Source organism: Canis lupus, chromosome 12 (assembly GCF_011100685.1).
Source record: "Canis lupus familiaris isolate Mischka breed German Shepherd chromosome 12, alternate assembly UU_Cfam_GSD_1.0, whole genome shotgun sequence".
NCBI lineage: Eukaryota > Metazoa > Chordata > Mammalia > Carnivora > Canidae > Canis > Canis lupus.
This window is the reverse complement of record NC_049233.1, coordinates 60,816,852-60,961,030: the sequence shown is the minus strand read 5'-3', so window position 1 is coordinate 60,961,030 and position 144,179 is coordinate 60,816,852. Positions and strand designations below refer to the sequence as shown.

General features: G+C 33.6%; 1 long non-coding RNA gene across 2 annotated transcripts; it reads right to left on the bottom strand.

Annotated features, from left to right (window-relative positions):
* Positions 1–45,209: 45,209 nt before the first annotated feature.
* LOC111098181 lies at positions 45,210–125,897 on the bottom strand. 2 transcript variants are annotated; one of them, XR_005367474.1, is made up of 7 exons: positions 125,802–125,878; positions 121,136–121,184; positions 120,745–120,784; positions 120,303–120,344; positions 117,456–117,607; positions 114,491–114,548; positions 45,210–45,433 (listed from the first exon to the last, which is right to left on the bottom strand). It is a non-coding gene; the product is annotated as an uncharacterized LOC111098181 (long non-coding RNA). The 2 variants fall into 2 exon arrangements; XR_005367473.1 differs by lacking the exons at positions 120,303–120,344; positions 120,745–120,784; positions 121,136–121,184 and having other exon boundaries at positions 45,211–45,433; positions 125,802–125,897.
* Between the last annotated feature and the right edge of the window lie 18,282 nt (positions 125,898–144,179).

Below are 144,179 nucleotides of genomic sequence, written 5' to 3'. Positions count from 1 at the left end.
ACATGTTAACATTTTTGTATTTCTTTTTTCTCTCCCTCACACACCTTCTCTCCTTGTGGGAAACTTCTATGAATTTTTAAAATAATCTTTTCAGAATTATCTTATTTCTTCTATTTCAAAGAAGACTTCCTTACCTACCATTATTCAAGAAATATAAACCACAATATTTATTAAATTTTAGCTTTAGCACTGCAGGAATGTACCTGGTATTGATTTGAAGTTTGAGTAATAGTAATTATGTGATTCATTAGAGCATTGTTTTTATTTAAGGTTTATTTATTTATTCATGAGAGACACAGAGAGTGTCTGTGGCAGAGAAACAGGCAGAGAGAGAAGCAGGTTCCTTGCAGGGAGCTCAATGTGAGACTCTATCCCAGGTCCTGGGATCACGCCCTGAGCCAAAGGCAGATGCTCAACCATTGAGCCACCCAGGCATCCCCATCATTACAGCATTGTTGTAGGTTGTATTATACGAAAGAAGTTCATAAAAGAATATTAAGTCCTTAACTTTCCTATATTGTTTCAAAGTTCACTTATTTATATGTGTTTTTTTTTTTTTTTTATCAAGAGTCACGTGCTTTACTGAGTGAGCCAGCCAGGCACTGTTCTTTTTATATTGTTTCAGGAAAAAAAAAAAAAAAGCCATCTACATACTTTATATTTCACTTCATCTTTACACACATACATGTATGCATAAATATTATGTATATATATTATATTTTTTCTTTTATAACTGAGAAGTGTAGTAGCTATGCTAGAGAAGAAAATGTAATTACCTTTACCAATGTGCTCCCCTTGTTACATTCTGCTTCATACTTTTCTGATCCCTCCACCAAACAGAAAATTCTGAACTGAGGAAATCTTGGTCCACCAAATGCCTGGTGTACTGCTAGGTTTAAATAACTTTGAAAGATATTTAATTTCAGTCTTTTAGGATTTAATTTAATGAAAACCACTAAACCTAATAAATCCCATGCTGGAAATGGACTCTAAAATATTTGCTTTTATGAAGGAGAAAATCTCTATAGCAAAGACTTTCTCCTAAGCATCTTAGATATTTCTTACATTCAGTTTATCATTAATAATTACTCTAATTGGTGTGCTCTTTTGTTTTATTTGATGGAGACCCATTTGGAACACAAATATTCATTAACATGAATTTAAGGAAGTATAGTTATTTTTTTGTTTATTTTTTGGTTTGGTTTACAGAATTTTCAGCTTCAGGTCATGGTATAGATTTATTGTTCAAATTGAGTTCACTGAACTGTAAAGTGTGGGTGTGTATTTGAGAGCTGTTAGAAAAGGCTTTCTGCATAAATGCCTGTAGAACCAATCTGTTCATGTTCAAAATAGCATTCTCTTTTCACTTCTCCTTATTTCCTACATATTCTGTGCTTTATCACTCTCAACATCACTCATTTAAAATATACGCATTATTTTACAATTCTTGAGAGAATTTGTTCAACACTTTTATTACTTTCAGTGGCCTTGTTAGCAATATTATTTTCTATCATAACTTCTCTGAATATTGATTTACTCCAAAATTTGAATTTTGACATTTAGGTTTGCCAAAGAAATGTTTTATCTGAGAATATATTTACTATGTTCTTGATATAGGTCAAACAGTAATGATGCTACTTTTGTGTAGTTGGCATCATGAACATTTTATACCATATAAAAACTATACAATAAACTCATTGCAATGGCCTGTAATTTTATGATTCACCTGTACGATAGGTAAATTCATCAATCCTGTAGGTAATATCAAAATAAATATTTGGCTGACTATATAAAACAAACAACTATGCAGTGACACTAATCCCCTAAGGACTCCATGCACACTGCAGATACCACGTTTTGGTAAATTGCACCACTCCCTCATTTGCTCAGCCAAAATCTCTTTGTCATTCTCATCACTTTGCCTCAGCCATAATATCTAAACCTCCACCATTATTGCCCTTGCAACATTCATTACACTGTTTACTTTCCTCTGCCTCCTATGTTAGCACACCAATCCAAGCTGCCATCATCTCCCACTGAGATGTTTAAAAAACTCTAATTGATCCCCCCTCTTATAGTGTTGCTGCACCACAGCACACTTTCCACATAACAGACAGAATCATCTCTCCAAATCAAATTATAAATATTAACAAGGTGCTTAACTTTTAATTTTCTTCTCGATGTCATCACAAAGAGGTTTCTTTTCAAATGTCATCACATGGAAGTGGTCTGTTTGACCACCAACACAAAACTGTTGTACTTTTATTTCCTCATAAATTTATTTATGTGTCAAGAGATTGTGTCTCAGTCATATATATGTAGTTTCCAGTATTAAAAGATACATTTTCCATAGAAAGTAAAATCATGAATCTCATACAAAAATTAAAAAATGAACATATGCCAAAGATTTTATCTTACTTATCAGTGAAGGAAATAGACAAAAGTTGTAAGTGGTTTAAAAGAGAATCTGAAGAACAGATACCTTTAAGTTCAGTAATATTTAAACAAATATGAAAGTGGAGACAAAACTGGTTTGCCTCAGGGTGGGAGTAAAACATCAGGACAGGACAGAATTTGCATCCTTTTCAGCCACTACTACTAACAGAGATGCAAAATAGCTTGTAAAAAAATAAAAGTAAATTTATTCATAAGGCTAGTATTTAAAAAATCAAAGGCTGGTATCATGTAACCTGAAAATGTGTGTCACATACAGACAATGTATAGGTTGAGTGAAGCACAGATTTCTTTCTTTACCAAGATAATCCCTCATCAATAGTTGGCACATGCAAAATATGACTCTTTGAGAGATTCCTTCTTTTATGGGATAGTCTAAAATATATTCAATATTTGCATTTTTTGGTTATTTACAGTGTCAAGAGTCTTATCATAAATGTTTTTCCATTTAAATTCTATTGAAAGAGAAAAATAAGTTTATTAACTTATATTAACCAATTATGAACTACATCAGATAATTTAGAAATTGAAATAGTTGTTAAAAGTAATTTAGTATAATTGTTCTTTTGGTAGACAAGGGAAATTTAGCTAGAAAGACATTAACTTAGAACTAGTTACACAGATGTTATATTTATGTCCACACTGACTGAATCTTGTAAAATAATAACCAAATGATATTTACACTATGAAATAGCATTTCAACTTTTGATAAGCTATAATACTTATCCTATTAAAAAGCTGTCACTTACATAATTCATTTATTTTATATATTAATAAAACGCATTTCTAAGCATCATGTATATGAGCTGCTGAATTAACTCATCATGGAACTTTCTGAATTTGTTATGTTAGGTAGCAAAATATCATATTGGATTCACTCACTGAGGTTTTTGTTTTTTATTTATTTGTTTGCACCCTAAATCGTCCTAATTATTATATCATTCAACAAAGACATAGTAAGTTCATGCTATGGGCTATACTGTGGAAATGTAAGTGAATGGGAGAAAAAATACAACATGGGAATCAATGACAGATTGAAATATAAGCAAATAATGCCTTTGTCTCCTAATTTGCCTTTCAAAAATAGAAATAATCATAAAAGTTAGAATTTGATTATCTATTATTCTAAGTATTATTTCCAATCTAATTTTAATCTAATTTCATATTTAAATAATTTGTGTAAAGTTATATGGGCTTACTTTGATAGAAGAGAGATATAAACTCAAACATGTTTGGCTCATCTTTTCTGGCCTTACTTTTTACTGTAATACACTAAGAAATATTTAAAACATTTGAAAGAAGTCTTGAATGATAGGCTAAATTTTAACAGATTTCAATGACAGAGTAAGGGTAAGATTTAGATTACAGTACTGTTGTGTTCTTCTTATAACTAAATGTAAAATCTCTGATCTGCCCTTGGCTCTAAATATTTGGTCAATAAGATAGGTAAAAATGCTCATGTCATTTCTGTTCAGAAGTTATTATATATAATTCCTGTCCTCATAGTTTATAAACCTAATGCTTACCAGGCAGTATTTAGAGAAGTTGCATTGTATTAACGATCTGTGAGAACAAAATAGTCTTATTTATTAGAGTATATTTTTTAAAGATAAAACGTGATTCTTTTTAAACAAAATGAATTCATGAAAAATATTATCTTCAACTCATTAATTGATATGAGAATCAGCAAGATGTTAAAAATTGCTTCAAAAGCATTGGAAAAAATAGGTACATATAAGGCAATTTAATAGATTGCTGGATTAAATTAAAAACCAATTAATGACTAACAAGGTCATAAAATACAACCTGCAGAGTATTTGCTTTTATTGAAAATAAATTATTTTTAACTTGACAGGGCAAAAATCTATCCATTAAGGTTTTCCCCTTCAGAGCCATAAATCAACCCAGACAATAGAAAGTCAAGCTCAGAATTCACTTAAAAACATCCACTAATTCACTTAAAGATGTCTATTTCTAAGCTTTGGATAATTTTTATGACATATTCTAATAACAATTCATAGAGAAGTTGCTGTCTGTTTTGACATCATAACGTTTGCAGGAGTGACTCTTTGCCAGGTGAATTTAGATTCGTACTTCAAAACATCTCTCCCACACTTTACCTTCTCATTCAATCTTTCCCAGAAACCTGCCTCTCCTCTACCTTCAACATGATAATTTGAAGTACTTTTTGTATTTCCATGAAAAGTTTTGGATTCTTATATTTTACATTTACGTTATAATTTATTGAGAAAGGAATTATGTTTTATTTATCATGCATTCCCAGCATTGCATGTGTCTGGTGCTTGAGGGTATAATATGTGATTCTAAACAAAATACTTCTGTCATTGAAGTTCTATGGTAGAAAATAAATAGTTGTACACAGATACTGCACTTTAAATTATAGACATTTTAGAAAGTATATTAGAGAGCTCAGAATAATGGATATAATCTGATAGTATTTTGGAAGAGAAGAAAGCTATGACCCATGATAATGGTAAAGAGAGTCACAAAAGTCAGTTAAGAGTGGAAGAGACAGATCCAGGGAATATGGAGTAAAAAACTAGCATAGTATCTGTTTAAGGGCCACACAATCAGTGGAAAAAAAACAAGCGAGTCTTCTAATTAAGTAAGCCAGCAGTCTTCTTCAAATTCAGTGTCCTTTTCATTGCACTGTAGTAATTCAAGTAAGGCAAATGGGAAAGGTGATATTTAACCTTTTATTTTCTAAATTGAATTGTGTTCGTAAAGCAATAATAGAAGGTGTTCTTTTAAAATCTGGTTCGATTTCCTATATTTATCTATTTTTGTATTTTGGTTTACTTTTTCATAATTTATCTCCAAAATCAGCTTTTATCTAGGTTTTATAAGATGGGGGTAAATAAATAAACCAATTCAGCCACATAAAAATGTATCAGTATTACACAAGTATGAATATTCATCTAGAATTAAAGAAACTAAATAATCACTTATATATTAATTTTGTATCTGATGACTGACAGATGTAAGTTGTATATCTCTAGGGTCTAATCTGTTCTCACTAATTTATATAGGATTTCCTTTAATAACAGATGTCAAAAAACGTACAGTAATATATTAAATGTTTATTTTCTTAGTTTTCCATATAATTATAAAGTACACTTTTGCTTTTATTGATCTATTGCAATTTCAATAAAATTCATTTACAAGGGAGGTCCTGTGAGGAATAATGTTAACCTCAGTTTGACAGATACTAAGTTCTGTCTCTTTGCAATACCAATTATCAGAGTTATTATTGGGGGTTATCATATTATCTAAAGAGAACAATTGATTTACTGTTCTTATACAATGCTAAATTAATATATAAAAATAATTAACATAGATTAGATTAATAGAATAGTTGAAACCTAAGAGAAATCTTGAATGCTGGAACATAGGCAAATAGACACTGATATAAATAGTGACATGCTGAGAAAGAGAAGGAGGGAGGGAATAAAGGTGAATGATCACATGAGGAAGCATAATATCATCATGGTTATACTGTAATCCTGTTGCTGTTCTAAGTTTTCATGTTTTAAAAGATTGATCGATCGATTGATTTGAGAGACAGAAAAAAAGGGTGGGCCAGAGAGTGGGGAGATGCAGAGGGGGAGAGAAAAGAAGCGAGAAAAAATCTCAAACTACCTGTGCTAAGCCCTGAGACCCCACCTGGGGCTCAATTTCACCCTGGGATCATAACCTTTGACTGAACCAAGAGTCTCATACTTAACCAACTGAGCCATCCAGGCACCCTTTAGGTATTTTTCATACATAAACTTAACTAACATGGTGTCTTATATTTTGAACTGCTTTATAAAAATTGGTGACATGTATGTGAAACGTAAAAAAATTCAGAACAGAGAATTTAAGTGCAGGGTTTTATGATAATTTTTCTATTAAAACCAACCAGTAAACATTATAAATTATGCTATTAATAATAATAATACTAATTTTCAAGTTGAACTATTTTGAATAAATCTAGTATTTTTTTAAAGGCTTTATTTATTTATTTGAGAGAAGGAGGGAGAGAGAACACAGGCAGGGGAGAGGGAGCAGCAGGCTCCCCAGCGAGCAGGGACCTGGAGGGCAGGGCTCAATCCTAGGACTCCAGGATCATGACCTGAGCCAAAGGCAGCCACTTAACCAACTAAGCCACTCTGACGCCCCAAATAAATCTAGTATTATTAGGCACAGTTATAAAATAAAATTATTTATTTTTAATACCTGTAGCAGTATTTTTTAAAGATTTTATTTTATTTATTTATTCATGAGACACACAGAGAGAGAGACAGAGACACAGGCAGAGGGAGAAGCAGGCTCCGTGGAGGGAGCCTGTCGTGGGACTCGTTCCTGAGACTAGGATCATGCCCTGAGCCGAAGGCAGGTGCTCAACTGCTGAGCCACTCAAGTGTCCCCTGTAGCAGTATTTTTATATAAAATAATGGTGAGGTTGCAGGGAGACTGAATCATTTATATATTGCTGGTAATAATGTGAAATAGCACAGCCACTCAGAAAAACAATTTGATACTTTCTTAACAAAATCAAATGTATAGTCACTATTTCAACCCAGATATTGTACTCTTGGGTATTTATCCCAGAGACACAAAAACTTATATTCACACAAAAACTTACACAAAAATGTTCAAAGCAGGTTTATTTGTAATGTCCCAGATAGAAAAAAAAAAACAAATATCCTGCAACAAGTGAATGATTAAACAATGTGTGGGGCATCTGCACTATGGAATACTGTGTAGCAAGAAATAGGTACAAATTCCTGATACATACAACAACCTAGAGGAAGCTCAAAGACATTAAGTGAAAAAGGGCCAGTCTCAAAGGTTGCATATGACTTCTAACTTCAGTCCTGCCACCTAAAGAATTGGGTATGTGTGGCTATAAAGGGTAGCATGGGGAGCCTTTTCTTTTTCCCTTAGGTTGAGAGGAAGGGCAGAGGGAGAGGAAGAGCAGGAGGCCCAGCAAAGGGCTCAATCTCAAGACCTTGAGATCACGATCTGAGCTGAAATCAAGAGTCCGGTACTTAACTGACCCGGCCATCCAGGCACCCCAAGGGTAGTTCAGGAAGCCTTATGGTGATGGAGCACTTCTTTATCTTGACTGTGGTATGAAATTGTGTAGAACTAGATACACGAACACACACACACACACAAACACACCCCACACACAAACAAGTACATATAAAACTGGGAAAATTCGAATACATTTTGTAGATAGAATGAATGGTAATTTTCTGGGTGTGATATTGCACTATAGTTATGAAACTGTTACATTGGTGAAAACTGTTGAAACTACACAAGGCATCTCTCTATATGGTTTTTGCAACTTTCTGTGGTTCTGTAATTATTTCAAAATAAAACTTCTTGAAAAAAGCTAAAGAAAATGTGAGATAAGTTTGATTTTTAGATATCTTTTGTTTCTTTGAAGCATTAGATCGCTGAATTAAATTTTAAATTTATAGTTTTGAGTGTGAAAGAAGGGATTATCATCTTATTTTTATTACTAAATGCATGTTTCACATATTACTAAATAAACATATAATTACAGTCATTAAAGTTGTAACTGGTTCTCTGACTTTTGAATTAGGAATAGGCAGGGATCTTACACTTTTTACAATGATAATCATGTTACTCCCTATTTTTGGTAAAATTAGCCTTACAAACTGTAACATCCTCTTTTAAACATCTTGCTAGAGTCTATATCTTAACTATTAGATTATAGATTTCATTTTTTTAAGGAGGCAGCAAACCACTATATTCAAGGTAGGTGAATAATAGGGCTTAGAAAACTCTGGAGATAGTTACTAAACAAGTGAGCAAACAAAAAGCTCCAAAATATCTGGAAAAAAATATTTTTTAGTGGACCCATTGCATGTAAGTATAATTCCTTTGAACTGTAGTATTATTTTGATATAAAAATATTGTTCATAGTTTTAACTGTATGGGTAATATCTTAAAAATTTTCCCCAAATGATTTTTAAATACAGTTTATTGAATATTCAGAGGCTATATGTACGTAGCCTCTATTTTTTTATGGTTCGTTTACTGAGATACCTGAGTCTTACCGGAGTGACTCAATGGTAGCCAGATATAAATACCCTTATAATCTAGCCTCAGTTTACACCTTCAGCTTCATCCACTGCTGTCATCCCTCTTAAACTTGGTGCTTCAGCTGAAATGAACACACCTTTTATGCTCTGAGACATTTGTAAGTTTTTCGCATTTTATGGAATATTATTTTCTGTTCATGATATACTTATAGGACATATGATAGTACAGTTGTCACTCAGACAAAATTGGAAACTGGTAATATTTTGTGTATTATTGGAATTATTATATTTGATGGTTTTCTTTCCACTATAACACTACCAAGTACCCATGGCAAAGATAACTTTTTACTCCAGGCCTAACAGATTTCCTGGCCTATAACATAGTCCAAATGCTGAATCAATGAATAGCTGATATGCAAAGTCACCAAAAATTTGTAGTTTTACTTAAGAAGGCTTTTATTTTGGGGTATCTGGGTAGATCAGGCAGTTAGTTGAGTGTCTGCCTTTGGCTCAGGTCATGATCCCGGGGTCCTGGCATCAGGTCCCATATTGGGCTCCTGCTCAGTGGGGAGTCTGCTTGTCCCTCTGCTTCTACCCCCCCCCCCCCCGCTCATGCACTCTCTCTCTCTCTTTCTCTTTCTAAAATTAATAAATAAAACATTTTTTAAAGAAATTTATATTTTTATAGTTGGGCAGAATTAATCTATGTAACATTATGCCAATCGTTTATTTTAAGGGCAGCTGTATAGTACTATGCTATTAAGTAATAAGGTAAATGTCCTGCAATTTTTTAGTTGAAAAATGCCCTGTAATTGAGCTGTTCTTGGCCGGTATGATATATTTTCTTATTTCATTACATGCTATCTGTGGAGAAAAGGGACTATATTCATTTTATAATGTGTCTTGGTTTTATAAGATAAAATAGGACAGGATGGTAATACTCTCTATTCTAAAGACAGTGTAATCTTGAGTAAATGGATCCTGATTTAACAAAATGGACTCAAATTTTATATGTGACCTCAAAAAACATTCTACATTCTTATGTGAAATCATTTTTTAAAAAGGCAAGAAAATAAAAGAAATGACCAATTTTTACTAGAAAAATCTTATTGGGGACATGGGATGCTAATTATTCGATAAGCTTGAAAACTTTTTGCCATAAATGTGTATTTTGTAGATCCAAGTATTCCTCATCTTTTTCTTTTTTCTTTTAAATAAAACTACTTACACAAAACTGCTAAAATAGCAACATTTCTATCAATTAGTGACTTAGCATAGTGGAGAGGCAATTGGTAGATTTCATGGACCTAAAATTCTCAAGAACGTTTTATAGATTTCAGTTTCCACTTGAGTCTAGGAGTATTTTGGCATATGCATATTAGGTACTCAACTGTATATTTGAAATATAGTAAGTAGACCATATTTGTTTGGGTTTCTATCTGGCTTTCTATTCTGTTTACTAATTTGTCTATTCTTTCACCAATACCACAGTTTTATGATTATAGCTTTATAGTAAGTCTCGAAATCAGGTTGTCTCAGTCCTCTGAATTTCTTCATTCTCGGTATTGTGTCTACTATTCTGAGTCTTTTGCCTTTCCATACAAACTTTGTAATCAGTCTGATATCCACAAAATAGCATCCCTGGGATTTTGACTGAGATTATGTTGAATCTATAGATCAAGTTTGGAAGAACTAATATTTTGGCAAAATTCAGTTCTCAGTATGAACATGGAATCCTCTCCATGAGCATGGAATATCTCTCCATTTACTTAGATCTTTCATTCCTGTCATCAGAATGTTATAGTTCTCCTCATACAGGTCTTGTACATATGTTACAATGGGTATATTTACACCTAAACATTTCATTTTTTGGTCATAATGTAAATTGCATTGTGTTTTTAATTACAAATTCCAAGTGTTCACTGAGTAAACAACTAATTTTTTTATATATTAACCTTGTGTCTTGCACCTTGCTGTATTCACTTTTTAAGTTCAAGGAGTTTTTTTATTTATTCTTTGGGTTTTCTACATAAACAATCATATCTTCTTGAACAAAGACAGTTTTAGTTTCTACCTTCTCAATCTGTATATGTTTTCTTTTCTTATCTTATTGTACTAGCTAATACTTCCCAGTATGTTGAATGAGAGTGTTAAGATGAACATCTCTACCTTGCTATCAGTTTTAGGGAGAAGGCATCTAGTCCCTTGCTATCAACTGCAATGTTAGGTATAGATTTTTTGTAGATTTTCTTTATCAAGTTAAGGAAATTCTTCTGTACTAGTTTGCTGAGATTTTTTTTTATCACATATGGGTGGTGAATATATCAAATGCTTTTTAAAAAAATTTATTGAAATGATCATGTAATTTTTTCTTTAATATAAATTTGTTAATATGAATTACATTTACTGATTTTCAAATGTTGAAACTGCCTTGCATACCTGTAATAAATCCCAATAATTATGCTGTGTAATTCAATTATACAATATTAGATTCTATTTGCTAATATTTTGGTGAGAATTTTTACATTTATATTTATGAAATATTTAATCTGTAGTTTCCTTTTGTAATATCTTTCTATGGTTCAGGTTTTAGATTAATGCTGGCCTCATAGAATGAATTAGGAAGGGCTATTTCTGCTTCTGTTTTCCAGAAGACAATAATGAGAACTAGCATCATTCCTCCTTAACTGTATAATAACAGTCATTTATGGCTAACCTATATGGGTCTTGTTCCTTCAGTTTTGGAAGATTTTTAGTTGCTGCTTGAATTCATTCATAAAAAGAGATCTATTCAAATTACTTACTTATCTCTGTATGAGTTTTGGTAGATAGTGTTTTTCAACAAATTGGTCCATTTCATCTAAATTATCAAAGGTGTGAGTATAGAATTGTCCATAATATTTCTTTATCTTTTTAAGGTTCATGGGATAAGTAGTGACACTATTTTTTCATTTCTGATATTAATAATTTGTGTATACTGTCTTTTTTTTCATGACTAGAGCTATAAGCTTTATTATTATTTCAAAGAATCAATTTTTGCCTTGTTAACTTTCCTGTTGATTTCATGTTTTCATTTTCAATGACTTCTGATCTAATTTTTATTTTTATTTCTCTAATTATCTTGGATTAAATTTTATCTATTTTTTCTAGTATCCTAAGATGGAAAGTTAAATTATTGAGTTTAGGATTCTTCTTTTCTAAATATTCATTCAATGCTACAAATTTCTCTCTGAGCACTGCTTTCACTATATCACATTTATTATTATTATTATTATTATTATTATTTGTATTTTCATTTACTTTAAAACAATTTTTAAAAACTTTATCTTGGTGTTCTGGGTGGTTCAGTTGGTTAAGCATCTGCCTTTGGCTCAGCAGTCTTCCCTCTCCCCCTGCTCATGCTCACTCTCTCTCTCAAGTAAATAAATAAAATCTTAAAAAAAAAGAACCAAAAAACTCCATCGTACATTTCTTTGATCCATAAGTTATTTCAAAGTGTCTTGTTTAATGCTTAAATATTTTAAGATTTTTCACATATCATTTCATTACTGATGGAATTTCATTGTGATTTAATTCCATAGTGACCTGAGAATATTCTTTGTATAATTTCTATTCCAAAATTTGATAATTTTTTTTTCTCAGAATATGGTTTATCTTGGTGAATGTTGGGTCTAATAAAACCTTGACCAGTTATACTCTGGTTAAATCGTTGCTCCTGAGAAGCAGAAAATGCTCTAGCATATTACAAAATGGTTCTTTTTCACTGTCCTTGCTGGAATTGCTAGGGGATTTTTTTTTCTCCTATATTTACTATGAGAGCCAGGTAGAAATCCAGTAGGTAAAACGGAGAAAAGTGTGACTTCAGTATGCCTTTTTATGAATGTAGTGTTTTCTGGAAATAGGGACTTTCCATCTGTAATCAAGTTAATATGATGTCATTCTGAATTTGAGTGGGCCCTAATCCAATGACTGGTGTCTTTATAGTAGAAAAAAAGAGGAGGATTTGAACAGTGATACTAAGGTGACACACACACAGATGAATTTCATGTGACAGTAGAGACAGAGATTGGAGTGATGCAGCTAGCTGAGAATGCCAATGCTTACTGGCAACTACCAGAAGCCAGGGGAGAATTATGCCACAGATTCTGCCTCTGATGTCCAGTAGTAACTAACTGTGTCAGCGTTTTGATTTTTAAAGCCCCCATAACTGTGACTTCTATTATTTTCAGTCACCTCATTTCTGGTATTTTGTTACTGTAGCCCTTGGAACTAGGATAATGAGTCACAGAAGCACCTATTTTCTCTTGTTTATCAAATTTTGACTTTTTTTACTCTGATATTTACAGAGTAAACATATAAGCTCTTATATATGAATGTTGCTTCCTTTATATGTATCACTATCTGTGTGTATTCCCATAATAAGTGCACTTCTTAAAAGCGTGAGATCTACTATAAAGAGAAAGAGAACTGACTGGTAGTAGCCCATTGAAAGCATTCAATAAGAAGGCCTAATAGTGTGTTTACAATGATGTTTTTCACTTACAAGAAAAGGAAGGGGGCTGCACAGAAAAATTCTCATTTCTGGGAAACAGATGTGAGTAATAATGAGATGCAAAAGGCACACTGAATTGAATGCTAAATTAAAGTAACTCATCCTAGGCATACGAGGCAGGCTCAGTTGGTGGATCATGCAACTTTTGCTCTCAGGGTTGTGAGTTTGAGCCCCAACATTGGGCATTGGTTTACTTAAAAAATAATAAAGTAACTCATCCCAACTAAGTCATTGGAGGGCAAATGCACTAAAGAATGAGTTCAAAATGGAGATAAAGGGAACAATATTTTCACTATCTGAATCAAGATTTGTTGATTAAAGGCTCATTTAAGGAACAAAGACTCTCATGTAGGAGTTGTGTAAGTAATCCTTATTCTTTTCATTCCAGTGTATTTTAATTGGAGTCTTCTAAAAAACACAATGACTCCCATAATTCTCCATAACTGGGCAGAGTCCTAATCAAAGTGTTTGATGCTTTTGTTATGCACACTTACAGTTTTAATGGCCTGGCTCTAGATTAATAAGGAGGGTCAAATTTAGGAAGCAAGACAGCTTCATTCCCTAGTTTAAATGCAGCTTATAGTTTCTGCTACATGGCCAGCAGGGTTACTCATTAGCACGTTGTTTCAAAATACCCCATAATTGTAAATTTGACATTAAGATGAGGAAACAAAGAAAAGAACAATTCTTCTGTCACATAGATTAACAGAAATATTGGAGTTTTTTCCCAGAAGATAAATGATGTCCATAATGGAAGAAACCCCAGTAATCTGAAGTCCACCAGTGAGTACTTTTGCTATGCAGGAAATAATTCAGAAGTCTATATTCCATGATGATTAATGTTGAATTTTAAGTTGGATACTATTCTGAGCTTTGGTCACCCTCCATTATCCACAAAACTTCAGTAAAATTAGTTTTCCTTCAAAACACTACATTATTTATAAGTTGGTGAAAAAATGCAGAAATGCAAGCATTGCTTTTATCAGATTTTAGATGAGATAGTAAGAATAAAAAAAAATATTACAAGTGTATCAGAAATTTGGAGTACTGATTGACAAAGACAGTATTTTAAAATATTTACCACCCAACTAATAACTTCACACTGCATTTACTCAGAAATATTAAGGGGAGGCAGTTTCCAGAATGTGAACACGAGTAATTTTATTTGAGTATTAAAGGAAATGATGCCTACAGAATGCAGGAGATATTTGAGGAAAATGGAATAATTACCTTTTATATAATGATTGTAAAAAATTCAAGACACATTTAATGGGTTTTTAGTAGTTTCCAGAAACTGAATAGCTCTTGGCACACAACTATTAGAAACTTTAGTCCAACAAAAAGAGACTGATAAATACAAAATTTACAATAATTCAATGTGTAGTATAAAAATATTTTGGGGGCACCTGGGGAGCTCAGTGGTTGAGTGCCTTCCTTTGTCTTAGGTCATGATCCTGGGGTCCTGGGATGGAGTCCGGCATCAGGCTCTCTCCATGGGGAGCCTGCTTCTCCTTCTGCCTATGTCTCTGCCTGTCTCTGTCTCTGTCTCTGTCTCTGTCTCTGTCTCTCTCTCTCTGTGTGTCTCTCTGTGGGTCTCTCACAAATAAATAAAATATTTAAAAAATAAAAATATTTTATGATAAGAATGATATATCCAATTTTGAATATCTGGGTGTAACTCAGGATAGGTGTGTAATAAAAATTAGTTTGTATTGGTCAAATAAGAAATACTGAGAATGGGGAAATTCCAATAAGGGAATTGGCAGGTTTATGACAAATCATTGTTGAAAGAGTAGATGTGAATTGAATTTCTAAGAGAGAAAAAAAGGAGAGACTGCCTCCTGTGGAGAAAGTCCATGCCATCATTGGCAGAGTGGAGCCACCAAAAGAAACCCTTGAGGTCAGAGAATCAGCAAGGTGTTGTTATAAAGCCATAGAAGAGACAGTTTAAAGATAGTAAAAGTAATTAATCATGGTAAAGTTCTGGAAAGAACCTAAGGATAACTAAAGTTGAGAATAAGTGAAGATATGAAGATATTTGGGTATAAAAGTTTTAAGAATCAGATGCTGTTAAACACACACGCACACACACACACACAGGAGAGGGGAATCTCATTTTTGCATTTCTCTTAGGATTAGCTAGACGTGTGTATAATTTTGGATTCACTTCCCAGAGTTAGGAGTCTCTCACGTTCTGTCTCCCTTTCTGATATTTCTCACTCATTTTTTCTCTTTTCCTTTTATTTCCTTTCACTATTTTTTATATTCCCCAAATGAATGAGAACATATAATGTTTGTCCTTCTCCAACTGACTTATTTCACTCAGCATAATACCCTCCAGTTCCATCCACGTCGAAGCAAATGGTGGGTATTTGTTGTTTCTAATGGCTGAGGAATATTCCATTGTATACATAGACCACATCTTCTTTATCCATTCATCTTTCGATGGACACCGAGGCTCCTTCCACAGTTTGGCTATTGTGGACATTGCTGCTAGAAACATCAGGGTGCAGGTGTCCGGGCATTTCACTGCATCTGTATCTTTGGGGTAAATCCCCTATGGGGGGATGGAAGGGGAGGTGAGCGGGGGTTGGGGGTGTCTGGGTGAAGGGCACTGAGGGGGTCACTTGATGGGATGAGCACTAGATGTTATTCTATATGTTGGCAAATTGAACACCAATAAAAAATAAATTTATATTAAAAAAATAAAAAATAATAATTTTGGATTCACAAGAAAGAGCTAATAGAAAGTTAGAAAATAAATGATCCTCAAATTCCTCCCTGAGGGTTTGAAGACTACCAATCCTCACTTTCACTTGGGTTTTGTGTTACTGGATAGAATTTTATGTGTGAGTGTGTGTGTGTATGTGTGTGTTTCTTAGAGAATGATATGGAAACTTGAATCAACTACAGAGTAAAAACACAAGAATTATTAGTAGTCTCAAAACATAACATTTGAAAAGCAATATTTTTAGATTTCTCTACAAAGGTGATTAAAATGGAGTCATAGTTATCTCGAGGTAAAATATACCACAATTTTATGAATTACTCTTAAATTCTTCCTACTTGATAAAAGTCTTAGGAGATACTTTGGTTTACTTTGCCCTTGAAAATTACTATAAACTTGAAATTTTTAGTTTAGTTATCAAGCTTAACAACATGGAATTTTGCCTATTTTAGACCTAGTAAGAACTATTTATGATTAATTTGTATATTTACAAGTTATTCTTTATTGTGATGGATTGTGTGAAAATATAAAAAGTTTAAAGCAAAAATACATAAATCAAGTTTTATGCAATGAAAAAGAAGACATCTGTCATATACTTTGCATTTATTCTCTTTGTGGCTGTCGTAGAGGTTAGGAAAACTAATTAGTGAAAGGTTAGTTCAGTTTTTCACATGCTGGCTTTTCATTAATCTCTTCTAAGTACTCAATAAGCACTCAGATGACTCAATCAAAAGTGTAAAAAATATTGTTTTTAAATTCCAGCAGTCTAAAACTCTGAGATTAATGGGTGTGATTACATTTTAGTTTACTCTATGCTTCAATTACAGAAAAGGTACACAAAAGTGCTAAAGTTCTCATTTCATTCATATTAATTTTGCTGATAAAGACAAAAGCTATAGCTAGAAAATAAGCTTTTAAGTTCCATAAGAGAATTATAACCAGAATTGTTATAATACATTGTATTATACATTGTATTCCCCTTTCTATCATTGGATTAACACTACTAATAACATCTCAATAGGAAAGGTTAAGGCTTTGAAATTTGTGAGACTTTCTATGAAGCTGTAATTCCAATAAATTTCAGGGAGTATACAAAAAAGATGGTATATATTTAAAATCCATTTCCGGATTTTTTTCTAATTCAAATACTTTGGCATTTATAAGTAGTGTTCCTTAAAATGATGAAGAGTGGTAACAAAAAGAAAATTTTGTCTAGGGATCCCTGGGTGGCATAGCGGTTTGGCGCCTGCCTTTGGCCCAGGGCGCGATCCTGGAGACCCGGGATCGAATCCCACGTCAGGCTCCCGGTGCATGGAGCTTGCTTCTCCCTCTGCCTGTGTCTCTGCCTCTCTCTCTCTCTGTGACTATCATAAATAAATAAAAAAAAAGAAAAGAAAATTTTGTCTATTTTATCATGATATACATTAAACAAAGTCATGCAAAATAGTCTCAAGCTCTATGGAGTCTTCTCTGGGTATTAGAAACTGTATTTAGAATAACTTCTAAATTTGGCCACATTTCAATTTTTAAATTTGGCTACATTTTACTGGATTTAATTATTTGAACACAGTTTTCATTTGTTTTTAGGAATATATGTACACTGTTTGTTTGTATGTATATAAAATAAAATACATCATACACCAAATGTGACCTAAATACAAGAAAGACTTCCTGTTTTATAACCACCTTCATACAACTGAATTGTTTTCACTGGTAGCTAACAAAGGACTTTACTCAGCATCGATTTGAATTGTAAAGTCCATTTTCTATCACAGCTCTGACTAACATAGACCTAAGGAAAAATGGACCCAGATGCCCCTCTGAGGAGCATCTTGGAGAAATTTCCCCGTTAGGTAGATTCACATCCATTAGGTAAAATCCCTCTTCGGGTGTATTGATTCAGAAACATTTAGACTTAAACCACAAAAGGAATTAAAATAAATAAAGACAACTGACAGTTATTTAGATATAAAACAAACATCACTGATTATCAGTTTGACATATTTGTCAAAATATTTATGATTAACTCATTTCCATTTAAATTGGAGTCTGCAGTGCATTTCAAGACACGGGTAGCTGCAGCATCTGATTGTGACCCCCAACTGGGTGTCTATGCCATAACACAGGTCTACTGTCCTACAGTATCTGACCTGTGTATTTAACATATAGTGAATGGTTCTTCTTTATGGATTTGACAGAATAAAAAAAAAATACAATCTGAATCTATTATTTTTTAAGAGGGAATTTGTTTTTGTTTTTTGGATTTGTTATTTTAAACCAAAAGACTTGTTAGAATAGTGGCACTATACACAGCAGCATTGTTTGACTCAGCAGTCTGTCAGTCTTTGGACAGCACTGCACTCTCTTTGGCAGTGCTGAACAATTGTCTGTGGTCTGCCATCTGCATAATTTGATGCATCACAGAGGTGATGATCTGAATGTAAATTGACATATTGGGTATATAGTCCTTAATCTTTGTGATTCCATTAATTTCTTCCTTTACATCATCTTTAGGTATTTTGCAGAATTGGAGCAAATTATTACTCAAAATAGCCCCCTGGCTACTTGCTATTGTACAATATGATCATGAGATACATGTCTTCATCCACTAATTAGCATATGAGTGAGTATGATAGGTTTAGCAAGTGACTCACATTTAAATCAGAACCGAATTCTGGAATAGCTTACTAGTGCAGCACTAAGCTATTCCAGAATTCGGTTCTGATTTAAAGAACAAAGTCACACCCACATAACTACAGGGTAACTATGTCTCCTTTTAATTTTTCTGAAATATCTCCTCTCTGTCATATAGAGAATGCAGACATTCCATTCTTAACATTTTTAAACAGATTTATTTACTTAAAGATTATTTATTTAAAGATTATTTATTTAAAGATTTATTATTCATTTATTTAAAGATTATTTATTCATGACAGAGAGAAAGAGAGAGAGAGAGAGAGAGAAAGAAAGAGAGAGAGAGAGAGATGGAGGCAGAGACAAAGGCAGAGGGAGAAGCAGGGTCCACGCAAAGAGCCTGATGTGGGATTCAATGCCAGAACTCATGCAGACGTTCAATTGCTGAGCCACCTAGGCCCCTCCATTCTTAACATTTAAAGGAAAATATGCTCCATCTGTACATGGGTAAATGTCCATATAACCATTTGTTCTCTAAGCAGGATGCTACTGGAATTACCTTTTCAGATACTGTCTTGTTTCCTCTCTAAAGGAATATTTCCTAGAAAGAAATAGATGTTCACTTCTATTCTTTCACCAAATACTGGTAGTTGTCAGTTTTGTCACCCATACTCTTCTGGATACTTAAGGCTATATTAGTGAATGAAACAGACTAACTTCTCTGCTCCTGTGGTGCATACATTATAATTGGCTGGGGTGGGCATGATGGGAAAACAAAACCCAAAATAAATGATTCAAAAAAAAAGCCTGATAATTTATATTTCTCTGGAAGAAAATAGAAAAGAGAAATAGAAAGGTACACAGGCAGTATGAGAATATGCAAATGGCAGACCACTAACTGGGAGGTGAAATGAGAGGACATTTAGGTGTTATATGCTTTAGATTTTACTTGAGAAGAAGTCATTGGAGGATTTTAAGCACAAAGAATATTATTCCACTTTAATGTGATCACTTTCACTATTTTGTTAAAATATGTTACGAAAAAAGGAAAGAGTACATCTAGGTGTAAGATTGGAAAAAATATTGTGATTATTTCGGCCAGACGTGATGACAGTTTGGACTAGGTGGTAGCGATGGAGGTTTTGAGAATCAGTTTTATCCTACATAAGTTTTGAAGCATGAAACAGCATTTTCTTGTCTTTTGTTTGAATTTCTCAGGTCACTACTGACTAGTATATTTACTTTTCCAGTAGAGATTTATGGCTGCCTCTACTACTCCTTATATTAGTTTTCTATTGCTGCATAACAAATTACAAGAAGCTTAGTAACTTAAAACAATACAAATTTATTATGTCTCAGTGTCTGTGGGTTAGGAGGACCGAAAGTTGGTTAACTGGATCTTCTGTTCAGTCTCACGAGGTTGAGATCAGAACGTTGGCGAGTGAAGATTCATCTGGAGGCTTGATGAGGAAGAGATTTGCTTCTTAGCTCCCTCAAGTTGATAGAGAAATTCAGTTTCTGCCACTGTAGAACTGAGGACCCTGTTTTCTTATTGGCCATCAGCTAAGGATCACTCTTGGCTCCTGGTGATCACCCTCAGGTTATTGCCATGTGGCACTCACTCTCCACAGCCAATTCACAACATGAATATTTGCTTCTTCAAGTACAGATGGAGAAGTTCTCTTTTTCAAATCTCTCCCTTTAGGAAAGACTAAGTCCTTTTTAAACATTTACTTGATCAAGAGAAGTCTACCCAGTAAAATCTTCCTAATGAATAACACAAAGACAATGGATTGGGGATACTAGCTACATTTGCAAAACAGTTTGTAATAAAGCCTAAACTTACCACAACTGCAAATTATATCATATTCACAGTCAGTCATATTCAGGGAGACAGGGAGACTCGCAGATCAGGTGGTGATCATGCAGCCCTCTTAGAATTATGCCTACCACTTTTCTCCAAATAAAATATAACCAGTCTCTGAGTATAAATGGTGCTGTATTATGAGTTCACTTACTTGGCTTAGGACCTTTGGATTTTTCAGAGATCACTTATCTTAAATTTACTTTTTAATGTTCTCTAATGTATATGTAATATATTAATTATTGCTGGCCATTGTTCATAGCCACCAGTGTTTAGGAGGATATAGATTTAGAAGAATCCTGAATGTTCAAATGCTGTCTATACTGCTGCCCAGTGCCGCCACGGATGTTGTGCTTCAGTGCTTTATGTAACAGATGCTTCCTGGTATTACTTACAGGCCTTGCACACTTAAGCAGGATGATGTGCTACTATTATCAGAACTCATAACTGCTCACTAATTCAATGATCTCTGGACAAGCTAAGCTCATGTGGTATAACCTCTTGGGCCACAGCAGACACTTGCAAAAATCCAACAGATTTCTGAACCTACATTGTATATGTGGTTTAAGGTCTTTCCTATAGAGGACCTGGGCCTATTACAAATCAATCATGTGTCTCAGTATCTCTGATTCCTTGACTTTTCATTTCTTTCACAAAGTGAATTTATGTCCTAACTACAAGGACACAGATTTGTAACAGCTAAAATTAAGCTACTTTCTTCTCCTAAAAGAGAAAAACAGAAAGCAATTTATCTCACAGACAATCTTCACCATCATAATCTGTGATCAAAATCAATATCGTCAAGGTTTATTGGATGATCATGCTAACTAGTTTTATTTTTATGAAAGACTGTATCAGTCAACATTTTTATTCCTTTACATATTTCCTCATATTAGAAGCTTTTCTTCATGTCATCAATATATGCTGCTCTTTATTATGCTGTCTAAAGTGGCAGATGCAATACAAATATAATGTAGAAAATCCTTTGCTGTCTAAAGAGTATGGTCTGGATTTTAAAAAGGCCTTACAAACTTTCAGATTCACCATATGCATAGCAGCATATGTTTTTGTATTCTGTTATATAGAGCACACTTTCCTGGGCACTTCTAAAAGACTTCATAAGTGTAATTTAATATAATGCTATTTAATACTCAAGTTTCTTTTGAGAGAGATAGTATAATTAACCTTATCTTACAGATGCAGAAAGGAAGCCTAGGAAGATTAAGTTACCCAGTAAGCCATATAGTTAGCTTTATTTAGGGCTGCAGTGTATGATCCTGGTCACTGCACTTTGGTACTTCTCTAGTCAGAGAATAAAGGACAAACCAGCAGCACTAGAGTCAACAACTCCTGGATTCAAGCCTTAAGATAAATACTAAAAAGGAATGAAGGTATGGCATGGAAAGTCTATAGGAAAAGAAGGAAAAGCAAAATCAAGATCACCTTACTTCATCAGTTCTTTGGTGGGGAGGATCTTTCATCCGTATCCCAGAACCTTTTTTTATGCTTCCTAAGAACTTAGTGTTTCACTTTATGGTATAAAGATGTTTTTTGGCAGTCTCTGAAAAAATACAGTGATGAGTTCAGGTCATGGCTTATTTTTATTTTATGTATTCATGATTCATTAGCTATTTTGACCAGAAAATCCTTTGCTGTGACACTACACATTTCCTTCCAAGAGCTAAGTCAAGATATTTTGGCAAGAAAATAGGTTAAGCTCTCACATCTTATAAATTTGTTATTCCACTCAGGACTTTTTTTTGTTAATGCTAATTACTTATTTATTTACTATAGGCATGTGAAATATAAAGAAAACACTTCTGTTTGACTCCTGTTTACCCATGTTATGGCTTTCTTTTCGTCAAGCAATAGTAATTATGACTGTGTTATCACAATTACAATTCAAAGAAACAGACTGCTGTCCACAGGATTTTTATTCTAATCCAGACTCATTATCTTAACTCATCTGATACAAACCAATTTGTAGTAAGAAGGTGATAGTAAAGTGATAGTGCAGAGAATCAATAGGAATTACAGAATGCTTGAGAAATTTGCTTCCTGGTGTCTTTTGGCAGGATTCAAATGCAGAAGGTTAATAGGAAATAAGGAAATGAGTCTAGACTACTTAACTATCACTTTATAAAGTAATGAAGTCAGAATTACATTTGTAGTCAGTGCTGCTTACTGGTGAGAGAAATAATAATAAAAATATAATCCAGTGACAAAGACCTGAGTATTCAGAAAGTCCAATTACACCTTGACTTGCTATGCTTTTCATAGGATACTACACTGCTCCATGATAACGGATGCCCAGTTTTCTCTGCTTATACATCACCATCAGGAATTTCTTTATCATTTATTATTCAAATTTTGAGATGGGGAAGTAATAATTCTATTTTGTATCATCTTGAAATTATAATTATTAAATGTATTAAATGAAGACTAATTCTAAAGGCTGAGATAACTGAAGAACATATAGAGCATGCCATGACTAAGTAGATGTCCTCTTGTTAAGAAATATATTTTATAATGCAATCCCACTACACCCAATCAGTCATTTGCAAATAATGTTTGAACTTCAGTGCCAGCTTGATTGATTAAAAATGGGTAACATAAAAAAATGAGTAACATCAACACATTGCCTGATTTAAAGGCAAATTGAGAGTTGTGTGCACAGAGACAGAGGGAAGAATATCCCACAATTGATCTTTTCAGAGAGTTCTCACACTTATTACACAAATTGCTTTTTAAAGTACTCCTCTGAAGTCAGAAAGAAAATAATTATATTTACCCTCAGTTTTCAGAAGAAAAATAAAAGATTGAAACTCATATAGGTAGAGTGTTTACCCAAAATAACATAAATGTTAGAGCTGTGACTAGAGTTCACGTGTCTCTAGTGGACTACTAGAGACATGTGTCTCTATGTCAAGTGTTTATTACACTATCCTGTGCCTTCAAATAGATTAAATTATTAATATAATAGCATACTCAATAAATCACTAAGACATTCAATAAATACTTAATGCCTGCTAGGCATACTTATAGAGTTTACACAAAAGATAAAAACAAAATCCTTACCCTTACGGAACTAATATTCTTGTGGAGGAGACAGGTACTTAAGGAACTAGTTTATCTATAACCAAACAGTATGGCTTTGTGTACCTTAAGAAGAAAAATGGAACGACACACAAACTGATTACTGTATTTCATACCTTAATTTTTTTTTCCTTTAGCTCAGCTCCTTTTTTAGCCAGATGCTATTTTTGGTCATTTTTGTAAAAAAAAAAAAAAAAGTCCCTCAGAGAATTGAATATTATTATTATTTTTAATGGTAAATGATTGTTTTTTTGTGCTTGATGTTTCCTTCCTCTGAAAGATGCTTTGCTAGTATTTTTGGATTCATTCTGCCTTTTTTATTCCACTTCAGGAGAGGTGTTCTGATTAATCTTATTTGGTAAGTCATTTAATATAACTATCTTTTTGTCTTCTTGGAGAAGAGTGGCCTGTAAGATGTTTGCATTCCACTGGTCCTTCAGAGGAAGGCCTTCTAGAATAACCTAGGGCTGAGTCTGTGTATGATTCTGAGATTCAGTTAGAAAACTCATCTGGCTGAAAGATATAAAGATATATGGTCCACTTTAGCTTTCAGAATTAATAAAGATGTTATTTTGGTTCTGCATTCACTATGCTCTTTATTTTATTTCTTAACTTGTTTAGAATCTAAATGGGAAAGAAAATGCTAGGGGTGGCAGGGAGTGTGCTTTCTTTATTCTCAATCCATTAATGCTGCTCTTGTCAGTCACCAGTGCATTCCACAATACAAAATCTGTGTTGTATTCTAACACTTAAACTTAGTCACTGTCTCAAGCTACACGAATACAGTTGCTTACTTTCTAGCTCCCTAAGTCCTATTAAAATACTATCTATTTGATTTCTTAGATGCCATACTTACCTGGTTTTCAATGCCACATGCCACACTTACCTGGTTTTCTTTCTATCTCACTGGAAGCCATTTCTCAACGTCCTTTGTTGATACTTCTTATTCTGTATGAAGTGCCTTAAAACTCAACCTTTGACTTTCTTCTCTTCCCTATCTAGATTTACCCTGAAAGTGATGCCATAGAGTTACAAGTCTCTAAATACCAACTGTATATGCTAATTACTCCAAATTACTATCTTCGATACTGACTCTTCCCTGGATTCTGGAGTTGAATCCAAGTGTTACTTGACATTTCCTTTTGTATCTCTACTAGGAATCTCAAAATAACATGATAAAACCCTAACTCTTTCCTATCCCTACTACTCAAAGCTGAGTATCCTTTAATAGTTCTATTTCAGTAAAGGACAAGACTATATACCCAGTTGTTTAGACAAAACCCTTAAGTTCCTCTATAGTAAGCCTACCTACAAAAAGTAGAAAATCTTACTGACTCCACTTGCAAAATACATCCACATTTTGACCACTCCTCATTACCTCCACATCCTTCTTCTAATCCAAGGAACAGCTATCCTTCATTCACTAAGCTGCAATAGCCTCATCAGTAGTCCACTCTTGCTCTATTCTCCACACAACAGCTAGGCTAAGACTCCAGAACTATCATTCAAATTATGTCGTTATCATAGTTTCACAAATTATATCATTATTCATAGTTTCCACTGGCTTCCATTTAAATTCAGAATATCACCAAAAACCTTGTCATGGTCTGTAAACTGCCGTGACAATCTTTGTGATCTTGCCCTAGGCTTACTCTGACTGCTCTCTTGGGGTCTTGACATTTTTCATTGCTTTCTAGACACACTGGCATCCTTTTTCTATTCTGAATAGGCCAAACTTACTCCGATCTCAGGGCCTCTGCAAAAGAGAATGGTCCTCTGCCCTGAAGCTAATTCGTTCATTCACTTAAGATCTGCTCAAACGTGATCTCCAAAGAGCGATCGATCGATCGATCTATCTCTCTATCTATCATCTATCATCATTTATCTATCCCTCTATCTAAAGTATCTCCTACTATAATATAATATCTATACAGGCAAGTACTTTGTGCTTATTCCTTTTTTTATACCCAGACTGTAAAATGATAAGTAGCATATAATAGGTGCACAGTCAATACTTTTTGAATATATGAGGAATCTGGGGCATATGGGTAGCTCAGTCAGTTAAACATCTGCCTTCTGTTTAGGTCATGATCCCAGGGTCTTGGGATGGAGCCCCACAGTCAGGCTCCCTGCTCCTTGATTTCTTTCTTTTTTTTAATTTTTTTTCCTTCCTTGATTTCTTAGATGCCACACTTACCTGGTTTTCAATGCCACACTTACCCAGTTTTCCTTCTATCTCACTGGAAACCAATTCTCAACTTCCTTTGTTGATCCTTCTTATTCTGTATGAAGTGCTTCAGTGGGGCTCGGTGGGGATCCTACTTCTCCTCTGTTTCTGCCATTCCCCGTTTGTACTCTCTCTTCCTCTCTCTCTCTCTCAAATAAATAAACTATTTTAAATATATATATACATATATACACATTAAAATGTATATATGTATGTATATAATGTATATATACATGTATATATGTTTATATGGAATCTCCAATCATGAACACATAAAGAAAGTGAAAAGGAATAGTGATACACAAAAAAGTAAAAAGGGCCAACTGATAAAACAATAGATTACAGAACAGGCCTTCAAATATTGGAGGCCCAATGTATTGTTATACATACACACAGAGTATCAGGAGACATTTTGGTTCACTGTTAGTGATTTCAATTCCATAACATTTCTACTCTTTTGCTTCTTGTTAAAAAGGAAAACACCACACCCTAAGTTTAGTCCCAAAATCTGGCTATGCACTATAAGTCTATCACAATTAAAGAAAGAGCCTAGATGCATTTATTCCAAACATGCACTATCTTTTAAGTCTAATAGTTCTTTGCTTTTCTTAATAATATAGGTTCATCTAATTAATAGCTAGCCCAATTAAGAACATGTTACCCATGAGCACAGTAGGGTTGTATTGAAAAAATTGTTATAAGGTAATGATGCAATGAAAAACAACAATAAAGGAATAATAACAATAATAGTGACAAAACGTAGGCAAGATATTGAGGGAACAAACCTTTCTGTGTGAGTTTTGCAATACTGCTAACAAACAAAATAGATTAGAATCTCTCTCCTTCAATAGGATGGCAATATTTCTGTCAGGACTGGGGTGCATAATAGCCATTACTCAAGGCCAGATGTATTTAAAAATGGAATACAGAAAAATATCTAGAATTAAGGGTGGTGAGGAAGTTTTAGCAACATGGAAGATTTATCTGTGGTAAACTTTACAAGCAAACCCATCAGACAGCCAGGAGCAAGGCAAATAAAGGACATTCTCAGCTCTTTGCTTTCTAAAGTATTTCAGAAAGATTTAAGTAGGGGATGAGTTTAGAAACACACATTTGTTAATGTGTTAACTTTATCGAATCCCAATATTAATTTATTTAAGAAAAAATACATATACATAAAAGAAGAACATAAAAACCACTAGGATAATAGATAAAACTAAGTATAGAAGCAAAACACTTGAGAGATGTTGAACATAAATAATATAAGTAGAGTATGTCGGTACCAAACTGACAGAAAAAAAGACCAAGAAGTAACAAACATCCAGGATACACTTACATGAGACACATGAAGAAGAAGTTGACAATGACACAGTAAGATACATGAGTCATACATATATTCAGCATAAATGTGTTCTCCACTAGTGACCACCACTCTGGTCATATTGATTCTGGCCCCGAATGCCTTTGCCCTACAAAACCAATAGCTGATCAGCAGATATTTTTTGCCTGTGTGTCATCCATATAGAAAATGTGTACTGGTTGTTGGCACCTTTTATCTGCTAAGCCCTTTGTCAACCTCACCATGAAAGGAATGGAGAGGTAGAGAGAGAAAGAGAGAGACAGGACATATGAACATGACTAGTGAAACAAGGGTCCAGGTAGCAAACCACTTCTACACACTACGCTATCAGTGTGTTCTCTTATTATTTGTTACCTTTCTCTATTCGCTTGGATTTTTGCTATAATTCAGTAACTTGTGTGATTCATGTATCTTAATTCACTCAGTGAGCCTTTTTTCTGGGACCTATGGGAGAGCCTGGATGGGAGCAAATGTGGTGGCTACTGTTGCATTGGTGTAATTTCTCAGATGACAGATGCCTTCATCTGAAGATCAACAGCAACGTCTCCTATCATTTGTCATCATAATATAATAGATTTGTTATTGCAGCTTTGATGGTGTCCTCCACAGAACAGGAATATAAGAAAACTAATGCTAATAGAGTAAAATTGATCATTTAAATCGTCTAGTAAATTGGTCCAAGGAAGTATTTTTCAATGCAAAAATAAAACATATTTGCTTGACAAGTATATATTTTCTTTCCAATTAAATAAAATTCATATTATACCATATTGTTCTTTAATAGGTTGGCTCAAGATCTAGGAAAACTAATAAATCTAGCAGAAGGATAGATTAGGGCATACTGTGACAAAAAGGCAATCACAAATAGCCCGAGGCAATGACTACACTAACTGAAGTTACCAACCAAGAACAGCTTTTAAAATACAGAGTGGAGAAGCTTTTGTTCTACACTGATCTTTGAAATAGGAGTTGGAATGATCCCCTCCCAAAAGAAAAGTGTGCATATTTGCATATATATATATATATATATATATATATATATATATGTTTTACACTCATATCTATAAATTATAGCAAAGATTTAGACTGACATTCCCCCAAACTACTTGCTACTACTTAGCTAAACAGTGTTGAGGGCAGATTGGGAGGGTGAATAGTGATAGTTATAAAGGGTAGAAATGCCAGTTTCATGCTAAGAAGTAAGGGAGAACAGTTTTGATTATGATATGCAGATGATTTAAGACCCTTAAAAACAAATACAAGTGTTCCTCAACCAATGGTCAGAATTAAGAGAGGGAGAGAACAAGAAAAGACAGAAAAATGGAATGGAGGGAGGGAGGAAAGATTCAAGAAACAAGGCATTTCCACTGCACACATGCGTTCTGAGAAAGGAGGGGGTGAAAGGAAGGAAAGAAGGAAAGAAGGAAGGCAGGAAGGAAAGGAAGAATGCACGTGTTGGAGACTTTGCAGTGACTGCTTTTGACTTTAAAAGCCCAGAAACAACTGCAGATACATATTCTTGCTTGAGTGATTAATGAAAGTCTAGCTTGACTCCCTAGTTGATGAAGCTTAAAACTATAAATCATACTTCAATTTCTCTTTTTAGCTCAGGCGACAAGATACAGATAGTGTCACAAACTGTTGTATTTCAAATGTTTAAGGGACTGATTTTTTGGTTGGATTACCCAGGCCCCCTGCCTCTTTTTCTCCCTCTTCCTGATGTCTGCCTTTGGGCCATTTCACTCTCATTAACACTTTCACCTCTATGGGTAAATTTCAAGGCAGGGAGATTAAACCAAAATCCTTCTGTGCCTTGGATAAAAGAAAGAACAGAAGTTATTATAAGTAAATTAAATTTGGTGAATACATATAAAGTTTAGTTGCCTTGACTTACTCTTTTTCTATTTCTATGAACAATTGAAAAGTTCTTGCATTGATAATTTATTCAATATTATTCAAGTTTCTACATATTTTCTCCAAAACCATCAAATTAATAGAGGGACTGAGAATGGATTCTCAGTTTTCTCCATAAAATGCATACCTGAGTGCCCTGTGACAAATTAGGTGGCATTTTAAAGAACTCTACTAAAGGGCCTGAAATATATTACTACTTAAAACATGTTAGAAACGTTCCTTCCTTTCTTTCCTTCCTTGTAAAACAAGTAAAGTAAAACAAAAACAAAAGTAAAACAAAAAACCCCATGAAATTAATAATTTCCTTATTTTCACTTTATTTCCTTTGTAAAAAAATGTAATGAAAAAATTATTTTTAGGATTCCTAGTACTCTGCGCTGATACAGTAACTTGGACAACTCTGTGGCATAATCTTCCCAAAATTCTTTTTAAACAAATTGCACTCTTTGAGGTTCTGCATCAAGGCTTAAGGTTCTTTCACACAAGAGACTACACAAAAGGAAGCTTTCTTTCCAAGGACTATGACAAAAAATGTATTTGCCATCAAAGAGAACAAAGTGATTCACGAGTAAGTGTAAAAAATACAATGCATGGCATACATATACAGAAAAACAGTTCAAATTCTGATGTTATGATTCAAATTTTATAGGTATGTTTCACTTATTTTAATTTTGTTAAATGGTAGTTTTATTTTTTAGTGTTTTAATTTAATATTATTAAAAAGAACTGACCACACATCAAATTTTGACTTGTTTTATATACTTTCCTAGGCATTATATTTGTTTTCTCTGTGGCATAACAAATTACCATGAACTAAGCAGCTTGAAACAACACAAATTATTATCTTACATTGCTCTAAATCAGAAGTCTTACACCAGTTTCACTGAGCTAAAATTAAGATTTAATCAGGGCTGCATTCTTTTCTAAAAAGTCTAGAGGAAGATTAATTTCCCCAGTCATTCAAACATTGGCAGAATGCAGTTTCTTGTGGTTTTAGGGTTGAGGTTCCTTTTAACCTTGCTGGTTATCAACTAGAGATTGACTGCCAAGATGTTTAAGCTTGAGGGTGACCCTCTCCCATAAGTCCTTTCTATGTATGTTCCTACAATTATGTCTCTCTGAAAAAAAATAATTTGTCATGACTTCTTTTCTAATTAAAAAAATATTACCTTTGTACAGAATTTATTTTCATTAAAATTATGCCCACACGCCTAAAGAATACCTAAAAGTTGGGTTAAAAATTAAACGACTTTGGAAATAAAGTAAATAACCTCAAGGTTTTCCTCATTAAATGAAGATCCATCCTTGCCATAATTCATTTGAATTTTCATTACTCGTCTTGTGAATAAAATAAAAATACATTGTTGAGATCATTTTAATCAACAATTATATATTGACTAATCATATAAGATTATACTGATTTTTAGATTTATTATTATTATTTATTTATGAGAAACACACACAGAGAGAGAGAGAGAGAGAGAGAGAGGGGCAGAGACACAGGCAGAGGGAGAAGCAGGCTCCATGCAGGGAGCCCGAAGTGGGACTCGATCCCAGGTCTCCAGGATCACATCCCAGGCTGAAGGTGGTGCTAAATCGCTGAGCCACCGGGGCTGCCCTATACTGATTTTTTAAAATCTTTTTTTTTTTTAATTAATTTATTTATTTATGATAGTCACAGAGAGAGAGAGAGAGAGAGAGACAGAGACATAGGCAGAGGGAGAAGCAGGCTCCATGCACCGGGAGCCCGATGTGGGATTCGATCCCGGGTCTCCAGGATCGCGCCCTGGGCCAAAGGCAGGCGCCAAACCGCTGCGCCACCCAGGGTTCCCTGATTTTTAAATGATACTATATTCGAGCTAACATAAATTACATGGCTTCTGATAATATATAAGAATATGCATATAAAAAAGAATATGCATAATAAGTTAATAATCAGTGGCTTACTTATAAATACCATAGCAGTTATAGGTTTGAGAAAAATTGAATTTGTGTATGTTCTTGCATTTTCTTCTGTTTAATGGCTCAAATTAACTTTGATTTACTGATTATACTACTGAAACATATCTTTCTTTTCTGGGTAGAATTACTCTCTTTGTTTCCTTTTTAAGACCCATATAAGGATAAGACTCCAAAGTATTTTACAAAAACGATACATTACTTTGGAGATCCCTCTTAGATCTGTTCTTCCTTAGTCCAAAAAAAAACAAACTTTTTATCAGATCTTTCCGTTTTGGGTTTTATTTTTTTTGGGGGGGGGTTGATTGTAAACCATTCCAAGTATTTTCTATTATTTATTAAGTAAGTAGAATAAGTATATTTATTATCCTGGATAAAGGGCATAATCACATCTTCTTTGCTTTTTGTTCTTTTCCTTGTGGTTGTTGCTGCTTCTGTCTTTAGGAGTTTAACTCCTTTATCTCTGGAAGTGATTTGATCACCTGGGAGAGAGTGGGACAGTTAATTCCGGTTTAGCATAGATTGTGACTGGTTATGGCCCACCACCTCCAAGAGGATTTTCTATTCTGAGAAATCACCATCTTATGAACGAAAACAAGTGGTTTGTTAAAAGTCGTCATATTGGACAAACACTATTAAGGTATAAAGTTCCCATAGTAAGTGCAAATTTAAGGTAGTTCCTCCTCATAGAGTGTGCTATTCCTACTCCCAGAGCAGTGGACAGATGAAAAGAGCTACTTTTATTTGCTGTGCTTCACCTCTGGCTTCCAAACAGGGAAAAGTGGTAGGAAGCAGTGATTCATCCCCAAATATACTGCAATATCTGCCAGAGATCAAACTGGTCCCATATCCCGCAGCCTGCCCTTTCCCCAAGATCACTGCTTTGTTGCTCACCTGTATATGCACAATAACCTTAAATTTCTCTCTTAGCACAGTGAAGTGACAGGGAACTGCAATTCAACAGTGAAGTGACAGGGACTGCACATCTTGAGAATCCTTCATTTGATCATAAAATACTGTATTAAATATCTGAAAATACACTTTCTGAGAGCTCTACATATTGTAGCAACAGCAAGTCCTAATAGGGCAAATTTCCCCAGAATTTTCTTATGTTCAAGAACACAGTATGGAGAGTATTAAGCATCTCTTTGTCATAATAGGCAGAGGTAGGGCAAGAAACATTTGGAAAAATAACAGAACAATTGACATTTGGGGGAGCAATTTGCCGTCAATTATGTAGAGTAGCACATATGTAAGTTTAGCTTGAGTTTTATTGGTTTAAAAGAAATTGTTTTTACCTATTACAAATCAGTAAGCAGAGTTTACATATAATAAAGGTCATTTTTATTCCATTTCATTTAATTGCAAATATGGAAAATGACTTCAGGTTTTTCTATGTGCCATTCTGCAATTTTTGTTTGATTTTGAAGTAATCTGGCACCTTTCTTTGATCACAACTTACCAACCATCCAAGGTTTTCCCAAATATTATGCAATAGATTATGTTCTTCTTCTTATTGTTAGTGAGCTCAATCAATTATAGTTTTATAATGTAGTCAGGGTTATTTTTATATCTAGTATTAAAAGTCACCATGATTTAACATTGTTTAAGTTAGCAGAATTAAATTGTTTAAACCTACATTCATATAAAAAATAGAATGGGGTATTTCAGTTTTCTATAAGTCTCGATTATAAGGAAATCTAAAGGTAGATTCATGGGAAACGTAAAAATACATTTTTCTCCTTACATGTCTCCTTTTTATAAAATTTCACAATAGCCACATGCTCTATATCAATTCTTTTTTTCTTTTTTTTAAATAAACATCTAATTATATAATATGCCATGGTGACTGACATGCATTATGTTCAATATTCAGATAGGCAGTATTATCCCAATAAAAAAAATTATCCAGTGCTACTCATCCTGACCTTGTAGAGTATGCTAATAATAGTTTTATCTTCCAAAATATTTCCACATGTGATAATTCTTATTTCCTGTGGCATTTCAAGAAAAGCTGTCCAATCAACCATAAATATATCAGTCTACCTATGAAGGTTCACTACCCAAATGGCAATTCCATTTTCAATTTTCCTTGCTAAATAGATATAGAATATTTGAAGGATAAATTTGTTTCAAAAGTTGAAAAGACGAAAATGACAATACTGCTGGAGCTCCTTTTACTTTGGTTAGGCAACCAAAGTGTCATTTGAAAAGTTACCTTAATGTTGCCATAGCCTCCAAGAACATTACTGAGCAGGTTATCTGAGAGACGGGGCTATAAACCATATTAGAATGCAGATATCATGTGGCTTATTACATTACTTTATGACATAGCTAACAACAAAGCAGACATGAGGGGTTGGCTAACACTTAGGACAAGGTGAAAGTGGGTAGAAAGAACACTCTACCTTAATCCCATATTAACCAATATGTCTAATATCCTGTGTCTCTCTCTGTCCGTCACCTCAGGCTTCCCCTGTGATCATATGTGTATAATATCAGAGTTGTGGATGAACAAAAGTGTTCAGCAGACAGAAGATGCACAAAGCAACCACATATTGAACAGAGGGCCAACTCCTTGCCACAGGTGTATCTCCTTGCACAGCCTAAGGATATGTCATACTTTTTAACTGTTTATGGAGAACAACATATATGGGGCTAGAACATCATACCAGTTGTCACTAGTCGGGGATGGGAGGTGCAATTTAGGGAGGAAGAAGCTATAATCTGGAAGTAACACCATCTGTACTTTATGATGAGGTCTTCCCATTCCTTTCCATCTATATGTAACATTCTTCTTTGCTCTATCCTTTTAACCATATATTCCATTTATTCGATTTTAATGAGTCTTACAAGTTTTTGACTTAGTCTCTGTATCTCATATATCTTATGATTTCTACCCATATATCACAAGGTATTAGATCATTTAATATCTATAATTAGCCCTTTTAGGAATTTAATGTCCCTTTTTGTTTTGTTTGTTTTGGTTTTGCCCTCTCTACCGTAATTAAATATTTCCAAATAATACTGCAAAGAGTTACTACAAAAAAATTTGGCTTCCAAAAATTAATATCTTAATTTTAATAATATCTTGCCAATTGATCCAGTCATTCGTGACAAAGATGACCTTGTATTAGCAATAGTCTAGAAGCAATCTGACCTATATTGAGCAACATCATCTAGGCATAACAGATTGTTGAATGGCATAATTTGACTGCCATGAACAGTTCATTGCTGTGTTAAAAATGTGTGAAGTACATGATGCAACAAGTTCCATTTGGGCTGATTTTTGTTCTTGTTATATTTTGATGGAGGAGTACCAGTGCTTTTGGCCTCTCTCAACTTCTTTAATGATGATTTTTTTCACTAAAGTTACCTGAACATTTATACAGCAGTCAAATTGATTCCCTGCAAACTTCCTTGATGGAATACCAGAAAAAAAATAAATGTTATGTCATTAAAGTCAGAAAAAAGACATATAAAAGTTGTTAAGTTCAGCTTTGTTCTACTAAGCAACTACTTCAACCTTGACCATTTTGACAGTTGACAAACTCAATTCTGGCCTTGTGAACATGGCCTGAACTTCAACCTATACCAGTCTGTTTAGAATTCCCAACATATCATGACTGCTGTGATGAGTGGCCATTTCCCTTGCTTTTAATTTCTGGTTTAGCATGTGTTACTGTTATGCTAGCTAAAATATTTGCATCTTCTAGAAAAGTCAGTTATCCCTTCAGTGATACTACTTAAATTTTTCTAGAGAATGCCCTATTTTGGCTTTGTTTTTTCTCATTTCAATATTCTTTTGCCTGATAATTACTCAATACTCCAGTCACACAAGAGGAAATTAAGAAAAATTAGATTTAGTCCATATACAGTATTTATCAATTTGGCTATCTTTGAAATTTAAAAAGATTGACTCCTCAGAATTATTTTTCCTTTAAGAGTTTCTATTTCTGGATGGAAAAATAAATTTGTGGACGATAAAAATTGGAAACTGTTTCTGAGATCATCATTGCTGACTGTAAAGCAGTCCCCAAATTCCAATTACTGGTAGCTGATAACATATGCTCTTCAACATATCTCAAGCAACTATCAAATAGAAGAGTAGGTGAATATTTCTCTTAATAATTATTTTTTCAGCATTTTCTCATTTTTCTCTTAGGATTTAGCCATCATGGAAAGTGATAATCTTAATTCGGTAAAGTGGTAGCACAAGTTATCTAAAAGGTAATCATCAGAACATGCTTGTTGAAAATTTGAAATATTTCATGCTGCAAATATATGTTCCTGATTGGCATTAGATGGAAGATGTCACAGGTATAATCTTATATTATTTGTTCTTGCATATTTAATTTTGATATTGAAATCAGTTAATAGCATAAACTACTGAACAAAGCTTTTAATTCACCTGTTTTCTTTACTAAGTTAAATAATCTCCAGTCACTTCAGAACACATTTTTGAAAACCATTTCTACAAGTAACCACATAATTTTTCATGTTATAATTCAAATTTAGTGTTACCAGCACTAATCAAGAATAGTGTAAGTACAAAGAATAGTAATAGACATTTTTAGGATGGAATTAACATAAATAGAATGTTTTATGTAAATAAGTAATGATTGTTTATATTTGAAGAATTACATATGGTGACTTAGTAAATAGATGTTCTCTTTGATATACTGGTATCTTTAGATAAATATATTAGTCAATAAATTCTAAGCCAATAATGGATAATTTATTTCCCATCCTGAAAGTTCAAGGAATTATAGATTTTAAGGTGAAATGATATCAAATGAGTGAATTTATGATTTACTGTATTATTACCCTTTTTGTTCTAATCTTAAAGCTACATTCCCAAGGTTGTAGTATAGAATAATAATTCCCTGAAGTGTGGTTCCATAGCTAAAGTTGCTTTTTCTTTTACTTTTTTTTTTTATCTTCTTTCTTTTCTCTTTTGTTTGTTTTGAGCAGTTATCTTCATGCTGCTCAGGGTCTAACAAGACTTCGATCAAGGTGTTACAAGGTGTTAGCTGAGTTCCCTTCTATAGCTTGGGGTCCTCCTCCAATTTTATACCATTGTATCAGGCTTCTTCCTAATTCTAGGCGCTTACCTCACATATTTTAGGTAAATTTTAGATAACTTATAATTGTGAATTCTTTCTCTGACCCTTTGATATGTAAATGCCTTAAAAAAACTTTTGCCAGTTTTACTACCCAGAAATATCTTTTTCAAGAACCTAAAAACCTATTGAAAGGATCATATGGTTCTTATCTATCTGTTTATTAGTGTGGTGTATCAGATTGATTGATTTGTGAATATTGAACTACCCTATGGTCCAGGAATAAATTCCACTTGATCATGGTGAATGATTCTTTTAATGTGTTATTAGATTCAGTTTGCTAGTTTTTTTTGTTGAGAATTTTTGCATCCATGTTCATCAGGGATATTGGCCTGTAGTTCTCTTTTTTTAGTGGAGTCTGTCTGGTTTTGGAATCAGGGTAATGCTGGCCTTATAGAATGAATTTGGAAGTTTTCCTTCCATTTCTATTTTTTGGAATAGTTTGAAAAGAACAAGTATTAACTCTTCTTTCTTTCTTTTTAAAAAAGATTTTATTTATTTATTTGAGAAAGAGAAAGATCGAGGAGGGGAGAGGCAGAAGGAGAGGGAAAGGGAGAGAGAGAGAGAGAGAGAGAGAGAGAGAGAGAGAGAGGCAGACTCTGCTGAGCAGGAAACCCGAAGCAAAGTGAGGTTCAGTCTCAGGACCTGGAGATGATGACCTGAGCTGCAGGCAGATGCTTAACCCACTAAGCCATCCAGGTGTCCTAACTCTTCTTATGTTTGGCAGGATTCCCCTGCCATGATGTGACTAGAACTAGAGAGTATTATGTTAAGCAAAATAAGTCAGTCAAAGAGGACAAATACGATATAATTTCACTCATATGTGGAATTTAAGAAACAAAACAGATTTATTTAGGAAAAAAAAGAGAAGCACCAGGAAACAGACTTTTAACTATAGAACAAACAGGGCTTCTGGAAGCGAGGAGGGTGGGGGGATGTGTCAAATGGATGATGGGTATTAAGATGGGCACTTGTGATGAGCACTGAGTGTTGTATGTAAGTGATGAATCACTAAAGTCTATACCTGCAACTAGTATTACACTGTACATTAACTAACTGGAATTTAAATTAAAATTTGGAGAAGAAAGAAAGAAAGAAAGACCTGAAAACCATCTCTTTGAAATGTAATGACCAAGGATAATAGAGCCCCTAGTTTTCTATAGGAGGATAGGAGCCTAACTTCAAGGAGTGTTGTTTCACGTTCCTAAGTGATGGGAAGTAAGGAGGGCACATGATGTAATAAGCACTGGGTGTTACATGCAACTGATGAATCACTGAGCTCTACCTCTGAAACTAAGAATACACTATATGTTTACTAATTAAATTTAAATAAAATAAAATTTTTTAAAAGTTGCATAACTACCTTCTCTCACACAAGATATAAGTTGACTTTTCCTTTGATTAAAGCCAATTAGCAAACAGAGATGAACTTTCTATTTGTCTATTGCTGACCTGAATTTTGTTTTAAAGAAAGAATCAAAGATGTTTATATTCTTTTGAAGAATTTTTAAGTTGTTCTAGTATGTGTTATGGCTGGAACTATGTGCCCCCTCAATTTAAATATTGAAGCACTGACTCTCAGTGTCACAATAGTTGGAGACAGGGCCTTTGCAGAGCTACTTAAGAAGGTAACGGGGTGGAGGGTCCTTGATACAATAGGACTGGTGTCCTTTACGAAGAATAAGGGATACCAGAGTTCACTCTTTCTCTCTATGTGCAACAAACCAACAAACCACAAAAACAACCATGACAACACCTTGATCTTGATCTCCTAGCCTCCAGAGCTGTGAGAAAACAAATATATGTTATTTAATTCACCTAGTCTGTGTTACATTGTTATGGCAGCCCAAACTGACTAAGATAGTATGGGAACTGTTATTATTACTTTAAAATTATTGTTTGTTTCGATGTTGTTCTTGTATCTAAGATTATGAGATAATGGAAACTCCAGAACATGGTGTTAGATGTAAAGTGAAAGTGGTGTTTAATCAGCAGAATAGACTGGAGCCCCTACTAACCAATTCACACAGCTCTTTTCAGAGTGACTGTGACACTTGACATTTTTGGCAATATCAGGGCCTTCTCATGGGTGTTTTTAGAATTAAATGAGAAAACAGATGTGAAGTCCTTTGAGCAAAAGTGCACTATCTGTATTGCTTTCTAGAAGAAAACATTTCTATAGGGACCAGAATTTAGTAATCAAGAATTTGTGATTAGTAGAACATATTGTCCTTTGCCCATAGGGAATTTATAAAATATTAAAGGTAAAATACACATTTAATAAATGATAGATCATTATGATTCTCAACGAGGAGCATTAACACACAAGCCATGTGGCCTATACATTTAAGAGATGCTAACAACAAAATCTGTCAAATTAAATATAAGTGAAAGTACTAAAAAGTACTAAACATGAAATATTAAGGAAAATATATTTCACATTTAATTTGGGAGGCAAGAAAAATAAGATACGGTGTACAATATTGATTTCATTGTAATTAATTTGCCTTTGTGTTTTTGCATATTAGAAAAAGTTCTTAATGAGTTATCACTGACTATTCAGTCAAATGATATATTTATAGAGAGAAAATATGTTTTTGTAAATATGTTTATCTTCAAGTATTTGTGCCTAACGAATTTGATTTTACAGAAATTATAAGAAAAGCATAAACAGTCACTTTCAAAAAATTATGCTTTTAAAACTTAAAAAGGAATTACCTATATTTAGCTAAGTTATTACATTAAATAATTCTTACCATTTAATTTATTCACACTTTCAATCAGTTGATTTTCATATTTTTACATTAGGTATTTGTAAAGCCTTAAATGAGGATATTGACTACTCAAAAATAATGCTTTAATGAATTACTTAGATTCCTACTGTGGTGCTCAATTTTTTTTGTTCATTTAATAGATATGTAATGAGCTTCTAACTCATTTCTGAACTACAGACACAATTAAAAAGTACTCTGACCTTGTAAATAACATGCTCTCGTGAATTACATATTATAATGTAGTAGAGGAGAAAAAACAGTAAATGAACAAAAATGTAAGATGATCATAATCTATTTTATAAAATGCTATGTATAAAAATGAAGCTCAATAAAAGTACAGAGAGTGAAGAAAGAATGTGGAAGAAAGATCATTATATAGATGCGATATATGAGAAGAGACACAAATGAAACAAGGGACTGAACTATATAAATTATACAATATATGGGGAAGAGCATCACATTCAAAAAAACAAGCAATCTCAAAGCCCCTAAAGAAGAAAGGTGTAATGGCATTGCTAAAGTAGCCTGGTGGTCATTAGTGTGGCAAGAGAAGAATGAGTGAGATTAGAAGAATTAGGAAATGAGCTTGCAGATATTAGCAGGGGCATATTCAAGATCACATACAGGGACACAAAGTCAGAGAAGTAGAGTGTAGTTGGTGGAGATTTGGTGGATATCAGATACGATTTGAAGGTAGAAACAACAACAATATCTGATAAAGAGGCTATTGAGGAGAGGCAATAAAGATTCTTGGATTTATTAGTTTAGCAAGTACGTAAACTGTGCCATCACTTAGAAAAAAATATAACAGAGAAAAACAGTTTAGGTGGGAGAAACAAAGATTGGTTTTGAATATTTTGGATTTTAGATCCTTATTAGACACCAAAATGGATATATTGAATAGGCAATTGTACACACATATCTAGAATGTAGATAAGAATATGGGATGGAATTAAAATATGGGAGTCATCATTATATGGATGGAACTTCAAGGCCTTGGAACTAGAAACAACTACCAAGATATTAATGTAAATGAAGAATGTATAAAGTGCTTTGGTCTGGTGAATTCCAACAATTAAAGATGGGAAGAAAAAGATTGGGCAAGAATGACTGAAAAGGATAGGCCATGTACTACTTATTTCTGTGTTATCTAGAAGTGAAGTGAATAATGTGTTTTAAGGAAGAATTGCTGACTGTGAGAATAAGATGAGAATTCTCAGCACATCCATATTGGAAAGATGAAGATCACTGGTGACCTGGACAAAAGCTGTTTTGGTAGAATGGTAAGGCTCAAACCTAATTGAAGAGAATAGGTTGCAAATAAACGGCACAGAAAGTTCAGGATAAAAAAAAATTAAAAAGGCAGAAAGCCAGTGACTTTTGAATAGTTTGTCTACAAGAAGGTACAGAAATATGAATCAGAAACTTGGGGAGAGAGGGATGCCTGCATGGCTCAATGGTTCAATGTCTGCCTTCAATTCAGGTTGTGATCCTGGAACCTCCGGGCTCCCCACAAGAGTTTGCTTTTCCCTCTGCCTATGTCTCTGCCTCTGTCTGTGTGTGTCTATGAATAAATTAAAAAAAAAAAACTTGGTAAGAGGAAAGTCTGTGAAAAATAGGATCGATGTTTTTGTTCCTAAGGTAGAGGCTATTTTACCAATGAAGATTTTCATAGGAAATTAACTTGAAAGCAGCTGACGACTCCTCTTTAGCTTCATGATAGCAAAACATGCTCTGTTCTGGTTTCCATTTACTTCCCGTGGATCCACAGATGGATCACCGCAGATCAGGCCGTAAATGAAAATGAGCTGGTTGCAGCTAGCCATGTGAAAACATGGAGCCACGGTCCTATCACTCAACAGTTTTGGAGTCAGCTACAGCAACTCTGTATGGAGCAGCATCCTTCTAGTTAATGTCCTGGTTCTTACTCTTCCACCACCCCTTCCAGACATCTAGCCTGAATCCCCTACTCTGGGACTTCAGACTGCCAAAGATAAAGGCAACAGCTCTTACCACACTGCTGATGACTACCCAGTGATGGTTACTTCAATACCATTTATGTGGAGGTCTTCTCCTGCCACAGAACAGGCTCTTACCTCGGTCTGATCCTGCGACAGTGTTGGGCCATGCCCAGTATAAATCTTCTGTGTCATCTACAGTGGCTCATGCTAGGGAAGGGATGCCTCTAGCTCAGAGATAATTAACCAACCCAACTGGTCCTTGTACAGAAAGCTTGTATCTACCATTTCCTTCTCACCACCAGCACTTCAGCATTTTCACCTTCAGCACTGCAGACTCCGTGGCAAGGCTGGCATTTAGGACATTGGTGTATATGCATTGCAGTGCATTAGTCTATCAACCTACAAGACATCATCTTGTATGATAACCTGTTATGAAGATGAAGTGCTGACATCCCTTTTTAGAATAGTAATGTTAGCATTTCTAGTAAGAACCCCATAATTCTACTACAAGCTACTAAGGATTCTTCAGAAAAAAAAAACCCTAAAAACTCAAGTTCAAGACTCCATAGCTCTGAAGGTGGAAGGCCTTTCTAGGCCTTAATTGTGGACACTTGTTAGTGTCCTACTTGAGTATCAGAAAATAGACATGAATTACTCAGAGCTAATGCGTTAATGAAAACATTGCATTAAAAAGGGAGAAGGTTAGCCCTCCAGGAGATGCCTTTTCTATCTGTTTGTCTGCATCAAATGGCTGCTGAGATCAAAAGTGAGACTTTTGGTTTTGGGTACTATTAGAAACAAGCATATTTGCATGAATTCTACCTTCTTGAACTGATGTACCAGGAAAAAAGTCTTGAAGCTAGGATCTGAATGTAGCAGATGGAGCTTGCTCCCTAGAAATTCTTGACATTTGAAGAAAGACAAAAAGACCCCATAGAATTGTTAATTCCAAAAATCCCACAAAATATATGGAATTGCTAACTGACTATCTTATCCCTGAAATTTGGAAGTTATAGAGTGATCTGGCAGGATGAGGGCTTCCTGAAAGTGCATTAGCAAGTGGCCAATGGCCAAGCCATAATTCTGCCAAACAGCAAGAGACGGCTTTGCTCTCTACCTTATTGTAGTGCCGCCCCACTTGGGGTATTCCAGCAAGTAGAACTGAGTTCAATGAGCTGAAAAATAAAAGCAACCACTGACAAAGACCACCAGCCGGAATTAGAGCATAGATGTACCCTTTGGGAGCCCCTGGAGAAGTCAGAAGACTCTTTCATTAAACAAATAAATATAAATATTAAAATGCTTAAGACTATGCATTAGCTATCTATTTGGCATAATCAGTATCACCAACTTTGTACCATAAACCATACATACTTATTATCTCAAAATTTCTGTGCATCAAAGCTTGGCCATAACTTACCTGGGTTCTCCACAAGACAACAAGCCAAGTGTTTTCCAGAGATGGATTCTTATGTAAAGGGTCAACTGAGGAAAAATCTATTTCTAAACTCAGACTGCTGGCATAATTCTCTTCTTCCTTTTCCCCCTCCCCCTCCTTCTTCCCCTTCCTCTCCTCCTCCTGCTTCTTCCCTTTTGCCTCTTTCTTTTTTTTTTTTTTTTTTTTTTTTTGGTTTTTGGTTTTTGATAAAACTGAGGACCCTGTCTTCTTCCTTCCTATAGGCAACTCTCAGCTCCTAGAGGCCACCTGTTATTTCTTGCCACATGACTTACTTCATTAAAAGAGGAAAGAGGGATACCTGTGTGGCTCAGCGGTTGGGCGACTGCCTTCGGCTCAGGTCATGATCAGGGGATCCGGGATTGAGTCCTGCATGGGGCTCCCCGCAGGGAGCCTGCTTCTCCCTCTGCCTATGTCTCTGCCTCTCTCTGTGTGTCTCTCATGAATAAATAAATAAATATTAAGAAAAAAAAGAGCAAGGAAAATCACCGGAGAGCTACTGCTAGCAAGACAGAGTGCTATTTAATGTGGCATAATTAAGGGTGCCATGTTCTCTGGCCCACAAAGAAAGCTGCAGGTCCAGGAAGGGGAAATACATAAAGGCATGACGATCATGAGACTGGGAACATGAGCAACACTTTATAGTGTCCTGTACACAAATGATAAACACAGTAAGAGTTTTGAAGCTAAAATAAGAACCTGAATTCGCATCAAAATTATTCGGTAGCTGAGCTGAAGTATATTTTGAATGACTTGGCCTATTATGATGTTATCTCTCTCTAGAGATGGCTCACTTTTTTCACTGATAGCCAGAGAAAAGTGGGGGTCGATCATCTTAATCCAGTCAAGGATTGAGATAAATCGAAGCTAGGTTCAGTTAGTGTAAGGCTCATTTTATATCTGCTTTGCTTCTTTTCATAGGGTATACTCCAGGGCTTTCAGCTACGAGCCAGTGTTTCACTAGGGGCCCTTTCTGGAAGGGTTCTATATTTTAATCTTTCTTCCTAGAACTGTAAGACTACAAAAAAAAAAAAAATCCCTTCTCCACTTACTTGGTCTTTTTAGGCTTATATTAAATCTCCCACTCTGCACAGCTTCTGCATCACCAACTGTTCCCAGGCAAAAAGCTGCAGATCATTAGCTGGCCTTTCCTAAATTATCCCCTCCTTGTAATCTTTGCCCCTCTAGTCCTGTTGGATCTAGGTTTCTGATAAAACTACATAACTGTTTTTAAACATTATCCCAATTTTGAAGTTGTTTCTAGAAATATTGGTCTCTCAAAAATTTTTTTTTTACCTCACAGTAAATCAGAAGACCTTAATTCTGTATCTAAGAAATTATATACCTCCACTTTTCCCATTCTTCCTGTCATTTTATTACCCCATATTTCTGTTTTATTCTGAGTCCATTTTTCTCCTGAGAGTACAGAGAAGTATATTCTATATTTTGTTTATTTTTTTATTTTTGTTTTATTTACTCTATGCTACTTGCTTCTATATCATTTCCTCTTATTTTAGTGTCTACGCTCCTTTTGAATAACGTGAAAAAGGCTATTTAGACTAAGTTGGAAAACGAATACTCTATCTTGCATGTGTTGTCTCAAAAAAAGTCATGGGACTTCTGTTTATCTCTGATCCTATGTAGATCTGTCTCACTATCTATTGCTGCATAACAAACTATCCCAAAATTTATTGACTTGAAACGATCATTTTATTCTGTCTCATAAGTGTTTGGGTCATGAATTTAGGCAGGCTGACTCTTCCATTCCACATGTTCTTAAAAGATGTCACTAAGTGGTTTTTAGCTCACAGCGAGGGTGCTTTGGATGATCCAAGATATCTGGCCTTCCATGTTTTGTGCTTTGGCAGAAACACTTCAAAGGCTGGGCTCAGCTGGGACTCTCAATTAGAGAATCTACAATAAGCCTCACCAGTGCTGTAATCAGACTTCTTGCATGGCAACTCAGAAATTCCTAAGACAGTGAGGCTCAGGTGGAGGCTGGAGAGATTCTTATGTCCCACAATGCCATTGTAACTGAATTTGTTTGGTCAATACATTAAAGCCAGCCCAGGTTCAAGAGAGGGGAATCAGAGTCTACCTATGTGTGGAGGGGTAGCGCACACTATGTGATCATCCCTAATATATCACAGTATCACCGTTCCATTTTTAGTGTTTGCCTCTGCCCACCCCCTATCCTTTTCAAGAAGAACAAGTTATAAAGTGGGCTTATAAAATAGATCACAGTAATGTAATAAGTCAATTAGTATATTAGGTTATTTGGTGCTTAATTATCACTACTTAGCTTACCTTCTCTGCAGCTATAAAGCCAAATGTGCTTTATCTCTATCATGCACTGATCCATAAAGCTAGGTTATTTCTCAGGGTTAGGAGTCCTAATTAGAGTTTAAAATTGTGTCTTATTCATGCTGGTTATAAAGCCATTTAAATCTCAGATTTAAATCTACACTTTTATATTTTGCTTTTTGATACTACAGTGGGGATTCTGTAATGTATAATTCTTTGTCATGTGGATTCCTCATAATGCTTTTTCAATACAGGCACTGGAGGAGACTGAGGCAAATGGAGGCAAGAAGGGACTTGTCAATGCCTGTGGTTCCTATCAGTGTCACTTTATCAATGTTGTTTTCTCTGGCTGCAGCAGTGGTTTTTAATTCCTAGCATAGTTTGGCTCTTTCCAAACCATCCTCATCACCACCTCTCCCCTCTGGGGGGGTTACCAGACCTAAGCTGACTTCCAGTTCTACATGACCCATCATCTAGAATTATATGTCTGTTTTCTAAAATTTCAGTATCACATTTTACAGTGCTTAATATATGATCAATTTTAGTGCACTTATGACATAGACAAGAGAGGACAGAAGACACACACCCAGAGTTTACTCTGCAGTTGAAATTGAGTAGCCAGGTCAGGGGTGAAGAATCATTCCTGAAAAGACAGACACTATTATGCAACTGCTTCTAGAAAATGTTATTATTACTAACAGAAAGGAAACATATAGAATAAAATAAAAATGACTTATTATTAAGTATTTTCTCTTAGTCCTTGATCTCAGTTATTTTCTCCAGGTCAACTACTCTGTATTAGGCTAGGTGTAGTACTGAAGTTCTTCTAAACAGAAAAGGCCTTTATACATGAATTGGGTTCTTTCAGGATTATCAGGTAGATTGAAGAAAGTTGAGTGAGCCACCACAAAAGCATCAGAATCTTGACTTGTCTTTTCTTGAGATAACTGAGAAGAGAATAAAGAATGAAGGAGGATTGGTATCAGTGACAGTTTAGTTAGAAAAACAAACTACATTAGCTATCGCAACAGAGAACATTTAATCTAAGAGACTGATTAAACAGATATTGGAGAACTTAAATGGTGGAAGGGGAAGAAATGAAGTAAGGTAGGAGAAGTAAATGAGAAAATGGATATTGCCTTCAGAAATGGGGAAAAGGTTGGGAGTTTTGAGAACCTAGAGGTCAAGAATAGCATATATACAGATTTGTGAATCAGGCATACAGATTTTGAACAAGTCTTTTTATCAGTAAGTAATGAATTCAGAATTTATTCAGATGTGATCAAATTTGCTTATCCTAGTACTCTGTCATTGGACTCCAATTCCATCCCCCCAAAAGGTATTTTGTTCTTTTTTGTTTATGGCTTTACATTGTCTTCTTATTCTAGAGCCAATATTTGTTATATCTCCCTCAAATACTTCATCTTTTCCTTAACTTAATCTTATTAATCCACCTTTCATACCAAATACTGCTGCCAAAGTTACCAATCTCCCTCTATAGTTTATCTTCTTAGTGATGACTCCTCTCATAAGGCCTCCATGACTTTGTGCTGCCAAAAGTCTTATTACCTGAAGCATTGTGCCTGTTGTTCACTGCTGAGAGTTTTGTATATAGGATCACTGTAATCTTTGTGTGTGAGGATTCCTGATCTAGAGTAGAAGGAGGAGTGAATAAAACTAATAACTATTTTTCATTTCTCATTGATAACTAATAAAAACAATTCATTTAATTCCTATGTTATGAAACTCAAACATAAGGAGCATAGGTAAAGAAATAGTGAGAGACTAAAGAGAGCAATTTCTGGGAACTGGGTGGGGAATATAGGATAAAAATGAGGGTTCTATGTGAAACTTAAAGGCAGTGCATAAAAAATCTGCTTGTGAATTTTATTATCTGAGCAAAGAGAAATACTGACAAAAATCGACTAGTTGCTATTTCCTAAAAAGGCAGCTATTCAGGACAATGGTTTTCTAATCTCCTTTGTGAATATAAGTTAAGGATATGTTACAGAGGCCACAGTTTTAGCACCACTTATAAATTCTTCTGGATATCACATTTAAAATGGAATCATTAAATTGTCTTTGTAAGTCTACCAGGATCGCATGCATGCACAGTATAACTATGTTGACCTGGCAATGAGAATAGAGTAAATTAAACCCAGGCACCCCTTATTCCAAATCCTTTGGTACTTTTCCCACTAAATTCTACTTCTTAATATAGAATATGTTGGCACAGCTTATGTAATAGTATATTCAAGGTGAGAGAAAGAATAAATGTACTATTCAGATACATTCCTGTTTTAAATTTCATAAGACAAATACTTTTAGTATGGTTTAGTTTCAATATCCCAATTCACTTATTATTCAATTCACTATGCAGTGATATGAATAGAAAAAAATGAAGTTAATACCATCTACTGATCTGGCTTTCCCACTAGAGACCAGCTTTCTTACTAATTCAGTCATCTTCCTCTTACTAGATAAATTTGTGCAGCCACTCAGTCTTTCACGCTAATTGAAAAAATGCTGATTTTGTGCACTGATGGACTACAAAACTTCATTGGAGAGTTTCTGTGATCATAAGTACATTTGATCATTTTAAATAGAGCTCAGGGACCAGATAGCATAGAGACTAATTCATCTCTGTTTGGAAGGTCTGTACCCAGCATAAAGAGGCATTTCTAATTCTACTCATTACTTCTTCTAAGAAAAAAAAGTATTTTAAGTATTTTATCAGAGTTCTAATAAGAAAAAAATTCATTTAAATAATGTAATCTAAAGTCTATAGCTGATTTTTGGATATCATAATTAGAATGCACAGAAATAATCAGTGAATAAAATTACTAATGGGCTTTAACGTTATCTTATTTTTATTTAAATTAGATGTCAAAATTAATTTTTAAGAGTGTACAATTCATGCCTTCATATCTCACCAATCTGTGGGTACAAATAATGTGAGGATTATTTTAACATCAATGGTACATTTTCTTGTCTTCACAGCTGTGGTTCAGCTTGTAGATCTTTGTTCTATTTGCCATTTTAAAGGAGCCACACAGACACTAACTAAAGACATTCTAATACCCTTAAAGTAGATAATACTTAAAATTTTTGTCCCAAAATGTAAGCCTGCATTGGTAATAACTGCCTTTCTCCAAACACTGTATTTACTTGTATCCTGAAGCATTATTGTTTCCCTTGAACAATGATTATGTGGCAGGCTTTGCATTTTAGATGCTTGGGAATTTAATGATGAATAAGAGCATAAAGGAAAGACTATGCTCTCATGAACTATGCATCTTCAGAAGATGATGAGAGATGAATAATAAATAAGGAGACATAAAAAGAGAAGGAAAGAAATTGTAAATGAGATGAAAAAATAAAGAGGTGGATGTAGTAGAGAGTGATAAGGGCAGATGCTTTTTTATACAGAAGGATCAGGGAAAGCTTTCCTAAAAAAAAAAAAAAATCTGCCCTGAAGAGAAACCATCCACAAAACAAGCAAACAAATGAACCAAAACTAAAGAAAAAGTGTTGAAGATAGGAGGCACTGTAAATGAAAATCACTTAAGAGAGAATAAATGGGTTGAATTAAAAACAAATAAAAAACATAAAGGTGATGAGTGAACTGTAACCAGAACCTTTGAGTCACTCACGGAAACAATTAACTACGGGGTTTTCTCCCACAGCTCCCTGACATAGTGCGTCCTTCTCTAGATCTACCAAAAATAAGCTGCTTTCCTACTCCTTTTAAAAATAGAATCTTATATGATATATAGGTATCTGTTATGATCCCATTAGAAAATAGAAACCAGTTCAAATAATTCAAGAGAATATAATAAAAGGACAACTTTTAGACATGTGGGAAAAGTTAAGACATCCAATAAGTGATATTAAAGCAATCAGACTAACAATATCTAAAAATTGCTCTCACCTCTAAGAATAAAGAGATAAATTTGGGAAATTATACTTTTGGAATCCAGAGAGAGCTAAAATTATTGAGTAGTGGACAAGAGGAAATAAAAGTAGTGCAAGAGAGATTCAGCTGCTGCCAAACAGGCTGGAACAGAGGGCAAGAGGGGGAAGACTATCCCAGCCTCTCCTTGTCTCTCTCACCTCCCCATCTCTTGTCAATATCTCTCACTGGCTGAACACAATAACATACTAGCTAACAAAGGAGCACAAGAAATGCAGTGACTTAGGGTAAACCTCTGAGGCATAGAACAATAATGAAAGAGATGAGAAAACATCTGAGGTGTGGGAGGTGCTAACTGAAAAGAACAAGCATAGCATGCAGCTAGATACTTGTGGATAAGATAAAGAAAGGTATATTCTAAAAATACAATATGTGAGAATCAAATTCAGATAAGCAAAATTTCCTTACACATATCAGTGAAATTCATTAAAAAAGAGGCCTAAAGTTATCCCTGACTTGGAAATATGTCCTTATAAAATTTAAAATTATAAAAACACTTTATTGATTGAGATTAGTCATTTGTCTAAATCCAGCCCTAAGACATAATTTGCAACATTATTAGTAAACAAGTTAGGGAGAGAGATTTCAGTTTTCTTTTGGGAGGAAAATTGGGAAGTAGATAGCAACAACCAAAAACTGTAGCAACCAGACATAAAGTTTATTTGATGACTGCTTAATGGTTATTATTTTGACAATGAATGAAAATCTATAACTGTGATTATCTTGAAAACTTTTAGGGAAAAGTATACCTCAATCTGATTGATTAAATCAGAATAAATCTTAATAAGAAATTTGGTCTTTTCACACCCTCTGGTCTCAATAAGCAAATTTCTCACTCATTAATTCAGTTTTATTCCAGGATCCCACTAAGATACTAAAGTAGAGTGCGTTCTTGGCTCATTCCACCAAGATCTCAAAGCACTATGAGAGTGGTGGGGCGGGGCGGGCGGGGATCAAATAAGGAAGTAGTGAGTGGAAAGTTCTTTTGAACTACCATAATAAATAAGCTAGTAGTATTAATCTTTTTTATTTTTATTTTTATTTTATTTTATTATTTTTTTTAGTATTAATCTTTTTTAAAAGATTTTATTTATTCATAAGAGACAGAGAGAGAGGGAGAGAGAGAGAGAGAGAGAGAGAGAGAGGCAGAGGGAGAATCAGGCTCCATGCAGGGAGCCTAATGTGGGACTCTATCCTGGGTCTCCCGGACCACACCCTGGGCTGAAGGTGGCACTAAACCGCTGAGCCATCCAGGCTGCCTGTATTAATCTTGACCAGGAGGCTTCTGGCATAGTTGTTTGAGAAAAAAATAAAATCTGAAAAGGGCTGCTCCTGTTCTGCTCTTGCTTCTCTACCATCTTTACTTGAGATGATCAGAGTTGTCTTCTATACTTGCAGATGTTCAAACCAATGATCCAGTTGACCTAATGTGTAAAATCAAGGTAGTGCAAAGATTTTCAAATATGAAAAACTGGAAAAACAGGGAAGGGTTTTGACTGCTTAAGATGGTGATTTCCATAACCTTCTCTCCTTAGACCACTAGAGTAGGTGGGCTGAACTATATGGAGTGAAGCTTTCACTGACTATAAACAGCTTCATAAAATACATGAAATAACTGTCTTCAGAAATTGGACAAAGGCAACACAGAACTGTGATCCTTGATAGAAGGAAAACAAACAATATGAGTCTCAAGATGACATTATATAAGAACAAAGAAAGAAACAACTGCTCTGTGACAACATCCAGAAAATGAGAATTAAAGTCACAGATTAGGAGAGAGTATTTGTGAAAGACACAGATTATACAGGGCTACTATCATATATATATGATATATATTTAAAAATGGAACAAAGGCCTAAATAGAGATCTCAACACAAAGAAATACATCTGGCAAGTAATCATATGACAATATATTCCACACCATTTGCTCCACATCATTTGTTATCAGGGAAATACACAGTAAAACAATGAGATGCTATTACTAACCTACTAGAATGGCCAAAATCAGGAACGCTGACAATACTAAATGCTGACAAGGATGTAGAGCAATTCACATTCATTGTGGTAAATACAAAATGAGAATACAAAATGGTAATGCCACTTTGGAAGACAGTTTGGCAGTGTCTTGTAAAACTGAATATACTCTTGCCATGTGATTCAGGAAACATACTCCTTGATATTCACCCAAAGGAACTGAAAATGTATGGCCACACAAAAGCCTGCATATGGATGTTGATAGCAGCTTTACTCATTAATTGACAAAACTTGGAAGCAATCAGGACACCTGTGTGGCTCAGTGTTTGAGTGACTGCCTTCAGCCCAGCACGTAATCCTGGAGTCCCAGGATAGAGTCCCACAAAAGGCTCCCTGCATGGAGCCTACTTCTCCCTCTGTCTGTGCCTCTGCCTCTCTCTTTCTGTGTGTTTCTCATAAATAAATAAAGTCCTTTTAAAAAAAATAAAAAAATAAATAAAAACAAATAAAAAGCAAATGTTTAAAAAAAACTTGGAAGCAATCAAGATGTTCTTCAGTAGATAATGGATACATAAGCTGTGGTACATTCAGGCAATGGAATATCATTTAATGCTAAAAAGAAATGAGCTATCAAGCCATGAAAAGACAGGGAGAAATCTTAAATGCATATTTCTAAGTGAAAAAAAGCCAATATAAAAAGATAATATATATACTGTATGATTTTAACTCTAAGGCATTTGAAAAAGGCAAAAATATGTGGGACAGTAAAAACGAGGCATAAAAAGGTTGTCCACACATTTTTAGGACAGAGAAACTATTTTGTATAATTGTGTAGAGCTGGATGCATGTCATAAATTTGTCCAAACCCATAGAATGTCCAACACCAAGAGTAAATTAATATAAACTATGGATATAAACTATGTCCATCAATGTAGGTTTATCAATTATACCAAATGTGCCATTCTGATCGGGGGGATGCTAAAAATGAGGGAGGTTTTGCATGTGAAGGGGCACGGACTACATGGGAAATATCTCTACTTTTCTTTCAATTTTGCTGAAACTTAAAGTGCTCTAAAAAGTTATCTTAATAAAAATTAAAAACCTGATAGTATATTCGCCCTACTATATTTTATTATTATTATTTAAAGATTTTATTTGTTTAATCATGAGAGACACAGAGGGAGAGGCAGAGACACAGGCAGAGGGAGAAGCAGACTCCCTGCAGAAAGCCTAATGTGGGGCCTTGATCCCAGAACTACGGGATCATGACCTGAACCAAAGGCAGATGCTCAACCACTAAGCCACCCAGGTGCCCCACCTTGCTATATTTTAAATTTACTTGGCACTTGTGATCCTTTTCTTCTCTATGATTTATCCCTTTTATATTGGGTGTGTCTAACCTATGCCTGTCTATCTCATCAATGTATTTTAGAAAAACATATCTTGTCTAGTTTCACAAGTTCACAGCTTAGGATGAGTCATAACTCAAGTCTCACTCATATCTGATTAATATTTTGGATAAGATTTTGGACTAAGACTTGATGATAGAAGGACTTAAGATTTTTGTAATAGGATGAATATATTTTGGATGTGAGAAGAACACAAATTTGGGGGACTTATAATGTAGAATGCTGTGGGTTGAATTGTGTCCCTCCCCAATAATTCATATGCTGAAATCCTAATCCATGCATCCTCAGAATGTGACTGTTTTTTAGAGATAGACTCTTTATAAAGGTGATTAAGTTAAAATGAAGTAATTAGGGTGGGTCATAATCCAATATGACTGGTGTCATTATAAGAGCAAATTTAGATAAAGACATGAACAAAGGGAAGACAACATGAAAATGAAGGAGAAGATGACCATCTACAAACCATAGTGAAAAGCCTGGATGGATCTTTCCCCCTTGACCCTCAGTAGATAGAAACTCTGATGATACTCTAGTCTCAGACTTCTGGCTTCCAGAACTGTGAGAAAACAGATGTCTGTTATTTAGTCTATCTAGTCTATAATACTTTGTGGTAGCAACTCAACAGACTAATATACATCCCAAGAATTTTAATCAAGAAGGCTATTAAGAAGTATACCACTGTTACTCAAGAAGCAAAGAATGAGATCTGCATGAGAGACAAATTATAATGTTTAATCTTTGTGCTTTTCTTTTTTATTTTTCTGGCTCTCTGGTTAAGGTTTCTAGAATAACTGATGCATTTTACTGCTTAATTATGAAATCAGTGATATCCGTAGTTTTAAAAAAAAATTATGTATTTATTTGAGAGGAAGGGGGAGAGAATGAATAGGGAGAGGGACAGAAGTGAGGGAGAAGCAGGGCTACCCACTGAGCAGGGAGCCCAATATGAGGCTTGATCCCAGGACCCTGGGATTATGATCTGAGCTGAAGGCAGATGCTTAATTGACTGAGCCACCCAGTGTTCCAATGTCTCTAGTTTCAATATTGGTTTTTTCATTCCATTGTTCTCTTGTGCAATACTTGGTTATTATTTATTCTTGATTTGGTACACCATACAACATATTGACCAACTGTTGAGATTTTTTACTCTGAGGTGCACCCCAGCTTCTTTTGATATCATTTTCTTGTAAGAAATCATTATTTTATCTGATTAGTTGAAGTCAACCATAAAGTGACTTATAAAGATATAGTAATCATAGCTACAGTCCAGACAGAAAAATAATGTCCTTTTAGCTAGTCTAAAAATTATTAGATTAGGGATGGGATCAGTTCTCGTGGTTTAAGTTTAGCACTCTTGCTCCCTGTTTGGACAAACTATAACCATAATCTTTCTCCTAATACTGTTTATATTATATTACTTAAGTGTGCATCCTCTCCAGGATCTTTATTGCTGCTACACAGTCACTGTCCTCTAAATGATTCAATAAATTATCTTCTAAAGAAAAACAAGAAAATCTGTTTAGAACCGTACAGTCAAAAACTGCATGCATGACCCAGACTTATCAGACAATAATACAAAACTATATTGATGACATTCTGTGATGGAAATGATCTACTGTTCGGCTTAGTCATGAATGATCAAAAAGAAACTGAGAATATGAACCAACATATGAAACAATTAGGGATCAATTATATTCTCTCTCTGTGCTAAACAATTCTGTGACCAAATAAACTTCTCTGTTTCTGTGCTCAATAATACTTGTACCTGAGGAAATAATTTAGCTACATGCTCCAGCAAATATTTGTTCCTGGAAGATTAGACTATGAGAAAATTAAATTAGCTCAGTTGCCCATATGAACGTTTTGAATATTAAGGCTTTTCCACCAATACAAAGCTACTTTGTATAAACTCTGCTCAATTCCAACGAGTCCTCTACCTAGGATAATCTATTTTAAAACCATTGAGCTCAGGTCATGAAACTCTGCATATATTATATTGTAAATCCTGATGAGACAAAACTGTTATTTACTCCATGTAATGTTCTCCATGAATAACATTAAGTCCAATAACTCAGCTTTCCTTGATCAATTGCTGGTCAATGGTTTGGACCAATATTTTTTTTAGAGCAATGAAGAATTTTAATCAGGTTTATTATATGCAAATCTACATTTCAAAGATTACCATGTACAGAGGCCAATGAATAGGTTTAAGCTTCTAAATTTTTCAGATTTATCTTTTCATAATTATTTTTCATGTAGATCTTCTTACAGTTAAAAGAATAGTTTTTAGATAGTATTCTAGGCTTACTTTATATATAAGTACAAATCAGCATATACATTATACAACCAGATCAACAGCAGGTTTTATAAACTTTCTGTGTGGTAATATTAATATTTAGGGCTATCCGAGCTAAGGACTAATCCCAATTTCAAATAACTATAAACTGGAATTGCCAACTTGAAAGGCCGGAAATCAGTCAGCCTGTTTTCCAGCAGCAATATCAGGGTCAGTAAATCCAGTCATCCAGTTTTAAAGAGAAAATATTGACGTGAAAAATAATCAAATTATTTAATGGAAAATACTCCTTCTTATTGTTCAGTGAATAATTTTATATAATTCACTAGTCAACAATTCCCATTAAATTCACACTCCTTTCAATGTACATGCAATTCATACTGCATTTAGAAGCAGTCTCAGCACATTTTTATACATTGAACTATAATCCTAACACCAACCAGCTTCTGTTCATGTTCAGAACTTGTGATTACTAGGAACATTTCTCCTAGAATTGTTCAGCCCCTAAGGCTATTGATCTGGTGCCAAACCTTGCTGCATTTCTCCATCTATTTTCTCCATTTATTTTCAACTGATGTGCTGGGTTTGACCTTTGCTTTGCTCTGTAATTTCGTTTCTCTGTGGTTTCTTATAATGAGTATGTCTATGACAATAAATCTTTCCTTGAACATAGTTCTTGAATTAACTATAATTTATAATAGAGTAGCTTATCTACCATGACTTATTTTGGGTACTTCCAAATGCTTATCTTAGAATTCTTAATTACTAACTAAACTTTTATTTATTTAAAACAGTCATATATAATCACATATTTTTAAAGCTTTTGTGATTTATGGTCATGTGCCTACATGAGATCTTTGAATTTGAAAGCTACAAAAGTGTGTAAATCATTATAAATACTAGGTGTCATATTACTATTTTACTACAGTATGAATTTTCATTCTTTTTTTTTTAATTTATTTATTTTTATTTATTTATGATAGTCACAGAGAGAGAGAGAGGCAGAGACATAGGCAGAGGGAGAAGCAGGCTCCATGCACCGGGAGCCCGATGTGGGATTCGATCCCGGGTCTCCAGGATCGCGCCCTGGGCCAAAGGCAGGCGCCAAACCGCTGCGCCACCCAGGGATCCCTGAATTTTCATTCTTTAGATAAATTGTATTATATAATTTAAATCCTTTTGATGAAATTTTTCTAGAGTCACAGTGACAGCAGGTGTTTTTGTGTAGCTATGAATGAATCTATTTACTTCATTTCTATGTTGTTGTGGTACTCAGTTGATTTCTAAATACCTCTTCCCCTTTGCCCTAAATCCACTGATTTTCTGGTCCAGCCTTAAGTCATTAAAATTCCACATATGTCAATTTCCAATATTAAGAGCTTTCCTAAAGTTCAATTTCACTGAAAATTCTGCCTCTAATGTATTATTTGAAGATGATATGGAGCCAATATTAGGGATGTTGGTGGACTTCATATATGGGATGCTTCTCAACTTTTCAAAATAGCCTTGGAAATGGGTACCTGGGTGGCTTAGCTCGTTAAGTGTCTACTTTTGACCTTGGTCATAATCCCAGTGTCCTGGGATCTAGCATAGCATCAACTTCCCTTCTCTGCAGGGAGCCTTCTTCTCCCTCCCGTTTGCCCCTCCCCCCACTTGTGCTTTCTCTTGCACATGCTCTATCAAATAAATAAATAAAATCTTTAAAAATATAACCTTGGAAAGATAATCTAAACCTGACTGATATGCATTTATTGTGTCTCTAATAGGCAAAAATAATATTTAAACTCTCTTAAAGCTTGAGATACACAATTTAAGGGAAGGTCACAAACCTAATTTAGCTCAATAACACAGCTTTGAACTTCATTGTTGGAGCCACAAAAAATCTGGTACAGTGTGGTGTCTGATATTTATATCAAAGGAAAAATTGACCTTTCTTTGTCTTAGGCATACTCTAAACTGTATAATCTAATGGTCCTTCCACTTTTAGGTGGCAATTTGGTACTCATTCGGAATTACTCATTTTGTATCCCTGCAATGTATGTGTAATTCAAATTACAGATCCACCTATTTTTTTTTATTTTTTTACGTTTTTATTTTAATTCCAGTTAGTTAGTATACAGTGTTATACTAATTTCTGGTATGCAATGTAATGATTCAACCATTCCATTCATCACCCTGTGTTCAACAGGACAAGTGCACTCCTTAATCCCCAACACCTATTTCACCCACCCCCACACCTCTCCCCTCTGGTAACCATCAGCTTGTTCTCTATAGTTAAGAGCCTTTCTCTTGAATTTGTCTCTCTCTCTCTCTCTCTTTTAATATTAAATATTTACTATGTAAATATTAAACACACTACTGCTCAAACAATAGGCTAAATTAGAAATCAAGTGCAAAATCAAAATATGTCTCAAAACAAAAGAAAAAGAAAACAATATTCCAAAACCTATGGGATATAGCAAAAGCAGGTCTTAGAGTGAAATATATGCTATCAAGACTTACATTAAGAAAACATGTTCAAATTAACAACTTAATATTATACCACAAGGAGCTAGAAAAAGAAGGAACTTAGCTGAAATTTAGTAGAGGCAGAAATAACAAGGAAAAATCAGAAATAAAACAGAGGCCAGAATAAACAATAATATAGCATTGAGGTAATAATGAGCTTAAAAAATAAACAAAATCGGCAATGCTTTACATTAACTAAGAAAAAAGAAAGAAATCTCAAAAATCAAAATGAGAAATGGAAAAGAAAACAGATAAACACAGAAATGCATAGTGTGATAACAGATTACTATTAACTCTTACATACCAACAAACTTAGAAAAAAAAATAATAATTCCCAAAAATGCACAGGTTACCACAAGTGAATTATGAATCTTGAATCCAAGAAAATCTTGAATCCAAGAAAGAGGAAATCTTAGACCAATAATGAGAATGAAAGTTGAATTAGGAATCAAAAATCTCCCAGCACAGAAAAGCCTGAGACCACATGGTTTCACTGGTGAATTCCACCAAGCATTTAAAAAATAAAAATTAATGGCAATCAAAAAATAATAATAATTAATGGCAATCTTTGCCAAAAACTTAAAAATAATGGAATAGAGAGAATATATTTGAAATCATTCCACAAGGCCAGTACTATCCTGATACCAAAGCAGTGTAAAAACAATACAAGGTCAAAAAAGGCTAGTTTGTCTGATATGAGTATTGCTACTTCAACTTTATTTTGACATCAATTTGCATGTTTCTCCATCCTCTCACTTTCAATCTGCGGGTGTCTTTAGGTCTAAAATGAATCTCTTGTAGGCAGCATATACAAGGGGCTTTTTAAAATCCATTCTGACATTTTGATTGGAATGTTTAGTCCATTTACATTCAGAGTAATTGATTTATATGTATATTTATTGCCATTTTATTATTTGTTTTGTCATTGTTTCTGGAGATTTTCTCTGGTCCTTTCTTGTCTTTGTTACTTTTGGTCTCTCCATTGCACTTAAAGAGTCCCCTTTAATATTTCTCACAGGGCTAGTTTAGTAGCCATAAACTCCTTTAGTTTTGTCTGGAAAGCTCTCTCTCCTTCTATTCTGGATGATAGCTTTCGTAGATACAGTGTTCTTGGCTGCAGGCTTTTTGTATTCAGCACTTTGAATAGATACATCATGCTTCTCCCTCCTGGCTTGTCAAGCTTCCACTGAGAAATCTCCAGCTAGCCTTATGAGTATTCTCTTGTAAATTAAGGACTTCTTTAACTTGCTGCTTTTAAGATTTCTTTATCACTATATTTTGCTATATCGCTATATTATGTCTCGGTGTTGGCCTGCTTTTAATGGGAGTTGATTTTGATGGGAGTTCTCTTTGCATCTCCTAATCTGGGTATGTTTCCTTCCCCAGATTGGGGCAATTTTCTACTATTATTTCTTGAAATAAATGTTCTGCTCCATTTTCTCTCTCTTCTTCTGGGACTCCTCTAATACGAATGTTATTGTATTTGATGGAGACACTGAATTCCCAAGTCTATTCTCGCGTTGCATAATTCTTTCTCTCTTTTGTTCAGCTTTATTATTTTCCATTGTTTTGTCTTCTACATTTTTAATTCCTCTGCTTCTTCCATCCTGTTGCTCATTGTCATCTCCTTTGCTCCAGGGAAATGTCTCTGTGAATGCTTCCCCTTAGGGAAGCACACAGAGAAGAGCAAATAATATCCCCTACTGTGTGCCCCAGGCATTTTTCAGATGCTGTTTCCACACTGTCTGCCCCAGGTTGTTTGTCTGCCTTCTCTCCAGAAGCAGCACAGTGCCCTCCTGGCCCTATCTCAGTCAAGCCTACTAATTTTTAATTTAAAATTCAAGGCTTTAGAGTCATGGAGTAGACATGGGCCTGCACTGATCTTCTGTGGGAGGGACCTACCACACTGGGACTTGAGACAAGCTTGACCTAAAAGGGCAGTCTTGCCAGAGTGCAGGATAGTGGGACTTAGCATAAGCAAGTCAGGCAGCTAGCATTGGTGCTGCACTGCCTCCCATCAGTGGCTGTGTTTATGCTGAGAGGCAGGAAAGGGGAATGGTGTAGGTCAGCTCCCCTGTTTAAAAAGAAGCATCTATGTGAACATAGCCCCCCAGGAATACTCTCCTAGATGAGTGAATTATCTTCCCCACTGTGTGCCCCAGATGTTCTTCGATTGCTTTTTCCATGATCATCTCCCCCGGTTGTTTGTCTGCCTTCTCTCCAGGAGCTGGGCAGTGTCCTCAGTGCTCTATCTCTGCCAAGCCCATTGACCTTTAAAACTCCAGACTTTAAAAAAAAAAAAAAAAAAAACTCCAGACTTTAAGTCCCTCTGGTTGCAAGAACTCACAAAATTCAGTCCCTCTCATTTTCTAAGCCAATGGTTTTGGGGAAATGTTCTCTTGTTCATTCCCCTGTGTGCTTCTCTCTCTCCCTTCTCCTTGGCCACAGGTACCTCCCCTTCACAGCAGCTGTGATCCAGTTCTCCCCTAAACCATGTCTCACTTCCTCACACTTCCTTATCTTCTTTGGTATGGACTCTTCTCTCCCTTTTGTTATGGAGTTTGTTCTGTCTTCAGACTACATTCTAGAGTATTTAGGATGATTTGATAGTTATCTAGTTGTGTTCCTGGGATGAAAGAAGCCTAAAGTTCTCTTACTCCACTGTCATCTTGGAGGATCTCACTCTTTCTCTTTCTTCTCCCTTTGTTCATCTGTTTTGTTTCTTAAATTTCACATATGACTTAAATCATACAGTATTTGTCTTTCTCTGACTTATTTAACTTAGCATTATTCTTTCTACCTCCTTCCATGTTAATACAAATGGCAAGATTTCATTTATTTTATGGATGAATAGTATCTGAATAGTATATATATATATATATATATATATATATATATATATATATGATATCTTTATCTGTTCATCAGTCTAGGGACATTTGGGCTCTTTCCATAATTTGGCTACTGTTGATAATGCAGCTATCAACATTGGGGGGCATATACCATTTGAAATCTGTACTTTTGTATCCTTTGGGTAAATATCTAGTAGTGCAATTGCTGGATCATAACACAGTGCTATTTCTAACTTTTTGAGAAACCTTCGTGCTGTTTTCTACAGTGGCTGCACCAGTTTGCATTCCCACCAGCAGTACCTGAATGTTCCTTTTTCTCCACATCCTCACCAACACCTATTGTTTCTTAGGTTGTTGATTTTAGCCATTCTGACAGGTGTGAACTGATATCTCACTGTAGTTTTGATTTACATTTATTTTCCTGATGATAAGTGACTTGTGGCCATCTGTATGTCTTCTTTGGAGAAATGTCTGTTCATGTCTTCTGCCCATTTTAAAATTGGATTATTATTATTATTTTTTGGTGTTGTGTTTTCTAAGTTCCTTATATATTTTAGATAGAAACCCTTTATTGGAAATGTCATTTGAAAACATCTTCTTCCATTCCATAGGTCGCCTTTTAGTTACTTCTGCTGTGCAGAATCTTTTTATTTTGATGTAGTCCCTATCGTTTATTTTTGCTTTTGTTTCCCTTGCCTCAGGAGACATATCTAGAAAAAAATTGCTATAATTAATGTCAAAGAGTTTGCTGCCTGTGTTCTCTTCTAGGATTTTAAACTAGGTTTCAGGTTTCCATTTAGGCCTTTAATCCATTTTGAGTTTATTTTTGTGTATGGTGTAAGAAAGTAGTCCAGTTTTATTCTTTTGCTTATTACTGTCCAGTTTTCCTAACACCATTTGCTGAAGGGACTTTTTCTTATTGCATATTCTTTTCTGCTTTGTAGATTAATTGACCATACAGTTGTGGGTTCCTTTCTTGGTTTTCTATGTGTCTATTTTTGTGCCAGTACCATACTGTTTTGATTACTACAATTTTATAGTATAACTTCAACTCTGTAATTGTGGTGCTTCCAGCTTTCTACCTATGTTTTTTAAGCTACAGAGATCTGTGGAAATTCTATAGCTGCAGTCTATGTTAGCCCATCCTTACTGACACAACCAATTGGTAAGTTCCATTCACTTTTATGATATATAAAACTATCTTAGAGTGTTTACTTGATATGACAAATCAATTATTCAAAGAGTAGAGTCTCATCTCTATTATGTCTTTCCTTTGTTCATTATTGTTCATTATTTGAGAGTTATAATAATTTTAATCCTTTCTGGCTTTCCTTTTACTTCTTAGACAACTGAAATCTATCTTGCACCACGATTTCCAAAATGGAACTCTAATAAACTGCTTGATAAGCTTCTTCCTGACAAAACCAATCAATCTTTTTCAAACTTCATCTTATTCGTGTTTTCTCCAATATTAATTCTTCCTCTTTGGACTCCCACTTTTTTGGTTTCCAGAACATAATTTATTTTTGGATTATTACCTACCCTTCTTGGACACTCATTCTCAATCCCTTGATGGTAGTATTCCTCCTCTTGCCAATTTTCTAAAACTAATATCTCACAGTCTCATCCTTAGCAGTTTTTCTGTCATCAAACATTGCTTTTTAACAATCTTCCTCACTTCATGATCTTCAACCTTTCCCTAAAGAGTCTTCAGCTTTTACATTTTTAAAAAAGCTTATTCCTTTTTTTTTTTTTTTTTTTTAGTAATCTCTATATCCAATGTGGGGCTTTAAGGTATGACCTCAAGATCAAGAGTCACATGCTCTTCCCATTGAGCCAGCCAGGCACCCAAGTTTTCACATCCTCTACAAGCTTTGCATTAGAATTTCTCACCATCCAGAGGATATCCTTTCTGTTGTGAGACAAATTACTTTTATCACAACTACTCTGTCTTCATTATCATATAATCACTAACGCCCCCAATTTTTTTTAAAGATTTTATTTATTCATGAGAGACACAGAGAGAGACAGAGAGAGGCAGAGGCACAGGCAGAGGGAGAAGCAGGCTCCATGCAGGGAGCCTGATGTGGTACTTGATCCCTGGTCTCCAGGATCACGCCTTGGGCGGAAGGTGGCGCTAAACCGCTGAGCCACCCAGGCTGCCCTGTACCAAAATTTGGCTTTAATTCTGTATTCTTTTTTTTTTTTCTTTTTAGGTATCTTTTATTTTTATTTATTTTTTATTTTTATTTATTTTATTTTATTTTTTAAATAATACATTTATTTTTTATTGGTGTTCAATTTGCTAGCATACAGAATAACACCCAGTGCTCATCCTATCAAGTACCCCCCTCAGTGCCCGCCACCCAGTCACCCCCACCTCCCGCCCTCCTCCCCTTCCACCACCCCTAGTTCGTTTCCCAGAATTAGCAGTCTTCCATGTTCTGTCTCCCTTTCTGCTATTTCCTACCCATTTCTTCTCCCTTCCCCTCTATTCCCTTTCACTATTATTTATATTCCCCAAATGAATGAGACCACATAATGTTTGTCCTTCTCTGACTGACTTACTTCACTCAGCATAATACCCTCCAGTTCCATCCACGTTGAAGCAAATGGTGGGTATTTGTCATTTCTTTCTTCTTTCTTTCTTTCTTTCTTTCTTTCTTTCTTTCTTTCTTTCTTTCTTTCTTTTTCTTTCTTTTTTTTGTATTTGTCATTTCTAATGGTTGAGTAATATTCTATTGTATACATAGACCACATCTTCTTTATCCATTCATCTTTCGATGGGCACGGAAGCTCCTTCCACAATTCGGCTATTGTGGACTTTGCTGCTAGAAACATCGGAGTGCAGGTGTCCCGGTGTTTCATTGCATCTGTATCTTTGGGGTAAATCCCCAGCAGTGCAATTGCTGGGTAGTAGGGCAGGTCTATTTTTAAATCTTTGAGGAACCTCCACACAGTTTTCCAGAGTGGCTGCACCAGTTCACATTCCCATCAACAGTGTAAGAGGGTTTCCTTTTCTCCGCATCCTCTCCAATATTTGTGGTCTTCCACCCACAGTCCTGAGTTGTTTCCTATTTCCTCCTTTTTTTTTTTTTTTTTTTTAAAGATTTTATTTATTTATTCATGATAGTCACAGAGAGAGAGAGAGAGAGAGGCAGAGACACAGGCAGAGGGAGAAGCGGGCTCCATGCACCGGGAGCCCGACGTGGGATTCGATCCCGGGTCTCTAGGATCGTGCCCTGGGCCAAAGGCAGGCGCCAAACCGCTGCGCCACCCAGGGATCCCTCCTATTTCCTCCTATCCTATAGCTCACAAAAACATCATTTTTACTTGCTTAATATGTGTTGAATTTGTTCCCTCCTTATGATCATCACCGCTGTTGCATTTATGTGGGACTTTATCCATTATTTCAGAGTATGTATTTATATCCATACTGGATAATTATTTCAAGTCTCATCATTCCCTGCCTTACTTCATGAGGCAGAAGATAATTCTAAAATTAAAAGTTGATCATGTCTTTCTTACTTACACTATTTCCATGACTCCTCCACCAAATTCTTAAAAATTTCCCTTGTTCCATACCTTAGGGAGATATATAAACAAAATACATAATGGAATATATAAATTTATCTGATGATAAAGGAGCAGAATCTTTTTCTCTGACCTCTTGCTCCAACTCCATTTCTACTATACACAGAAATGACCCTCTTGGAATCTTCGGGGCTTCTTGGAATTATACTTTGAAATCAATAGTAAAAACCATACTAATGCTAAATGCTGGCAACAGTATGACATAAAGCACAAATTAGACATAGCACATGTCACTTTTCATTGTCCAGCTTTGCTTTATTTTTATGTCTTGTCTTTACTACATAGGACATTTAGCACTTATTTTTAGTTTCATTTGTTATTTTGTCAGCCTAAAGTGCATTCTCTCTTGGTATTATTCCTGGTTTACTTTTGCTAGAATTAATTAAAGTTAGTTGAAAGCTTTGCTATTGGATCTATACTAGAGGTTGTTGTATGTACAGTTCCTGTCCTTCTCACTATTTTTCCATGTGGCTATTTTAAAATAGATTAATCAAAATCTTAGTTCAATATCACAGGCTGCAATATTCAAAGCCTTCCCTGGAATTTTTGAAGTTGGTTATAAAGAGAGCAAAAAAGAATGTCCCTTATTATTAAAGATAAAAAACTCTTGAGCTGTTAGATTTCCTTCATTTTCTGTGAAACATTCTGCAACAAAAGAAAATAAACTGACATGTACAGCAATGAATGATGGTAAGAGAATTGTGGAAGCACTTGAATCCTGCTCTAGTGGTTCCTGGGTTTTGCTGCATCTTTGCCCTACCCATGAATTGAAAAGATTGAGTGTTCAGTCTTTTCTACACTCAATCTTTTCTTCTATTGTGCAAATTGCTTCAAATGTCCCTAGAATAAATACCCTTTTGCATTAGCTAATTTGAATTGGGTTTACTTATACCTAAAATATTTTCACATCTACACTATACCCACAGAATGTGGTAATACATTTAACAAAGTTAAAAATTTCCCTAGAGCCTACTCAAGGATCTCAACTCGAGGAAGTCTCTGCCAAAGTTCATCCACCTTTCCTCTGTGTTCCTATAGTTCTTCATTCAGAAGACATTTGTAGTTCAATCATGCTTTAACTCGGTTTATAGTTTGTCATTACTCCCCTACATACCCTCACCTTTGATTGGAAGGAATTGTGTTTTATTCATTTTATTTAATTCTCTTTATGATTATTATGTAATGTTTGAATATAGAATACAATAGAGAAAATTTTACTTATTTGATACTCTGAAGATTACTCAAGATTTTTGAAAGTTAAGGAGAACATTAGAGGTTGGGTCATTTTCTGTCCTATCTATATAAATATTTTCTATTCTTGGGATCAATTAACAGCTGGTTATGCACATCTGTTTAAATTATGGGACTGATTTATGAGATAGTTTGTTCTATCAATGGATAACTATAGTTGATATAGATTAATACGTATTTTCAATGCCAATTTTTAATTTCCATAAACACAGAAGATACATTTTGAAATTATTTTTATCACTTAGGGTTGCCATAACAAAATACCACACATATTGTGTGACTCCAACAATAAAAATTTATTTTCTCACAGTTCTAGAGGCCGGGAGGCCAAGATCAAGGTGTCAACAGGGTTAGTTTCTCCTGAGTCCTATATCCTTGACCTGTTTGTTTCTCTGTCCTCATGTGGTCTTTGCACTGTGCATGTACACTTCTAATGTCTTTTATCTCTTCTTAGAAGAAATCCAGTCATATTGGATTAGACTTCATTTAACTTTAATTACTTCCTTAAAAGCCCTATTTCCAAATTGGGGGCTAAAACTTCAACATACAAATTTAGTGAGGAATGCAATTCAATCTATAAGAGTAACAAAAAGAATTATGTTTAGCTTAATTTCTGCTAACATAATTAGGAAGCCATATTGATATTTTAATTTTGAACTATGATCCTGAAAAATTTCACTTGGTTTATAAATTTCATGTTGGTCTTTTTAAAATGATCTGTTGCTATTAGTAAACCATTTCATGCTCTGAATAACTTACAAATATCCTGATTAGTCAGAACCAAATCAAGATTATTGTTTCCCTTATCACTTTTGTCATATTTTCTTCAGTCATCTTTAGGAAGCATGATCCATTTCCTACTAAATGATACAAATTTTATAAGTTTAATAAGTAAAGTAAAGTAGGAGAGCAATTTCTCTGAAAAGTCACTTCAGTGTTAACAGAAAACCAGTCAGTGCACAAAGCACAACTGCTTAAGTTTCCACTGAAATCATTTTGATTATAAATTACACAGAGTGTTTATTTGAAATCAAATATGCATATTTCATATTATTCAGAATGACAGTGACCATATGCAGCTTTTCAACCACATAAATTATATTAGATATGAATACACTAGCATGTCCAACTTAATGACATATGGTTAGAATCCTATTTCTTTCATTTTCAAAACTTGAATGTTTTTTATAATAACTAAAATGAATTTCATAATAATCTAAGGCTTTATCTGAATATATACCAGTAATGATCTCTTAACATTCATCTTATAGTGAATAAATTAATGCTTTTTGTATATATTTTTGGAGGTTGTTGGTAGGAAGAACAAAAGAAATTTATGGTAAGCTATTTTAATGTAATTGATAAGGTGATTATAATGTTTTATTACTCATAATATTTACCATCCTCACAATTTAGAAACTACTGTTACTTCTGTATGCGTTAGTCACAGTACTAATTTCTACCTGAGTGCTGTGATACAATGATAGAAACTCAGAATTGAAGAACCTTTTCCCCAAAATGTATTGATAAACCTCTGCACCATTTGAGTCTAAAATAGTCCAAGGGTTCAAAATAATAGTTTAGATAAGAAAATCATTTTCACATAGAAAAAATGAAAAAGATTTTCTTTAAATTTTGAGAAATGATGTATAGTTACTATAAATTTTATATAGTTTTGAGTAATGCAGTACCCTTTGTGATTATGCAAAAGTTCATTTGAATTACATATTGCTGTATATTATCTTTTATATAATAATTTTTTACTATTTAGGTAAAAACCAACTTTATTATTATATAGGTAAATAAAGTTGAATAAGTGGGTTCTATAGTTAATATAAAGAATAAGGTTCTTATTTTTAACTTATTAGTACAAATTAGGTATGAAGCATTATTTGAAAAATAATGCACAATGTGTATGTCATATAATTGAAAAAAACTTCTTTTTCATATAGAAATTCTATTAAAATGGAGACAATCCTTAATAATATATAATTAACACCTAAGTAATTCTTTAGTAATAAGGAATCTCTATTTTATCACAATCTGCCTCACAGTATTGGAATTCTGAGCCTTTCAGAGTTACAGAGACAGGCTTTATGAGAGGAACCCTTTACACTTGAGACTAGAAGGAAAACAAGTGGGCGAGAGTATTCAAATGGCTTCAGATCTTTGCTCCTCTCAGATGTTTACTAAAATAAAAATTGTTGGTAGAGGCCATGTTTACCTCTGGCTAAGACAATAACACTAGAGATGTCTTTCTCCAGATTTTAGCTCCTAAGTATCTGTGTAAAAAAGTTAAAATAAACTTGAGAGGTCAGGTAAATATGTATACTTTTGGAGATCTTCTGGCTACTTGAGATCGAATAGATACACTCCCTGTTACAAATAAAATAATCAAGAGTTTCTTTTCAGTCAATGATATTGTAATACTCTTGTAATGAGCATAGAATAATGTATAAACCTGTAGAATTACCATGATGTATTCCCGAAACAATGTAATATCGTGTGTCAATCATACTCAACTTTTTAAACAACTATTTCTTCTCAATTTTTTTCTAGATATTTTTCAATGATGTTTTTTGGTGTTTTCCAATGAACCACACATTATATATATTTACAAATGTTAAAAAAACTTTAATATTCTCCGTTATCGTAGGTTATATGTATGTTGGCTTCAAAAAGTTTAAAAATTGTTATAGCAGGGAAAGAACAATGTTTTGGTTGTTTTTACTAAGGCAAAAGTCTAAGCTCTTTCTGAAAGTTATTCCCACATGTAGGTTAAACTAGGTTACCTTTTCTGATACATATTTCTACAATTTCATTTAATCATTTAAAACTATTTTTTTCTGAAGGGAAATCTAATCCAATATTATATTCAGACATGTTTTCATTTCTTGCTGGTATTTTTTTACTCAACATTGAAATGAATCTATTGCTTGTGTAGTATAAATATTTTTATGTACTGTGCTCATGTTATTTGCTATTCAAGGGCTTAGTACACTTAACAAATACATGTTCTAAGAAAGCAGCTTTCCTTTCCCAATAAGAAGTATTCATGTGCTATTTTAAAATAAAATGGATAAAAACAAAAATTAAGTGAACATGATGAGTGACTGCTTTTCAGTATGTTTTCTATAGATTCCAGATATGTAATGTCTAGCAGTTTTCCTTTAGTGTTAAGTTCACTTTTTTATTTTTATTATACAATAATCTGAACTTATCCTTATCCTTTACTTGAAGTAAATTGAAGAAAAACTAAGATAAGTAGTATGCCTGTAAGATACGGAGTATAACTTCTGAATATGTTTATATCTGATAGATTAAGAACATTAGCCAATTGTGAAAACATCTAAAATTTATTTTTAAATATTGTATATATGTGCTATATATTATGTATATTAATATTTATAATCAAGCCTGTAAAAACAAAATTCACATGAAGAAAAACAAAATAAGTTATTCAGAATATTTTTCATTACTCTTAGTGTCATTAAATATTTTTGTAAAGATTTATCATTTTCTGATTTTTTCTATTCTAAGCTTCTGAACCTATTCTGAACCTAAAATGTAATTCTAAATGAGATTCTGTGTAATAATATTAATTTAAATAATCACAATTTGAAAAATAGCAATAGGATATTTACCTAAATTAACCAATGCGTTCAAACTTGTCTATAAGTACCTACACAAACCCAAGCCAATAATAACTGTTCTAAATAAAATTAAAAATTTTAATAAAAAACCCCTAGAATTAGTGAAAGAGTGATAAAAGGTTTATATTTTTTAGACATATTATTTATCCTTGGTTCAAACATTGCTTTCTGTAAACAGAACCTCTTGGAGTCAATAATATAATGAATAATAGTCATTAGTATCAGCCTGCATTTATATGTGCTGACACATTTTTCATGTCACTGGTAATCTGCTAGTATTTTGCAACACAATGAAAACCTATTTGGTTAGAAAATTACAGAGGCATAGAAAAGTAGATTATCATCTTTCTGGGCAGCCTTTATTTATAAGGCAATTCCTTTAGCAGTATTTCCCATTTGATTAGTTTAATGTAGGAGTAGAAGTATAAATATTTAAGTACATTATGAAAACAAGATGGTAGGCAATTATTGGTAAGGCTTTTATTTTTATGATTAACTTCTAAAAGGGAATCGTTTACAGAATAATTTTTGAAGGATACAGAAAGACTAAGGTTAATAGGGCATGGTACTTTCTGCCTTATCAAGAGAAACCAAATAAAGAAAAAAATGTTGCTGTATGAGGAAAACATACCTTTGAAGCAGTCAAACTATCATCCTTCATTAACTTGGAAACTCTGAGTGGAAGAAAACAATGTCTAGTTCATGGGATATGAGCAATTGTGAAACACTGTGCAAATCAGAAACATAAGGTATTTTTTATCGGATTGCATATTAATATTCAAGTAACTTTTATACTTGTAATATATCATGATTTTTATTTTAGTTAATATACATCAACTGATTTGCTCCTCACACCATCCTATGAACATCTTTGGTCTGTTTGAAGAATTATGTGAGAGAAAAATATCAGACAGATGATTATATTTACAGGGAATTTTCTGAGAGCTAGTTCAGTTTTCTTTTACTCATGCCAGGATTAGAACTTCTACATCCTCCAGAGAGAGTGATAAGAGCTTTACTTGGGTACAACACCAAGAAATAAATATGTAAATTTGAACAAAAGGCAGAATTTTTGTTAGTAAATCAGAATGAACCATACTAGGAACCCAGAAATAGCAGGCTTGTTCACTTAGCAATTTTCATTCATTTTCTATGAACATGGTTCATAGATACAAAACACTTCTTTGAGTTAAAAAATCAGGAAAATGAGATTGATATACCTTTTTATGCCAGTGGAAAGCATTTTTAGTCTCTTATTGCATTCTCTTTTTAAAACTCTGTAATATATAGTATAATCACCCTTTCTTACGCAAGTGGAAAAAGTAAATAATATAGATGAAATGTCCAGTCTTAACTTCATGTAAATAGTGTTACAAATTCTCTCAATAGCTCCAGGATTGGGGGAAAAACAGAATTGTGAACTTCTGAATTTAGTTTTTATTTTTGTATGTAAACCCAAACTTTCAAGAATTCTTCAAAGATCTGGATATCATTTACTTTTGTATTGAATACTTCAATTAATAATTAACTCTATTGATGGATGCAGCAAGATGCAGTTTTTTTTTTTTTTTTTGGAACAGGCTCACAATTCCGAATATAAGAAAAGCTTCTGAAATGAAGTAATGAGAAAATAAAAGATATTGATCTGCTAGGATCTGGGGCAAACAGTACACTGACACAGTTCTTTAAGAACTTCAAAGAATATACATGAGGGACATTTGTTCCTACTTTAAAGGACAGTTATGTAGGGTGGGAGGGAAAACATGAAGATATAATTTGTCAGAAAGCAAACCAAAAGCAAGATACAGCTTTGAAACTACTGGATAACGCAAACCTTCAAAAATAATCATTAATCACAAAGAAAAAAAGCCATGGACTATTGACATTTTTCGAGCTTATCTAAAAGTCAAATGATGTTATAAGAACTGAAAAAAAAAATGAGGTTTTCAGGAAATTATGTGATAAAAACAAAAATTCTGGCTTTTAACTTTTACTCCAAAGTCCTCTTAAAATAAATTCTTGGTAAAAGTTCTGACAAATCATAGAAATCTCAAGCTGCTAAATTCCTGTTATTTATATACAAATTAGTAATTTTATAAAATTATTAAATATGCCAGAATAGTACATGGCTTGATAAATGGCTCCTGACACTTATCTAAACTTTAAAAACTGTGCTGCTAATATAATATGTCAAGGTTATCACTGTTTATTCAAACTATGCCTTGGAACAATATTTTCCGTAATTAAATTATGTAGCTGATTAGTACAGGTGAGAGGTAACAGAGAAATTTATGTGGGCTGGCCATATTTATCGTTAATCTTTTATTTTTTAATACAAAATTTATGTGTTTTATTACCATAATGTAAGACCTAATATTAAGGCTCATCTTTCATTTTGTTGAATAGATATTTTCACACATTCTGTGTAACAAATTGATCAGAATTCAACTACAATGTAAAGTATCATCAGAGTCATATATGAATGTATTGGAATGAAATGTACATAAAATATTTTATTGCTCTTAAAATAGGTTAAAATGCAACCATCCTCTCTTTTAATGTTACTATTTGTAATAAGAAAAGACAGATCTATTTATTTCCATGATTATGCACATATGTAAATACGTGAGAGATGAGTCTAAAATTAAAACAAAAAGCTTCCATATGCTCTTTCTTCATGCTTATTTCACTTTCATCTTTTCTTGCCCCACTCCTTTCTTCTTTACATTTCAGGTAGTTAAGCCTACTCAGTGCCTCATTTCTTATTTAAATTTGGGGCACCTGTTCTCATATATGTAACTTTCTCTTCCAGTTTTTTTTAAGTAATTATATTACACAATGTTTTACACACATACAATGTGTATATATATATATATATATACACACACACACACACACACACACACATATATCCTTGTGAGGCTACCACTCAACCTAGGATATTACCTATTATATGGCTGAAATTATCTTTACACTTCTCTCTAATTTCATTCTCCAGCTTCCTCCTTCCCACACCCAGTCATAAACGCTATCCTACATTTTAAAAATTATCATTTGCATTAATTTATTAAAATGATTTATCATAGTTATATATGATCAGAACATATAAATTAGTTTTGTTGTTTTAAATTTATATAAGTGGAATTATGTTGTACACATGATTAGAAACAGCTTTTTTCACCCAACATCATGTACATATAAGATTTACTCATATTTAACCTATGTGTTCCTGGCTCATTCATTTTCATCGTTATATTCTATCTTACTTTGTGAATAAATCCAATTTAAAATTTTCATTTTTCTTACATTGGTTATTTGGCTGTTTTTTTATAGTGGATTGAATAGTGCCCCCCCCCCCAATTCACATCCACCTGGAACCTCAGAATGTGACCTTAGCTGTAAATACGTTTTTGCAGGATGTAAATTGGTTAGCGATCCTGAGAATTAATTATCCTGGATTTAGAGTGTACCATAAATCCAATGGTGCCCTCATAAGAAGAGAAGAGGAGGCAGAGACAAGAGGGAAAAAAGCCATGCAAAACCAGAGAGGTGGGTGCTGGAATTATGCTGCCATAAACCAAGGAATGGCAGGAAATACCGCAAGCTGGAAGATGCAAAGGATGCTGCCTTGGTCTGGAGAGACCATGGTTCTGTGCACACTGTGATTTCAAGCTTCTAATCTCCAGACCTATGACAGTGCAAATGTCTCCTGTTTTAAGCTCTCGGTCTATCTTCTATATCTCTTTAATCTCTATTTTATATTGTCCACTTTTCTGAATCTCTGGGCTTCACCATGGTTAACACCTTCAGGTTCATCTTTCTGCTCAACAGATACTTTTAATCCTATCTTTAGAGATATTTCATCTGCTGGTAAACCCATCTACTGATTTTAAATTTCAATAATTTCATATACTGTGTAGTTTCCTTCAATTTGCCATGAATTTTTATTCTTTCTTTTTCTTGATGTTTCTTATTCTATGCATTATTTCTTTAAGCCTTAGATACATGATCATTTAATATTCTGCATCTAATGATTTAAACATTTAATTCCTTGGGGGATCTATTTCTTCTTTCTCCTGGCTCTTCAGTGTTACTTTGTATTATATAATTTGTGTGCCAAAAACAATACTGGATTTCTAATTTTGCATAAGGATCTTGCAAGATTTTAATTTGTCTATCTATGCCCTTACTCGTAGGGACTTTGGTGATGATTATTAAATAAATATATTTAATTTAAAAGACTGTAGATAGTCCATTCTCTCTCTCTTTCTGTCCTTTATGTACTTATTTATTTTGTTTGCAGAATGAAATTTAAGAATAATTATGCAAACAAACCATAGAAATCTTAATTGTTGCTCTTTTATGTGATTGACTTCATTATTAACCATGGGATTTTTTTTTAAATTTTTTATTTATTTATGATAGTCACAGAGAGAGAGAGAGGCAGAGACACAGGCAGAGGGAGAAGCAGGCTCCATGCACCGGGAGCCCGATGTGGGACTCGATCCCTGGTCTCCGGGATCGCGCCCTGGGCCAAAGGCAGGCGCCAAACCGCTGCGCCACCCAGGGATCCCAACCATGGGATTTTTATGTATATCTTTGTTATATATATCTTAACCCAAAAATATATTAATGTCAATGTGAACATTAATATTGATACAGATATATTTTATATGCAATTTACCCAGTAGTTTCTCTAGACTTAGCAAACTCTGATTTATGAATAACTTGCATTTTTTTGCATCTTTGGATTATCTTAGTGGACTCTGTCCCAGATGGGATATAGTATATTAGTATGGAATGATCAATTTTTTTCTGTACCATTTACCTATTTTCCCCACTCCCAGCTCCTGCCAATCACTTTTGTACCATCTGCTTCTATGAGTAGGACTTTTTGTTGTTGTCATTGTTGCTGTTTGATATTTCACATATAAGTAATACCACGTGGTTGTCTTTTTCTGGTTTATTTCACTAAGCTTTATGTCTTCCAAATTCATCCATGTAATGGCAAATGACAGAATATATTTTTTAAGGTTTGATATATATATATATATATACATATATTTACACATTTATACATATATGTATACATATATCAAAATTTATGTATACATTTTTTGATCCGTTCAATATTAATGAACACTTAGGTTGTTCCTATACCTAGACTATTGGGAATAATGCTGTTATGAACATGGGGGTACATATATCTCTTTGAAATATTGATTTTGTTTCCTTTGGATACATATCCACACAGTGGGATTGCTGGATCATATACCAGTTCTATTTTTAGTTTTTTGAGGAGTCTTCATATTGTTTTCCATAGTGACAACACCAATTTAAATTCCCACCAACAATGCACAAGGGTTCCCTTTTCTCCATATCCTTGCCAACACTTATTTCTTGTCTTTTTGATAAGAGATATTCCTAAAAATTGTGAGGTGATATATTATTGTGGTTTTGATTTGCATTTCCCTGATGGTGTTATTGAGCACTTCTTTGTGTATATGTTGGCCATTTGTATGTCTTCTTTGGAAAAATTGTCTATTTAGACACTGCATCTATTTTTATATTGGGTTATTTTTTTAATTTTATTATCGAGTTGTATGAGATCCTTGTATGTTTTGGATATTAACCCCTTATCAGATATGTGGCTTACAAATATTTCTTCCCATTCCATAGTCTGACTCTTCACTTTGTTAACATTTTCCTTTGTTGTGCAGAAGCTTTTTAGTTTGATATAGTCACACCTGTTGATTTTTGTTTTGGTGCTTTGCTTTTGTATCAAATCCAAAATATTATTGCCAAGATCAATGTCAAAGAGTTTATTCCCCTTGCTCCATGTTTCCTCTAGGAGTGCACCATGTAGGTCTTAGGTTCAACTCTTAATTCATTTGAGTTTATTTTTGTGTATCAGTGTATGATGCAAACACTGTATCTAACTTTAAACACTTTCATTCTTTTGCATGTGGCATCCAGTTTTCCCAACAACATTTATTAAAGAGACCATCCTTTCCCCATTGTATATTCTTAGCTACTTTGTTGAAAATTAATAGACTATATATGCTTGGGTTTATTTCTGGGTTCTCTGTTCTGTTCCATTGATCTATATATTTATTTTTATGCCAGTAACAGACTGTTTTGCTTACTATAGCTTTGTAATATAGTTTGAGGTCAGAAAGTCCCACACATCCAGCTTTGTTCTTCTTAAATTTGCCTTGGCTATTTGGAGTCTTCTGAGGTTTCATACAAAATTTAGTATGTTTTTTTTCTTTCTTTTTATGTCTTTGAAAAATGCCATAGAGATTGCACTGAATCTTTAAAAAAGAAATTAAAAAGATCTTGAAACATATTTATTTCTCAGTCATTTTTACCCTTCTGTAAATCTTAGGTATTACAGATGTGAAATAACTGTCTTTTCCTCCCTTCCATCTTTGTGAAGGCAAACAAAAATGAATTTCCCTCACTTTAGGCTTCAAACCAGAATTCATTTTGTTATAAAAATAACTTTATGAATGATTGTTAGCTCCACTGAAAGGTTAAATATATTATCATATCCATAGTAATTTTGTGGACAACACGAAAATTTAACAATTCATAAAATCCTTTTCTAGTCAAAGTATTTTCCAAACTATAATTTGTATTTTTGGGAATACAATAAATACATATGTAAATGCAGTTTTTTTGAGTAGTGATGAATGCAATAAACTTACTTATTATTGTATATAGTTCTATTTATAATCTACACTTTAATGTAAACATGTATAAGTATTGTTAATAGTGTTAGTTCTACTTATTTGTCAAAAATTTTGGTTATATAAGAAATGAAGAGTACAAAAACTTGATATTTTGCTGGTAAATATACTAAATATCAATCAATATACACTTACCTTTTCATTTTGATGATACTGCAATAAACAGTAATTTTTAATAAACCATAATAATGCATTGAAACCTATAGCAAATGAACTATACATAAGCTAAATTAAAACTATTTTCCCCATTCAAATTTATAGTAGAAAAACATCACCTTTTGATACTTAAAGTAACAAGGGATTCAAAAACATGTGTATGGGACAATTTCAGTTCTTACTTGACTAATTTTAATCAATTAATCAAAACTGTAGTTATTATGTTTCTGTGTGTCATGTAACTGAAACTCTGTTTATATAAACAAGTGACCATTGATACCAGCTAGTATTTAATTTTATTTTATTTAGTTAAATTTTTATATTTCTTATACTGTACAAGATCTTGTTTACATACATTATCAGATTTCATATAACAATAATTTTATATGGTAGAATTTATTTCCATGAAGCATACAAAAAATTTATGTTTAAGTTTTTAAGCTTGTAAGTTATTTCCCAAGGAGTCACAGCATTAAGTTGAAGATCTAGGCCCTGAACCCATAGTTTCTGAAAACAAAACTCATTCATTTGGCCTCCATTTTCTAACTTTAAACATTTGTCACTTTATTAAATAATTAGTATATAATATTATTCCTAGAAATGTACTATGCAGGAATATTAAATGATATTTAAAACAAGCCAAGATTTTTAGTAACATCTAGAAACTTGATCTATTTATTTTGACTAAATTACCACCTTAATTAAATATAGAACTAGATAATAACTACATATTTTCCTTCAATCTAGTAATTATTATTATTATTTGGTAATAGCATCATAAAATTACTGCCTCTTACTGAAGTTCAGTTTAATTTTGCAACATAAACACAGTACATACACTTTTCAAAATTGTGAGTACATATAGTATGCACTCTGATTTTATGGTGAATGGAGATTGCATAGCCAACATACATCTTTTATCAAAAATAGCTATTGTCTTTCAGATATCTTACTCTTTCAGAAGAGTAAGTGTTGAGAAGACTATATATATCATTGGCACCCCCACTTGTGAATGACAAATAGACTTAGTTATATTTGTTATGAATATTATTCTGATGCTAAGTACTTTATGCTTTAACTGTTCTCCTAAATGACAGGAAAAAAAACATTGTTACCTTTTTAAAATTCCATCTTAATTTTTTTTGTTGTTGTTATATAGAAATGGATGACACTAGTGATAAGTTAAAAAGAAAGAGCTCCTGTTTCCAAGGTAACCAATCTAAATTAATAGCAGGCCTACGGAACTTCATGTTCAGAATATAATGTAAAAGGTTCAATCTGTAGTTCAGAAATGAAAGCCAAAATTATTATATTTTTGGATTGGTTTGGAAACATTTTTAAATTTCAAAGTTTCAGCTGAGAATTTTAATTTGGATTAGGCAGCAATATTTCTTTTCTGAGGGAGAAACATTTTCTTTCTTTTCTTTCTTTTTAGAGAAAGACAGCTTGTATGCTCTTGAGTGGGACAAGGAAGGGCAAAGGAAGGAGAGAGAGAATCTTAAGCAGGCCCAGCACAGAGCCCTATGAGGGGCTCAGTCTCAACTCCACGATTATAACCTGAGCTGAAATCAAGAGTCAGATGCTTAACCAACTAAGCCACCCAGGTGTCCCAAAGGAGAAACATTTTTTTGATACAATTTCAGATTGAGGAGAAATGCCACTGGCTAATCTATAATTTCATTATCTATACAACAGAATATGATATAAGCATGTAATAATTTTCCAATGAAATATTCTGATGAAGAACTAAACTAACTCATTGTCCCTATAGATCATGTTAACTTCTCTTACTCTCATGAACATTTTTCTCTTCTTTTTCCTTCCTTCCTTCCTTCCTTCTTTCCTTCCTTCCTTCCTTCCTTCCTTCCTTCCTTCCTTCCTTCCTTCCTTCCTTCCTTCCTCTTTCATCTATGTATCTATCATCCATACACCTATTATATGTATACTACATATACATATGGATGTATGTGTATGTATACTACATCCATACACCTATTATATGTATACTACAAATATATATATATATATATATATATATATATATATATATATATATGCTGAACTCTTAGCTTCTATGCTACAATGCCTCACAGAAGAGAGTGCAGAAGAGTGAGCATAAGAATTTACAGAGGACAGGAATCATTCAGTACACTTTCTATTTATTAAAAGAGTGTTGCAGAGGAAAGCCTTAAAATTTCAGAGACACTTAGTATTAAGACAAAAGCAGAGAGAAAGATCAAATAGATGAAAACAGTGGGCAATTAAGACTATAGAATTGAAACTCTAGTGGTTTCCAAGGGTAATGATGGTCAATACTAAGCTTATATTTTATAGTTTACCTTTAAAAAATTTATATGTGTGTGTGTATGTTACTGAGAGAGACTTAGATAATTCTGCAGTTAGAAGTTCATTTATATGACTGAGGTAACAAAAGGGTAGTATGCAAATAATTGTGAGAATTCTTATACTTCTTTCATTCCATTTCATATTTCTCCACTTCTCTGACATAAAGAGTCACATGTGATGTTTCTTTTTCCTATGGCATATATTACAGTGCCGAAATACTTGGGATAAGTTCACAAATAAATACCGCACATAATGTATTTTAATTATAAGCCAAATTTTATCCTTTCATAATGTGGAAGAATAAATTTAACAATGTAAGTGCATGAAGGAGCCTAAACATTCTACTGTATGATGTGACTTTTAAAAATTTACTTTTAATATTTCTAAAAGAATATCATCGTGCAATGTAATTAAGATGCAAACTCCATTTTAATTTCTTGTGAAATATTTATGTAATGTTGTCATGAATATCCGGTAACTAATTTAAAGCTAATTGTTAAATTTATCATTCATAGATGAATTAATTATTAATAGACAGACATTCAAATGGCAATATATTTTTGAAAGAAAAAACATGAAAATTGCCAAAATTAAATTCACCATAAACATGGTAGCCTCTAATAAATCAAGCTTTCAGTGGGGGAGGTGAGAGAGATGATCAACTGAGTACTAAGCAAGATATAATTAAAATAATTTAAAGGTTAATAATAGTACCAATTTTATTAGATGATATATTTTGAAGTTATGATGTAAGAATACATTATATGAAATATTGCTTGACTTTAAGTATTTAAATTACTTCATTCTTTTGCAATAAAACTATGTTGATAGATTTTAAAAATTGACAACAGTAGGTGTTGGCAAGGATGGTAACAGAATCTCATAAATTGCTGATGGGAGTATAAAACAGTACCACTTTAAAAAATTTTGTTCTTTTTTTAATTTTACACTTACAATATGATTTGGAAATCCTACTTCTAGATGTTTTAGAAAGGGAAATAATAGTATATGTTTTGACAAATTATTGTACAAGAAAGTTCCTAACACCCTAATTTATGAAAGTCCCAAACTGGAAACAACTGAAATGTCCACTAACAGATGAATGAAAAAAAAAATTATATATCCATACAATAGAATATGCTTAGCAATAGAAAGGTATTATTTTTTTTTAATTTTTATTTATTTATGATAGTCACAGAGAGAGAGAGAGGCAGAGACACAGGCAGAGGGAGAAGCAGGCTCCATGCACGGGGAGCCCGATGTGGGATTCGATCCCCGGTCTCCAGGATCACGCCCCGGGCCAAGGGCAGGCGCCAAACCGCTGCGCCACCCAGGGATCCCCGAAAGGTATTATTAATACAGATGAAAGAATGAATCTCAAAAGGAATATTGTATTGAGTAAAAGAAACTACCATTGGATCAGAGTAGGGACTTGAAGCTCTGATTGACTGTAGGAGGCATAAGGAAACAATCCAGGTGATACTAATACTCTACATGTTATTTTGGTTGGTAAATTCATGATGGGTATACAGCTACCAAGTCCTATGAAAGTGAACACTTAAGTTCCATGCATTTTATGTTATATAAATCATACCTCAACTAAAACAGTGATAAAGCTTCTTGATAGTAAAATCAAGTATCACACAAAATATATGTTCATTTCTATACATTGAAATATTTTTCAGATTAAACATGCTTATGAAATTTTGTTTATAGAGTGATTCTTCTTCAAATTACAAAAATAAATTGGAAAATATATTTAAGTAATACCAGTAAACCAGTATAATACTAGATGAAAAATATTGAAATATAGAGCTTTAATTTTTCATTTGTATACTCAATTCTACATAACTTTATTCTCTAACTTTCCTTTTTACAAAAATGTATTTAATATTTCAACCTGTTCAAAGATTATTTGTCTTGAAGTAGATTTCATCTATTGGGAATGTGACTACTTCAAAAAATTTCAATTGTAGGGTAAAATGAACAATAACTGAATAAAAATAAACAAACCAATACAAATAGAAATGTGTATAGGGACTATTGCCCATTTAATTTAGCTGACTTCTGAAAAAAAAAGATGTCATGGTTTTAAAATATCAGTCCTCTATATTAGAGATACTATTGTATAATATATTATGCATAAAGTAAATCTAAAATAAAAATAGTATTAACTTCTACTGTATAAAGGGTTATGGGAGACTACAGAAAAAAGAGCTTGATTTTCCATCTACAAAATTAAGAGACAGAAAGAAGCTTAGGTGACCATTGACTGATGCTTGGTGAAAAATATAGAACTTACATTTATTTATTTTAATATGGGAAATAAGTGAGATTGGCAAATAAATATGTTGCCTTTGATGTAGGACCGAGCTGGGGTAGACAGGGCTAGGCACGGAAAGATAAGGGAAAGGCCCCAGAGTCAGGCTGTTACCCATCCCAAGAAAACAGATAAGAGAGTAAAAGCAGAAAAAATAAACCTGGCTCCCTAGCTCCAAAATGTCAGGGATTATCCCCCTTTAATGACTACTAAGTAATCACACAAACTCACCAGATCACAAATAAATATGTCATTAAGTTGTTATCAATTGTCCTTGCTCAAACCATGATGGCAGAAGAATCTCAAGGCCATGGGCTACCTGACTAGGCTCACAGAAATCCCAGATGTAGAGAAATGTTATGGAGGAGATATTAACTTGAGAGGAGGGAACACTTTGTTTGGGCTTATGATATTTACAAAAACATCTGGTTTATTAATATGATAGTTATAAGTCCACCATGTTTGTTCTAAATATCCACCCTGATATTGACAAGAAAGTTACCAAGTACCCTGGTGAGTTTCCTATAAAAGATAGATCATAAAACCCCTCAGTGGCAACCCTCTCAGGACCCCCTCACTTTTGAGAGCTTTCTCTTGTATCTCTGCTTAATAAACCTTTGTGAGCTTTGCTCACTGTCTGTTGTCCCCAATATTCATTCTTCCACTCCATGAAATAAAAACAAGCTCTTCTGTCACCTTCTGTTCTTATGCAAATAAAAATAAGATCCTTTATAGTACATACATTATATATACCTAAATGAGGAAAGTAATATGTTTGTCATATTTCTATGAGAAATCTCTTTTGATTAAAAAAAATTAAGCTTACTTTCACTTTGTTTCTCTTAAAAATAAAAGAAGTATCTATTGATGCTTCAATGAAACCAAGAAGATGTGATGTGATTTCACCACAGTTCATCAATTTTTTTTTTTCCTACAGAAGCTAATAAATGCAGTTGCAAAACTTATGTTCTCTAAAGTGATAGAGCTTGGCAATAGTTGTTGGTCAAGTTCCCTGTTTACTATCCTCCTTCTCCAGGAGAGCAAGTTACTCTTGCAGTATCAGTAGGCATGGGCTTCCATGGTGATAATAATAATACATGGCAGTTTGTGTCTAGTACTAAGACCTTTACAAATATTAACTCACTGGTTCTTCCAACATTCCTAAGCATAAGCACTTAGTTTCAGAGATGTCACGTGACCTGCCTCAGGACACCTCGTTAGTAAGTGGTGGATCCAGGCTTCAACCAGCTGACAGGATCCAGGTGTCTACACTATACTTTCTATGTTGTGTGGTACAAGGAAAGCAGTGCATGTAATAAGAGAATATGATTTGTCATTAACTTGATAAAGAGTAATGGAATATACAGTAATTTTTTGAGCAAATGCTGCTCTTATTCTTGTATAGATTTAATCTCATGGCTTTAAAAAGTATAATCAAGTAGGCCTGGTCCAAATCAGGAGCCATTCCTGCTTTAGATACAGTTCTAAAACATCTCCAAGTGTTCTGGCCACTCTCTCATTTTTTATTTCTCTGGATATCCTATTATTGGGCTTATTCTCCCATGTTGTAGAAAGTTGTTCTTGTGGTTAAAGATGATTAAGAACTTTTTTACTTCTGTAGTATTAGTGTTGACACTTTTCTTTAAAGAGAACCACCTTCAAGAAACAATCTACCAGTTTATATGCACCCAGAGGAAAAGTGCTACCATCTGGTTTAGAACATCTTTTCTAGCATTTAGCATGGTGCTCAGTATGTAATAGGCCCTCAATAAATAATGTAAAATGAATCTATAAATTAAATAAATGTATGAATCAATTAATTAAACAGTGTTTTTCATTTTAGGGTCAATGTTTAATCATAGCTGATTGGTTAGCTGATATCAATAAGATGATTATTGGTATCTTAAAGATCAGTGAGCTATTTCCTTAAAAAAAATTTGTTTCAGTCACAATTATCTCTTACTTTTCCAGTATTTCATATATCATGAATAACTGCACTAAAATTTACTTCCAATGACTTCATAATATAATAAATAGAAAAACGGAGTAAGATTCATGTGTATATGTTACTTTGTGCAGTCTTTTGTTAAAAAAAAGAAATATTGATATATGCTTGACTATAATAAGCTGTGAATATTAAAGTGTATAATTTGGTAAATATTTATACATGCATACCTTATGAAATGAATCCAAAAATCAAGATTATTCAAGATTTTTGTGACAACTTATAAAAATGTCCATTGTAACTGTCTCAGTTTGATATCCCATTAGACAACACTGTTAAATACTCTACATTTGAGCAGTATACATTTACTCCTATCTTTAAGTACCTACATTAAAGACATTTCCTATTTGTGACAAATCTGTGTGTGTACATGTGTATGTATAAAACATTAAGATGCAGGTAAGGTTAAAAAGCATATACACGTGTACTGTATTTCAGAAGTTTGGTCCAATGTAATTTTTTCCTTTAGAAAGGTTTTTCTTTTAAAAATTTCATTTAGTAATATTACATTGTTTTATGATATATATTTTGATGTTTTGTTTCAGAAGGAAATGGTCTATCCCCACTAAGGCCAATTATGAAAAATTTTAACTTTAAAATAAAAAAAACTAACAATTTTTTGTCCAAAAGTAAAGCTTTTCACAAAATTTTCTTCAAAAAATGAGTATATGCCATCATATTCTTGCTACTTCTTGATATTAAGTAATCAATTATGTGCAAAATATTTTTCAACTTCATAATAAAAACAAAAAGAAATCATAGAACTTGACTAATTTCTATGTAACTGAAGTAACTGAAATAATCTTACTAGGGAGATTTTTCTCAGTTTGTGGGTCACAAATAGTAAATAAAAAAAATTTAAAAAAATAAAAAATAAAATAAAAAAATAAAAAAATAAAAAAACAAATAGTAAATAAAAAAACTAATGAGTATGTTTACAAAGATATAGTAGAAATTCTAATATATCCATTTATCTATTACTCCAATCACAAACTCTAATGCATTAGATATTTCCTGAATAATGAATAAGTTTAATATGATTAAATTCTAGTGGGCAATTAGAAAGCTGAAGCTTACACTCCACAAAAAGTTTCCAACTGCATTCAATGTAGATGTAATATGAAAAACATTCTACTTATATGTCTGTGTGCCAGCTTAAACTGTTTTTCACCCCTTTGTTGGCCTCCCTATTGTGATTGCCAACACATAAAAATAAACAGGAGTTTCAGTTCTTGATGGTCCTTCTGTCTGTTTCTTATTCTCAGCATATTATCCTAATCCTTTCTTTGTAATTTTATTATCATTTTCTGAAGCCAATTGTGATAGGAAACAGCATTTTGGATTCAGGTAGGGAAAAGATTAACGAATACAGTCAAAGCTTTCATGTGGATAATCTGAAAGAGTGGGAGTATGGAGAAAGGAAACAAAGGGCATCTAAATGTGACAGTGACAGTCATATTATAAGCTATCCTGATTACTGCAGTATATTTAAACCAAAGCAAAGATTTGTATTTGTTCAATTTTACATTTATCATAATTACCTTTGAAGTTTATTCATCCAAGCCAGTGTCTAAAAGTTTTACTTCATTTAGATATATTAGAGAAATGAAGAATTAAAGAAAGAAATTACACAGGGCTCTCAGAAAATCACATTTGAGCATAAATTGTGTATGAATTATATAAAGAAGGGCTTTATTTTTAATATGGGAAGGACTCTAGAGGGTTTCTTTAGGTTGTGTGATGGTAAGCAACAGGGTATTCCAAATCAAACCAACTAGATACAAATATTTTTTTTAAATAATACTTTTAAAGTTTTATGTGTAAATAGATTTTATTCTTATTGTATAAGCATGCCCTGCATTTGTAGTTACCTAAAGTAAGATGAAATAGGAAATGAATGAATATGAATACTATAGAAGGGATCTACAAAGAGGTTAAGTGAATGTGAGTCATTAATACAGAAGTGAAGTGGTTGCCCTCTTCCTTAGAATGACATTATGAAAACAAACTGCAGGAATGATAATGGTAATAAAAATACAAATTAATATTTATGAATCACTATGTGCCAGAAACTTTTCTATTTCATGTGCATTAACTGTTTATCTTTCCAGTTTTATTGAGACATAATCGACATATTATGTTCTATCAGTTTAAAGTATACAACATAATGATATTATATATGTATAAGTTTAGATAACAACCATCACCTCACAGTTACAAATCTTGCATGTGTGTGTGATGAGAGCTTTTTCAGATCTACTCTCTTAGCAATTTTCAAATATATAATACAGCGCTGTTAACAATAATAAAAATGATGAGCATTATATCCCCTGAACTTGTTTATCTAATAATTGGAAGTTCAGACATTTGACCACCTTTACATATGCCTTCACCCCATATGCACCACATTTAACAATTCCTGATCTGTTCTGTTTCCATGAGTTGTTTGTTTGTTTAGAATTTACATATAAGTGAGATGTATATCTTTGTTTGACTTTTTTCACTTAGCATAATGTCTTCAAGGTACATCTATGTTGTCCCAAATGGGAGGATTTCCTCCAACCTTCTGGGTTTTTTGTTTGTTTGTTTGTTTGTTTTGTTTTCTATTCATGGGAGACACAGACAGAGGCAGAAGGCAGAAACACAGGCAGAGGGAGATGGAGGGTCCATGCAGGGAGCCTGATGTGTGACTGGATCCCAGAACTCCAGGACCATGCGCTGAGCCAAAGGCAGATGCTCAACCACTGAGCCACCCAGGCATCCCTTCCCTGCCACCCAGGCATCCCTTCCCTGTCCTCCTTCTGTTTTATACAATATTCCATTATCTAGATATATTTTTCTTTATCCATTCAATGGACTTAGGTTGTTTCCATGTCTTGCCCATTGTAAATTGCCTCCTGGAATAAACAGGTATCTCCTTGACATAGTGATCTTCTTTTCTTTAGATATATGATCAGAGATGGAACTTCTGGATCATAAGGTGATTAAATTATCAATTTTTTGAGAAGCTTCCATACTTTCCTCTATTGGGGCCACACCAACTTACATTACCATCAACAATGCACAAGGGTTCCCTTTTCTCCATATCCTTACCAATACTTGTTATCTCTGCTCTTTGTGATAGCATTGTGTTGATGGTTTCCTTTGCCGTGCAAAGTGGTTTTGGTTTGATGTAGTCATGCTTGTTCATTTTTTGATGTTGTTGCCTTTGCTTTTGGTGTCAAATCCAAAAAAAAAAAACATTTGCCAAGACCAACATCAAACGTACCTCCTATATTTTAGGTAATTTATTAGTTTGTTTCAGATCTTACATTCAAGTCTTCAACCCATTTTGAATTTGTGTGTGTGTGTGTGTGTGTATGGGGGGGGGTGTATGGTGCAAAATAGGGATCTAGTTTCATACTTTTGAATGGAGTGGTCTACTTTTTCTAATATAATCTATTAAGAGACTCCCTTTTTCCCATTGTATATTCTTAGCTGCTTTGGAGGATACAATTCTAATTTTCAAAATAATCTAAAAAGTATTGTTATCTTCACCCTCACTTTAAAGATAAAGAAACATGAGCATAGAAATATTGACTAACTTGCTTACGGTCTTAACAACATCTAGGATATAGTACAACAAGGCTTTGAGCCCATGAAGTTCACTGTAGGAGTCTCAGTCTTACCACTATGATGCATTGATTCCCATTTCTTGGTTTTATAATTTGTTTATAGGGTATTATGTTTTTCTTTATTAACAAATAAAGCTTTCTCTGTCCCACTTTCACCAAAGTCTTATAGCCATATGTGTGTATTTAATGGCTTCCAACATATTTTGTTCTCGTGCCTTCCAAAGCAAGATGCTTGACACATGATCTCTACTATCAAGACCTGTCCAGCACTTGAGACTTGTATCTCAATACTTTCTTCTAAATATATAACACTTTAGTCATTCTGTACTACTCTGTGTTCCAAAAAATGGATGGATATGACTACTTGAAACATACATTCATAATATTCTTTCTTTTTTAAAAATTTTTATTTATTTATGATAGTCAGAGAGAGAGAGAGAGAGAGAGAGGCAGAGACATAGGCAGCGGGAGAAGCAGGCTCCATGCACCGGGAGCCCGACATGGGATTCGATCCCGGGTCTCCAGGATTGCACCCTGGGCCAAAGGCAGGCGCTAAACCGCTGCGCCACCCAGGGATCCCATAATATTCTTTCAATCTATCATGTCAGTTTCCATTCTGCTTATCAAAGCATAACTTATTACTTAATTTAGCACAGATGTTATTCCCCTAAATTTTTTTCTAGATACCTGTGTCAGATTTAGTTTTTCCTTTACAGATTCTAGCTTATTATCTTATATCCTTATTATTGTACTTGTTTTATTCTTCTTTGATCATAATTAAATCTTTAAATCTCTAAGTTCGAAAGTTATCAAATATCCTTGGAGTTTTCACTTTGTTGTCTTGGAACAAATTTAATATAGCCAACTACAAATTCAGACCCTGAATTGTCATGCTTTCCTCAGGAGCACTCACTGTCCACGGGTTATGAGAAGAAGACTCTAGAATGAATTACCCTCCAGTTCAACCCAATTCACAGAATTTTCCCAGAGATGTACTAGAACAGCCTAGTTCTAGCTCTTAATTGATAGTAGGGTGAATAAAAAATTTCCAAGGCAACATGGAAATATGCTCTGCTGAAGTAAATCAAGAGCACAGACTGGTGTCTCAGAGTTAGTAGCCTGATTGAGGCCAGAGGGTTCCATTGTGCAAAACTTAAGAGACAGCAAAGCTGCACCATTATGTTGTAAAAGTATGTATTTCTCATTTTATACATTCAACACTCTCTTAAAGCACATCCAGATTTTGTGAAATTCTAAAAAACATTCTAAACTGTGGGTAAAACATAAAATGTGTAATAATGGCCAATAATGTACCTAAAAAGAAAAATAAGAAAAGATAATTGATACAATTAATTACTATAACTGACAATGTCTAGGAAACAAATAGATCAGATGAAGTACACAAAAAGTGACTCATGCATATAAAAAGACATAGGCTATGATTCAGGTCACATTTCTAATTATACTCAGTTCTGCTATAATGCCTGTTTTTACAACATGACTTTGTTCTAATATAATTGATAGATCACAGAAAAAAAAAAAAGAAATATAGTGTAAATTTCCCATTTGCTCATGTGTAATTTCATCCTAGAAAAGCACTAAACAAATGCAGCAAATTGCACCTAGCAAAGTGGAGCCTTATAGGAATATACAAAACACACTCACATTTCAATTACCAGCTACTTAGTTTATTGTGTATATTATGAGCCATACCCATGCACATCTGGTGTTGGAATTTTCTCCTCCTTTTACCCCTTCAAATTATTCATAAGCTGTAATCCTTCCAATGCCCACTTCTGCAAACTGTTTGTTTTCTAGATTAAGTATCATATTTACTAGGATTTATACTTGTTAACCATTTAATACATAATGAAATCTGTCATTGTTTTCCTTAGATTCTCACTTTTGTTTTTCTATGTGTTGCTGATCAGACTTTTTTAGTATGTTTCCCCTACCCCATTTTTCCAGTAAGATTGTATTTTTATTTAACAATTATGCATACCATAATGATTTTTAGGAATGCCTATGTTGTGTTACAGCAGAACTGAATGTATATTGTCCATGGGAATTAGTTATTGACTCTAAAACCATAGATTTCTAAATCATGTTATTGAACATTATTCAAGGAAAATACTCATGACTAAAGTATTAAATAAAAAGAAAACACAACTTTTTTTGTGTGTGATGAGAACACTTAAAATCTACTCTCTTAGCAAATTTCAAGTATACAATACATTACTGTCAATCATAGTCATCATACTGTACATTGGGTCTCCAGAACTTATTAATTTTATAACTAAAGATTTGTACCTTTCAATAAATATCTCCCCTTTCCCACCACCTCCCAGCCTCTGGTAACTGCCATTCTATTCTTTGTTACTGAGAGTTTGACATGTTTTTTTTTTTTCTTTTCTTTTTTTTTTAATTTATGAGTAAAACCATGCAGTATTTGTCTTTCTGTATCTGTTTATTTCAACTAACATAAGTTTATCCAGGTTCATCCACAACATTCACACAAATGGAAATGGTAACTGTGGGAGGTGATGAATATATTAATTAGTTTGATGGTAGGAATTATTTCACAAAGTGTACACATATCAGAACATTACATTATATACCTTAAGTATTTAAGAATTTTTGTCAAAAATAAATACAAGTTAAAAAAGTGAACATACCAAAGTAAACAAATGTAAATGAATAAAATAAAAACAATCTTATAACATAAGAAAATACCTGTTAGGCCTGATGTGGGAAAACAAACAAAATGCATTCACACAAACATACTACTTTCTAAGGAAGACACAAACTCAGAAAGCATAAAAGTAAAAGACTTCAAAATTTACTACCTACTTTATGTAAGATAAAAGGCTCTAAAATCAAAATTAAAATATATGTGATAAGATTAAATAATTAAAGTAATTATTGACATAATTAAAAATAATTAAGAAATGAGCTAAATTCCAAATTTTCCTCTACAAATAAATGTCAAATGGCCAATAAACTATAAGGAGGCGTTTATCTTATATGACAATATGAGCCAAAGTCTCTCTGCATTAGTAATTAGGCACAAGGCAAATCAAACAATGAAATAAAAGTTATTTTAAATAATCAGATAAAGAAAATAAATGATTCATAATAGTTACTTTTATGGATGTCAAGTGATTTGAGCACCTTGAATTTTTAAAGCAATTTTAGATGTAAATTTGCTAGTGACCCAGAAACTTTATGTCTATGAATCTGCCCAATAAATATAATAATACATGTACAAACTATAAATAGGCATGAGGTTGATGTCTGCATCATTGTTTATAATGGCAAAATTTATAAAAATGTTCAATCATCACGAGGGACTGGTAATTAAATTAGTTGATAGCCATACTCTGGAATAATACGTTTTTAAACATAATGAAGCAAATCTGTGTATTAAAATAGAAAATACAACAGTTATTATTATAGGGAGATAAAATTAATAAAGCCAAGCAATTTGATCTGATTTTTTCTTATAAGACTAAAACAAAAAATAATATTTGTGGTAGCAGAATAAAAGCCTCAGATGTTCACATCTTAATCCCTAGTACCTGTGACTGTTACCTTGCACAGCAATGGAGAATCAAGGTTGTAGATGCCATTAAGATTGTTTATCAGCTGAGTTTGAGATAGAATATACTGGATTATTTAGGTGGGCCCATCTAATCACTTGAGTCCTTAAAGGTCTTTAAAAAAAAAAAAACGGTTTTTGTCTGGTTCTCTAAATACGAGATGGTAGTGTGGAAAAACTATATCCCTTCAATGCTGTCATTGAAGACAGAGAAAGGGGGCCAGGAGCCAAAGAATGCAGGAAGTCTCTAGAAGTTGAAAAAGCAAGAAAAAAAATTTTTTTTTTTTCTCCAGAGCCTCTAGAAAGATAAGCAGTACTGCTGATACCTATATTTTCATTCTGTGCAACCCATGGCCAACTTTTGACATATAAAATAATATATCAGTGTTGCTCAAACCATTTTGATTGTGTTAATTTATTTTAGCAATAGGCAACTAAAACACTTGGAAATAGAAAATTTGCCTAGAAATATATACCAAACTGTCAATTGTTCTCTGTGGGAGCTGGAATAATACTGGGGAAAAGTGTTAGAGGAGAAGGCTGTCATATTATTATTTTCATAATGAAGAGGAAAATAAATCAGAAATTGAAAACATTATGAAAACAAATTATGTTGGACCTTGTAGGCCATGTCATGGAATTTTTATTTTATTTTACTTGAAATGGTGAAGTCATTAAAATTTTTGTATTTTCTTATTTTTGAGAGAGAAAGAGAGAGAGCATGTGTGCATGTACCAGCATGGTAGAGGAGGTGGGGTAGAGGGAGAAGGAGAGACAATATTAAATAGGCTCCATTCCCACAATGGAGCCAAACCTGGAGTCCAATCCCTGGAGATTATGACCCGAGCCAAAATCAAGATGTGGATAGTTAACTGACTGAGCCACCCAGGTATCCTCATTAAAAAGTGTTAAGGAAAGGAATAATATGATCTAAGGTTTTCAAAATCTCACTGGCTGACTTGTAGAAAATACAATTTTGGTGGCAAAAGGGAGACAATATGAATGCTGCTGCACTGGTCCAGGCAATTGATGTTGACTCACAGAAATGATATTTAGAAAATTATTCTGATGGGTTAGACAGGAGATGATTGTCCATGTGCATATGTGTATATATGTGCATATAAAAGAAAAAGAAAAAATAGAAAACATTAAAATGTGATGTTAAGACCACATGTAGTCACTAATGTGTTTTAGCTAATGTGCATTTAAAATGCGGGAATGATGTAAAGCCCTGGTAGTTCATGCAAGGTTTTTCCTTGGAGTTTAGTATTTTGTGCCACTAAAATAGTAGCTGAATTAAGGAGTTCAAAAGGAATACAGTATAGACATGATGTCCTCGGTGTTTTTCCTTTTATCTGATTAGACCATTGAATTTGGCTTGGGAGTGTTCATTGAATGGTGCTTCCAGATTTTGTGCATTTTGTGTGTTTCCTTGGTGAATTCTTTTCCCATCTAACTATTTGGGATATGTATCTTTTTTTTTTTTCTTCTAGTGATTACCTTAAGCTTTCTGAAGAAATCCATATTTTAAACTTCACAATCAAGTTCTTTTTATTGCCATGAAACATGAGAAAATTAATAAAACTAATCCCTCCTACCTCACCACCCTCCTACTCCATACCACCCAAGCCAAATGAATTCCTGTTGGGAAGCTTTGGGCTCTCAGGAGGACGACAGCATGATCTTTGTGATCCTCACCATTCTAGCTACCCCCAAAACACTCAGCACTCTTTTGTTGGGATCTTATGCCATTTCAGTCCATGTAATCTTTCCATGGCATTTATCTGTTTTCTTTTTCAATTTTTGAAATGAAAAGGACTTATCTCACTTTTTTTCCTGGAAAAATAATAAAAAAATAATTTTCAAATAAGATTGAATTTTAAAAAGCAGTATTTTCTATAAAACCATTAACTACTAAGTGTTAAATCATCTTCCATCTCTGGAGCTTGACTGCCTCGATGTAGTGCAAAGATTACAAAGATTAAGAGGTTTGTCTCCTTCATCCCTGTTGACTTCTCACCCACACACAAGTCAAAATACTATCCCTGCATCAAAAGTGTTTATCCTTCTAGTTATCTAAAGTCACTCTCTGGAGCTTTTAAAAACAGCAGATAAAGGAAAAATAAAAGATCACAAGTTAAAATTCTGTAGAGCATCTTCCTTCATTAAAATGGGTTTCTATAAACTCCCTGTTCAAAATGTCAACAACAAATCTCTGTGTTGTTTATTCCTTATTGATTACATTGAAACCTGCTTTGACCTCTGAATCTTCAAGATTTTATTTCAGGAACATTAATTCTATTGTATAATCTATTATAGGCTGTTTAATTGTTTAAAAAATTATTCCTGTAGACTTTTTGTCTAGCATTATAGTATTTGTTTGCTTTTACTTTACAAACTGTGCTGGAAGCATTCCTCCTAACAACAAGTCCTCTAAAAAGGATATTGATGTGTTCCTCCCACTATTACCTGATCTCCTTTTAACATTTTCTCCATAATTTATGCATAAGGTTTATAGTTTTAGTATAAGTAGACTGTAAATATCTTTATCATTTTTCTCCCTTTCAGAAATTAACCCAGTAACCACAATGAATGAACAACTGCAATGCAATTTAGTTTTACACAAATTTTGCATGTATCTGTAACCTCAAACCATAACATAGAAAAAAGGGTTGCTAAGAAATAAAGATCAATATAGGATATGAAAAGAAGTCAGAAGTATAACTATAATGAATGGTTCTCCACAATAGAGCATCTGAGGGGAGTTTGAGAGGGGACACTTCATTGCAGTTAACGGGTAAAAAGATTAAGAGGAAATTTCCTTGCAGTCACTCTTCTTTTCAATCAAAATGTCTACAGATTTTATCCTGTGTTGCACCATTATAGTGGTGCGTATGTTGGAAGCAGATAAGTTCTCTCTTTGGTTTCATGGGTCCAAAACTTGAGAGGAATCGTGAGCCCTAGGAGTTATATTTAATGAATTAAAACCAGAAAACTCATCAGTCTCGATGCTTTGAGATGATGAGGTTTTGATCTTTGAGCTCATGTTCTTTTGTGATGAGTATCTTGATGTGCCAATCAGAGAAATAGAACCAGTAGTAGGTATCTTTCTATATAAAGAAAATTATCTTACGGAATTGACTTATTTGGTTGTGAGGGCTGTATACAAGTCCAGAATCCACAGGGGAGGCTGGAACTCTCAAGCACAAAGTCGAAGCTGCAGTCCACAGGCAGAATTTTGTCTTCAGGTAAACCTCAGTTCTGCTTTTAAGGCCTGTCAATTGACTGAATCAGGCCCACTCAGATTATAAAATGATCTTTACATAAAGTCAAGTGATTGTAGACATTGATCGTATTTATAGAACACCTTTACAGCAACACTGAGGTTACTGTTTTATTGAATACCTATGAATTGCAGCCTGGCCAACTGGACTTATGAAACTGACCATCACCTTTGAGAACTTTAGGAGGAAGTTACTACATTTTATATGTGGGAACTTAAATCTTCAGGAGCCAGAGGGCAGACTGTGACAGACAAGTCCCAAGGTGACCACAAATGCTCCTGACTTTCCAGTATTCATTTCCTTTTATAATCTCCTTCTCAAGAAGTGTGAGAAAGAGCTCTGACTTGCTCCTAATCAACAGAATACAGTCAAGATGCTAGAATGTCACTTTTATCATTATGTTGTCTAAGACTGTTTAGATTCTGGCATCATGCAATTTTCTAATATTGTAAATATGATGGAGAAAACTGGGATCTATCTCACTGTTGCCTTAAATACTATTTTTTTCTATTTCTAATGATTTGAGAATTTCTTCATAGATTTACTATCATTCAGGTTTCCACTCCTGAGTGTTATCTATTCATGTTCTTATCTATGTTTCCATTGTGTTTCTGGGTGATTTACACAAGTTTCTTAAATCGTCTTGATATTAGCTTTTATTTATAGTCTATATTAAAAATTCTATTTTACAAGCCATTATTGGCCTACTGAGTTTATGTAGTCACTCTTTGTACAGAAATCCATAATTTTGATGAAATCAAATGAATCATATTTCTTTACGAATATATTCACTTATTTATTTAGTCTTATGCTAGAGCCCTTTTTGAAATTCTCCACACTACTAGGCTGAATATATTCTAAATAGTTATATCATAAATACTAGCAGCTACATTACTTTTACTTTCACATTTAGATATTTAACATATCTGAATTCCGTATCTATACAATACAGGTTACAAAATTTTCAGTTGAAATCTAGTTTTATTTTCCATAGAGTTTTCTCTAACACCAGATACAAAATCTTACTTTGCGTATCCATTTAAAATCACATCTTTAAACTCCATTATTTGGTCTTTGAGTTATCAATTCTATTTCATTAGTCACTGTTTTCAGTCCTTTTTTGCTTCTTTCTATTACTATTACTATTACTACTATCATACCTTTTAGAAAACTTAAAGGACATACATTTCCCCAAATCACTTCTTTTTGAAAAAAACTGATTTCACTTCTTATAGATCTTTATTATTCCAATGAAATTTTAAAATAATCTTGTAAGTTCTGGTTTATTTTAGTAAGGCTTATTTAAAAAAAAAACTAATTTAATTTTGGTCCAAGTTCTGCATTCTCTTTTATGTTTTCTGTTTTTCTTATACAAATATTAATATGTGATTATATGAGTTGTTATAAGATGGTGTTATATAGTAGGATTTATTTGATTCAATTGAGTTTTAATTACTGGTGAAAATCACTGATGCTAATCTTAGCAAATAACTTGTGACTATTTTCCTCTATAATATCTCAGTCATCAATTTCTTCACTTGTTTCATTTCTTCCTAGATTTCATATGCACACACACATGTACACATACATACAGCACAATGCTAAGGTCTTTTTTTTTTATTTATTTTTTATTGGTGTTCAATTTACTAACATACAGAATAACCCCCAGTGCCCGTCACCCATTCACTCCCACCCCCTGCCCTCCTCCCCTTCTACCACCCCTAGTTCGTTTCCCAGAGTTAGCAGTCTTTACGTTCTGTCTCCCTTTCTGATATTTCCCACACATTTCTTCTCCCTTCCCTTAAATTCCCTTTCACTATTATTTATATTCCCCTAATGAATGAGAACATACACTGTTTGTCCTTCTCCGACTGACTTACTTCACTCAGCAAAATACCCTCCAGTTCCATCCACGTTGAAGCAAATGGTGGGTATTTGTCATTTCTAATAGCTGAGTAATATTCCATTGTATACATAAACCACATCTTCTTTATCCATTCATCTTTCGTTGGACACTGAGGCTCCTTCCACAGTTTGGCTATCGTAGCCATTGCTGCTATAAACATTGGGGTGCAGGTGTCCCAGCATTTCATTGCATTTGTATCTTTGGGGTAAATCCCCAACAGTGCAATTGCTGGGTCGTAGGGCAGGTCTATTTTTAACTCTTTGAGGAACCTCCACACAGTTTTCCAGAGTGGCTGCACCAGTTCACATTCCCACCAACAGTGTAAGAGGGTTCCCTTTTCTCCGCATCCTCTCCAACATTTGTTGTTTCCTGCCTTGTTAATTTGCCCCATTCTCACTGGTGTGAGGTGGTATCTCATTGTGGTTTTGATTTGTATTTCCCTGATGGCAAGTGATGCAGAGCATTTTCTCATATGCATGTTGGCCATCCATCAAAATCCTAGAGAAGAACACAGGCAACACCCTTTTTGAACTCGGCCACAGTAACTTTTTGCAAGATACATCCACGAAGGCAAAAGAAAAAAAAGCAAAAATGAACTATTGGGACTTCATCAAGATAAGAAGCTTTTGCACAGCAAAGGATACAGTCAACAAAACTAAAAGACAACCTACAGAATGGGAGAAGATATTTGCAAATGACGTATCAGATAAAGGGCTGGTTTCCAAGATCTATAAAGAACTTATTAAACTCAACACCAAAGAAACAAACAATCCAATCATGAAATGGGCAAAAGACATGAAGAGAAATCTCACAGAGGAAGACAATGCTAAGGTCTTATGAAGATATTGGAAGATACTGGTTTAAGGTTTGTTTGCCAATAGTTTTGGGTATTTTAGTGATTCTGGAGTAGTCTGCATATTAATGTGCTCACATTAACTTTTTCATAACATAGAAAATATACATTGAAAATTCATGCCTGTACATGGTCTTGGAGTAAGGGTTTTTATTTTTTATTTTTTTTAAGGGTTTTTATTTTGAGCAAGTTTCTCAGTATTGTCAGTATTGATCTTCAGTGCTGGACATTTTATGACTACTGATAGATATTATTTTATGGCTGAGCATCATTTCTAAACATTATTTATAATAGGGAAGCCATTACACTGTGAGAAAATGGCAGACAGCAAGCTAGTTCCTAAGCACTCCTTCCATTCTGGGAGAAGGTTTGTTCTATTCCTTTCATAGGTGCTCCACCCTTCAGCCTGCAAACGGGACCTGTTCGGCGGGGTCCTTTGTAACTTCTTCCACCTATTTCCTGCCCTTTTCACTGCATAAAGTACATACTGCATACTATTATGTACAAATTTCTGTATCTGCTGTAAACTATAGAAGTTTCACTGTTATTTATCAGTTATTGTTGAGAGTTTGTGTTGGAGTTTGGAGCTGTCTCTCTGAAGTATACGTGAAATAGTCTATTCAAATGAGCTGAGACCTTATATTCCCATCTTTCCTGGAGAGCAACCATCAAGTATTTTTTATAGCATTGTTTTCAACACTTCTTCTTCAGCATAAAAAGTATCTGCATAAAGAGCCTTACTGCTTACCTAACCTACAAGATTGAAACTGTGCGTTATCTTGCAGCTCTATGACTCTCTTTAATAAAAGTGTTGTTTGTCTTCTGTGATCTCTAACAAAATCTACTTTTTTCCCCAAGTTTGAATTAAATTGTTTTAAGTGACTTTTGCAGAAAGTTAATTTTTCACTGGGATCTGGACTAACACTCACTCCTCCAGCTTTATACAACCATTAAAAATGTGTATGATTACATTTCTGCTCAAAGTAGGTAATACAGTGTTCTTGTGTAAAATGAAATGGAGTTCTCTTCAATATTGCATGGATGTCTTATGTGGAATTTACATTTATTGTTTAAGACAATTACTATATGTTTTTATATCAAAAAACAAAAAGACTGTTCTAATAAACATGGAAAGCTTAGAATGGCATGACAATGTTTATAAAGGAAATTTCTGTGTTTTCTGTTAGCAAAAAACCATGTGATGACTATTTTTTTTTTTTTGGAACCAGGATAAAATTAGATAGATAGATAGATAGATACATAGATAAGATCAGTGATAAAGCAAGTAAAATGGAATAAAATGCATTTTAGAGTGTAACATTAGTAGATTACATTACTTGTGTGCATACTACCTGCCAGGTTCAATTATAAATCCTTAATAAGAGTTAATCCATTTAAATCTCAGAACAACTATATGAAATAGGTATAGTCGATACCATTATTTTACAAATGAAGTAATGAAGGCATGGAGAAGGAAATAACTTGCCCAAGATCCTACATGTATAGTAAGTGGTGGGGGTAATTTTAGGATGCAGAGGATCTAACTCCAGAGCTCACACTTTTAATCACTACATAATAGGTTGGTTCACCATAGTTAGTACTTCAAGGGTGTTTGGAATTTGGAGGCAAATTAAAATTAGGGTTCTTTTGCCATAAGTGCTAAATTATCTGTTTCATGGGTATGGATGATAAGCTTGTGCCACAACAAAGATGCAAGTCATAGCGCTATCATTCTGTTGTCCCTGCTTATTTTTTCTCAGTGTTTCAACATTAGATGTCTCGCATAATATGGATATTTCCCTTCCATCATGTGTATTCCAATTATCCTGTAGCTAGTCAGTGAAATAAAACTAATTTGAGAATACTCCACCTAATTAGTATTTTTTGTTCTAATGCCACATACAGTAAGTGATGTTGCCATTGATTCTAAACTATAAATATTGAAAACTGTGATTATCTCCAAAGCAGTGATATATATTTAATATATATGTAAATGAACTCTGAGTAAACCATATTGAGCTTGTTTCTCTCCCTGATGTGCAATAGGGCTGGCTCTGATTATGAGCTTCCCCAGGATGTTTGACTTGCCCACTCCTACCCCACCCTTAGTAATTCTTACACTCCCTAAAAATCTCTCCTAAAGGTTTTCAAGAATCTTTTAAAGTATTCAAAGGCATTAAAAGAGTAAGAAAAAAATAAATAAATAAATAAAAGAATAAGAAAGTTATCTCAGCTAGCTTTATTGTATCTACTTCATTGTTAGGAAATTAATGAAAGTAAGCAACAAGGCTTATTATTTTTTAGCTTCGAATTTCTCCATATGTTGCAGCTAATCCATACTGTAGCACATTGTTATTTGTAGAAGAGAAACCCTGGGCAATCTATAGTTCTGTTTCTAAGTCAAATTTGCAATAACACATAATATTTTTAAAATGCGTCTTCCTTTTGATTCACTTTGAAAATTCTGATTTAATGAACAATGATAGATTCATGCATGCTTTCGAGACACCCTTTACCTGCTATTATATGTGCGACTCATTGAGTCCATTATCCTCTTTTTCAGATAGAGGGCAAGCTGATTTACAATTTCAAATTATTTCCTCGGCTATGGAAGCTAATGAACTGAAAGCCAACTTGGTTCTTGGCTAAATACCTATAATAAAATGATTGTATTTATCCTGTATGATGAGTTTTTTCCTTCTTTATTTTCTCTATTTCTTGATACCAGGATATCCCCTTTGGTTGGGCATTTTCAATTGCTCAAATGTACCTTCAGTTGGGATGGTTACTATATTCATTAGCTATGTCTTAAATATACTAATTTTCTGGAATACTGGGCTTGAAAAATAAAGGATATGATATATAAATCGATATTTCTGTGAGTAGGAGAATGGAGTTAATTAAAATTGTCAAAACAGATTTTTTTTTGGTGAATTTACATACTAGTGGTCAAATAAATGTTTTCTCTATATAATGACAAGATTATAATTTTAATTCTGCTCTGAGCTTTCAGGTGTGTCAGGGTAACTTTTGGCCATAAATAACCCTAATATTGGAAAGATGATCTTTGACTTCCTACTGAGCTTCATTTTGCATACTTATTTTACGGAAAGAAAAAAGAGGCAGGGCAGGAGGGGATGTTATGCCCTTTTTTTTTCCCAACTCATAATAGAGGGTCAAGCACATAACAAGTATTTGCTTGAAAAGCCTGAATAATTGACTAGCTAAACCACTGCATGAGTTGATTGTCCAGGCCCTATAAGTAGGCTCTTTATGAAAAGGAATTGTGCTCTTAAAAAAGTAAAATTCCTAGGATAAAACTCCCTGGCTTGGAATAATTGTTTTATAAAAACAAATAATGCCTTATAGACATGAAACACTCATTTATTTCCTAGAACAGGGTGGATCATTTGCAACTATGTCATATCTACCTTTTAGATACTTATTTGAGTTATTTGCTTGAGCAGCTAGATTTGTTATTGAGTGATGCTTGTGAATCAAAAGTTACTAGTTACCCAAAGTGGTAATAAGTATTATCACAGCTGACTATTATAGCGGGTTATGTTAAATTAAAATCACAATTAAAATGGATCTAGTCTAAAAAATCTAAGATAAGAGTAACTGGATAGTAATACATTTTAAACAGCACAATCAAAAGTTTAATCTATTATTGCTGGTGAGTTAGTAATAAAAGTTTTTCATATTTTAGGAAGTATCTTGACCATGATTAATTTATGATACTGCCCTCCTGTCCCTTCAGTATAGTATCAGAGACACTTTGCCATATGGCCAATCAACATGTCCATTATCATCTTCCAGGACTCATTCCTCTTCTCCATTTTGCCACTCAGTATACACAAACATATCTTATATCCTGGCATGTGAGGACAGTCACATCTCTTTAATATAACTTGTTTTCATGCCTTTGTTCAGCATATGCTCTTTTTGAAAAGCTGTAACTATACACCTCTATTTATTAAAACAAAATCCACTCTTTGAAAGCTAATTCAAACATCATTGGTAGCCATAAATCTGATGTTTTATTGAATCAAATTTTCTTCCTTATTTTATAAGAATATTTAAAATGGAACTCTTATGTAACTAATCATATTTTATTCATAATTTTAAGAGTTAAATGTCTTCTATATTAAATAATAAACTTCCACTTCAGTTACATGAGATTTTCATGTTTAATCCCTCAGTCTTTAATATAGTACTTTGTACAAAGTCAACTTTAAATATAGATATTGGGGATGAGTTTGAGAATCAAAGAAAGATATGCAGGGGTTAATTTCTTTAAAAGAAAGAAAATAGGAATAATTAATAAAATATCAATTAATATTCTATGGTTACTTAAACTCTCTAAATGTAGAGATATTTAGAAATACTGAAAAATACTAGACTAGCAATCATGAAAATGTGTTCTGGTCCCTAATCTACTGATAAGTAGTTGTCTCTCTAGGCCATGTACCTCAATATTGAAATGAAAAATTAAACTTATTCCTACTGTTCCTTTTGTCACTAATATTTATGTGTCTAATTAGGACTCTCAAGATAAGTGAGAGGTTGACTCAAATTGCCTACGCATTTCACACTTTCTATTTAATGAATGATATTTCATTTATTATTGCTACATTGCAAATTACTCCAAAACTTAAATAATTTCTATATTACCTATGATTTTTTTAGGTCAAGATTCAGGAAATGTTTGGTTGGGCAATTCTCACTTGAGTCTCATGAGATTATGTCAAATGTTGCCTGGAGTGGTAGTCCATTTAAGGCTCAACTTGGTTGGCCACCCAAAATGTTCACTTGGAGCACCTGGGTGGCTCAATCAGTTAAGCATCTGCTTTGGGCTCAGGTCATGATCTCAGGGTCCTGAGATTAAGCTCCACATCCAGCTACCTGCTCAGCAGGAGCCTGCTTCTCCCTCTCCCTCTATTTGCAACTCCCCCTGCTTTTGTTCTCTCTCTCTCTCAAATAAATAAAATCTTTAAAAAAATGCTCGCTCATGTGATGATCTGTTAGGTTGGAGTTCAGCAGCCTGAACCCCAAATACGGTCTCTCCAGTAAACGAGTCTGAGTAGTAAAATTTGTGAAAACCAATGGAATGCCCCCAAAACAAGTAACCTATTTAATAAGGTAAGTGTTGCCTCATCTATTATGGTTTAACTTTGAAAGTCTTGCAGTTTCATATCTACCATATTCTTTAAGTTACTAGCAAGTTACATGCTTGCCCAAATTCAAAGGAAGGAAATTAGACTTCAGGTCTTCCTAGAGTAGTGGAAGTTTCTTGAGGAATATGTGGGATGGAGACATTATTGCAGCCATTTTTTGGAAGATAAACTTGATCACAGTTGATTAAGTATTAAATTTGAGTTTTATTGAACTTAAAATAGGGGCACCTGGGTGGCTCAGTCTTCAATAAGGGTATGCCTTTAGCTCAAATCATGATCCCAGCGTCCTGGGATAGAACCTCACATTGGGCTCCCTGCTCAGTAGAGATCTGCTTCTCCTTCTCCTTCTGGTATTCCCCCTGCTTGTGCTCTCTCTCTGTCAAATAAGTAAATAAAATCTTTAAAAAAAAAAACCTGAAAATAAAATTCTAAAATTAAAAATTACTGATTTTTACTTATCAAAATACTGAAAATTTTATTAACTCTATTACTAAGAAAAATTAAGACATATAGTATATATTCCCAAAAAGTTCCAAGCACTGACTAGACTTTTCATAATAAAAGTGAATTGATGTGAATTGATGAATTTAAGCTTGAAGAACAAATGTGAATTGATGAATTTAAGCTTGAAGAACAAGAGAACATCATGTGTGAAAGTTTTCAAAGTTGTTACCATAAATCACTTGGTATTTTTATATGGAGGAGGTATAAAGTGCCATATAGTTTGTCATATTAATTTACTCCAAATCATATTGAGAAGAGGATGTTAACTTATTTCAGGGAAAGAATTGTGAATATTTCTCAGGGGGAAACAGAGTTACTCTTCATATCACAAAACTCACATACTGATTAAAAAGAGTAAGTATTATGCAAATCAATTTTAGCAATTATTTTAGCCGGTATTATATATTTTTCAGTATCAATCTAAAGTACATTGCACTCATTTGTCCTTTTCTTTTATTTTAAATAATGTGGTCACTTCCTATTTTTTAAGGTTTATCTAGGTACAATCAATATACAAATAAATGCATATATTTGATGTATACATCTTGATGAGTTTGAACACATGCATATATCTATAATACCACTGCCACAACCAACATACTACACATATTCATAATCTCTAAAAACTTCCTTAAATCAAGCCATCTTTCTTCTAAGAGGTTAATATTCAAAATATGTGAGAATATCCTATAACTCACTCAATAAGATAAAAAAAATGAGTAAGAATTGCCTTTTAGAAGATATTCTAAAACATCTTGTTGAATTCACAAAATTTCTTTTAGAATGTGGACTAGATTTTTCTCTTTTATCTCTTTTATTCCTTCAATATTATCAGTGATCTGAAATTGTTGATCAGGACCCCAATTATACAGATGCATTTATAGTTTTCATAATGACCCCAAACTGGGGTCAAATACTGTTAAAAGTCATTGAATTGTTTACTTAAAGGTGTTTATTTTACCATATTTAAATTATACTCAAATAACTTTCACTTTATTCATTTTAAAATTTGAATTCAATTAATTAACATATAATATATTATTACTTTTAGAGGTAGAGGTCAGTGATTCATCCATCTCATGTAATACTCTGTGGTTATCACATCATGTGTTCTCCTCAATGTCCATCATCCTGTCACACCATTCCTCTCTCTCTTCCAGCAACCCTCAGTTTATTTTCATTTTTAAAATCCTCTCTATGACTTAATGGAGGTATTATCACAAGCAAACAAAATAGATTTAGATTACAGAACTTCCGTACATTTGAATTAAATATATATGAAATAAATAAAACTGTAGGAGTGATGATGGAATAGTAAAAAACATAAGACAATAGAATAAATGAGATGAGTGTTCTCTTGATATCATATTTAAAGTAAATAGGATATTAAAGAATATTTTAAGGATCTAAATGCCTTTGAAGTTATCCACCATAAGGTAACCAGCATTGATATTTACAGTGATCTTATTTTTTACACGTTTTATACATGCTAACATATAATTTGGAATAAATAACTCCATTAGAACACTATTTTAAAATCATGGGTAAATTTTTTCTTTTATACATATGTTTTTTACCTCCTTTCTTTTATCTATCAATAAATATTAAGTATCTGATGTGTTTCTACATAATTTCCTCAGAGTTGTGCAAAGATAAACACATACCCATAAATTGATCCTGTTATTTCTTTTATAAAATTTTATTATGTTATAAATATATTTCTGCTTCTGGCTTTTATCATTACATATTATGTTTGGAAAAACTTTAAGTCTTTGACATACAGTGAATTTATTCATTTCTGTTACCTTCATACTATCATATGGAATGAAAAGACCACATATAATCATTCCCCTATAATAAGTATTTTATATATTCCAAGATTTTTTAACTTCTTTAATTTGTTTTAAAGATAACATCCTCCTATAAATATTCTGATGTTGTTAGGCATTTATAAGAATGAATGGATCATCAAAAGCTGGTTTGCTTCAGTATATCTATAATTTTATATTAATATTTATTTATAGATTGATTTGAAAAAAAATTAAAATGTCTCTAAGGGATGCCTGGGTGGCTCAATGGTTGGGCGCCTGCCTTTGGCTCAGGCCATGATTCCGGGGTCCCGCATCGGGCTCCCTAAGAGGAGCCTCTTTCTCCCTCTGCCTGTGTCTCTGCCTCTCTCTCTCTCTCTCTATGTCTCTCATGAATAAATAAATAAACCTTTAAAAAAAAGTCTCTATAAGTTAAAATGTCTCTTTCCTCCCATTTACTAAAGGAATAAGTCATACAACAATAATTTTTGTCAAACTTAGGTATAACTTAATATGCACATTTCTGGCTTAATAAATTTGAGCATCTTTTCCAATATTAATCATTTTGAGTTGTTTGGTTTGAAGTATGTCTTTTCTTTTTTGCCCTTTTAATATTTGCTTGTGTTTCCTTTCTTGAAAAATTATGGCATGATTTGAATAGTACAAATGTTAACACTTTATCAGGTGCTTCAGAGTATAATTTGCTAATAAATAATGTATCAATATCTTTAGCTTATACACATTTGATAGGTGAAAAGAAGTTTTGGGTTACTTTCTTATTTTTTTATGTTTTCTTAGAAAATTTCATTAAATGTATGGCATTATTAATATTATTTATGTTTATAAATTTTAAAGATCTAGTATGAAAAAGGAATTATAGGCAAAGCCAACTGATGAATTATATTGCTAATGACACTTCATAACAAATGTATAGAAAAGTAGGTAAAGTCATATGCTTCTGAAGGTAGTTTTAAACCTGCATCATATTTAATGTAATCTAACAGTAGCTATTAAAATTACACATAATCATTGTAATAATTGAAGTTTTTAGAATCTAATTGATGTCAAAGAATAATGTGGCTGGACAAAGGACTCTTGACCGTAGAGGCCAGTATTTGCAGAAATTTTGTCAGTTATGCCAAGTAGATCTCACTAATATTTTAACAAAAAGATCTGCTAAAAAAATAGAGTGGTTTGTTTCATTTTAATTAATCAAAAGAAATTGTCAATGAAAGGAATAAATCCATTTATTCTGTATTTGAATCATCTGAACACGTGTAACAATTTAGCTGATTCAGTAAAAACACAATCAAAATTGTTAATTGACATTTGGTAGGTGAAATAATTCTTTGTATTTTAGTTTTTATATAGCATTCACTGTCTAGCCATTATAGAGAAGAATATCGTCTTAAGTTGAGTTCCTACAATGACAAACTTTTAAGAAACATTTTGAAGGAAGAAAAGTAAACAGTATAAATTCAAAGATAGGAAACACTGGACTATTTTCTTTCAGTATAAAATGTAAAGCCTGTAGAACAAAGGAGCTAACTCTTCATCCCCCTTCAACATTCTTTCTTACTGAACTTAATAGCTTATGTATGAAAACTGGAGTATAGCATAAGAGACCTGCTACTCTAGCAAATTTCTGAAAGCATATAAAAGGAAGAGGTAAAATGACGTGTGTTGGGCAGAGAGAATAAGGTTCAGGTTGGTTAAAAAAAGAATGAGGCCAAAGATAAAATATCCTGTAACTTTTGAAGATATGATTACCTAAAAACAGAGAATACAGAAATAGAAGCAATGAGTATCAATCATTCTGATTTTCTTGAACTCTGTATTCCTTTAAAATATACTTCCATATATATTAAGCATATTTTAATCTCAAATGATTGTGTTTTAGATATAAATATGTATCAGGATATTTTGTATTTGAGTGTGTATGTGTATAGATATGTGCAGATGTACATAATTAATTCTTTTATTACTTATATTATAGCTGACTTATATCTATTTTTCACTTGTTTCAACTGGGACATTCAAAAAAAGTATTACCAATATAAATATACCTTAGAGATATTGTGGGTTTGGATCCAGACCACCATAACCAAGCAAATATCACAATAAAGCAAGTCAAAGGAATTTTTTGGTTTTCTAGTTCATATAAAAATTGTGTTTACACTATACTATATAGTCTAGTAAGTAAGCAAAAGCATTCTGCCTAAAATAACAATATCTATACCATAACAAAATATTCTATCGCTAAAAAATTGCTAACCTTCATCTGAACTTTTTTAGTATGTCTTAATCTTTTTACTGGAGGAGGGTCTTGTCTAAATGTTGACAGCTGCTGACTGATCAGGATCCTGGTGGCTGAGGGCTGAGGTGGCTTTGGCAATTTCTTAAGAGATGAAAACAGTGAAGTTTACAGCATCATCGACTTTATCTTTCATGACTGATTTCTCTGTAGCATGTATTGTATTTGATAGCATTTTACCCATAGCAGAATTTCTTTCAAAATTGAGGTCAATCCTTTCAAACCTGTCACTGCTTTGCTAACTGTTTATTTCATATTCTGAATACTTTGTTGTCATTTCAATAATTTTCACATCTTCAACAGGAGCAGATTCTGTTTCACAAAACTACTTTTTTTGTTCACCCATTGGAAGCAACTCCTCATCTGTTCAAAGTTTCTCATGAGGTTGCAGCAATTCAGTCACAACCTCAGGCACCACCTCTAATTCTAGTTCTCTTACAATTTCCACCTCATCTTCAGTGACTTCCTCCACTGGTGTCTTGAACCCCTCAGTCATCCATTAGAGTCGGAGTCAACTTTTTCCAAATTCCTGTTCATGTGGATACTGTGGTCTCTTCCCATAAAATATGAATATTCTTAATGGCTTCTAGAATGGTGAATTTTTCCTAAAGGTTTTAAATGTCCTTTTCCAGATCCATCAGAGTAATCATTATATATGCCAGCTATAGTCTTATGTATTATTAAATATTAAGACTTGGAAGATGATATTACTCCTTGATCCATGGATTTCAAAATGAATGTTGTGTTAGCAGGCATGAAAACAACACTAATCTCATTGTACATCTCCACCAGAGTTCTTGGGTGACCAGGTGCATTGTCAATGAACAAACAGTAATATAATTAAAGGTTTTTTTTTTTTTCTTTTCCTCTGAGCAGTGGATCTCAATAGTGGGCATAAAACATTCAGTAAACCATGTTGTAAACAGATGTGCTGTCATCCAGGCTTTGTTCTTCCATTATAGAGCACAGGTGGATTTAGCATAATCTTAGATTAGGCTACATAGAGTAAATTTAACATAATTCTTAAGGATTTTTAGAACAGTAAGTGAGCACTGGCTTCAACTTAAAAGTCACGAGCTACATTAGCTCCTACTATTGGACAGACTATCCTCTGAAGCTTTAGAGTCAGGCATTGACTTCTCTCTGGCTATGAAAGTCCTAGATGGCATCTTCCAATAGAAGTTTGTGTCATCCACATTGAAAACCTGTTGTTTAGTGTAGTCCCATTCCTTAAATATCCAAGCTACATCATATGGATAACTACTTATAGTCTCTTTATAAGCATTTGTTGCTTTATTTGTCACTTTTCTGTTATCAAGATAACTTCTTTCCTTAAGCCTCACGAACCAACCTCTGCTAGCTTCAAACTTTTCTTCTGCAGCTACCTCATCTCTTTCAGCCTTTATAGAATTGAATGGAATTAGAGACTTTGCTCCGAATTAGGCTTTAGCTTAAAGGAATATTGTGACTGGAATTTTAATGAACACAGGATGTATTCACATTTATTTGTACCAGCTTTGATTTCTTTCATCAATGTTCCAGAGTTTTCATTGTACAAGTCTTTCACCTCTTTGGTTAAGTTTACTGTCAAGAATCTTATTTTAGCAAAAATTATTCCTAAAAATCCCCTTTCTCCATGCTCCTTATTAGTATATGCCTTCTGTTGCCTTATTAATATATGCTGTTATGATGATGATGTATCTATCTTCTCAGTTTGTTCTCTCTGAATTTTCTCTGCTAGCTGGTTTGCTTTTCCTCTAATGTCAGAAACAAGAAATACAGAGATACCCACTCTTGCCTCAGCTATTCATATCATTTTATTATAACTTGTTTGGTGGTTGATAATATTCTTTTGGTTATTTCTCATATTATAGTCTGAGGACAACTGCAGCTGGAATTATATAAACATTTCTTTACTCACCTGTCTGTAGTCTAGCCAAGAATAGATGAACTATTACAGGTTGTCAGGATTTCCTTCCGCCATGTAGCTTCTTCAAGTTGCTACCTTTGACTTCCAGCGGGAAATCTCAAAATGAATTTATTTGTAGTTGCCTTTCTCCAGAGTAAGTTAAAAAAAAAAAAAACAAAAACAAAACAGGTGGACGTTACCAGTTTCCTTAAGGCTAAACTTGGAACTGGTATAACTTCACTTCTTGGAAATTTTATGGTGAGAGCCATCATAGACTAATTCAAATTCAAAGGTGGAAGAACATATTCCATTCTCATTTGACAAAATACAAAGCAGATATTGAGAATGAAGGCATCGGTGGTGACCATCTTGGCAATAAGCTGCCAAAATGATCATATTAGGTGCATTTTTCAAATTGAGGAAATGAGTGTCAAAGGCATTATTTAATTCGCCCAAGGTAAAAGTGAAACCTAAATAATTTAGCTCCAAAGCCCATCTTCTTAACTATAAAGTTTTGCTGTCTCTAGATAATTATAGATAACACAGGCATCAATTTCTGCCAAATCAGTACGACAACCTCTAAATTTTATTTCAAAATAATTATGACAATGATAGTAATTATCATTTAATATCTACTAATTTGTTTATTTAGGTATGAAACCATGATGTAGTTTTAAATATCTACTTCAAATTCTTCAAGTTAAACTGATTTTACTTTTTATTCCATAGCACCCTATCACCATGTGTGTTTATAAGAACCTTTATTTTATTTTTCTAAATATATTTTCTTTCAGTTCCATTCATTTCATTCTCCACATTTAATTTCCTATCATCTCAACATATTAGATGCCCAGTTTTAGTGTATTTAACTTCTGCTTGTCTAATCACTACTATTAGATTTGTAATAGTTTCCCAAAAACATGCATATTTGGGGGAATAATTATTTTGTTATATTTGCCCATTCACTCAGAAATTTACATTTGAATTATTTTATTACTTCTTAGCATTACCTTGTATTATATGTATTTAATTTCAAATTATATTCCATTATAGAAAACAGTAGATTGATAATAGTTAGATACCTGTTAATGGACTCATGTGATAGATTACTTGTGTTATAAATTAAATGTGTCATAGAGTTAAATAGATAGTTCAGAGGTTATAGGTATAGTAAATTTCAATAGTACTTCTAAATTGGTCTTCAGAATGGTTTGATCAATTAAACTACCTTCAGCTGCATATGAAGGGTATCTTTTCCCCTCAATCCTAGAAAGTTCTAATTTTTACCATTGGATGGTTATGAAGTGGTATAATTTTAGTGTTTATTTCTCCGAGTTCTATGAAAGTTGAGGATTTCTTCACATATTAATAGCATTTGGTTTCCTGTTTCTTCAGGAAATCATATGTTTGACTTATTTTATTTTTATTTCTATTGAATATATTGCCTTTCTTTTATTGATTTTCTTTAACTAGGAATTTAAACTTAATTTTGTACTAGGTGGAAATTTGTAATTTCCTGTAAGATCAAAATTATGTCTGCTCCTTTGGTTAAAAAACTTTCCTAATATTATCTATTAAGCACACAGAGCATCAATGCAATCTGTCAATTTAATGTTTTCCTGATTATGATATAGCAAATAATTTTCTTTTTTGGATTTTATAGCCTCGTCACTATGTAACAAATCCCACTCAAGTCAGATGAATGCTTTAGGTGTTGGTGTTGGCACAACTTTCCTTGGAGTTTTCTTCTGTTCTAATCTTACTTAGGAAAGGCAAAACTTTGGGCCTACATCTAACCCATCCTGGGCTACATCATTGACCTTTCACTATTCCTTTGGCTGTTCTTTGTTTTTACTGAAGTGAAAAAATATAATTGTCTCTTTTTGGGTCCCAAATATGGGCTCCACTTATCAAATCTCTGCATAAGTAAAATTCTAATATTCAGAACTTGGATCCCAGATGCCTGACTTCATGTTTAAACCTCCTTGGTAACCTCTAGTGTATTTTCTTTTATAAATTGATACTTAATATTTCTCAATGGATGTTCATTTTATGACCCTGCATTTAAAAACATGCCTAAGGCAAAATGATTATTTTTCATTTCTCCTGCCCCAGCTTCTTCTTGCCTTCTCTGTATTATAATAACTACCCACTAAATGGAGCTCAGATGTACATATCTGTGGTTCAGTTTGGGGTCAGTTTCAATTAACTCTTTCTCTCCTCATTTTAAACATATTTTCCTGCTTTTTTGCAAGTCTAGTAATTTTTAGAATTAGATTCCCAAGTTTACAGATTTTACAGGAGGAAAACATTCCAGCTATTGTCTTATTTTAGAAACTTTCTAGTTGAGTATAAAGTTGCACATGTGACCTGATAATTCTGAGAATATGATTTTATAATTCTGGATTTTGTTTCTTTCGTTCTGCTTTTACACACAATTGAATAAGTTCAAAAAGCAGGTCTTGTTTGCTTTCCCTAGAAGTAAAGCAATTACGTAAGGTATGTCCTCTTTCCCAGGAGGATGAACATGCTGCATTACAAAGCTAGTAAGCTTCAGGGGTAGAAAAATAGTGACACAAGTTTCACCTGCCATAAAATGAAATGTTCTATTGGGACAAAATGAAGCTGGAAAGCAGTAAAATTCAGTGCAATGGAAATGTAGCAGTGCCAGATTAAGCAATATTTTTTCCCTCAGCACTTAAAAAGAGTGCATTAAAAAATTCAAAGCAATCAATGATGTTGGGTAGATACATTTGAAACACATCTGAAATTTAAGTATTAGTTCTACAGAACACCATTAACTAATTTAACAGAATGTTTCAAAGTCTTTGCATAATACTTTGTTAAATATATTTATTAGTATAATATTAAAATAAGATCAAATTACTATCATTTTTCCCTATAGAACATTTGTGGGAAGTCATATGTTCTCTAGCATTTTGTTCATTCTTTTTCTAGTTTCCTACCTGTAGAAAAAGAAACAACTTTATTTTTTTTTTTAAGAAACAACTTTAAAAAAAAAAAAAGTACCTTCAAATTTTCATTTGGACAGATAATTAATGTCTAGAAACAACACCTTTTAAGTTTAAAGTTCTCATATTTCAAAAATGGAAATGTAATTACTAACACATGAAAATGCAGCATTTTCATAAACCTAAATGTATTATTTCCTTAAAAATTCAGATATGATCTCATATCCACATAATTATCTTAACATAGTCTTAACACAGAGTATATACTTTGGCTGGTTAATCACATGATACTGTTATATAAAATGTTAGGATGCATGAGATCAGAAAATATTGCTTAACTATTAAAACATAAAAATACAAAACTGAAACATGATTACAGGGTTTAAAAATCTACAAAGACAGCAGATAAAAGACTGAATTCTGTAGAAAATAGATTTACTGATTGAGAGCATTAGCTCAAGAAATCCTACCAGAATACAAGAATGAGTCACAGAAAAAGATGGTAAGTGAAAGGTTAGACACGGGGGAATGGATGGAAAGATTCAATACAAGTGTAAGGGAGATTCAAAAAATGAGTGCTCAGCAGAGGAGTAAGAAGCAACAACATAAAAATAATAATGAAAACTGAAAACAACATAACCTCCTGTCCCTATCCAAACCAATACTAGGACCAAATATATTTTCCTGTCCTTGGGTTAAGTGATTCTGTGACCAGGGATACTTAGGAAAGCATGTCTTTGTATTGAATAATCTGCTTCTCGGCAAAGTAACTACTTTCTCTAGAAAATAGTTAGGCCTGGGAAATATGGCTAAATATTTAACCAACTAAAATAGCATGTTTCACAAGCCTAACAGCTTACTATTCAAGTCTCTCTTCAAAACCCTTATCTTACTGTGTCCACCAATTACAAAACTGTTACATCATGAATTCTGCTTGATCTCAACTAGTTTTCTACTTTTTCAGACCTACCTTAGTAGAGCAGATAACTCAGGGTATGCTTACACTTTGATATGAAGAGCAAGAGCTAAAATTTACTTATATGTCTAAGATATTTCCTGTCTTAAAATTCAACTCCTAGAAAGGTATCTAGGTGGCTCAGTCAGTTAAGCCTCTGCCTTTGCCTCAGGTCCTGATCATGGAGCCCTGAATCCAGCCCCACCTCTGGCTCTCTGCTCAATAGGGAATCTGCTTCTCCTTCTCCTTCTGCTCCTCCCCCAGGTCATTTCCACATGCTCGCGCTCTCTCTCTTGCTCGCTTACTCTCTCTCTCTCAAATAATAAATAAAATATTTTTAAAAATCAACTCCTATAAATTACACTTTATTTATTATTTATTTATTTATAAATTACACTTCCATGCAATAAAATTTGTAATCTATTCTACAGATAATATTGCAAGGTATTGAAAACTTAAAGATAAGTATCAGCATCAAGGAACTTATTTATTTATTTATTTATTTATTTATTTATTTATTTTTAAGGAGCTTTTAAAAGAAGTAACATTTAGATATATATGTGTATATATATATATAAAAGGACTGTCTCAAACAACTGGAGACCTTTCTTTCTTAGTAAACTCTTAACTACTGCTGAGTCAGCTGCTTACTAGCAAAAGGTACACATTCACAACCAAGGATAAGGCTGAGTATCTGAAGCAGTACAGCTCTTAGTTTATCTTCAAAATGTGTTAATATAATGGATTTATGGGATTTCTTATCCAAATATGAAAACTCGTCTCCCCACCCCCATCAAGACTCTCTTCTTTGTTCAAACTAAAACTCATACACATGTATAGACATGGGCGATTTCGCATTGGTTTCCATGGTCATCCTACAGTGGTAACCTTGGAATGTGGGTGCTCTCTGCATACCCTGGTAATTTGACACGTGTCTTATAACTCAGAGCTTGTTCAATTGCTCCATGACAAGAGCAAGTCAGTGCTGACACTTAGGGCTTATTTGAGCAAGCCCAGGAAATATCTCTATAATAGGACAGGGCAGCTGTCAGCTCTCAAGCAGCTTAACTTTCTAAGTTCACCTGTTTCTTTTAAATATCATAAGCTATTTTTGGAAGAGATACACATTTTGAGTATCAGTAGTAGCATCTTCTCTACATCATCTTATCTTTGTTCCCCCCTAATTAACAGACTGGCATCCTAGGGGAATAAAAGTTAATCTTATTATCCTGCTGTTATTGGTGTATCATCATAAATTCATCAAACACCACACAGAAAATAACACCACGCTATATGCACACTGTGCCTCTGTACAAAGGAAATAAAAGATTTTTCTTTCTCTGAAGAAATTTTTGAATTATTTAATAAGAAATGATGGAATAGAACAATATCAGGCAACAATGGACTATTGCTAAAAAGGTCATTCAAACAAGATCTATAGGGGATAAGAGCAAAGAAAAAAAGTACGAAAGAAAGTGGAGCTGGATTTCAACCAAATTAAGAGAGAACTTAGCTACTTGGAGGAAAGAAAGGAAGCATCTTTTTAGGTATGAAAATGAATGTTCTGTGTCCCAGTAAGAAATTGAGAGCCCTACTAACTTCTTTAAAGACAGATTAAGAAAACATTATGCTAACCAAACTGAGATTCATTTGGAAGTGAAAGGTGGTGCTAAGTTGAAATAATATTATTATTATTATTATTATTATTATTATTATTATTTATTCATGGAGACACATCAGAGAGAGGAGAGAGAGAGAGAGAGAGAGAGGCAGAGACACAGGCAGAGGCAGAAGCAGGCTCCACGCAGGGAGCCCGACGTGGGACTTGATCCTGGATCTCTAGGATCACACCTTGGGCTGAAGGCGGCGCTAAACCGCTAAGCCACCGGGGCTGCCCAATATATTATTTTTAAGTTAGTTTTTATTGTCGCAAAATTGATCTTATGATGATGTGAACTTTTTAAAAAAAAACATTGTATATTTAAAATTATTTTCAAAAACAAACTTCTTTAAAAGAGTATCTGTTATTCAAGTGAAACATAGTAATAGCTGGTATTGTGAACTTAGAAATATTAAATATTAATAATATCTTATGGGAAAATCAAATACATTACAGGAAAATTGAAATATTGATCATCTAAACATCAAAAATTATAATAAGGATAATTTCTATTGGTTTATGTTTACATACTTAATTTGTTTCTTAGGTTCATGTGTCCCTAGGGCCTTATCATTGATATATTTCAGAGAATGATATTTTTTTCCATACGGAATTATGTTTTCATATAATAACCTGCAATATCATTCAAAATTGCATTTTATGAATAACATTGAAACCACTGACACTATTACTGACCTTTCCTGAGTACTGCAATAGGTCTTTTGTAATATATTTTTTGGCGAATGGTTCTATGGATTTTAACACATGTATGGGTATATAACCATATAATAATCTGAATGCAGAAGAGACCCATTTCCCCCAAACACTCTTGTGATATCCTTAAGTAATACTGTCCTCCTACTACTGGTCACTGGAAACTATATCTTCTCTGCCACTATAGATTTATCTTCTGGAGAATGTCATATAAATAAAATCTAATAGTTTGTGAACTTTTGAGATTGACTTCTCTCATTTGCATAAAACACTTTTGCAATTCATCCAAGTTGAAGAATATTTAGGTTGTCTCTAGTTTGGGGTAATTATAAATTTCATAAATAATCATGTACAAGTTTTTGTTTTAAGATAAGTTTTTCTTTCTTTAGGGTGAATACAAAAGAGAGTGTTCTCTAGACCATATAGTAATTATGTATTTATAAGAAATTGTCAAACTCTTTTCAGAGTAGGTGTACCATTTTCTATAACCACTGGCAATGCATGAGAGTTTCAAACGTTCAGAATCCTTATTATCAATTGATATTGTCAATTATTTTTGGCCATCCTACAAGTTGTTTTACTGGTATTTTATTATGGTTTTAATTTGCATACTCATATTCACTAATAATGTTGAACAATTTTTATGTCCTTTTTTTAACATTCATATATCATCTTTGATGAAGTGTCCTTTCAGGTCTTGTATGTATTTTTATTAATTGGGGTTTTTGTTTTCCTACTGGTGAGTACTAAGAGCTCTTTATATATTAAGATAAAATTATTTTAGCTAGATATGTGATTTGCAAACATTCTCTCCTAGTCTGTTCCTTCCTATCACATTTAAGAACTCTCCAACACCAGGGCACAAAGATTTTTCTTCCATTTCTTCCTTCAAAGTTTTATAATTTTATATTTATATTTATAATACACTTTTGTTAAAAGTATAAGTTGTAATATTTAGGTTGAATTTAATTATAAGCTTAAGGATGTCCATTTATTCCCGCAAAACTGTTGAAAAGGTACACTTTATCTATTATCTCCTTCCAAAATCCTTTGCCACTCATATGTGGGTCTATTTCTGGATTGTCTATTTTGTTCTACTGCTCTGTGTATCAACTCTTTGCCAATAGCACATTAAAAATAGTTTATAGTGCATAATAACTATTTTTATAAATACGAATGCTGTATATAGATTTTGTATAGATCCTTTAATATTCTACTAGGTATCATGTTATAGAAAATGTCACATAAACCTGATATTTATTCTAGGCTGTGCTACTTAACAGAGAAACTGTGACTCTGTACAACTTGTATAGAGGATATAACTTCCATTTCCTCATATATAAAATTGCCATAAATTATCTAAATTATAAGAGTATTGTAGGTATTAAATGAGCTAGCTTATTTAAAGTAAATAACATTTAATATATATTCTCAGTAAATGTTATTTCTTTTTGTTCTTTATTCTGTCCAGCACTATATGCTTGCCTGGGTTTATTGGATATTATTTTAATAAAGTAACCCTTTAAAAATATATAAAGCATGGGAAAAACAATAAGCTAATATAAATATAATTAGTACAATTTTATGCATAATTGCAGAAAAACAAAACAATTAATATAAAGCTCGCATACTCATAATAAAATTTACCTTCATAGGGTATGAGGCTTTCAGAGAAGAATTACTATTTTCCACTTGTGACCTTGAGCTAAAGAAAAAGCGAAAAAGAACATATCATGCAGCTCAGTACCCTTTAGATTTAGTGCACAGAGAACTAATCCATCTGTTTATGGTTCCTTTTTTTGTCCCTAGATAACACTTTGTTAAAAGACACATGCTTCAACCTTCAAGATAAATTATCCTTTCAATTCTTAATGGTTGTAAGTGATAAAACCCAAGAGCAAATCAGTGTGTGCATTAAAACTGGTGACATCTATGCCTTTGGCTTGCTGAATGATTATCAAGATATTTAAAGGTTAAATGGTTATTTATACATTTATACATAGATGGAGTTCATGAATATAGTTGTCATTGCTCTCAACATTTGAGTGCCATATATTAAAAAGTGGATAGATGAAGCAGATGGGTGGTACAAATAAGGAGTAAATATGAATAAATATACAACTCTCAAACAATTTGATTTCTACCTTCAATGTAGCAGTCATTTTAATAAAAATAGAAAAATTTGGAGAAGGGGAACTGATTTCATGGAACATGTTTCCTCTATAAACACCAATTTAGTGCACATCTGGGAGAAGTCCCAGAGGAAAACTCAATAAACTTGCTTTGGAACTTTTTTCTATGAAAGAACTCAAGCTGATGTTCTAGGAATTTAATTTGCTGACTTCTATTCCAACACTACAGTGAAAATTTTCACCTCTTAAGATTACTATAATTGTCCTCATAACATCTATTTTGGCTCCTTTAGGTTATATGATAATAATTTGTGTTCATGAGAGCACATTAGTTGGGATAACTATAGACAAAATAAATACAATTCTCTCTTTAAGAAATGTTTTTTTTTTCAACTGAATACACCAATTACTCATGCAAAAATAGGAGAATGTTGATGGTCAAGGAAAATGGTGGCTCTAATATCTGCATCTCTCTCCATGTTCTCAAAAAAACAATATAGATCCCCCATAAGAACCTGTACAACTACACAAAATCTTCACGCTCAGAACATCTGAAAGACATGAAAACTACAATTAAAATACCTGTAAGTGAAAAAAAAATGCCAGATAAGCAGCTATTTCTCACATCCTTTGATCATACCACTATATAAGCATTGCTGTCCAGGGGAAAAAAGGATAGCAAGTAGAAGATCGACTTAAAAAGTTGCCAGGAAGAAAAATCCCACCATAACTGTCAAAATTCTGAAAAAGAAATATGTTTTTTTTTTCAGAGGACTGAACACAGTAGGCATGGTTCCTATTGGTAAGTTTACAAGGCATCATGACTAAAGAAGAAAAAGTGTAAGGAAAGGAGAGATATTTGTTTCCATATCCAATGGTAATGGTAATGAGAGACACAAAAGGGAAATTTAAGGCTCTGCAGGGAAAAAAAAGAGGACAAAAAAAAAAAGCACAAAGATCAGAGTTGATAAATTCCTCCTCCCAATATGAATAAGAACAAAAATTAAAATTACAATGAATGACTTAATATTTGTGTTAGTGTTCTCAGAAACATAACCAATAGGAGGTGATAGATAAGATAGATAAATGATAGATGATAGAGATAGAAAAATAGATGATAGATGATAGATGAGATTTATGATGAGAATTGACTCACATGATTATAGAAGCTGACATATATCATGAAATGGTGTCTGCAAGCTAGAGAACCAAGAATACAGGTGCTATAATTCAGTCCAAGTCCAAAGGCCTGAGAATGAGGGGAGTCATTGGTGTAACTACGAGGCCAAGATCAAAGACCAAAGAAATTTCCCAGAGTAGGTGTTGATGCAAGTCCCAAGTACAAAGGACCCCGAAACACGTTATAAGAGGTGGTAAAAAATGAATATCTTGGTCAAAGAGGAGATAAAAAGAATTCACCCTTTTTCCACTTGTTCTGTATGAGATCTCAACAGATTAGATGATGAGGGTGAGGGTGAGGGTGAATCTTTACTCAGTTTGCTGATTCAAATGTTAATATCTTCTAGAAACATCCTCACAAACAGATCCAGAAATAATGTTTTACCAACCATCTGGCCATCTCTTTCCCCAACTGCTATAAAATTAACAATTACCATATTAATTATAAATCCTAAAGAAATTTTTGGCAACCAGTATTCAACATCACTTTAAGAAAGCAATTCACCATGAGCAATTGGCATTTATTATAATACTGCAAGGTTGGTTCAATATTTATAAATCTATTAAGATAATATACTACCAGTGTGTTGAAGAAGAATCATGTGATTACCTCTAAAGATGATAAAGAATTACAAAAAAATTAAATTTTCACTCTTCATAAAAATATAGCTAAGGAGATACATATTGATACATCTTTAACAAAATAAAAACAAATTAGTTGTAAAATCAGTATTTTGTTTAATAAGGAAACAGTAGCATTTCCATTAATACCAGACACAAATTAAAGATGCCAACTAAGACCCCCAGTATTTAACACTATATTGAAATTACCTGACAAATTAAAAACAGTAAGTTGTAAAATAGGAAGTACAACTCTTTCTATTTGTACACTCTAAGATAGTATACCTAAAAAGCTGAAATCAAAATTTTGATTAAAAAATAAAATTATAGGGATGCCTGGGTGACTCAGTAGTTGCGTGTTTGCCTCTGGCTCAGGGCATGATCCTAGGTTCTTGGGATCGAGTCCTGCACTGGCCTCCCTCTGCGGAGACTTCTTCCCCCTCTGCCTATGTCTCTGCCTCTCTCTCTGTGTCTCTCATGAGTAAATACATACAATCTTTAAAAATAAATAAATAAATAAACAAACAAATAAATAAAATTATACACTAAAGTAGCAGAAAACACTAACATATAGAATTTAAAAAGCCTACTTACTCATGAACAACAACCAGTTCTAAGACACAATGGTAGAGAAAAATCTATTCACTATAGCAATATCAAAAATGAGAAAACTAGGGTACCTGGGATGGCTCAGTTGGTTAAACATCCCACACCGGATTTCAGCTCAGGTCATGATTTTCAGGGTCATAGGATTGTGCCCTCCATTGGACTTGGTACTGAGTGTGGAGCCTGCTTAAGATTCTTTCTCTCCCTCTTCTTCAGTCTCTCCTCCCTCAAAAAAAAAAAAAAAAAAAAAAAAAGAAGAAGAAGAAGAAAAAGATGAGAAAACATAAATACACTTAAAAAGAAACATGGAAACTGTTTATGAAGTTAAAGTACTTCTCAATGAAACAAATCAGACTTGCACAAATATAAAGAAATATGTCTGTCATTCTTTAATAGAATGACTCAACATACTAAGATAACTCTTCTCCCTAATTAAATTTATGAATTTAGCATAATCCCAATAAATAAACCTACAAACTTTTATGGACATTAACACAAGGATTATACTTTTATTAGAATAACTAGTATAACTAGAAACATGAGGAGCAAGACTGACATAAAATTAAATATTCTCTAAAACCATGTTATTCAAAATAATGTGGTGTTGATGCATAAACAGACAAAAAAGCAATGAAATATAATAGGAAGTCCAGAAATTGATCTGAATTGTCAAGGGACATTTAATATATTATAAAGATAACATCTGAAATTACGAAGGCAATAGACTGACTTTTTAATAAGTGGTGTCCAGAAAATTGCATAGCCAGTTGGAAAAAAATAACATATGTTACAATTTATAAGAATAAGCTCTAAATATTATACAGCTATAACAAAACAAATACCACACATAGCAAAAGAAAACATATGTAAGGTTTTGAATATTCTAGGTGTAGGGAAAGAGTTTATATGACTTAAAATCCGGAAGGAATAAAAGAAAAAAATTAATATATTCAAATATGATTTAAAAATATACACAATGAAAAAGAATAACGTTTTGATGCCATAATTCTAAAGGCAAACAATATTTTTTTAAGATTTATTTACTTGAGAGACAGAGAGAGAGCAAGGGAAGGAGTAGAGGGAGAGGGAGAGAAGCATCTTCCTGCTGAGCACAGAGCCCAACACATGGCTGGTCCCATGACCCTGCAATCATGACTTGAGATCATGACCTGAGCTTAAATCAAGAATCAGACGCTTAATCCACTGAGCCACCTAGGAGCCCTGACAATCAATTGTAAAAGATATTTACAACATAAAGCACAGATAAACATGTCATCTTTAATATATAAATATCCTTTAAAATCTAGGAAAACAGAAAAAAAAAACCTGAGAAAAAGGTCAACAATCAATAATAAACAAAGCAAAATTATAAAAAGGTAATTTAGTAATTTAAAATGTTCAACTTTGCTATGTATATAAGAGAAATGAAAAAGCAAAACTAAAAGAATTATCATTTATCACCTATTAGATTGCCAAAATTTGCAAAACCTGACAACAAACTCTATTCGCAAGGCTGTGGGCAAATAGGCTGATTGGAATTCAAAATGGTACAACAGTTATAAGATGGGTGTGAATAGGAGGGGAGAAATTAAAAGGGAAGTGAACATTTCTTTCAGGATAAAAGATCCTGACTTTTGGATCCATGTGATTATTAATTTTAAAAATAAGCAAATTAAAGCAATAAAAATGAAATAAATACTAATATAGAATACATAGAAAAACAAAACAAAAAATAACAGGACATAAAAGGGGAAAAAGACCTACCCTGCATATTAAACACAATACTTTTCTATGTATGCCCAGACTAAAGAGAAAAATGTCCACAAGCAAATATGGAAATCTAGTTACAAATTTGTTTTCAGAGAGGTATGGGATAACAATCAAGAAAGTGCTGTGTATTTAAGGATTTGGCAATTGAGTAAATGCATTGAGGATAATCAGAAGCTGGTTTTTCATTGTGGAAAAGAGACTGTTAGAAAGAAGGAAAATATAAGAATAAATGATTTTGTGAGTTTAATTGGAATATTAGAAAAACTTTGTATACACATACACATATACACACATAAATATGGGCATCTTCCTACCACATAAAACAAAAGAAATAGGGAAATGCACATAAAATAATAGTATGTCAATAATACAATGGAACTAACTTGAAGAACTTCCAATAGACTGCAGAAAATCTGAGTTTCAAAAGAAATAATAATAGTAACAGAATTTTTGTAAAATAAAGAATTTATGAGTGCATACTGATAGGAATAAATAAATAAGTGGGAGTGAGTGTAAAGGTCTCCCCTGCTGTAAAGTGCTATAAAAATGATTTCACATGGCTAGATAATTGAAGACTCATAGACTTCAGAGTGAATGTTCACACGTATCTTAATAAAGTTGAAGTATATGGAAAGTATGTAGACAAGCATTAATAGCCTGAGAAACTTCCAGGCACAGTTCTTTAGAATTATTCATATATGATATACTGCATTTCTGGAATATGAATTTGTGTGTCACTACAATTTGTGTGTCTTCTTGGTTTTATAAGAGCTTCCCAAATGTTCCCAGTGGGATCTTTCATGCCTTTCTAGCCACATAACCGAGCCAAACTTGTAACTGGTTACACCAGGTGTAAGTGATCAATATGCCAACCGGCCTGGTGACACCAGAAAAGTTTCCAACTTTAAAAATCATATTATAGGGATCCCTGGGTGGCGCAGCGGTTTGGCGCCTGCCTTTGGCCCAGGGCGTGATCCTGGAGACCTGGGATCGAATCCCACGTCGGAGTCCCGGTGCATGGAGCCTGCTTCTCTCTCTGCCTGTATCTCTGCCTCTCTCTCTCTCTCTCTCTGTGTGTGACTATCATAAATAAAAAAAGAGAAATTAAAAAAATAAAAATCATATTATAAATCAGTAGTTAGAATTCTCACCCATCTTGTGGCCAAAAGTCAGTTCCATACTTCCAGGTATTCCTGGAGATTTAAAAAAAAAATGAGCTGTCCTAGTCCTGATCTATGAAAAGAATGATAGAGTTAAAAATAACACCATTTAGCAACTATCATAATAATTAAACGAGACAAAATCATGAGTGGGAACTAACCTCAAGGGTAAAATTTGATGAGGAGCAGGATATTTACATACTCTCCAAGTAATTCCCCTCTAATTACTTTTTCTTTTCTTTTCTTTTTTTTCTTTTCTTTTCTTTTCTTTTTTCTTTTCTTTTCTTTTCTTTTCTTTTCTTTCTTTCTTTTTTTTTTTCAAGTAGGAATTAGCAATTTTACAGTGTATTAACCTAGTTGTTATCACCTTAGGCAAATCATCAAAGTTAACATCAGCAGTAACAGAACAAGCTGACAGTATGTGCCCTCTTACCAGCCACCGAGAAAGATACAGCATCGCTTCTGTGATATTGCTGTCAAAAATACATCATTTGAATGAGATCATTAGTAAGAATGAATTAAAACTAAAATGAGGGACATTCTAAAATACAACTGGTTTGGGGGATCCCTTTGTGGCTCAGTGGTTTAGTGCCTGCCTTCTGCCCTGGGCGTGATCCTGGAGCGAGGGATCCAGTCCCACATGGGTCTCCCTGCATGGAGCCTGCTTGTGTCTTTGTCTCTCTCTGTCTCTCTGTCTCTCTCTCTGTGTGTGTGTGTGTGTCTCATGAATAAATAAATAAAATCTTTAAAATAAAATAACTGGTTTGTAATTTTTTTTTAATGTCAAGTTCACAAAAGCTAAAGAAAGGCAAATGAACACTTACAGGTTGAAGAAGACTAAAGAAAGATAGCAATAAGTATAAATGGTCTGACCTGGAACCAACACAAGAAAACAAAAATTACTAATAAGTACATTATTGGAGAAATTTATGAAATTTGAAGGTATACAATTGATTTAATAAAATTACCATGTCAGTGTTCTAATTAACAATTTTGATAATTGTTCCAGGGTTATAGATTCTTGGAAAATGTATTCTGAAATATTTAAGGGTGAATGCATAGAATGTCATCAGCACAATACTAAATGTCTCCATTTCTTTATATATATGTATATAAGACACACTCATATTAACCCACAGAACTGAATGAAAATACAGTACTATTTGTGCTCTCAAGTGCTGATTTTCCAACTCAAAATTAAGCAACGGCAAAAATATTCAGAGAACTAAATGAATGCTATTTTGTATTATTTTTCAATTTAGTCAGGTAGGATAAAATGACAGTGCTGCTTATTTATTTAAAGTCTTATAGATTATGGTAGTAATAATTTAGTTATCCCTGATCATTTCATCATTTTAAGTAACTTTAAATGATGGGACTGCAAAGAAATGACTATGGGTCTCACCTTTTAAAGAGGAAGGGAATATACAGGTAATCACATTATTCAGTTCAGACCAATTGATTTAAACAATGCTAATTTGCTAAAACAAATTATTGATGATGGCTATTTTAGGGCTTTTAAAAGAAAATATTTTATATAAAAGTATATTTGCCATAAACCATTACTGATGAAGCTATCCAAATTCCTTTTAACATCAACTGTTTGAAATCCCATTTTATAACAGAGAAAAATGAAGGATGCCTGGGTGGCTCAGCAGTTGAGGTATGCCTTCAGCTTAGGGCGTGATCCTGGGGTCACAGGATGAAGTCCCGCCTCGGGCTCCCTGCATGGAGCCTGCTTCTCCCTCTGCCTGTGTCTCTGCATCTCTCTCCGTGTCTCTCATGAATAAATAAATAATATCTTTTAAAAAATAGAGGAAAATGAATCTTAGAAATTTTAGATAATTGTTGGAGATGACCCAGACAGTAACAATGCCAGAGCAAAATTTACATATTTGTCTGATTCCAGTACCAGTGCTCTTAATCACTGTCTATATTTTCTTATATCTAGTAAAATCCTACAGTTCATAAAATGTGAAATGTGCTGGATATTATACTGTGATTGGTATAGACCTAGATGCTAAGAGACCTGATAGCTTCCACTTTCTCTTTAGGAAAGCCTGTAGCTCTGCAGCAAATAGACTACAGGATAGAGTGAAAAATGGAGCACCAGAAGTCAGATGGGCAAATCAAGTTCAAGGACTTTCTAGCCCAGCTAAGCAAAGTGATGAATGTAGCCAACTGAAAAAAATCTAAAAAAGAAATTACTGAGGCTACCTAAAAGAGCTAAAGATTAGTATATCAAGTGGAATCTGTATTCCTATTTTCCAATTTTCCAAAATATTATTGGTTAGATTAGGTGGTGTAAGAGCTTGAATGATTAGGTTTATGGAAATGACATATATATGGAATTAGAGAGAGACACTTCCAAATAGCAGTTGTAGTAAAGATTTAGATTAAAAAAAATGAAGAATGAATGATATCCTTTCTCATATATAAAAACTAGTAGTTTCAGCAATTTTTGATCATGACATAGGTCTAAATAATTTTATCAAAGTCTATTTGAGATATAAGAAATATAAAGACATTAAGCAAGGTAGCATCAAAATCCCATTTTCTGCTCATGCTCCAAATCTAACTATCTCTAGGAAAGATCCCTTGGGATGTTTGATCTTCTCATTAACAACAGGGGCTCACATTCAGTCCACAAGGTCCAATTGAAGATAGAATACAGGCAACACCCTTTCTGAACTCAGCCACAGTAACTTCTTGCAAGATACATCCACGAAGGCAAAAGAAAAAAAAAGCAAAAATGAACTATTGGGACTTCATCAAGATAAGAAGCTTTTGCACAGCAAAGGATACAGTCAACAAAACTCAAAGACAACCTACAGAATGGGAGAAGATATTTGCAGATGACATATCAGATAAAGGGCTAGTTTCCAACATCTATAAAGAACTTATTAAACTCAACACCAAAGAAACAAAGAATCCAATCATGAAATGGGCAAAAGACATGAACAGAAATCTCACAGAGGAAGACATAGACATGGCCAACACGCACATGAGGAAATGCTCCACATCACTTGCCATCAGGGAAATACAAACCAAAACCACAATGAGATACCACCTCACACCAGTGAGAATGGGGAAAATTAACAAGGCAAGAAACCACAAATGTTGGAGAGGATGTGGAGAAAGGGGAACCCTCTTACACTGTTGGTGGGAATGTGAACTGGTGCAGCCACTCTGGAAAACTGTGTGGAGGTTCCTCAAAGAGTTAAAAATAGATCTGCCCTACACCCAGCAATTGCACTGCTGGGGATTTACCCCAAAGATACAGATGCAATGAAACGCTGGGACACCTGCACCCCGATGTTTCTAGCAGCAATGTCCACAATAGCCAAACTGTGGAAGGAGCCTCGGTGTCCATCTAAAGATTAATGGATAAAGAAGATGTGGTCTATGTATACAATGGAATATTCCTCAGCCATTAGAAACGACAAATACCCACCATTTGCTTCGACGTGGATGGAACTGGAGGGTATTATGCTGAGTGAAGTAAGTCAATCGGAGAAGGACAAACAGTGTATGTTCTCATTCATTTGGGGAATATAAATAATAGTGAAAGGGAATAGGAGGGAAGGGAGAAGAAATGTGTGGGAAATATCAGAAAGGGAAACAGAACATAAAGACTCCTAACTCTGGGAAACGAACTAGGGGTGGTGGAAAGGGAGGAGGTCGGGGGGTGGGGGTGAATGGGTGACGGGCACTGAGGGGGACACTTGACGGGATGAGCACTGGGTGTTATTCTGTATGTTGGTAAATTGAACACCAATAAAAAATAAATTTATTAAAAAGTAAAAAAATAAAAGCATTGGGTCAGCCTTAAAAGAAGAAGAAGAAGAAGAAGAAGAAGAAGAAGAAGAAGAAGAAGAAGAAGAAGAAGAAGAAGAAGAAGAAGAAGAAGAAGAAGAAGAAGAAGAAGATAGAATACATCCTGCGTTCTTCACGCTCCTCATCTGTATTTTGGTCACAATTTTTTTTATGCCATACAAACTATTTTCCCCTCAACTAAATGAGAACACAGACATAACAAACAACAAAAAAACAAAAAATGCAATGCATTGGAATGTGAATTGAAAACATATTTTTGAATGTGTGTGTTTATGTATGTTTATGTTTATGCCTGGAACCTTAGTAGTAGCTTCCTCCACTCCCAACTTAGATTTTATAAATACATGATAACATGTATGGATGAACAGTTTCCTTTCTTTCTTTCAATCTGAACTGAATTTCTTTATTGTATATTTTAGTAATGGTGACATTTGTTTAAGTGGTGAGGGCTGACATGCTTGTGTTTGTCTTTTGGGTCTGGACAAGCAGTCAGAAAAATAAATACCACCATTAAATATAATACTTTAGATAGGGAATTGCAAGTATTTTCCATTTATTTAGCATCTTTTTTGGATATTTGTCTTTGAGGGAGGAATAAGTGTTTACTGGGGCTCATGTAGAAGACTAGATGTACAAATAATAAAAAAGAGTGGTTTTGTCTGTATGTACACACAGAGAGTAAAAACGATATTTTATGGTGTATAATGCATTTCTAGCTTCTTTATTCTTAAGCTTATTGTGCATAGAAAAATTTCTAAAAATTAATATAATAATCCCCATAAAATAATATTCTTCTGCACTTTTAATTTATAGAAAGAAATAAGATGAATGACGTGTATTTGAAAATCACTCAGATATAAATCTCCCTGTTCCTTATGAATCAAACCAATACATTTAATATAGCATACAATTTTCAATAACATAACCTATAATTTTTCAGCCCTCTTCAGTCATAGGATAAGATCTGAATAAAATACGTATGATTAAAACTTTCTAATCATGACAAATGACAAATGCTCAAAATTTTCAGGACTTTAAGTTTCTGTTTAAATGAAAACTTCTCCCATATAATTAATGAATTGAAAGATGTTCAATGAATACAAAAATGGTTTCCAGCAAATAATGTGAATATAAGGATTTTCATGGAAAATACCATTTAATCAGAGAACATAATTCAGCTATTGAGAAATATAATTAAAATACATTTTTTTTAATGTAGTGACTAATTAGAAAAACCAAAGAAGAATATCCTGAAATCTTAAATCACTTTAAATAAAAGATCCTGACAATTCATCCAATGTAAGTTAATTGAATTTTATTTCAGAATCACTATGCTACTTGGAAGAAATGTTACCAACAGTGTGTCTTTATCTTTCCCTACACTATAGAGAAAAGTTGGAATGTATAATGAGACCTTATATAATTGCGATAGGCAGAATGATCCCTCTGAAAGATGTCTATGACTGAAGCCTTGGCATTTGTGAAAATGTAACATTACATGGAAAAAGAGACTTTGCTGATGTCATTAACATTACAGGAAGGTTATAATAGGAAGGTTATACTGGATTATCCAGAAGGACCAAATCTAGTTACATGACCTTTTAAATAGGAGGAAGTCGGTGAAATGCTCAGAAAGTAAAGTCAGAACTATACCTAGTAAGAGTCAGTGTGCCATGATGGGTCCTTAGATGGAGGGGCCCTTGTGGAAATAACAGAAAGCTCAAGGAGCTAGGTAGGAGTAGCCCTCAGCTGACAACTAGTAAGGAAACAGCGACCTCAGCCTTACATCACAGAGCAGATTCTGTTAACAATCTGAACTTGGGACTGGGTTCATACTCAAAGCCTCCATTAGGAAACATAGCCCTGCCTACATCTTGATTTTATCCTAGTGAGGCCATGCTGAACTTCAGACTTACAGAACTATTAGATAGTAAGTGAGCATTTTTTAAGCCACTAAATTTGATAATTTGTTATTATAATAGAATGTGGATACTGTTATATAAGACCAAAGGCAGAATAAGTAACCAATGTTTTCTTAGGCAGTTCAGGAACTAGAAACAGAATAATTTAGAAGGAACAAAAAAGTAGGCAAAGTGTCCTAGACACATCTCTGTTACAACTCACTGGATGCAATGATATAGTATATCTCCGATCTATTGTTGGAGACAGATCTACTGAAGTTTCAAAGCAGTAGACCTAAACATTGTTGGCATATATGCTAGGATCAGTTGAGACATTTTGATCTAAAATTTCTGGAATTTGTCCACAATTTCCCATTGATAAGCCTAGAAAGTCAGATAATAAAAACAACTCCACATTAGCCAGGAACTTTGTGTATGATCAAGGGGGTAAAATCTGAAAATAAGCCTAATTAATGCTGGAAAGAAAACACTTTAAATGCATGAACTCGGGGATCCCTGGGTGGCTCAACGGTTCAGTGCCTGCCTTTGGCCCAGGACGTGATCCTGGAGTCCTGGTATCAAGTCCCACGTCGGGCTCCCAGCATGGAGCCTGCTTCTCCCTCTGCCTGTGTGTCGGCTTCTCTCTCTCTCTGTCTCTATCATGAATAAATAAATAAAATCTTAAAAAAAAATAAATGCATGAACTCTCAGAGTCTGTTTGATATTAAGCAAATGTTTTCTTTTTTGATGTATTTGTTTATTACTTGTGAAAAATCTCTTAATCATGGACTAGTGTTTATGAGAGATAACTAAATATAAATATATGGTCATGAAAAGTCAGCTATAAGACGCAAATAAGGAGCAAATCAAATGATGAAATATGTGATTAGTGAAATCACACTATGAGGATAGTTATCAAAAGATTATAAGGTATTTATGAGGAATGCAATTGCTCAATCAAAAGAAAGAAATTAAGCACTTATTCCTACAAAGCACGATGCAAAAATCTTGAGAGCTTCAAGTTTTATTGGAATCCTGATAAAAATTAATCTCTTAATTCATTTGATATATTTTCTTAGTATGATACTATGAATACTAATTTATTGCTGGCTTACCTTTGGATTTATCACTACATTTTATATGTCTTGGAGTTTGTAAACCAGCGCTGATGTCATTCAATGTTCAAAAAGGCTATATTCTCTAAATTAGTCATGGTTTCCTTATTTTTAATTGTTATTAATCATCACTAAATGCTGATAGATTTTCAGATGCAGTAATCTAGATAGGCAGAGCCCTTCTCTTCAAGGAGTCATTTCATAGTACACCATTCTTCCTGAAGTAGGAAAGATGGACATAGGTGAAGTTATGATCTAGGAAATCCAAGGATGATCTGAGTAGGTGTAAAGGAATGGAGGTCTTAATATACAGCCTTAAGGCAAGGAGAATAAGGGTCAGGTGTGTGATCTGATAATATAATTTAATATATATAATTGATATTTGACTGCTGGGTTAAGAATAAAGGAATTGGCTGAGGAGAAAGTAAAAAACTTTCAAAAGTATATTTGCAAAAATCTATGACTCTTCAACGCATTATTTTTTTCTAATCTTTTGGTAATTCATCATTCCATGAAATCTGATGTGAAATTCGGCAATAGTAAAGAAAAACAAGAAAAAATGTAAAATAGTATATGCTGTAGTTATATTTGTATTTTAATATGTGTTTTGGAGAGGATATAAAACCTTTAATGTGACAAATGAATTGTAAACTCTGTTAAATTTACTTAATGACATTGACAAAAGGTAGTCTAACAATAAAATAATAAGTCCTAATAATATAGTCCCCAAATAATAGAGATGTGGAATGTATATATATAGGATACAGCTATTGTTGCATACTTGTTGAACCCCAGATTAAAATAGTTAAAAAATGAAAGAGTTATGATTAATCATTTTACAAAAGAGAGAACTAGCTGCAGTTCTTCCATAAAATTTACCTAATGGTTTTGTACCTCACTACAGTTGGAAGACTTTGATCATCATTTACTGATGATTACTATGGCCCTGAAATAGTGCTTTATAAAAGATAGTTAATATAAAGGATGCCATTCCTCAATGTTGGCAAGTGTTCTTAAAAAACCTTCATGGGTGAAGATGAATATTATACTGAATATTAGTCACTTCTTTTTCTCCAAGAGGGCAGCAGAGATGAATGCCTTTGACTCTACCCCTTCATTCAGGCAGAGCACACAAGAATCACTCTCTGCAGACTGTAGGCCTAAGGAGTCATCACCATAGGAGGGTTTTTATCTTGGTTCAATGAACACTGGGTACAAGCAATTATTGCAAAAGGAATACCTTTTGGGTCATGGCACTACTGACATATTTGTATTTTTTTTTCATGGTTTGGACCTGGAATATTGCAAAATACACACAAAAACACAAGATTTCATACATGTACACATAAATGCTAAAAGTAGATGATTTTCAGGGCAAAATATTCATGCCATTCTTAATTTCTAAAAAGTAAAAGAGAAAAGTTCTCCTCAGAAGGAAGATGCCTTAGATGCTCAGTTTATCACTGTCAATACTTAATTTTACTCATTTTCTTTTCCCCCTGAACTCAAGGAAACAACTTTACCTCTTTTTATCAAAGTAAACTTGTTTATCTAGTCTTGACTCCATCTCTATTCAACTTCAAAGAACCTTACATTAACTACCTGCCTCTTTAGTAGAGAACATTTGTACATGTAAGGTTTCTAAAGAAAAAAAATATGCATTAAAAAATATTTTTGTATGTATTATCAATTGCCTCCCAAGGGGTGCCTCATATTACAATCCCAAAAATAATCCATGAAAGTTTCCTTTTAGCCTATATTTTTGTTGAGATAATAAATATTATTGATTTTTTAAATGTGTTGATTAAATGAAAGATGTCAATTCATTATTTTCTAAGTTATATTTATCTTATGACAATGATTCATTTATTCACACTTCCTGTGAATTACTTTTTATGCCTTATATTTTTTACTTATTTGCATAAGTACATAAGTTAAGAATCTTTAGAATCATATGTTTATATATATATATACACATATATATGTATAAACACACATAAAAGCATATTATATTTCAGTTATCAAAAAGAATCTAATCTTGAATTTACTTCTACTACACTTCAAATAATATTGTAAGATTTTGGAAATAAAAGTTAACCCCTTTGTGCCACTCTACTTTTCTATAAAAGATTAAATAAATGAATATATTCAACCCATTTAGAATAAAGCTTAGCAAAGCAGAAGGATTTCAAAAATGCTAATAACAAAGTAATATTAAAAACTTTACTATCATTACCAGTAATTTATCTTTCTTCATTGGCTTGGCTCTTTGAAAAAAATACATATATGAAAGTTGGCCTGACTCTGTGCATATGCAGTTCCTCTAAAATAGTTTTTATTTTTAAAAATGTAGGCCAACTTATTAATACTTAATTTAATGGTTTCTAGATTTTGAGTCTTCAAAGACTTTACCATTAAAACTAAATGTGCTATTTTCTATTATGTTAAAAATGTAATTTGTTTACTAATAAATATTTATAATTATTTTCATCTAGACTATAGATTTATTAAAAAATACGAAATGTGAGTCAACTTCTTTTTTAAATTATTATCCAAGTGTCTCAGCACTTTTTATTTCTTCAGACCAAGAAAACTTGACATAATCTTAAAAATTTCTTTATAAAAACTGTAAAATTGAAAAGTATTTTGTATCAGATGTTGGAAACCTCAGTTTAAATTAGTGGCAGGCAAACTAAAGCATTACAGCTTAGATTTTATTGTAAACAATAGTATAGACAATATATATTTTTTTAGAATAAACAATATTTTGAAGAGATTCTCTCTTTCTTGAGATACTCTCTCTCCCTCTCTCTTTGTCCCTACCCCATTCACACACACGCTTTCTTTCTAAATGAATAAATAAAATATTTTTTAAAAACAAATACATCCTAGATTAGTAATTTTTTTAATGGATCATGCTGTTGGTGTTGTATCTAAAAATCATTATGAAACACTTGGACAGCCAGATATTTTCCAATATTATTTTCTAGAAGTTCATAATTTTATATTTATATTTAGGTTTGTGCTTTATTTTAAATTAATTTTTGTGAAGTCTGAAAGTTCTGCTTTATAGTAATGCATCTGGATGTCAAGTAATTCCAGCATCGTTTTTTAAAAGATTTTATTTATTTACTCATGAGAGACATAGAGAGGCAGAAGACATAGATAGAGGGAGAAGCAGGCTTCCCACAGGACTCGATCCTAGGACGCTGGGATCACGACTGAGCCAAAAACAGACGCTCAACCACTGAGCCACTCAGGAGCCCCCCTAGTGCCATTTTTTGAAAGATGCTTTGCTTCACTCATTTTTTGAAAGACCTTTGCTTCTTTATCAAAGATAAGTTGACTGTAGGTGGATCTGTTTTGGGGCTCTCTGTTCTGTTCCATTAATCAATTTGCCTATTCTTTCACCAAGATCACCCTGTTATGATTACTGTAGTTTTTTAGTAAGTCTTGAATTGAAATGGTCTTAGTCTTCTAGCTTTGTTTTTCAATATTGTGTTCGTTGTTCAGGGTATTTTCTTCTCCACATAAATTTTAGAATTTCAGTTTTTTATTATCCACAAAATAATGAGCTGATATTTTCCTTGGGATTGCATTGTATCTATAGATTTGATCTTGATCCTTCCTACTCATGAATGTGGAATATCTCTCCATTTATTTCATTCTTACCTGACAAAATTCATCAGATTTTTATAGTGTTCCTCTTATATATCTTCTAAATATATTGTTAGATTCATCCTAATTATTTATTTTGGGAGGTGCTAATGTGAATGGCATTGTGTTTTTAATTTCAGATTAAACTGTTCATTGCAGATACGTAGGGAAGTGATTGTGTTTATATATTAATCTTGTATCCTCCAATCTTGCTATAATAACTTATTAGTCCTGGGAGTTTTTTGGATTGATTCTTGCATATTGTCTATACAGATGTTCATGTTATCAGTGAATAAAAACATTTTTATTTTTTCCTTCCCTATCTGTATCCCTTTTATTTCCTTTTCTTGTCTTATTGCATTAGCAAAAATTGTTGAAAAGCTGTAGTGAGGGGTCATCCTTACCTTGTTCCTGATCTTAGTAGGAAAGTTTTCACCTTCTCACTATCGAATATGATGTCAGCTGTTTTTGTTTTGTTTTGTTGTAAATCGTCTTTATCAAATTAAGGAGGGTACCTTCTATTCCTAGTTTACCAAGAGGTCTCTTGGGAAATGGGTGTCAAATTTATTAACCACTTTTTCTGCAATGTATTAATATGATCATGCAATTTTTCTTCTTTGACCTGTTAATGAAATGGATTACATTAATCAATTTTTTTTCTTTAAAAGTTCTATAACATGTCATATAAACTCTTTATAAACTCTTCTCACATACAAGTGCACAAGTGAAGAATTTCTCTTCCCTTTCCCCCCAGAAAATCACAGTAGATCATTCTTGCTAGTTAAAACATGTTCCCTTTTGATTTCTAAACAGCTGATTCTAGACACAGCTTCTAAATTTTGTAACTCACCAATCTGGAATGGGCACGAACAATTTCAGTGCTTTTCAACATGTCTGTAAGTGTTTCTTCAACATTTAATCAACATTTGAATGTTTACTCAGACTTGCACACTTGAGATAAACCCCACTCAGTCACAATATATAATTATTTTTATACATTGTTGGATTCAATTTGGTAATATTTTGGTGAGGATTTTTATATCTATAGTCATCAGCAATATTGGACTATAGTTCTCTTAAAATGTCTTGGTCTAGTTTTGGTAGCAGTTAATATGGACATGATCTGGAGGGTATTATGCTGAGTGAAGTAAGCCAGTCGGAGAAGGACAAACATTATATGTTCTCATTCATTTGGGGAATATAAATAACAGTGAAAGGGAATATAAGGGAAGGGGGAAGAAATGTGTGGGAAATATCAGAAAGGGAGACAGAATGTAAAGACTGCTAACTCTGGGAAACGAACTAGGGGTGTTGGAAGGGGAGGAGGGCGGGGGGTGGGAGTGAATGGGTGACGGGCACTGGGGGTTATTCTGTATGTTAGTAAATTGAACACCAATAAAAAAAAAATATGGACATGATCAAATGAGTTAGGTAACATTTCCTCTGCTTCTATCTACTGACAAAAATTGTAGAGAGCTGGCTTAATGTTTTCATTACATGTTAGAATTCATCAGTAAACTTGAATGACCTTGGTATTCTCTCGTTTGCAAAGTTATAAATTGTTGATTTAATTTATTTAATAGATACAAGCCTATCCAAATTGTTACTTTTTGTGTGTTTATGATATACAGTGTCTTTCAAAGATTTGGTCCATTTTACCTTGGCTAGTCAAATTTGTGGACAGAGAGTTGTTTATAGAATTTGTCTATTATCTCTTTTTATATATTTTTTATTGGAATTTGATTTGCCAACATATAGTATAACACCCAGTGCTCATTTCATCAAGTCCCCCCCTCAGTGCCCGTCACCCAGTCACCCCAATCCCCCACCCACCTCCCTTTCCACCACCCCTTGTTCGTTTCCTAGAATTAGGAGTCTCACATGTTCTGTCACCCTCACTGATATTTCCCACTCATTTTCCCTTTCACTATTTTTTATATTCCCCAAATGAATGAAACCATATAATGTTTGTCCTTCTCTGATTGACTTACTTCACTCAGCATAATATCCTCCAGTTCCATCCATGTTGAAGCAAATGGTGGGTATTTGTTGTTTCTACTGGCTGAGGAATATTCCATTGTATACATAGAAAACATCTTCTTAATTTGCTCATCCTTCAATGGACATCAAGGCTCCTTCCACAGTTTGGCTATTGTGGACATTGCTGATATAAACAGTGGGGTCCAGGTGTCCCGAGGTTTCACTGAATCTGTATCTTTGGGGTAAATCCCCAGCAGTGCAATTTCTGGGTCGTAGGGTAGCTCTATTTTTAACTCTTTGAGGGAGGAACCTCCACAGTTTTCCAGAGTGGCTGCTCCAGTTCACATTCCCACCAACAGGGCAAGAGAGTTCCTCCTTCTCCATATCCTCTCCAACATGTGTTGTTTCCTGTCTTGTTAATTTTCGCCATTCTCACTGGGATGAGGTGGTATCTCATTGTGGTTTTGATTTGTATTTCCCTGATGGCCAGTGATGTGGAGCATTTTCTCATGTGCTTGTTGGCCATGTCTGTGTCTTCCTCTGTGAAATTTCTGTTCATGTCTTTTTCCCATTTCATGATTGGATTGCTTCTTTTCTGTTGAGTTTAATAAGTTCTTTATAGATCTTGGATATTAGCCCTTTATCTGATAGGTCATTTGCAGATATCTTCTCCCATTCCATAGGTTGTCTTTTAGTTTTGTTGACTGTTTCTTTTGCTATGCAAAAGCTTCTTACTTCTTATCTTGATGAAGTCCCAATAGTTCATTTTTTATTTTGTTTCCCTTGCCTTTATAGATGTATCTTGCAAGAAGTTGCTGCGGCCAAGTTCAAAAAGGGTATTGTCAGTGTTCTCCTCTAGGATTTTGATGGATTCTTGTCTCACATTTAGATCTTTCATCCATTTTGAGTTTATCTTTGTGTATGGTATAAGAGAATGGTTTAGTTTCATCCTTCTGCACGTGGCTGTCCAATTTCCCCAGCACGATTTATTGAAGAGACTGTCCTTTTTCCAGTGGACAGTCTTTCCTGCTTTGTCGAATATTAGTTGATCATAGAGTTAAGGGCACATTTCTGGGTTCTCTATTCTGTTCCATTGATCTATGTGTCTGTTTTTGTGCCGTACCACACTGTCTTGATGATCACAGCTTGGTAATGCAACCTGAAATCCGGCACGTGATGCCCCCTGCTCTGGTTTTCATTTTTTTCTTTTTTTGGTTTTCATTTTCAATATTCCCCTTGCTATTCGGGGTCTTTTCTGATTCCACACAAATCTTAAGATGATTTGTTCCAACTCTCTGAAGAAAGTCCATGGTATTTTGATAGGGATTGCATTAAATGGTAAATTGTCCTAGGTAGCATTGACATTTTCACAATATTAATTTTTCCAATCCATGAGCATGAAATATTTTTCCATCTCTTTGTGTCTTCCTCAATTTCTTTCAGAAGTGTTCTGTAGTTTAGAGGGTATAAATCCTTTACCTCTTTGGTTAGGTTTATTCCTAGGTATCTTAACTTTTGGGTGCAATTGTAAATGGGATTGACTCCATAATTTCTTTCTTCAGTCTCATTGTCAGTGTATAGAAATGCCACTGATTTCTGGGCATTGATTTTGTATCCAGCCACACTGCCGAATTGCTGTATGAGTTCTAGCAATCTTGGGGTGGAGTCTTTTGGATTTTCTAAGTACAGTATCATGTCATCTGCAAAGAGGGAGAGTTTCACTTCTTTGCCAATTTGAATGCCTTTTTTTTTTTTTTTTTTTTTTTGTTGCCTGATTGCTGAGGCTAGGACTTCTAGTACTATGTTGAATAGCAGTGGTGAGAGTGGACATCCCTGTCTTGTTCCTGATCTTAGGGGAAAGGCTCTCATTGTTTCCCATTGAGAAGGATATTTGCTGTGGGCTTTTCATAGATGGCTTTTAAGATGATGAGGAATGTTCCCTCTATCCCTACACTCTGAAGAGTTTTGATCAGGAATAGATGCTGTATTTTGTCAAATGCTTTCTCTGCATCTATTGAGAGGATCATATGGTTCTTGTTTTTTCTCTTGCTGATATGATCAATCACATTGATTGCTTTATGAGTGTTGAACCAGCCTTGCATCCCGGGGATAAATCCCACTTGGTCATGGTGAATAATCTTCTTAATGTATTGTTGGATCCTATTGGCTAGTATCTTGTTGAGAATTTTGCATCTGTGTTCATCAGTGATATTGGTCTATAATTCTCCTTTTTGGTGGGGTCTTTGTCTGGTTTTGGAATAAGGTGATGCTGGACCCATAAAACAAGTTTGGAAGTATTCTGTCCCTTTCTATCTTTTGCAACAGCTTTAGTAGAATAGGTACTGTTTCTTCTTTAAACGTTTTATAGGATTCCCCTGGGAAGCCATCTGGCCATGGAAAATCCCTATCTTTTGGTATCAGTTGAGACCTGATTTGTGACCCAGTATGTAGTCTATTCTGGAGAAAGTTCCATTGCACTTGAGAGGAATGTGTACTCAGTCACATTAGGATGTAAAGTTCTGTAAATATCTGTGAAATCCACCTGGTCCAGTGTATCATTTAAAGCTCTTGTTTCTTTGGAGATGTTGTGCTTAGAATGTCTGTCATTTGCAGAAAGCGCTGTGTTGAAGTCTCCCAGTATTAGTGTATTATCTAAGTATGTCTTTATTTTGGTTATTAATTGATATACTTGGAAGCTCCCACATTGGGTCATAAATATTCATAATTGTTAGGTCCTCTTGTTGGATAGATCCTTTAAGTATGATATAGTGTCCCTCTTCATCTCTTACTACAGTCTTTGGGATAAACTTTAATTTATCTGAGGATTGTCTTCTGGGGGAGGGGCCTGCTGCCTGACTTTTAGGTGTATGCACCTGGGGGAGCTGCCCCCCCACCCCCGCCAGGTGCGAGGCTCAGTGGGAGCTGTTTACCCTGTGAGGCCACTGTTCCCTGGTGACCCCACTCCATTCCAGGCACAGGGTGATGCCAGGAGGAACCACCACATTGGCGGCAGCCAGTTCTCCAGCTCCGGAGTCAGCTCCCAAGTAACTACCGCTGTCCCCACTGGTCTGGATGCTCCCAGGGCGGTGGGGGGCACTGACCTACACAGCTTGGAGGCGCCCTGTGGCAGGAGAGTCCTCTCCTGTGCCCTCCCCACCTCCATCTGTCCTGGGGGAGTGCAGGATCCTGGGCTATGTCCCCGGCGCCCTGGGATCTGGGGCCTGTCCTGCTGGAATCCCGTTCCCGCCCCGCCTCCGAAGGCAGCAGGGTGCAGCCCCCTCCCCCGGAGCCGCATCCTGAGCTTCTCCCTGAGGCCCCCCAGGTGCGCTCCAGCCTTTTACCAAGCTCGCCCCTGGGGCGCATCTCCTCTGTAAGTGACCCCGGAGACCCGAGGCTCCCCCGCCCCTCCTGCGGTTCTCCTCATTTCCCTAAGTACCTTTCCTTCTGGGAAGAATCTGGTGGGGATTTTTAAAGTTCCCGCCTCTCCGGGGCTGGTCTTTGCTGTCCTGGAGGCTCTCGGCGCCTGGTCTTAGCCCGGCTCTTCGCGGGGTCCTCTCCCCCTCTTGATTCTTTTTTATTTTTTTCCATCTTCCTACCTTGTTAGAAACGCAAACTCCTCTCTGTAATGTTCCAGCTGTTCTCTCTTTAAATCTCAGGTCGAATTCGTAGGTTTTCAGGATGATTTGAAAGTAATCTAGGTAAGTTGGTGGGGCCGGGTGACTTGGGGACCCTACTCCTCCCGCCTTCTTGCCCCGCCCCATTAGTATTTGTCTATTATCCTTTTAATGTTCACAGTATCCTTTCAATCATTTCTGATATTAATTAGATAACCCAATAATTTTCATCCTCTCTCTCTTTTTAGTTTAGTCTGGCTAGAAACTCATTACTTTTTTTGATTTTTTCAAAGAACTAGCTTTTTATTTTATTTTACTTATTGATTTCCTATTTTCACTTTCATTGATTTCTTCTTTAATTTTTAGTATTTATTTTCTCCTTACTTTTGTAAGAAGGAATTATAAGCTTAATTTTATTTACATACCCCGTGAGGCCACACTACCTTTACATAAGTAGTATGTGTATACTCACTTGCATGTATATTTATTCTACATGTTATATATTTATATGTTATTTTTATATGTACTTTATTTTCATTTTATTTTACCAAAATCACCTGTTGCTTTTTAAATAAACGTATATGCCTGGGGCCCACTCATTGAATAAGATTTATCCTTATTTGGGGGCTATTTACTCTTATTATCTTTCTTTCTTGGTGGGAGGTGCGTATGTGTGATAGAGCTCCCTGAGTTATTTATTGAGCAGCCAGTGTTAAGATCTATTTGTATATAAGAAGACTGGTATAGTCATCATAATACCACAGAAAATACAAACAATAGCATTTTCCTTAGTTTCAAAAGGCTACTCTGATGATTTCACTATTGGAGCTTTAGTATTGTATTTCACTATTGGATATCACTATTGGAGCTATTGGATTTCACTATTGGCTGCACTAAACCAATAATACTAGGAATATGAAGTAGTCCCAAATAGAAAAGTCTACCCCCAAACAGAAACATGATTAAGATAGGAAATGAGGAACTGTGGATGTATTTAAAGTTTATCTCTTTACTGACTTTCCTGCCTCCTGAGGATCCCCTATCATCAAATCTGGACTTAGCGATACAGTAATGAGTGGGCATTGAGGTTACAGAGATCATGGGCTCCAAAGAAGTGTGTAGCAAGAAGTAGGGAATGGAGATAAAAGAAATTTCAAGAGGAATAAGGAAAATTTAGGAAGGTTTCTGTGATTACTTAGCTAGGAAAATTGACCTAGGGGAAAAATGTTACAGTATCTAGTTATCTTTAATTGGAGGATAATTGCATTTATTAAATAAGTTTTGCTTAGGTATCTCCTCCCTTTCAGAGACTTCACTAGCTAAACTTACTATAGCTGTAATTAGTTCTAGTTATATATTGATAAAGGCATAGTCTGTGTGATAAACTGAAATACTCCTATCTTGTTTTTCTTGTTAATGAAAATATTAAGTAGAAAATATTATAGGAAATTTAAAAAGTTACTGATTTAAAGAAAAAATAACATTGGGACCTTCATCAAAAGTGTGAGGGAGAAAATTCTAAGCCTTCAAATTATTTGCTCTTGCTTTTCATCATTGAAACTTTTTTTCCCCTCACCTGAAAGTTTTTCTTGCAGAAAATATTGTTGTTCTTCCAACACCAGTGACTTGATTATACCATGTCTCATAGATTTTTAAAAGGTATACCATGTGGTTAAAAGTTTTGAAAAAAATTGTTTAGATGGATTTCAACAAAATATGCCCTTATATTTCAACATTTATTTTTCAATGGGACATAAGTCTAATGAACTTTGTTGACATGGGACACTTCTACTGGTTATGAGCCTTATTTGGTAAGTCAAAAGATGCTAAAAGACAATCTACATCTGCGAAAGAAAATTATAACAAATAAATTATTCAATTTCTGCATAAAATTTTTGGCTTAAATATTTGTTTTTTTTCAATGTCTCATATTTAAAAAGATGGCATATCACCTTTTTTCTCACAAATCAATATCCTGAACTCATTTATGTCACTTGTTAAAGGGAAATTATATATATATATATACATATACATATATACATATATATGTATCTAATTTCTTTTTTTAATATATAATTTCTAGTCTATTGCTAAAGTCCTTTCAAAAAGTTCTATTTTATTGGTTAATGTATCATTATGAATTATTTTATTCCACATCCTTGCCTTATTTTGCAGTTTTCTATCATTTTTAATTTTAGCCATTCTAGTACACGTAGTGTGGTATTTCAGAGTTTTCATTTGCATTCTCTTGATGATTAAGGAATTTGAGCACTTTTCCTGTATTTATTACCCACTTAAATAGTCTCTTTTGTAAAATGTCTTTCTAGTCCTTTGGATATTTTTCTAGTATTTTTCTTAGTTGGGCTTAGTTGGGCCTTGTATTTCCTTTACTTAGATTTAGGTATCTATTCTGGATACAAATGTTTTGTCATAAATGTGTATTGCAAATATTTTATCCCACCTTATGATTATAGTTTTTAATGTTTTAATGGTTCTTTTGGATGAACTCTAGTTCTTAATATTAATGTAGTTCAACATATCTTTTTATAGATAGTGGTTATGTGTGTGTACGTGTGTGTGTGTGTGAGTGTGTGTGTTGGCGGTTCTTGCAAAATTGAGGAGATGCTGTTTTCTGATATACATTTTTGAAATAATCATTTTCATATGCTTGAAATTGATTTTTATGTATAAGATAAGGCAGAAGCTAAGCTTTACTTTTTTTTTTTAATACTTGGCCCAAAACCTTTTTATTGAAAACGCCATCCTTTCCCCAACTACACTGCACTATAAACTTTGCAATAATCCAGTTGGTATCATGTATGTGTAGCAACAATGGATGCAAGAGAGAGTATTTCTGAATTATGATAAATTAATGAGTTTATTTATTCACTCATGAAAACACACTCTTTATTACCATATCTTAAAAGTAGGTCTTGATTCCTGGTATTATAAGACTCAGTTTCTTTTTCCTTTTCATTATTGTCTTGGCTATTCTCGAATATTACATTTCCATACCAATTGTAAAATGAGGTTGTCAATTTCAGCATCTCCATCTTCTGAGATTTCAAATGGTATTAGAGCATATACAGTACTTATGAAGAAATGACATCCAATCCATAAATATATTACATTCCTTATTCACTTATTTTTACAGTATCCTTAATTTTTCTTAATAAAGTTATAGTTTTCAGAATAGACTTTTTTCAGATTCATTCCTAGACAACAGATTTCTTACACTATTGTAAATTTTATGATTTAGAAAAGCTATGTTTCTTGTATAAATAAAATTCATTTTTATGTGTACTTTGTACCTAGTGACCATGATAAATTAATTCATTGATTCTAGTAGAACATCTGTAGATTCTTCTGGATCTCTATATAAACAATCATGCCATCTGTAAATGACAACTTTAATCTGTCCTTTCTGAAACACATATCATTTATTTATTTCTATTGCCTACTGCACTTTTAGAAAGAGTTTTGTTTCAATGTTAAATGTAAGTGACGGTAAAAGACTTTATCTCATTTCAGAACTTTCAGGAAATCATTTGATATTTTATCACTAAAATAACATTGCTAAGGTTTTGTCTGTGTATGCACATATGGGTGTATTCTTTATCAGATTAAGAAAGTATCATTCATAATTTGAAGAAAATTATCACAAACGTGCTGAAATTTTATCAAATGGCTTCCCTCAATCTGTTGAGATGATTGTATATTTTCCTTTATTAAGTTAACATGGTAAATTATGTTGGTTGAGTATTTGAATGTTCATGTAATCTACAGTATACATAACAAATCCCAACTACTCTTGAAGTATTAACTTTTTATATATTACTAAATTAAATCTACTATTTTCCTTAATATTTTTGCATACATTTTCTTTAATATTTTGCATGAAAGAGATTTTCCTGTGATTTTCTCATTATATAATTTTCCTTTACTTGACAATTTTGGCATCAAAATTCTGCTGGCCTCAAAAACTGTTGGGAAGCAGTTGCTCTTTTTCTATTACATAGAAGATGTTGTAAAAGATTACAAGTTTTTCCTTAAATATTTAAAAACATCAATTAAGCCATTGGAATTTCTCTGTCATATAGATGAACAGTTTAAAAATATGCTACAGGCCCATAGTTTAATGATATACATATATAGATAAAAAAGTATGAAGTGAAATGCATTTTAAAAGTAATAAATATAATGATGTAACTTCTGAATGTGTGATAGTTTATCATTTACTCATTTAAAAGCATGGATTATAGGCTCACTTTTTCTAAAAATTTGCTATACAACATATTTTCAAGAACAGATTATAGAAGAAAGCAAATAATTATTTTTAGTATACCAATACAGCATCTCATTTTTTTTTTTTATTGAAGAATTTATCTTGGTGACCTTTTTATGTCCTTTCTTACCAGGATGTTTCATTTTTTTAACCATTTCCTAACATTCAACATTTAAGCATGTTTTATATTTTATTCAACCAATTTTTTCAATATTTTCCTATTACAAAAATTCTGCAATAACGCTATCATCTATTTTTCATCTATTATCTATCTATCTATCTATCTGTCTGTCTGTCTGTCTGTCTATCTATCTATCTAATCTATCATCTATCATCATCATCTATTATTGGAGGTTGTTGATTAGGCCCCTCTTGCAGGATAGCATAGTTTAGCAACTTGTCACCTGTGCAAGTAGAATAAGAGAACTTTATTATTTCTAACAACATTTTTAGTCAATAGTATTGGTAATGCTCTTTTCTTAAAAAGTTCATAGTTTTCTTTTTTAAAAAAGATTCATTTATTTATTCATGAGAGACACACGGAGAGAGAGAGAAGAGACATAGGTAGAGGTAGAAGCAGTCTTCCCATAGGGAGCCGATGCAGGACTAGATCCAGGATCCAGGGATCACGCCCCGTGCCAAAGGCAGATGCTCAACTGGTAAGCCACCCAGGTATCCCAAAGTTCATATATTCCTAACCAAGTTCCATTTTTTCCTATGGTTCAACAGCACCCTTAGTCAGATCTTTGTATTAAAACACTAATTTTAGTTACAAGTTCTACGGGATTTTTGTCTATAGAAGTCTTTTCGTAATTCCATTTGTTCTGATTTAGGATCTAAAATTACTTGAATTCTTCAGTCCTATAAAAACTTCATATTCTAGATTCCCTCTATTATCTTTCATGCCTGCTTAAAAACCGGCAAGTCCTTCCCTGAGTCCATCTCCTTCTTCTATCTTCTAAAATCCCTCCAATAATAGACAACATCTACTACCTATTTAGCATTTTCAAACTCTTCCCTCAGAACTATAGCCACAAGTGTCTGCTTTGTAAATTACAGCAGATGAAATCTTGCCATGAGTTTTAGCACAGAAGGAAAGAATCATATATAATCTCCAATGGCTTTCTTTTTTTTTTTTTTTCAGATTTTATTCATTTATTTATTCATGAGAGACACAGAGAGAAAGAGAGGTAGAGACACAGGCAGGGGGAGAAGCAGGCTTCGTGCAGGGAGCCCGATGCGGGACTTGATCCCCAGCTCGGGATCACATCCTGAGCCAAAGGCAGGTGCTCAACCATTGAACCACCCAGGCGCCCCACTAATGGCTTTCTTATCACCTGCTGCCCAATCTCAAAATTCATGCCACCTTTTGCAGAACTGCTTTGGTGGCCACCATTTTCAGGTACATAGGTATGTATGTTAGGGTCCATATTCTCAACAGATGAATTCCACAATGTGAATGCTATTTGTGTGTCTCCAGATTCATGCTTCAAGATCTAGATACTAATTCTCTTAATTGTCAGGTATCCCTATGAATTGCTCTTGTCTAATCGGAGGTGTCTTGCTCATGGTTATATACCCTTTACCTCTGAATGCCCATAATAAATGTCTAGTCAACATGAGAGAGGGCTGCCAAAAGGCCCTGCCTACTTTTTCAATCTGGAACAACTCTGGAGAGCCATCCCAATTTCATACTTCCCCATGCGATTGGTGAGGACTTTGTTGTAAGTAAGGTTTTCACTTCTATGTTATTTTAAAATATAAAAATAATTTATAAGTGGCATAACATACTCAGTTATAGTACTTATTTGGGGAACTTGGCAAAGTGATCATTTCTTTTTAAAATAAAAAAAATAACTTTAAGTAGGATCTCTGAAAGTAGATAATTGTCCTTTGTAATTAAGACACAAATAATGAGAGGCATTTCTTTATGTGCAATATGGAATTTTACCTAATGATAATATAAAATTTGTTGCATGGTAAGAATGGTAGAAAAAATATAAAGAAGCCTATATATATATATATATATATATATATATATATATATATAATCATATTTTTGGCTGAAGAAAATATCTGTTAATAAATTACATGTTGGGAGACCACTCAATTATTGATATAGCACTGTACCACTTTTATTTCTCTTTATTGAACCTGAAGTTGGAAAACTCTTCTTACTGGATTTCTCAGGTAAATATTTTGTATAATAGCAAAAAAATATTGGCAATCATAACTGTAACTTTTCCTTGAAGCATTATCTTTCTAATGTCTAAGTGTCTACTATTCTTTAATCTTAAATTTACTTACTTTCTAATCTAAGTGTCTACTATTCTTTAATCTTAAATTTATTTACTTTGTTCCTAAATTTTAGCAATAACTAGAAAACTATTTTAACTGCTTAAACTTTGGCAATAATTGGAAAATATTAATTTATTTGAGTCTTTGTTGTGGGACTGATGAGTCAAAAGTCTGAATCAGATATATATACCTAAAATGGAAACATGAATTGAGGATTTAATATTGTGCTTTGAGGTATAATAATAGATAACTTTTGGTGAGCATTTACTAAGTCAGACCTTGCTTTAATCATTGTGTGTGCATGTGTGTGTGTATAATCTCTAATTCTTTCAATTCCCTAGAGACATATGCTTTTATTGTACCTGTAAGGCAGAGAAGTAAACTGAGTCAGAAAAAGGTTAACCAACTGAATAATAGTGACATAGCTAGTAAGTAGTGAAGCAAGAATTTAAATTCAGCTGGTCTCAGGGTAGGATACATTCTTTAATCTACATAGTTCATTTCTTGAAAGCTCACAAAGTATCAGCCACTCTGTTAAGTAGATTATGCATATTATATCATTTAATTCTCATTACCACAACATGAGGTACATATAATTATCCTTATTTTAGAAAGGAGATTATTGAGGCTTAGGGAGTTTCAATCATTTTTGAAATGTCTCACACCTATGTAGTGCACAGTTGTGATATAAAACTGTATCTGTTGGACTGGTCTGCTGCTAATGAATCCTTTGGTATACTTTTCTGCTTAAAAAAAAAAAGGAAGAAGAAGACATTCAATGAAATTTGGCTCATGCTGGAACAGTTAATTTTCTACCGTTAAGCAGAAGAAAACTAAAGTGTGTATGCTATTGCTTCCACCAGTTTTTCACTGTAATACTCTATTCCAGGCACCTGTAAACTGGTGGGTATGAACATAATCCAAAGCCAAGCAGCATCTTTCCTGTGCAATGTGACACACTGGACTTTGACAGAACAGACATAGATGAAACATGTACTTTGCCATGTTTTATTTTTGTCAGAAAGCTATCGACAAGTCCAGCTGCCTAATACTGTCACTAGCCTGAAATCTGTAGGCTTGCAGAAAAGTGACGTGTGGAGATATTTACATATCCGAAGGCCACACTCTCAGCTATTACTGGACTGTCAAATGCTTTGTTGATGGAAACTTAAAAAAAAAAT